The sequence below is a fragment of the Neoarius graeffei genome, chromosome 10, assembly GCF_027579695.1.
Source record: "Neoarius graeffei isolate fNeoGra1 chromosome 10, fNeoGra1.pri, whole genome shotgun sequence".
Lineage (NCBI taxonomy): Eukaryota > Metazoa > Chordata > Actinopteri > Siluriformes > Ariidae > Neoarius > Neoarius graeffei.
In genome coordinates this window covers 16,088,257-16,232,435 of record NC_083578.1, presented here as the reverse complement: position 1 = coordinate 16,232,435, position 144,179 = coordinate 16,088,257, and the positions used below count along the sequence as shown (strand labels likewise).

At 41.1% G+C, this 144,179-nt stretch overlaps 3 protein-coding genes across 4 annotated transcripts; all 3 read right to left on the bottom strand.

The window, feature by feature from the left end:
- Nucleotides 1-54,197: 54,197 nt before the first annotated feature.
- got1l1 (glutamic-oxaloacetic transaminase 1 like 1) lies at nt 54,198-88,419 on the bottom strand. The gene is made up of 8 exons (XM_060931355.1): nt 88,299-88,419; nt 86,256-86,437; nt 73,817-73,940; nt 71,787-72,004; nt 69,909-70,056; nt 62,081-62,246; nt 57,203-57,345; nt 54,198-54,400 (listed from the first exon to the last, which is right to left on the bottom strand). The coding sequence occupies exons 1-8, from the start codon at nt 88,417-88,419 to the stop codon at nt 54,261-54,263; spliced, it is 1,242 nt and encodes a 413-aa protein (XP_060787338.1). The 3' UTR covers nt 54,198-54,260.
- Nucleotides 88,309-103,300, bottom strand: npm2a (nucleophosmin/nucleoplasmin, 2a). 2 transcript variants are annotated; one of them, XR_009655489.1, is made up of 7 exons: nt 103,225-103,300; nt 95,207-95,321; nt 95,031-95,113; nt 93,637-93,747; nt 93,457-93,550; nt 93,214-93,370; nt 88,309-88,392 (listed from the first exon to the last, which is right to left on the bottom strand). XR_009655489.1 is itself a non-coding variant. In XM_060931356.1 (6 exons), the coding sequence occupies exons 2-6, from the start codon at nt 95,304-95,306 to the stop codon at nt 93,297-93,299; spliced, it is 462 nt and encodes a 153-aa protein (XP_060787339.1). In that variant the 5' UTR covers nt 95,307-95,321; nt 103,225-103,300; the 3' UTR covers nt 92,894-93,296. The 2 variants fall into 2 exon arrangements, 1 of the variants encoding a protein (XP_060787339.1); XM_060931356.1 differs by lacking the exon at nt 88,309-88,392 and having other exon boundaries at nt 92,894-93,370.
- A 5,159-nt stretch (nt 103,301-108,459) lies between these two features.
- adrb3a (adrenoceptor beta 3a) lies at nt 108,460-143,542 on the bottom strand. Its single transcript, XM_060931354.1, has 2 exons — nt 141,631-143,542; nt 108,460-110,296 (listed from the first exon to the last, which is right to left on the bottom strand). Exons 1-2 carry the CDS (start codon nt 142,935-142,937, stop codon nt 110,269-110,271), a joined length of 1,335 nt encoding a protein of 444 aa, XP_060787337.1. The 5' UTR covers nt 142,938-143,542; the 3' UTR covers nt 108,460-110,268.
- Between the last annotated feature and the right edge of the window lie 637 nt (nt 143,543-144,179).

Here is a 144,179-nt window from a genome sequence, read left to right as displayed (position 1 = left end):
GCCTTATTTATAACTGCTTCCTGCTCTTTATAGTATTTCTTAAAACATAGAAACATTTAATTTCATTATTTTTCAAGGCTCTACAGCATCATGTTTTCATGTTATCATGATGCACTGAGCATGAGGATAGTGGAATTGAATGAGTGTTTGTGGAATATTGGTTTATATATCAGCTGTACTTGCGTCTGCACCAGGATTTTGTGAGAATTTGAATTTAGACACTTTTATAAGCTTTTTAAAACATGATCAAGTCAAACTTCACTTATAGAGAAAAACACATCCATTTTCACACTGCAGTATTTTGCAGGCAGTATTTGGTTCACATACAGTAAACACATTAATGGACCAAAAATATTGCATAATAATTCATCAGCTGGAGTTCCATGAGATAATAACTAATAATTAGTCCTAATTAAATGAAGCCTAATTGGTTCTTCTTCACAGTGTGGTGTTTATAGTGAGCTTACCTGATGCTGGTTCTTCACTAATGTCCTTTAAAGCCACATAAACACGGTTCGGTTCGGTTCGGTTCGGTTCGCCCTGCCCGCGGTTTCCGTGCCGCTCGCGCTGTTTGGGAGCCGCGCGCGCGCCCCTCAGGTTTCCCGGTTTGAGCGCGAGGCTGGAGGCGGAGCCTTTCAGAGCCTCGCGCGCGGCCACTGTGGCACAAGACTAAACAAAAGTAATTGAACTCGTGCCAACTACAGTATACTAAACAAACATCATCAACAAATAATACACACACATGCAAATTAATGTAAAACTAAATACAAATACTCAAAAATAAACAAATGAATATTTAAAATCAGATTAAAAATAAGCATTTGTGTATTGTGTATAGACTTTTTAGGCTAGATATTGCCCTTCATGATGATGATTATTATTATTATTATTATTATTATTATTATTATTATTATTAACAACAACAACCACCACCACTACCATCATCGTCACCACCATCACTACCACCACCATCACCACCACCATCATATTATCATCATCATCACCACCACGACAACCACCACCACCACCATCATCATTATCATCACCACCACATCACCACCATCATCATCACCACAACCACCACCATCACCACCACGACCACCACCATCACCACCACCACCATCATCACCACTGTCATCACCATCACCACCATCATCATCATCATCATCATCATCATCACCACTGTCATCACCATCAAGACCATCATCAGCAGCATCACCACCATCATCATCACCACCTTCATCACCACCACCACTATCATCATCATCATCATCACCATCACCACCACCGCCACCACCACCACCACCATCATCATCATCACCACTGTCATCACCACCATCACCATCATCACCATCATCATCACCACCTTCATCACCACCACCACTATCATCATCATCATCATCACCATCACCACCACCGCCACCACCATCATCATCACAGCCATCATCATCATCATCATTTGTAGGAAATTATTATTATTATTATTATTATTATTATTATTATTATTATTAACAACAACAACCACCACCACTACCACCATCACCACCACTACCATCATCATCATCACTACCACCACCATCATATTATCATCATCGTCACCACCACGACAACCACCACCATCATCATGACCACCACCATCATCACCACCATCATCATCACCATCACCACCACCATCATCATCATCACCACCACAACCATCATCACCACTGTCACCATCACCACCATCATCACCATCACCATCATCATCACCACTGTCATCAACATCATTGTCACCACCACCACCATCACCACCATCACCTTCATCACCACCACCACTATCATCATCATCACCATCACCACCACCGCCACCACCATCACTACCACCATCATCATTACCATCACCATCATCACCACAGCCATCATCATCATCATCATTTGTAGGAAATTATCATTATTATTATTATTATTATTAACAACCATCACCATCATCATCATCATCATCATCATCATTTCCTATAAATAAATATAATCATTAAAATACTTCAAAAATATTTTTCAGCAGTCTGTTGAGCATCTCATCCCAAAAGCACCCTTTTCAATAAATCAGCCATAACAGGTTGTGTAAAGAAAGTACATTTTAGTCATTCACTGAAAGTACATTTTAGTCATTATCTGAAAGACTGAGGTGGGTTAACATGTTTTTTTATGATTAAATGCATGTTTCAGTGTAAAAAAAATATTATTTTTCTTTTATATTTCAATGTAGAAACAAGGGTGGCACGGTGGTGTAGTGGATAGCACTATCACCTCACAGCAAGAAGGTTCCAGGTTCGAGCCCAGCGGTTAATGGGGGTCTTTCTGTGTGGAGTTTGCATGTTCTCCCTGTGTCTGCGTGGGTTTCCTCCGGGTGCTCCGGTTTCCCCCAAAGTCATGCAGGTTAGGTTAATTGGTGGCTCTAAATTGACTGTAGGTGTGAACGGTTGTTTGTCTCTATGTGTCAGCCCTGTGATGATCTAGCGACTTCTCCCCAAACAACAGCTTGCATGAAATAAAGTTGTCTAATTAAAACCACATTGAGGCTACAATTTAAGGTCCAGTTTGTAACAACAATAATAATAATAATACATTTTATTTATAAGCACTTTTCAAGATACCCAAGGACATGGTACAATTAAAATGCCAGAACAGTGCACAATACACAACAATACACAAACACTAAGAACACTCTACACTCAGTGAAAACAGATATACAGACAGAACTAAATAACAAAAAAAAAAATTTAAGTAAGGTACCAAAGAGCACCACAAAGGAAAGGGAACACAAAGAGGGTGAACGGTACAAGAGAAAAGGAAGCGAACTATGGAATATGGAAAAAGCAATTTTCTGAAGCAATGGGAGCGATTAAGCAGCAGTGGGGAAAGTGATTCTAAAGAGATGCATTTTCAGCAGAGTTTTGACAGTGGATAGTGTTGTGCATTGGCGCAGTGCTAGTGGAAGAGCATTCCAAAGTTTAGGGCCAGCCACACTGAATGGCCTGTCACCCGTGGAGCGAAGCCGAAAGGGGGGGGGATAGCTAGTAGATGGGCATCAGTGGAACACAGGGTGTGAGATGGTCTGTATAAAGTTAGGAGATTTGATAGATAGGAAGGGGGTAGGTTATAGAGTGATTTTGTAAAAATGTACGTAGAATGATTTTGTATTGGATGCAGTACTCGACTGGGAGCCAGTGTAATTGCTGGAGGATTGGAGTGATGTGATCCCATGATCTGGTACGGGTTAGCACCTTTGCAGCAGAGTTTTGGACATACTCTAGCCGATTAAGTCTCTTTGCTGAGACTCCAAAGAGTAAGGCATTACAGTAGTCTAACCTAAAACTATAGTAATAAATGCATGGATGAAGTCTCGGCAGCCGATAAGGTGAGAAAGGAACAAAGTTTGGAGATGTTTTTAAGGTGGAAGAAAGCCGTTTGGTCATATTTTTGACATGAGACTCAAAGGAGAGTGTACCATAGAATCAACTATGACTCCTAGGTTTTTTACTTCCGCAGAGGTAGTGGTGAAATAACCAGGGATGGATAATTGTAAATGTGCCAGTTATCTGGGGTGGATATGAGAATGGCGTCTGTCTTATCTTGATTAAGCTTGAGAAAGTTATGGGTCATCCAGCTATTAACGGCATTGAGACAATCAACCAGGTTGGAGGATGGTAGGGTATGAGAGGGGTTAGTATGGATGTGAATTTGAGCATCGTCAGCATAGCAGTGGAAGTCTAGCTTATGTTGGCGTACTGGTAATATGCTGCCAACGGGACATCATAATAAACATCATATAGCCTAACCATATGTGTCTGACCAACAACCCTGCACTGAACCCCCCCCCACACACACACACACACACAATTTATTGGAGTTGGATAAAAAAACAAAAAACAATTAATTCCCATCTCTAGAGAGAATGGGTAATTCTGTCTTTAAATGGATAAAATGTATCCAGAGACTGTTAGACTAGGTATATTTATCATTTGCACCGTTTGGGGCTCTGATTAGCTAATCTGCTTGATGAATGAAAATTCTCTTGTTGAGTCAATGCTTATTATGTAAAGCCCGAATTGTTGTCTCTTATCTACAGATAAAAGCCAGCTGAAGACAGTTAATTAGTCAGAGCTCAACTGAAAACGCTTCTGCTCAGTACGCACTGCACATTTTCTCTCCTGATAATCTACTGTATGGATTCATCTTTTGATGGATGTAGTGGCATTGCTAACAGTCTGGCTTATGTGAGAGTGAGCCAGCTTGATAGAAAGTCACCACTGAAAAATTTCCTTTGCCTGAGAAAAACTTTGCCTGGAGGCTGAGTACCTGTAGTTTAAACAAGGTTAATCAGTGATTATTACAGAAATGACACAGGACAAAAGATCTGGCTCTTAAAGCATGTTTGGTAGGGTGAAAGTTCATATTTAATTTATACAGACTCAAGTACTTGCATTATGTTGTTGTGTTATAATTCACTTGTGAATAATTCATGAGATTTGGCTGAAACATTTGTGTGAATACCGTAATAAAGCACTGTGTTTACCTGACAGCTGCCTCAGTGCCATGGAATCTGAATACTTTGGTAAAGCAAGGCTTGTATTATATAGTATGAGCACAAATAATGGTGTATGGTATACTCGAGGAGCCACCAGATAACCACCTAATACTATATTATTAGATTAACTTGTTTTCAGGTTGGGTGGCATGGTGGTGTAGTGGTTAGCACTGTCGCCTCATGGCAAGAAGGTTCTGGGTTTGAGCCCAGTGGCCGACAGGGGCCTTTCTGCATGGAGTTTGCATGTTCTTCCCATGTCTGTGTGGGTTTGTTTTGGGTGCTCCAGTTTCCCCCAAAGACATACAGGTTAGGCTAAATGGTGGCTCTAAATTGACCGTAAGTGTGAATGGTTGTTTGTCTCTATGGCTAAGTTTACATTAGACCGTATCTGTCTCATTTTCTTCGCGGATGCACTGTCCATTTACATTAAACCGCCTGGAAATGCTGGGAAACGGGAATCCGCCAGGGTCCACGTATTCAATCCAGATCGTGTCAGCTCCGGTGCTGTGTAAACATTGAGAATACGCGGATACGCTGTGCTGAGCTCTAGCTGGCGTCTCATTGGACAACGTCACTGTGACATCCACCTTCCTGATTCGCTGGCGTTGGTCATGTGACGCGACTGCTGAAAAACGGCGCGGACTTCCGCCTTGTATCACCTTTCATTAAAGAGTATAAAAGTATGAAAATACTGCAAATACTGATGCAAATACTGCCCATTGTGTAGTTATGATTGTCTTTAGGCTTGCCATCCTTCCACTTGCAAGTGGTAAGTGATATGCGCTGGGATCACACACACAGCGGCTCAGTCCCGAATCACAGCTTGTTCACTTCACTCGCGTGCTCTGTGAGCTGTGCAAGGCCGGAGTGCGCACCCTCCAGAGGGCACTTGCTGTTCAGGGCGGAGTGATTTGGAGCGCAGGATGCCTGCGGAGCCGAGCGTATCCATGTATTGGTATTGCTGTGTGCACGCAAATCGTGTATTGGTGTTGCTGTGTGCACACTAATCGTTTTAAAAACGTTAATCTGATGATCCGCTGATACGGTCTAATGTAAACATGGGCTATGTGTCAGCCCTGTGATGGTCTAGTGATTTGTCCAGGGTGTACCCCGCCTCTCGCCCATAGTCAGCTGGGATAGGTGACTGCACAGGATAAGCGATTACTGATAATGGATGAATGGATGCAGGCCCGCCGACAGGGGGGGACAAACGGGTATGTTGTCCCGGGCCCAGGAATGGGGAAGGCCCAGAACTGGGCTCTCATGAAGTTGCGATTAAATTATTTTATTTCATTTCAAAATGTGTTGATTTGGGGGAGAAATGTGCTATATTTGCATTCAATAAATGATTTCTAGATCTTTTGCCTTTATTGTCTTTGAAAAAGGCGTCAAGAACCCCCTACCACCCCTAATGCAAAAATGGTTTGGTCTGACTCTTTGATTAAGGGGAAAAAAACGACATCGTTCAATCATAACACTTCGACAATCAGCGTGTGTGCCATTTGCCAACATGCACAAGTCAGGAGCACAGAAAAGAAAAGAAAAGAAAAGAGAAAAAGAGAGGAAGAAACCAAGAGACTCAGGGGCTCACTGCATAAATATTTTAAAAAAGATTCAGATGATGCAGCAGGTACTAGCAAAGGCAGTGGGGCAGCTGAGCCAGGTAAGACACAGCCAACTTTTTCCAGCCCCGTAAAGTAACCCCAACCAAGGCACGCGCGGCACGCAATTCATGTTACAAACGAGGGGAGAGCAAGTCACACTGAACACCATATCAAACGCACAGGGCATTGAATCATTTCATAACCACAACAGCTTAATAACATTGTGTTTCATATATCTGATTGAAGCTAAGAATATTCACATTAGCCCGCAATCATATCCCGCCATTTCTTGAGCGGTGTGTTCTTCTCTGCTTTTCACACTGGACAGTACGCACGCACAGTATACTATGTTTGCCCCCAGCCCTGCCCGAAATCCCCCGTCCATTGCTGCTCCTTCAAGAGCACCCCAATCGTGTGATTATAGTAGACTATCCACGAGTTTAGGAATACCTTTTTGAATACCTGTCATTTAAGGGTTGGAGTGAGTAGAGACTGGGATAAGGGGGGGGGGGGGGGGGGGGGTTGTTGGGGGGGGCCCATTCAGAGCATTTTGTCCCGGGCCCAGCCAAAGCTGTCAGCGGCCCTGAATGGATGTTTTCAGGTTTGTTACATTTCAGAAATGTTGGGAAAGATCACTGGACACACTATGAAGTTGGGACACAGTGCGGCTGCCAGTCAAAATGGGGTCCTTCAAATGGCATTTCATTACAATGCCTGCTCCAGGAAAAGTTTCATTTAATAACGATGAATGAATACAGGTGAAAAACATGTGAAATGAATGCACAGGTTAATTTTTTATTGTTGGAGTCCCCAGCAGACATTAAGTTATGTGTGGCCCTCCTAGAAAATGACACTTGGGACATTTTTAAAATGGAAATGTTGAATGGAAATTCTTTTGTGAATTTCAGGCAGTTGTATAGAACGAAGGGGTGGCACGGTGGTGTAGTGATTAGCACTGTCGCTTCACAGCAAGAAGGTTCCAGATTTGAACCCCATGGCCAACAGGGGCCTTTCTGTGTGGAGTTTGCATGTTCTCCCTGTGTCTGCGTGGGTTTCCTCCAGGTGCTCTGGTTTCCCCCACAGTCCAAAGGTTAGGTAAAATCCCCAGCCACTGGGGTTGCACAAGACACTACTTAGTGCCAGATAGATTGGGGAGGGTTGCATCAGGAAGGGCATCCAGTGTAAAACCTATGTGGAACAGGTCCACTGTGGTGACACTTAACGGGAGCAGCTGAAAGAAGAAGTGGAGAAATATGGGTTAACTTTTTGGAGACCCATAGAAATAAAGGATTTCATTGGTTCTGGGTTCAAACCTGGTGGGTGATATGCAGATTAGGTCAATTGGCAACTCTAAATTGCCCATAGGCGTGAACGTGAGTGTAAACGGCCCACTATCTACATTTGTTAGCCCTGCAATAGACTGGTGATGTGCCAGGCATGTACCCCACCTCTTGCCTTATATCACGTGGGACTGACTACAGCTTCCCCTGCAACTCTGATGGATAAGCGGTATAGGTAATGATCAATAGATGGATGGATATAAAGTGAAATTTGACTCATTTCATTGCTCAGCTGGATAGCTTTGTCAGATTCTTGTATGATTTGTACAACTTCCACTTGTAATGTGAGCTTCCTTCCAATGAAGCGGTATTAGTAGGGATTTTTCTTACTTGTTTTTTTTACAGGAGAAACCCAATGAATAGGCAATTAGAAACAGCGATGTGGTAAATCCATCCATTATCCATAACCGCTTATCCTGTGCAGGGTCACAGGCAAGCTGGAACTTATCCCAGTTGACTATAGCTGTGTTCACATATACCGGTACGATAGTGGTATAACTGTATCGATACAAAGTAAACCGGTACAGTTTAGTGCATCTGTCCACACTAGCAAGAAATGTTTGCAGTTTTCTTTCACGGTAGTTGAAATGCGTGTGCGCGAAATGTTTCCGTGTTTACCGAGTAACTTCCTTCCGAGAATATGGCGGATGAAACAACGTGTGTGTGCTTTTTGTTGTCAATGTGCAGTCTGTATTTCTGGTGGTCATTTATTCAGTCGAATTGTATAAAACGCGCGAGGCAGTTGAGAAAGAAACAAAGAAAACGAATCTCCGTTCTTCACTATTTTATTCAGTGAAGACATCGATTGAGGTGTGTGACTTTGTGCATGCGCATAATATTTGTATCGATACAGAGCCGCTTCATCTGTCCACACTACAGTGAAGCAGTATCGGACTGTACCGGTACGAAACCCATACATTTGTGGGTTTCGTACCAATACAGTTATACCGCTACAGTACCGGTATAGTTGCTAGTGTGGACAGGTGTTGCGGTAGGAAAGTAGTATCGTATCGGTCCAAAATCCCTAGTGTGGACAGGGTATAAGACAAGTCTCCAGGTCATTGCAGGGCTGACACATAGAGACAAACAACCATTCACACCTACGGTCAACTTAGAGCCACCAATTAGCCTAACTTGCATGCCTTTGGACTGTGGGGGAAACCAGAACACCTGGAGGAAACCCACACAGACACAAAGAGAACATACAAACTCCACACAGAAGAGCCCCCGTCAGCCACTGGGCTCGAATCCAGAACCTTCTTGCTGTGAGGTGACAGTGCTAACCACTACACCACCATGCTGCCCTGCAGTATGTCATGTGCAGATCATTAGTTTTCTTTTTTCCTTTGTTATTGGATTTTGAGCAATGAAATGAAATGTTCTGAAGTAGTTCAGACTGTTTCACAACAGTGCTTTGAGAAACTACTAAAAGCGAACAGCAATCCGTTTAATTCTCATCGGGTTGAAATGCACTTGTAGTTAAAAGGCCCGGTCACACAGCGCTTTACGGCTTTATCACGGCCAAAACCCGTCAAAAAGTGCTCTCCCGTGAAGCAGACGATATTGTTCGTGTTGATGTCGAAGTTAAGACGTGTTACAGTCGATATACAGATGTGACAGGACGCAGGGGAAAATCGGAACGGCGTCGGACGCGGCAAAAAGTTTTGGACTGCTCAAAACTTTAGACCGCGGACAACCACGGCCGGCACACGTGGTAAAGACGTGCAACACAGGTGAAAAACACGTGATAATCAGTGTCCCGGCCGTTATTAAAACTTGGGGAGACGTGGTAAGACGCGAAAGTTTGGCGGTCTATCACGGGCAGAGCACGGTCATCGGACGGGTGTTACGCGTTGGTATCACGGGATATAGCGTGTGTTTAGCGGCTTATCACTGAGAAATGGATTTTTCCGCGTACATAGCACTGTCTAAGCCCGTTAAACGACGTCTCAAACAAGTTCTAAATTCGATTGATCACTGTCTAATCACTTCTGCATCACTTCTGATTTGCGGCATGTAAATACCGTAATTTTCTGAGACCTCGGCACTTGCAGTCTAGATGTCAAGGGGTGAACATGAACCCTCAACGCTGTGATGTCCTCATCTTAATGCTCCAGCACCAACAGAACCAACTGATACAGGCTCAACATATCCTACCGCTTTTATATGCGCAGCAAGCCGCTCTTCCAACGACGCTGAGCCGCGGTTACCCGTGATTTGGCAGTGCTATGGCAGTGAAACAGCCGCCGACGGCCATACCCCGTACAAAGCACGGCAAAGCCAAAATTGACCAAAAATTACCACTTACGACCACGTCCACCTGATTTTTGTATCTTTTTGTACGTGATATAGACGCGGAGTGCTGTGTGACCGGGCCTTTACACTTTCCTACTTCTCCACTTACCACTTTGTCCATTATGAGCTCTGATTTTTGGGGATGGTTTTTAATTTGAGTGTGATATGCGCATCAGTGTGAACTAATAGCTTCTTAATGTGATGTGGGATGAGAGATTTAACCCTCATAAACATAAACAGAATAAACAGAATAAACAGAACAGCGTAGCCACAAGGCAATAACATAATAATGTTCGGAAAGGATTAGGAAGAAGTAAATAGCTTATCAAATCCTAACCCTCTATACCACCGTTAATCAAACGTCACTTTCCACCATAATAAACTATATATGCAAAAGAAAGCAAAATCAACAAACAAACAAACAAACAAACAAACAAACATACCAACATACCAAGACATACCAACATGGTATAATATCACCCAAATCAAATCATATATATACAAATACTTATGCATATATACACACATACAATACATATATACAGTACATACAGTGGGGAAAACAAGTATTTGATCCCTTGCTGATTTTGTTGGCTTGGCCACTAATAAAGACTCGATCAGTCTGTAATATTAATGGTAGGTGTAGTCTAACATGCTGAGACAGAATATCACAAAGAAAATCAAGAAATCGACTTTAAAGAATTTGTATTAATTTATTTGCATTTTATTGAGGAAAATAAGTATTTGAACCCTCTTGCCAAAAGGACTTAGTACTTTGTGGCAAACCCCTTATTAGCAAGCACAGATGTCAGACGTTTTTTGTAGCTGATGACCAGGTTTCTGCACATATTAGGAGGAATTTTGGTCCACTCTTCTTTGCAAATGACCTCTAAATCATCAAGATTCCGTGGCTGTCGCTTGGCAACTCTGAGCTTCAGCTCTCTCCATAGATTTTCTATAGGATTCAGGTCCGGAGACTGGCTGGGCCACTCCATGACCTTGATATGTTTCTTCTTCAGCCATTCCTTGGTTGCCTTGGCTGTATGCTTTGGGTCATTATCCTGCTGGAAGACCCATCCACGACCCATTTTAAGCTTCCTGGCAGAGGGAAGGAGGTTTTCACTTAGGATTTTACGGTACATGGCTCCGTCCATCCTCCCATTGATACGGTGAAGTAGCCCTGTGCCCTGTGCAGAAAAACACCCCCAAAGCATAATGTTACCACCTCCATGCTTGACAGTGGGGATGGTGTTCTTGGGGTCATAAGCAGCATGTCTCTCCCTCCAGACATGACGGGTTGAATTGATGCCAAAGAGCTCAATTTTGGTCTCATCTGACCATAACACCTTCTCCCAGTCACTCTCCAAGTCATTCAGATGTTCATTGGCAAAGTTCAGGCGGGCCTGCACATGTGCTTTCTTAAGCAGGGGTACTTTGCAAGCACTGCAAGATGTTAGACCATTGCGGTGTAAAGTGTTACCAACTGTTTGCTTGGTGACTGTGATCCCAGCTGCTTTAAGATCATCCACTAACTCTGCCCGTGTTGTATTAGGTCTATTTCTCACCGTTCTCATGATCCTGGAAACCCCACGAGGTGAGATCTTGTTTGGAGCCCCAGACCTAGGTCGATTGATGATCATGTTGTGAGTTTTGTACTTGCGCATAATTGCACCAACAGTTGTCACCTTAACGCCCAGCTTCTTGCTAATGGTTTTGTAGCCCATACCGGTCTTGTGCAGGTCTACAATCTTCTCCCTTAAATCCACAGAAAGCTCTTTAGTCTTTCCCATGTTGGAGAGTTTGGAGTCTGACAAACTGATTGATTCTGTGGCCAGGTGGCTTTTATACAAGTCATTAGTGATATCAGGTGTCTTCAATTTAGGTGACAAGGTAATTTGGAGAGTCTAACTTGTCTGTATTAACAAGAACTCTTGATGGTTACTAGGGGATCAAATACTTCTTTTTCTCAATAAAATACAAATAAATTAATATAGATATTTAAAAGTTATTTTCTGGATTTTCTTTTTGATATTCTGTCTCCACATGTTAGAATACACCTACCATTAAAATTACAGACTGATCAAGTCTTTCTTAGTGGGTAAACCAACAAAATCAGCAAGGGATCAAATACTTGTTTTCCCCACTGTACATATACACATACCTATAACTATACACATCCATACGTACACAGATGCCCATATCATAATTATGCATATTATGCTTATATATTATATACAATTATGCTATATACACACACACAAATACTCACTTTTTATATAATATATCCGAATGTATCCATACCCACAAATATACTCTTATATTATCAATAGCATGTTATTGTAATTCCTCCTCCCTATACCCTCTGCTCTTTATCTCATAAGATAAGCTGATTGATAGACTTTGAATGGCCATTGATTTTTTTTCTCTCTCTCTCTCTGACTCCCAGTGTGATTTTTCAGCAGGGCAGCTGGGAACTGGAATATGGCACCAAAGGTGGAGTAACTCAAACATTTTCTCAATTCAAGCCACAGTGACAGTCATGACACCCTCATTCGGCATCATTATTTGTATAACCTGTGGCTCTGGTAATGAAAGATCATGAGCAAAGAATGAACCTATGTCCATTACTCATATATCAAACATGCTCAGCAACACTGTTCTATCTCACTGTCCCCATGGCCTTGAAGGTTAGAGAAGCAACCTTGGGTTGCTGGTTTGATTCCTGGGATCGGCAGGAAAAAATGTAAGAGGTGTTGAGTGAATGAACAGCACTTTCCCCTCCCTCTGTATCATGGCTGAAGTGCCCTTGAGCAAGGCACCTGACCCCCAACTGCTCCCCGGGTGCTGTAGCATAGTTGCCCACTGCTTTGAGTATGTACATATGTGTGTGTGCTCATTGCTCACTTGTTTGTTCACTGCTTCAGATGGGTAAAATGCAGAGGAGGAATTTCACTGTGCTTGAGTGTACATGTGACAAATAAAGGCTTCTTCTTCTTCAATACACAGACACGCATAACTTCATAACCATTTATACAGTATATGTCCTGAGTGGGCCACATTGCCTGGAAGCAGCTTATTTTCCCGTCAAGGACATGACAATTCAATAGATGATTCTCTCTCTCTCTCTTTCTCTCTCTCACACACACACACACACACACACACACACACACACACACACACACACACACACACACACAGAAGCAGCATAGACAGTTGTGTATTAATATTCATTATTTTTTTCGCAGCCCGGTTTCCATCAAATCCTGCGCTCTGATTGGCTGGCAAGCGGGTCCGTATCCTACGATACGGACCCCAGTTACAGACCCTGGTTATGGACCTCTGGCGACTCGCTCGTTCACAACAACAACAAACATAGTAGCATTTTTTGTCAACATTTATCTTTTTTTAATAAGATTTATTAATAAGATTATCAAAAATCTTAAAATTTTTTGCCAGCATTTCTCAGGAGAATAGCATTAATTTTATATCATGGATAGTGATAACGACAGTCTTCACAGCAAAAGCGAGTTTTATTACCCTGAGGAAGAAGAAATAAAAGAAAACATTTCAGGAGAAAGCTAAAAACCTGTCACTGTTGCTAACGCCAAGCAAAAACATGGCTGAATCCTGAATGACTCCTATTTGTATAAATAGGGGACTACATAGGCGGCAAAATGTAGTTTTTTTCCTGCCATGGAAGTGCACTTGTATACCGAGGAGGAAGCCATTTGCATTACAGCCGTGAATGAGGATTCAAAATAGCATTAATTTTACAGCATGGATAGCGATAACGACAGTGTTCACAGTGAAAGCGAGTTTTACTACCCTGAGGAAGAAGAAATAAAAGAAAACATTTCAGGAGAAAGCTAAAAACCTGTAACTGTTGCTAACACCGAGCAAAAACATGGCTAAATCCTGAATGACTCCTATTTGTATAAATAGGGGACTACATAGGCAGCAAAATGTAGTTTTTTTCCTGCCATGGAAGTGCACTTGTATACCGAGGAGGAAGCCATTTGCATTACAGCCGTGAACGAGGATTCAAAATGGCGGCTTGGCTCAGTTTTCCCTTTCGGGTGCTCTCGTTTTCGTTTTTCTGTTAGAATTTGGTAACGAAAAAAATAAATATATTATTTACCAGCTTAAGGTCGGTCCGTATGGTGAAATACCGTAACCTCAGCCTTGAATACTGACCTCGATCGGCCCAGAGGGCCTCGCTCAGTACTTTCAAGACCTCGGTCACGGTATTTCACGATACGGCCCTCCCAGCTGGTAAATAACATATATTTATTTCCCTGCTTAAATCAGACAAACCAAAGAAACATTTGTAACCTTGTTGGATGTTTATTTCTTGGCTGCTTGGTTTCTTGGTTGTTTTACTTGGCTACATTGACCTGTTGCGATCTGCAATACACTATTAGCAGAAAAACTGTTTCAGATTTTCTTCCACTTTCAAATTAACTTCATTTGATTTGACAAAATTAAATACAAATAAGAAACAGTCACCACGACAGAGGCTTGCTGTCTACAGTGATGATTATTTTATGTTTTTCCCCCCCACTTTAAAAATTGAAACCCTTAGACAGAATATTAAGAGTATGAATCAAAGCACAGTCATTCCAGTACCTAATTTTACAGAGGCCAATATAAGTACACCAGTAGAGTTATTGGAATCCATTACCCCAGTCCAACAGGTTGAATTAATTTCATTGATCTTCTCTCCAAAATATGCATTACATGATCTCAGTTAAGTTCATCTATAAAGAATCTTGTTTATATGTACAGTACCAGTCAAAAGTTTGCACAAACTTCTAATTCAATGTTTTTTCTTTATTTTTTACTAGCAGGCTATCCGGGCATTGCCCAGGTTTTGTAAAATTCTGGGTTGTCTCCAGACTTCCATGTCAAATTTGGTAAAGATCCGTTGAGAAATGGTGATGTCAACCCAAGACAAACAAAAATCCAAAAATCCACTACCCAGGGGCACACCAGGGACCCCCTGGGGCCCAAATATGGAATTTCTGAGTTCTGCTAAATTGTGGCTATCTCCTGAACCTACGTGCCAAGTTTAGTGAAGATCTGTTGAGAGTTTGTGTTGATAAATGTAACGTGAAAGGCATTGAGGGAGGGGGTGGGTGGATGTTGTGCTCCCCAGAGACCTCCATGGGGCTCGTACATGAATTTTGTTTATATTTGCAAAATTCCGGGTTATCCCCGGACCTACTTGCCAAATTTGGTGAAAATCCGTCAAGAAGTGGCGACGTTAGCTCAAGACAAACAAACAAACAAACAAACTTTGCTGCTTGTTACATAGATTAATTAAAATATACTTCATGTCTTAAAGTAATGATGGATGTCGTTTCTTTTTACTTAGTCGACCACTTCTTGACATAATATGGCAATTCTTCAGCAGAGAGGCCAAAATTATAAAAATGATTAAGATTGCCTTAACTTGTCAACTCAGTGATATTGCTAAAGTATGGAATCCAAGGTAAAATGTAGCGAAAACCATATTTAAAAATCATCACCCCAATTATAGCAGTCACTTCAGAGAAATCTTGGTTTGTATTTTAAAAAATGAAAGTTGATTTTTTTTCCCTGACGTAATTCCTTTACTGATTTTTCTTTCTTCATAAAAGATTTTGCATTCAGAGTTAAACATAGCCAATTTTCTCTGCGTTTTTTAGGGTCAAAAGACACTCCATACAGTGGGAAATTTAAATTTAATACTATTATCTTGGGGCAGCACGGTGGTATAGTGGTTAGCGCTGTCGCCTCACAGCAAGAAGGTCCAGGTTCAAGCCCCTTGGCCGGCGAGGGCCTTTCTGTGCGGAGTTTGCATGTTCTCCCCGTGTCCGCGTGGGTTTCCTCCGGGTGCTCCGGTTTCCCCCACAGTCCAAAGACATGCAGGTTAGGTTAACTGGTGACTCTAAATTGACCGTAGGTGTGAATGTGAGTGTGAATAGTTGTCTGTGTCTATGTGTCAGCCCTGTGATGACCTGGTGACTTGTCCAGGGTGTACCCCGCCTTTCGCCCGTAGTCAGCTGGGATAGGCTCCAGCTTGCCTGCGACCCTGTAGAACAGGATAAAGCGGCTAGCGACCATTATCTTGAGTACTACAGCTAAAAAAGTTACCGTGTTTTGCTGTGAATGTCATTCCATTACCGAAGAACTACCCAATATGGATTACTACAGTTGTGGTGTTGAATAGGGTTATTTACTGTATTTTAATTATTTACTATTTACTGTTTGATCTCATATTAAAAAAGCAAGAAACTAGAGTGGCTACAATTATCGACACCTTAACAATCTTTTGGCCGTTGCAAAAGTAGAAAAGACTTTCAATATGTAAATTGTGCATGAATAATTACTCAAACTTCCACTGGAAAAAAAGAATTGATTCCTGATTACTTAGCATATCAGATCATGTAACACCGTTCCACAATTATTGACACCTTTGTCCACAGTTATCGACATCCTGATGATTATTTATTTAAAAAAAATCGGTATGTGGTATTAAGTTAACAAAACATAGTTTTTATTTAAAATTTGTTTTACATAGACTTATATTTAGTATAAAATATCTCATCTCATCTCATTATCTCTAGCCGCTTTATCCTGTTCTACAGGGTCGCAGGCAAGCTGGAGCCTATCCCAGCTGACTACGGGCGAAAGGCGGGGTACACCCTGGACAAGTCGCCAGGTCATCACAGGGCTGACACATAGACACAGACAACCATTCACACTCACATTCACACCTACGGTCAATTTAGAGTCACCAGTTAACCTAACCTGCATGTCTTTGGACTGTGGGAGAAACCGGAGCACCCGGAGGAAACCCATGTGGACATGGGGAAAACATGCAAACTCCGCACAGAAAGGCCCTCGTCAGCCATGGGACTCAAACCTGGACCTTCTTGCTGTGAGGCGACAGCGCTAACCGTGCCGCCAGTACAAAATATATTTTATATAAATATATGGATGTCGGTGCTTACATAAATGAGGAAGTAATTCTAATGTTTGTAAACAAATGAACTGATTATGTTTAACCTGTCAGAAAATCTTTTTGTTCTACTTTCTACCCACTTTCGAAGTATTTTTGTAGATCACATTTTGTTAATCATTCGTTGTTGTTTGTATTAATTTCTAGTTTTGTAGTTTACCAATAATTGTCAACAGGCAATTAACATTGTAACCGCATGAAAATCCAGGTCAAAGGTCAATTTTTTAAAATTGATATTTTAAATTTACATCTAAAAATATAAAATGTCTACCGATATTGTAATATGTGGTAGATATTTACAACAAACTGCAAAAAAAAATATTTTCTAAATGGAATAGAAAAATCTGAATATTTCAAGCATGTAATTTTTTTATATGCTAGGAATTTAATTCTGGCCAAATTCTATTTATTGTAACAGGATTCCAAATACTCTATAAACATTCCATTCTGCTATGAATCAGAAAAAAAAGTATTATAAACCACAGCACTTTTATTTTTTTTAAAGTACTTCATCTACTTCAACAAAGCTCGATCCATAACAGTTGTAAATGTCACTTAATTCCACAGGGTGTCGATAACGGTGGACACTGGTGAAAATGACCACTATTATCGACACCTCATGTGACTTCTCAAAAGCACGTTTAGATACAAAATGGCGAAATAGTAAGAAAACAAGTAGGTTTTGACAAGGAGATCATGAAATATCAATGCATTTGATAAGTAAAAACATGTCATGAGCTTTCCATCATGCTTACCTGCAATGATAACATCTGGGTTTTCCTCAAATTGTTGCTAAAAAATTCCATCTCAGACAGCTGTGTCATCAGACGACAAGCTCAAAGGGTGAGGCGGGTCTTCCGGTTGATTAGTTAACCAATAATAACTGTTGTAACTGAAACTCACCTTTGTAAAATTGCTTTTTATTGGTAAATCTGAAAAGGTGTCGATAATTATGGACTGTCGATAATTGTTCTAGTCCACTAATTAACTTTTGACGAGGCACCTGTTAATTGAAAAGCATTTCAGGTGACGACCTCATGGAGCTGGTTAAGAAATTGCCAATAGTGTACAAAGTGCCATCAAGGTAAACACTGGATACTTGAAGAATCTAAAATATTTAAACATAATTTGTTTCTTTTTTAACACTTTTTTGTTGACCACATAATTCCATATATGTTCCAGATGTTATTTTATAGTTTTGATGTCTTCAGTGTTGTTCTACAATGTAGAAAAGAGTCCAAATACAGAAAAATCTATGAATGACTAGAGTGGGGGTGTCGAAACTTTTGAGTGGTATTGAAGATACCTTCTGTATATCTTCAGTTTTGTTTGTAAAGTTAATTGAGCACTAGACTCAAAGCAAAAACTTTCTTTTTTTTGAAAAAAAAATCTCATGAAAATGAAATCAGGTCGATCAAATTATTATGTTGTCTATTTAATATTTCATTAATGATGAATACTGCAGATTTAGTGATTAAACCTGGTCATTGTCTATAAAGGAAATTAATCATTAATTGACAGATCACATTTATAGCACTTTGTGTTGTATTTATTTTTCTAACAGGATAAAGCAGGGGGCAGCACGGTGGTGTAGTGGTTAGCGCTGTCGCCTCACAGCAAGAAGGTCCGGGTTCGAGCCCAGCGGCCGGTGAGGGCCTTTCTGTGCGGAGTTTGCATGTTCACCCCGTGTCCGCGTGGGTTTCCTCCAGGTGCTCCGGTTTCCCCCACAGTCCAAAGACATGCAGGTTAGGTTAACTGGTGACTCTAAATTGACCGTAGGTGTGAATGTGAGTGTGAATGGTTGTCTGTGTCTATGTGTCAGCCCTGTGATGACCTGGCGACTTGTCCAGGGTGTACCCCGCCTTTCGCCCGTAGTCAGCTGGGATAGGCTCCAGCTTGCCTGCGACCCTGTAGAACAGGATAAAGCGGCTAGAGATAATGAGATGAGATGAGGATAAAGCGGCTAGAGATAATGAGATGAGATGATAATTATTTTTTCCTCACACAGTTAATAGAGGTACTGGACCAAGACAAAGGTTTCAACGCACTGAGGGAAAATCTCTGCACTTGGTCACAACTGTCGTCATATTGGTAGAAAGGTTTCATCCAGTGAATAAATGCACACAAGCCCATTAAGGCTAATGGAAGGGACTAATGCAGGTTCTGTACTCTGTGCAAATACCATCCACCTGACCTTTTAATTATAAGGAATGCTAAATGAATAGCCAATCTTTGTGCTGGCAGGTCAGCATTTATCAAAAAGGCTGAAGCATTTGTAAGGTTGGAGAAAGGACACATGAATGGTTCCTGTCTTCAAAAGATCTATCGTGGAATGAGTTTGTTCTCAAAATCATATTCTTGATTCATCTGTTTCCATCAGACCCACAAAATGAAATGGCACAGACTGCAAGATGAACATGTGCTACCTGTCAGGTGCAATGTTTCAGCTTTTCGGAATCAAATAGCCCTTGATTGGATCAGCCCTGAGATTTGATTCATTCTTCAACCAGCCCTTCACCCACCAAGAGTCACATTGATTTGTTTACCTTCTCTCCTTATTGTGAAATTTGTCTATGCTTTGAATACAGATAACATTTGTTGTAACATTTGCATGTGTCATGTGATATGGCAAGGGCCCGGAGATCTTGAAAAGGATCTTTCCATCAACAGTGGCCACGACGCAATCTTTCAACACTGTTTGATATGCTTTGATTGAGGATTTGTTTAATATCCTGACTCATTCCTCCTTCAAATAACTCAACAATAGGTTTATAATTGAGTTTATTCTATCCACATTCACTGGATATGAGCAATCGCCCACTCTGATTGGCTACCTTACTACTAGGATATCAGCTCATATACCGTGAGTAGAGAAAAGCAAAATGGCGGAGTGTGTTGCTGAACCAACTGAGGATGAAATACAACCCCAATTCCAAAAAAGTTGGGACAAAGCACAAATTGTAAATAAAAACGGAATGCAATAATTTACAAATCTCAAAAACTGATATTGTATTCACAATAGAACATAGACAACATATCAAATGTCGAAAGTGAGACATTTTGAAATTTCATGCCAAATATTGGCTGATTTGAAATTTCATGACAGCAACACATCTCAAAAAAGTTGGGACGGGGGCAATAAGAGGCTGGAAAAGTTAAAGGTACAAAAAAGGAACAGCTGGAGGACCAAATTGCAACTCATTAGGTCAATTGGCAATAGGGCATTAACATGACTGGGTATAAAAAGAGCATCTTGGAGTGGCAGCGGCTCTCAGAAGTAAAGATGGGAAGAGGATCACCAATCCCCCTAATTCTGCACCAACAAATAGTGGAGCAATATCAGAAAGGAGTTTGACAGTGTAAAATTGCAAAGAGTTTGAACATATCATCATATACAGTACATAATATCATCAAAAGATTCAGAGAATCTGGAAGAATCTCTGAGTGTAAGGGTCAATGCCGGAAAACCATACTGGGTGCCCGTGATCTTCGGGCCCTTAGACGGCACTGCATCACATACAGGCATGCTTCTGTATTGGAAATCACAAAATGGGCTCAGGAATATTTCCAGAGAACATTATCTGTGAACACAATTCACCGTGCCATCCGCCGTTGCCAGCTAAAACTCGATAGTTCAAAGAAGAAGCCGTATCTAAACATGATCCAGAAGCGCAGGTGTCTTCTCTGGGCCAAGGCTCATTTAAAATGGACTGTGGCAAAGTGGAAAACTGTTCTGTGGTCAGACGAATCAAAATTTGAAGTTCTTTATGGAAATCAGGGACGCCGTGTCATTCGGACTAAAGAGGAGAAGGACGACCCAAGTTGTTATCAGCACTCAGTTCAGAAGCCTGCATCTCTGATGGTATGAGGTTGCATTAGTGCGTGTGGCATGGGCAGCTTATACATCTGGAAAGACACCATCAATGCTGAAAGGTATATCCAGGTTCTAGAGCAACATATGCTCCCATCCAAACGACGTCTCTTTCAGCGAAGACCTTGCATTTTCCAACATGACAATGCCAAACCACATACTGCGTCAATTACAGCATCATGGCTGCATAGAAGAAGGGTCCGGGTACTGAACTGGCCAGCCTGCAGTCCAGATCTTTCACCCATAGAAAACATTTGGCGCATCATAAAACGGAAGATACGACAAAAAAAGACCTAAAACAGTTGAGCAACTAGAATCCTACATTAGACAAGAATGGGTTAACATTCCTATCCCTAAACTTGAGCAACTTGTCTCCTCAGTCCCCAGACGTTTACAGACTGTTGTAAAGAGAAAAGGGGATGTCTCACAGTGGGAAACATGGCCTTGTCCCAACTTTTTTGAGATGTGTTGTTGTTATGAAATTTAAAATCACCTAATTTTTCTCTTTAAATGATACATTTTCTCAGTTTAAACATTTGATATGTCATCTATGTTCTATTCTGAATAAAATATGGAATTTTGAAACTTCCACATTATTGCATTCCGTTTTTATTTACAATTTGTACTTTGTCCCAACTTTTCTGGAATTGGGGTTGTAAAAACTGTACTCGAAAACAAAACCCCCAGAAATACAAAAAAGCAACAAAATATGGAATAAAAGTATTTGATGGTAAGAACATATCTTTTTTCCAATAATTATTATTATTGCGTTTTTCACAAATCGCTACTGTCATTTTGCCAGTTTGTTTACATTCTTCATCTTTAAGCATTAAAATTTGTTGAATTTTTTTAGACTGGTTCAGAAGCTCAAAGAAGTTTGAAAATTATATAACTGAAATGTCCAAGGAAATATTAAATAAATGTCTAAAGCTATTCTATACCTCGGCATGACAACAAGATGGCACTTTCTACAAAAAAAACCAACAACCAAACAAACAAACAAACAAACAAACAAACAAACAAACAAACAAACAAACAAACAAAAAGCCCCACGAAAGTCAATTTATGCAGCCATAGTACTCAAGTCTGACTCCTGCCCTGATTTTAAGGACTCATGACTTGACTTGGACTCGAGCACTGATGACTCAGACTTGGACTCGGACTCGTAAATTGGAGACGAGGACTTGGATTTTTTCTTTATTTTTTGTAACATGCCATAATAATTTGGCATAAGATATTTATATCTACGTTAATTTTTATACTAATTTCATGCAAGAGAATGCACATTCACCTGTTCATACATCATGTTCAGGAACAAACTAACGTTAATGGCGCTAAAATGCCTGGAGAGAAACCCGTAGGATTGTCCGCTTTGCTTATACAGACTTCTTGTGCAGTGGGAAAAAATGCACTGTTACAGTATGTGTTCCATATGTAGAAGAATTATCGAGGAGACGACAGGGACAACCTCGAACTTCAATCGTCATTTGGCAAGATTACACCCAGAGAAGGAAGTGACACGCTATGTTCATTGCTCTGTTGACAGCGGGACTTGCTTGCTGAGCGATGAACTAGCTAGTGTTAACCCTCTCTCATGTTATTTGCCCTGTTGATAGTGGGCGGAGCTTGCTGAGTGATGAACAAGCTTTTTATCTGTAGCCTATTAACTAAAATGGAGCAGTCGAGCAGTAACGTTAGTCCAACACAGTAGCAGAGACAGTTTCACATAAAGACAGCAACAGCCAGCATCAAATGGTGTGGTTGGAGTCTTGTTCTCAGACTCGACTCGTATCAATAGTGGAATCGACTCAAAATTTTCTTTAATGACTTGGACTTGACTCAGACTTCAACACCGGGGACTCGAGACTGGACTCGGACTTGAGGTTTAGTGACTTGACTACAACATTGGTGGAAATAATAAAACAGTTATTCCACTCAAGCTCATTGTACATGGCTTATACATTCGGCGCTACACGCCTTGTCAGCTATCAGCTCATGTACGTCTCGATTTCGTGGAATAATTGTTAAATATTTCTTCTGTCATTTTGCAAAAATGTATGTTGCAGTGGCAATACAGGATTACATCACAGCACAATTATCATTATAGACAGTACAGTAGTTATAAAATGAGTATCACTTTGACACATTCTATCATGAAAATGGTCAGCACTTTAGGAAACACGGTTCAGATCAATAATATAATCCTGTAGCTCATATTTTAAGTTGTTCAAATTCTGTAACGCTGCTTTGCGACAATGTTTATTGTTAAAAGCGCTACACAAACTTGACTTGACTGTAGTAATAATATTAATAACATTCATTCATAGTTAGAAGTGTTGAATAGAATCGATGGAAATTTTCTATACAAATGTCATAAGCTAGCTCAGATGCATCACGACTTCAGGCATGAAAAAAGTCCAAATACATGGTTATTGGCAGGAGCTGCAGCCAATCAGGAGACAGCAGAAGTGAGAGCGCATAAGAGAAAACACAAAAAAACAAGTGGGTATAAGAGTGTCAAGGAGTCTGATAATAGACTGGAGAGCTGGAAATTGACTAAATGCTGTTTTTAAAACATTTTTCTCTGTTTTTTTTATTTCAAATTCAGCCATTAACCTGCTAGTAAACAACGAACAGAGGTTATATTTTTGTTCCCTACATTCTCTCTCTCTCTCTCTCTCTCTCTCGGATAACTCATCTCATCTCATTATCTCTAGCCGCTTTATCCTTCTACAGGGTCGCAGGCAAGCTGGAGCCTATCCCAGCTGACTACGGGCGAAAGGCGGGGTACACCCTGGACAAGTCGCCAGGTCATCACAGGGCTGACACATAGACACAGACAACCATTCACACCTACGGTCAATTTAGAGTCACCAGTTAACCTAACCTGCATGTCTTTGGACTGTGGGGGAAAACGGAGCACCCGGAGGAAACCCACGCGGACACGGGGAGAACATGCAAACTCCACACAGAAGGGCCCTCGCCGGCCCCGGGGCTCGAACCCAGGACCTTCTTGCTGTGAGGCGACAGCGCTAACCACTACACCACCGTGCCGCCCCTCGGATAACTCATGTTTATCATAATTACCGGTAGATGTGTCCAGAGCCTAAGTAGCAGGGATTACAGTGGTGCAACGAAGACATTCTACGCCGTTATCTGGTCCTTGGGATAGTGTACAGTGACAGTCACTGGATATTCATGTGTCACTATGTGCATAATGTTGTTTTTTGGGTCTATGGATGGCTGAACTCCACACCTAGGCCCTCTATATCCTCTTTACAATTAAAATGAATTGCAGTGTCACATCTATATTTATTTATCTCCCATTTTATGGTGGCAACCCCACACCTAGGTGTGAGGAGGGTGGGTGGACACCCTGGCAGGACAAAAACAAGACCTGTCTACTTAAGGGCGGAAGAACTCTCTTGATTACAAGGGGTCAACAGCCATCCACCAAATGGAGCTGGAGTCCCATGAAGACATTCGAACTCAGCGCTGCTGACTCTTATGGCAACTCCTGCATCCCCAATGAATCTCATATGTACTGGCCCCACCTTTCATCTGGTTTAGATGAGCTGTGGATGAGAGAAGCTCTCGATAAGTGTCAAAGACCATGCAAGGAAGCTTAAACTGTCCTGGCTTGAAGATCATCAATCATCAAATACAGATGAATGCATACATGTCAACCTATACGGAATGTCCATATTTTATACGGATTTGATTCAATAAACGTAGTATACGGGCGTACAAATAAAGTTATACGGATTCTTTAAAAAAACTTCAATATTTATTTAGAGCTATAATCAATTCCCACGATGATAAAAGAGCGCATAACATTTACAAACGTACTGTACACCACAGACAGCCAGTAAAGAGTCTTATGAAATCGCGTGTTATCTTGTGGTAGCGAGACTTCGTTCCACTTTTGATCATGCGCACACCGCATTGCGAGAATCCCGCCAACCGGGAAGTAACATTTTGTTTGAAAAGCGTATTTCCACCTGAGTGACTTTCACTAGCGACTGAAAAGATTCTGAATGGGCACTCCGGCAAGATCAACACAGACACTTGCTGTGACATGCAGCCTAGTGAGGTATTGGTGCAGAGTGCTAAAAAAGCTGTCATGGAGTACAATTCAGAACATTAGAGTGACACTTTGTGTTTTTGTCAAACATTGGATCTTTGTATTCATTCTGAAGGTTTATTGTTATTAATATTGAATAGAAAGTAACTTGGATATATCATTGTTAATTATCATTCAAATTTTAGGTAAAATATTTAAATTTGCATCTTATAAGGATTTTATAAGGGAAATACGGATTTTGGAGGTTGGTTATACAAGTTTGATTGACCAAAGGTTGACATGTATGTGAATGACGAGCTTCACTTGGCATAGTCGGAAACGACTGAAGCTGGTCTGAAGAGAAGTTGTTTATGATGCCTCAGAAAGTACAAACTGTCATAAATGCTTGGCTACATATATGTGTGTGCTGGATAGGACACATTAAGCCTTATCTGCTGTCTCTTTCCATTATAGTAGATAAGGAGAATCTCAATGTATTATATCAGGGTGGGAGATTATTATGTCTGATGGATCAACATGATTATACATACAATACTGTGCAAAAGTCTGAAGCCCCCTATTTTTTTCATACAAACTTTGTTACTGATTTCTATTTTATGGCTTCTACATTATCGAGTCGGTACAAAAATATTTTAGAGTTCCAAACGTTTCTTCATTTTCCAGCACAAAATTAAATGTTACAGAAAAAAAAATGCTCTGAGCAGCAAGAGAGCACGTTTCCGATTAAAAAAATAAAACATAATGAAGGCTGCTGGGTTTTGGTGCAAAATGAAGAAGCGAGTGTGACAAAGTGTCCAGAAGAACTGTGGCTGGTTCTGTAAGACGCTCAGTAAAACCTACAGCTCATTTCTGTATAAAACTGCACTCATTGGACCTGAGACTACTATGTTTTTTAAAGCAAAGGGTCGTCTCACACCAAATATTGACTTTGTTTCATTTATTATGGCTTACCGCTGTTAGTTGAAACACTTATTTTTGTTATTTTTTTAAGCCATTTTTGGTCAACAGCATTTCTTTACATGTGCCTAAGACTTTTGGACAGTACTGTATATGGTTCACGGGTGACCTAAGATTGAGCTCATTGAGATTTTGTGTATTGCCAAGGAAAGGCAAAATAACATCTACAGATGTGACATCATGTAAGTCATCATCATCATTGCTGTTTATCCTTTTCTTATAGTTATAATTTCTTATAGTTAGAATTCAGACTTGGAAAATAAGTATCAAATTTTTAAAAACTTCTCATCTCATCTCATTATCTCTAGCCGCTTTATCCTTCTACAGGGTCGCAGGCAAGCTGGAGCCTATCCCAGCTGACTACGGGCGAAAGGCGGGGTACACCCTGGACAAGTCGCCAGGTCATCACAGGGCTGACACATAGACACAGACAACCATTCACACCCACATTCACACCTACGGTCAATTTAGAGTCACCAGTTATCCTAACCTGCATGTCTTTGGACTGTGGGGGAAACCGGAGCACCCGGAGGAAAGCCATGCGGACACGGGGAGAACATGCAAACTCCACACAGAAAGGCCCTCGCCGGCCACGGGGCTCGAACCCAGGACCTTCTTGCTGTGAGGCGACAGCGCTAACCACTACACCACCATGCCACCCTTTTTAAAAACTTGTGATTTAATATATTAATACCACTGCGTCCGACTTGAAAATTTACAGTACAGTATATGGTTTTAAAGTCATTCAGAGCTGCTGATTTCCATACACAATGAGGCACCATATTTTAATATATGCAGCCAGAAACTACTGAATGAAGTCAGTTATTAGTTTGTCCTTTGCCTGTTCTGTCTTACAGAAAAAACACATGAATTTCCCATGTATTTCACATGTGATCACGTTACCATATGTGATCACATGTTACCACATGTGGTAACATGTAGAATACATGGTACCAGATTTTGTAACATGTGTTACCATGTAGAGCACGTGTAAAACATTCCCACATGTGATTCACATAAAATTGGGCCAAAACCACGTTTCCCATGTGCAAATAACATGTTTCCCATGTGCAAAACACATTTTCCACATAATTTTCACATGTGAAAAATCACATGTGAAGTTCATGTGGTTTTTCTGGAGTATAATATGAAAAATTACCATGGATATGCAGCTTTCAATTACTCCATGCCCTTGGTTTTCTCACAGTGAAAAGCTGAAAGGTTTTTATTCATTTATTTATTTATATATTTTAAAAATTAATTAATTTATTGTATTGTATTGTATTGAACCTTGTTAGGACTTCTTACACAGGATGGCCAAATATTCAATAGCACAGAAAGTAAAGCAAAAACTCCTGGGACTGAAATGTGTTTTATAGTGGTCTTATAGAAGTCATCAAGAAAACAATTGTTTTTAGCTCAAACTTTAATTCACACAAAGTTCTGGAAATTCCCATCAGTAATACAAAGCAACTCAACTGTAAATCCGAATGCAAATTGCAAGCACTATTTTTTTTTATCTGAGGTTGCATCAAGAAGGTGTTAATGTCAGATAGATGAGGTGTGTGTGTGTGTGTGTGTGTGTGTGTGTGTGTGTTCATTCTTCAACAACAATATATTCTTTTCTGTGATCAAAGGGGAAACAATTTGCAGGTCTTGCTTTTAGAGTAAAAGCAAACCCACTCTAACTATTATGAAATATGTGACAGCTCATACCTCTAACAGCTTGGCCTGGAAATAAACCCTTTTGATAGCTACAGTAGCCTTGACTCAGCTGTTGAGGTTTTTCACCTGACGTCACAGGGTCACGTGACGCCCCGGTGTCCGCCATTTTGAAGGTCAAGCTAGCTAATGTCAACATCATAGTAGCTAGTATGTTACTGTAGCAATGTTTACGTTCAGTCATTTGGATGACTGTTAAAACCTTTCAGTCTCAAGTTTTTCCTTTACTGTATTTACTAGTTTACTGAGCTAGGGCGCTCGGGCAAGCCGGGAGCTAGCGCGCTCGGGCAGGCCGGGAGCTAGCGCGCTCGGGCAGGCCAGGAGCTAGCGCGCTCGGGCAGGCCGGGAGCTAGCGCGCTCGGGCAGGCTGGGAGCTAGCGCGCTTGGGCAGGCTGGGAGGTAGCGCGCTCGGGCAGGTCACGTGGGTGAGAGAAAACTCTCTCACAGTCAGCATTACTGTGGGGTAAACAGAGCACTGCCTAACTTGAACTAAAACGCCCACTACCTTGTGTTTTCTGTCTTTTCCAGTTGTTGGCATATCAGTTTTTGAGCTTGCAAATACTGTCATCAGTGGCTGATTTTGCCTTTGGCTTGCATTCCGCTGATGTAGTTTCGATTTGAAATGTTCTTTCACATCATACACTCCCGATGCTGCAACTTTGATGTCACGCACACACAGTGTGCGTATTATTCGTTTTTTGGAGGCTGCCGGTTGGATTATGCCATTGAAAAGGTCCTTCCATTCAGGAAGAAACCTACCACTGTATTGTGTTTTGAATTTCTTTGCCGGAGTGCCCATTCAGAATCTTTTCAGTCACTATTGAAAGTCGCTCAGGTGGAAATACGCTTTTCAAACAAAATGTTACTTCACGGTTGGCGGGATTCTTGCAATGCGGTGTGCGCATGATCAGAAGCAGAACGAAGTCTCGCTACCACAAGATAACGTGTGATTTCATAAGACTCTTTACTGGCTGTGTTGCAAGGATGGACGGCGGTGGAGCAGACAGAGAGCCGGAAAACTTCTTCCTCCAAAGATATATTTTTTATTTTTTCTATTTTCAAAACTTTTCTTAAAATAGCGCAAATATTTACAGTGCAACAACCAAAGGATCAAATTGCCAAAAAGAAAACTATACAAACAAAATAAGAAAACACAAAAATAAAGAGGCTTCAAGTTTGCCAGACTAAATTAAAAAGACCCTGAACAAAACTATTAGTCAGCCAAACCTCAGTACCTTCAAACAAGACGCTCCAACAACAACTGAGGCTCTGGAGCTACTGCAGAGCTTACATACCTGCAGCCCCTCCCACAGTTGAGCCCAAATTGCAAAATTAATCAATCAACTAAATAATGACATCCTAAATACAAAATAACAATTTAAAGAAACAAACACAAAATATGCAAACATCCAAAATAATTTTCTTTAACCAAAAACCCTTCAGTGCATAGTAAAATACATGTTTCCCCAACACCAGCAAAACACCCCCGTTAAAATAGTCCGTTCTACTAAACACCCGCGAAACCCCTCCATAACAAGCCAATGGTACAGTCCCTCGGTTTCTCGCAACAAACAGGAAGTATGTGGAGTTCGCGTGATGAGTTACTAAAAACTATTTTGTGTTATGAAAATGCTAGAACTAAATAAACTTGATGTTAGAAATAACCGGTTTGTACGTGTGTTTCCTAGACCATAGACAATGCTTAACAGATGGGAGATGAAAATGCTTAGAAATGTGTGATGCGTTTTACATATGAGTGGAGCCAGACAAATGTTACTAGAATGCCGGTAGGCCTTTCCCTGCACTTGCAACAAATGCTGCTCTCGTTAGAAACTATGGGAAACGGTGGAGTATGAAATGCTTGAAAACCAGTAATACCCATACAGAAAACAGTAATGGAAATGAAGTGCAACTCACAGCAACAGGTCAGCCAAGATGTTTGAACATTGCCAGCAGATTGCTGCCTGTGCGCTTGCGTGAGAGAGGTGTGTGTGTGTGAAGGTGTGTGTGCGCGAGCGTCACGGCTCACTCCGTGACAGGCTGTTTGTGCTTTCTGTGATGTACAGTACGTTTGTAAATGTTATGCGCTCTTTTATCATCGTGGGAATTGATTATAGCTCTAAATAAACATTGAAGTTTTTTTAAAGAATCCGTATAACTTTATTTGTACGCCCGTATACTACGTTTATTGAATCAAATCCGTATAAAATATGGACATTCCGTATAGGTTGACATGTATGGCTACAGTACATCTATACTCCATACAAATATACACTCACTGGCCACTTGAACTTGTTGTTGATTCTAAGATTCCTGTTCTTGGCTGCAGGAGTGGAACCCAATGTGGTCTTCTGCTGTTGCATGCTGAGATGCTTTTCTGCTCACCACGGTTGTAAAGAGTTGCTATAAGTTATTATATCCTTCCAGTGGCAACTACGTAGCTCAAACCAATCTGGCCATTTTCCTCTGACCTCTCTAATCAACAAAGCATTTTCAATTACAGAACTATCGCTCACTCAATGTTTTTTGTTTCTCGCACCATTCTGTGTAAACTCCAGAGACTGTTGTGTGTGAAAAACCCAGGAGGTCAGCAGTTTCTGAAATACTCAAACCAGTCCATCTGGCACCACAGTGAAAGTCACACTTTGAGATCACAATTTTTTTTCTATTTTGATGTTTGAAGTGAACATTAACTGAAGCTCTTGATTTGTATCTGCGTGATTTAATGCATTGTACTGCTGTCAAGGGATTGGCTGATTAGAGAACTGGATAAAACAGCAGATGGATGGGTGTTCCTAATAAAGTGGCTGGTAAGTGTAGTTCTCAGAGTCCATCTCTGAAGATCTTGCTTACTTTTCTTCCCTATTGTGAGATCTCTATACATGTTCCAAACTTTCAGCTATTTGGAGCAAAGATATGAAAATAGTATTTTACAACATTTTTTTTCCCTCAGGCAAATGGCCCTGATGCAGTCAGTTGTTCAGTTTTATGAGGCAGCAGCACTAATTTACTTACGCCCACCATATTTGTGAGACTTCTTTCTGCTCATTGGCACACTGTGTTATCTGGGGATGCTGAGGATGTGCCAATGTTTTTCATTCTCTTTAAAAGAGGACATTATGTTTAGTCATTGGAAGGAGTCAGTATATAAAAGATGTCTCCTCCAAGCACTTTAAGAAGAAAAAAAGTTGAAATTACGAAGCCCAAAAGTCCACATTAATGCTTTTCCCCACTAATGCATCACAAAATCTCTGCAGGTAAGTGAGGATTCATTTGAGTTTATAGTGGTGCTCTTCAGGTAGAAACTGTTTTGTTGTTGTTTTGATGAAAGAGTGGACCGACAGATTCACAGATTTAGGGATTTACCACTGTCCCTTTACTATGTTTTTGTCTTCCTTTAAATAACTGCCATTTCATTCACAGAGCACCTTGATCAAAGCCTCTACCTCAATCAATACTTAGCAATTTACTTGGTTGAAGCTGCCTGTTGGGAGTAGCCTGCTAGGCTCTGTCTTATTGGGTGCGAATAGACCACTCAATAAACTCAAAGCTAATGCTATAGTGGCTTGTGATGGTGGCTTTCTTCAAACTTTAATGATAAATGCTTTTTCTGCCATTGTTTCTCCTGACTCAGGCCACATGAAATGATCTGAAAAGTTTAATGTTAGGGTACGTTTCTTATAACCGCTTATAAAATTATGCAAAATCCCTTTGCTCAAGTTTGGATAAATTTCTCATGAAGCGAGTGCAATGAAAACTGGTAAAACAGTTAAGGATCAATTGATTGATCAATTGATCTATCTATCTATCACACCAACCAGCAGGTGGTGTAGTAGTTAGCACTGTCACCTCACAGCAAGAAGGTTCTGGGTTTGAGCCCAGCAGCCGATGGGGGCCTTTCTGTGTGGAGTTTGCATGTTCTCCCCGTGTCTGTGTGGGTTTCCTTTGGGTGCTCTGTTTTTCCCCAAAGACATGCAGGTTAGGCTAATTGGTGGCTCTAAATTGATCGTAGGCGTGAATGTGAGTGTGAATGATTGTTTGTCTCTATGTGTCAGATCTGCGATTATCTGGCAACTTGTCCAGAGTGTACCCTGCCTCTCTCCCATAGTCAGCTGGGATAGGCTCCAGTTTGCCCGTGACTCTGCACAGGATAAGCAGTTACGGATAATGGATGGACACCGATCAGCAATAGCATTATGACCACTGACAGGTGAAGTGAATAACACTGATTATCTCATTACAATGGCACCTGTCAAGTTGTGATGGCTAGATGACTGGGTCTGAGCATCTCCAAAATGGCACATCTTGTGGAGTGTTCCTGGTATGCAGTGGTTATTACCTCCCAAAAGTCAAAGGGTGGGATATATTAGGCAGCAAGAAAAGAGTCAGTTCTTGAAGTTGATGTGTGGAAGCAGGAAAAATGGGCATGCGTTCTGATCTGAGTGACTTTGACAAGGGCCAAATCGTGATGGCTAGATGACTGGGTCTGAGCACCTCCAAAATGGCACATCTTGTGGGGTGTTTCCGGTATACAGTGGTTAGTACCTACCAAAAGTAGTCCAAGGAAGGCGGTGAACTGGCAACAGGGCCATGGGTGTTGAAGGCTCACTGATTTGCATGGGGTACAAAGGCTAGCCCATATGGTCCAATCCCACAGAAGAGCTACTGTAGCACAAACTGCTGAAACAGTTAATGCTGGCTAAAACAGAAAGGCGTCAGCATTAACTGTTTCAGCAGTTTGTGCTACAGTAGCTCTTCTGTGATATTTTATATTGCTATATCTTGGTTAGGATTGTGGTGGATTTTGGAACAATGTGTGCAAGACAGGAATACACCCCTAGATGGGATGACAGTTGATTGCAGGGTATCTAGGACAGTTTTTCTCCAGACCTGGAGCTGTTTGTCCAGAAAGTTAAAAATGTTTGGTGGAGTGTGGAAGTGGAGTGGGCAGCATGGTGCCGTAGTGGTTAGCATTGTTGCCTCACAGCCAGAAGGTTCTGGGATTGAGCCCAGTGGCTGACAGGGGCCTTTCTGTGTGGAGTTTGCATGTTCTCCCCATATCTGCATGGGTTTCCTCTGGGTGCTCTGGTTTCCCACACAGTCCAAAGACATGCAGGTTAGGCTAATTGGCTACTCTGAATTGTCCATTGATCAAGCTTGGAGAGGGATGGCCTCTGCCAAGTTTTAAAAAATGCGGTACACACACTAATGATGGACTGTTATGATGTCGTCAGTGGTACCCCTATGGACTTTGCAGGCTATGGGAAGGAAGAAGAGAAAGTGGAGTGGTCTGGAGAACTGACCCCTGGTTCAATTGAAAGTATTGGCTTGGCATTATCTTCAACCAAAATTTAGTTTGGAGCACAGTTTTGTGGAAGCTAAGTGGTTGGTTCAACTTGTCATTTTACTTCCTGTTTCAAATTTTGTGATAGCAGTGAAATGAACAAACCTATTCAGATATGAGGAAAACATGTACAACTCCACACAGAGAGTAACTCAAGCTCAGAATCAATTCCTGGAGCTGTGCTCACTCACTGCAACCTGTCATGTACAAGTTGGTTAGTAAGATGACCAAGAGGCATCTGTGAAAATCTTTTCATTATGAGGTCTTAAAAATCTATCCAGGTGGTTTTCTGTGCACTTGTGTTCCATGGATAAGCCACAACTTTGATTAGGTTGTTAAGGGGACTAGCACCCATGTACTGGTTATGAAATGAAATGTACAAATCCTGGTGCTAGAGTCCACTTGCTCCTACGTACATCCCTTCTTGATAAAGGAGACAGGTATTACTTTTCTTCCTATTCAGTGATTTTCTCACAAATTCTATTTGGAGACTTGACCTGCATCTTGGTAGCAGTGCTTTTAAGAGATTAATCAGTGAACTAGAGATGCACTGAAATCGGTTTTTGCATTCAGTATATGTTTTTGGTTGCATAAGCTCAGGACAGAGACCTAATTTTAAGGCACTAATGGCTTTCTGTGTGATCCTGAGTAATTACTGATATTGTCAATGCCTGTTGGTGAATACCAGTTAGCACATTACATCTCCTCTTACCGTAGCTGGATTTTAGCAGACACTCAGGGCTGTGACTAGTATACAGTACCTCTAATTCTACATCAATGGAGGAAACGTATAAAAATGATCGACATGAAGGGGGAAAAAGGTTTTGTCAGAAAATAGAGCTAGAGGTGAGAGGATAGAGGAAGAATAGACAGAAAGAGGAAAAACAAAGCGCCATCTGTTTCCTTTCATTTGGTCTAGCAGATACAGTCTGTTGTCAAAAGTATGTGGCCACCTATACAGGTATGTCAGAAGAACACGATGGTGTAGAAAGTTTTTGTATGCTGTAGTATTATGATTTACCTTCACTAGCACAAAGGGTCCAAAACCTGTCCCAGAATGACAACGGCCCTGTTCAGAAAGCGAGGTCCATACAGATATCATTTGTCAATGCTGATGTAGAAAACTTACACAGAGCCCTGACCTCAACCCCACTGAACACCTTTGGGATGAATTGGAAACCAGATCAGGCTTTCTTGTCCCATATCACTGCTCAATGCTCTTGTGGCTGAATGGACACAAAACCCCACAGCCATGCTCCAAAATCAAATGGAAAGTCTTCCCAGAAGCCAAGAAGAAGCCTTTATTTGTCACACGTATACTCAAGCACAGACTTAAGCACACGGTGAAATTTAACCTATGTATTTAACCCTTCTGAAGCATTGAACACACTCACGCTCACCCAAGTGAGCAATGAGCACAGACACATACCCAGAGCAGTGGGCAGCTATGCTACAGTGCCTGGGGAGCAGTTGGGGGTTAGACGGCCTTGCTCAAGGGCACTTCAGCCCATCATGACTGCCTCATGTTAACCTAACCACGTCTTTGATGTCCAGTTTGGGGGAAACCCATGCAGACATGGGGAGAATATGCAAACTCCACACAGAAAAGCCCCCGTTGGCCACTGGGCTTGAACCCAAAACCTTCTTGCTGTGAGGTGACAGTGCTAACCACTACACCACCATGCCACCCAAAGAGTGGAGGCTATTATATTTGCAAAGGGTGGACCAACTCCATATTGATACCCATGGTTTTGGAATGACCTATGATGACCTGGCGACTTGTCCAGGGTGTACCCCGCCTCTTGCCCATAGTCAGCTGGGATAGGCTCCAGCTTGCCTGCGACCCTGTACAGGATAAGTGGCTACAGATAATGAATGGATGAATGGATGGGTTTTGGAATGACATCTTCAACAAGCACATGTGGGTGTGATATTGAGTACAAGAATAAAACGAGCACACAGGAAGTGACCTTTCGAGATAAAGAAGCAGGCTGATCTGATTGAGGCTGACATGGCAACAGTAGCAGCCACATTAGGCTTGACTTGATGAATAGCATGTAAAGTCATGGCTCTTGTGAGGTCTTTAATTAACTCTAAGAGGTCAGATCCTCCATTGATATATGTGTGTCTTCTATTATTTGTAGTTTGTTCGCATTTTGTCTTTGATCCTCTGTCCTTTTTGTGTAGTACATGGTGAATGAGTCTTTGCGCTATAATGATGCGAGTGTGTTTTGGCCTCATTATTAGGCACATACTGTATATAGAAAAAGAATTTGTCCTGTGTTTGTCACATAGAAGTTAGGTTCAATTCACCACAGCGGCAGCTAGGACATACAAGGATGGAGAGCTATCATTTTTCCTATGTGGATATCTTGATCTGTAGTATTTGATTTAATATCTGGTAGTAATACAATGGGCAGAGAGAAACAACTTTATGCAGTATCAGTCAAAAATTTGGACACGCCTTCTCATTCAATGTTTTTTCCTTATTTTTATTAATTAAAAGACACTTCTTCATGTCTCAGAGTAATGATGGATGTCGTTTCTCTTTACTTAGTTGAGTGGTTCTTGGCATAATATGGATTACTACAGTTGTGGTGTTGAATAGGGCTATTTACTGTGTTTTTATTATTTACTATTTATTGCATGATCTGAAATGCATTAAGAAGGTGAGAAACTCATCCAATAATTAACTTTTGATGAGGCACACCTGTTAACTGAAAATTATTCTAGGTGACTACCTCATGGAGCTGGTTAAGATAATGCCAGTCAAGGTATCATCAAGGTAAATGCTGGCTACTTTGAAGAATCTCATCTCATCTCATTATCTCTAGCCGCTTTATCCTTCTACAGGGTCGCAGGCAAGCTGGAGCCTATCCCAGCTGACTACGGGCGAGAAGCGGGGCACACCCTGAACAAGTCGCCAGGTCATCACAGGGCTGACACATAGACACAGACAACCATTCACACTCACATTCACACCTATGGTCAATTTAGAGTCACCAGTTAACCTAACCTGCATGTCTTTGGACTGTGGGGGAAACCGGAGCACCCGGAGGAAACCCACGCGGACACGGGGAGAACATGCAAACTCCACACAGAAAGGCCCTCGCCGGCCCCGGGGCTCGAACCCGGACCTTCTTGCTGTGAGGCGACAGCGCTAACCACTACACCACCGTGCCGCCCACTTTGAAGAATCTAAAATATGAAACATATTTTGTTTTTTTAAACACTTTTTAGTTTACCACATACTTCCATATATGTGCCATAGGTTATTTCATAGTTTTGATGTCTTTAACATTATAGAAATTAGTCCAAATATATAAAAACCTATGAATGAATAGGGGTGTACAAACTTTTGACTGGTACTGTAGATCCATAACGTACACATGACTGTAGACAGAAACCTGTAACTCCATTACAGGAACGTCTTTAGGATGGACAGCTTTGCAGTTTCTCAGTAACAAGGAATGACTGTTTACAGTTGTCAGAGAAGAAGAAGAAGAAGAAGAGGAAGAGAAGAAGAGAGTAAGTTAATTGTTTCTCAATCTTTCCACAATGTTAACTGTAACTATAAACCAATAAAATGAATAACATGTCATTGTAATAAATAAAAATTGTTGGTGGGAAATTCTCATCTCATCTCATTATTTCTAGCCGCTTTATCCTTCTACAGGGTCGCAGGCAAGCTGGAGCCTATCCCAGCTGACTACGGGCGAAAGGCGGGGTACACCCTGGACAAGTCACCAGGTCATCACAGGGCTGACACATAGACACAGACAACCATTCACACTCACATTCACACCTACGGTCAATTTAGAGTCACCAGTTAACCTAACCTGCATGTCTTTGGACTGTGGGGGAAACCGGAGCACCCGGAGGAAACCCACGCGGACACGGGGAGAACATGCAAACTCCGCACAGAAAGGCCCTCGCCGGCCCCGGGGCTCGAACCCAGGACCTTCTTGCTGTGAGGCGACAGCGCTAACCACTACACCACCGTGCCGCCCCCTGGTGGGAAATTGTCATGGCATATTAGGACATGTTGTTATTGGAAAATAATCAACTTCAGGGCAGTAACTGTCCCTATCCCCAAACCCTCCAGCACCATCACTGATCATTTTCCTATAACAGCACACTCAATTTAAGTTATTCCACAAAATCGAGTCGTACATGAGCTGGTAGCCGATAAGGCGCGTAGCACGGAGTCGGCTATAAGCCATGTACAATGAGATTGAGTGTTATAACTGTTTTATTCTATCCACATTCACTGGATTTTGAGAAACAGAGCATTTTATTTTTATTTTTTGCAAATTTGATAAATAAAAACTTTTTACAAAACGTCTGACAAAATCATTTCCGCTTAGAATGTAAACAAACCGGTGAAATGACCGTAGCAATTTGTGAAAAATGCTATAATAATGATAATAATTCTTGAAAAATAAAAAAAGATACGTTCTTACCATCAAATACTTTCATTCCATATTTTGTTGCTTTTTTGTATTTCTTGGGGTTTTGTTTTCGAGTAGTTTTTATTTTGCCCTCGGTTGGTTCAGCAACATGCGCTGCCATATTGTTTTTCTCTACTCATGGTATTTGAGCTAATAGCCTAGTAGTAGAGTAGCCAATCAGAGCACACGATTGCTCATATCCAGTGAATGTGGATAGAATAATGTATTTTATTCCTTATCATTTTTTAAAACCATACAGTTAAACTGATTGCGTTGAATTTTGAAATGCCATACAATGGGTTGAAGAACACTTTCTAACTCAAGAGTTTAGAATTACAGACTTGAATTTCAAGACTTGAGAGTCTTGATATTGCTTGCATGAGAATATACAGTAGTTACTGAAAATACTCTTTAAAATGAATGAACGAACTTAATCTGGGAAATTTATATGGTTAAAAAGGTTGTGCACTTTATTTTTCTTATATTTCCTTTTATTATTTCTTCTTATTTTTCAACAAAGTTGACCGTACAAAGTTGAAAAATAAAAAGAAATAATTATGTCTGTGTGCAACGTTATTATTTTTTAATAATGTTGCACACAGACGTTATTATTTCTTCTTATGCAACACTGATTGAAGCTTATTGACCAAGATCAGGAATAAGACAAGTGGGTGTGTGGTGTTTTTTGATCATCCCTCAAAACCTGATTTGTGTAAGCAAACCACTGCAAACGTCCGCTCATGTTCCGTGATGTGCACTCATTTTTGTGTAAATAACAAATAGACTCTTTAGGACCAGTACATGTTTAGCGGGGCATATGAGCAATTTGTGAAAGCAATTTGGCTGATTTGTGACCTTGTTATCAGGAACAGACGATGGGTTCAGACTGTGCAGAGAATAAAAGCAACAAATACATGTAGGCTGGCTCCTTTATGGAACTGGTGATGTGCTGTCACCATCCTGTAAGACATGGAAATTGGACTTCATTATAATTGAAACTTGGTGACTCTTAAGTGACTCATAAAGAACATGACATACGGTACAGGTACATTTAACCACTTGCAAATCTCATCTCATCTAATTATCTCTAGCCGCTTTATCCTTCTACAGGGTCGCAGGCAAGCTGGAGCCTATCCCAGCTGACTACGGGCGAAAGGCGGGGTACACCCTAGACAAGTCGCCAGGTCATCACAGGGCTGACACATAGACACAGACAACCATTCACACTCACATTCACACCTACGGTCAATTTAGAGTCACCAGTTAACCTAACCTGCATGTCTTTGGACTGTGGGGGAAACCGGAGCACCCGGAGGAAACCCACGTGGACACGGGGAGAACATGCAAACTCCACACAGAAAGGCCCTCGCCGGCCACGGGGCTCGAAGCCGGACCTTCTCACTTGCAAATGGATGTGTAAAAATAAATCAAGGAACTAGAGTGTAATTTTGGAATATATGAAAAGTGAAATGTCTGCAAAAAAATGAATACAGATAAATTTATGGATGTTGTTGTACAAGTAACATAGTAATTAAAGTAATACAGCTCCTACAACTGTACACGTGGTGTCACAATCAAGTGCTGGAGACTCTGGCGACCATAGTGAGAGACCAATGTGAGGCAGTGAACAAGGGGCCGATACAACAAGTGGTCCCCCGAGTCACTTTTTGCAAGGCAGGCGAGCGTCCTTGGGAAAGGTAGCTCACAAAGCAAAAAAAGGCTTCTACACAGCGCTGTTGACTGGTAGGTTGCAGTTGATCTTGATAAAGCCCTACTGTTTCCGGCCCATATTGCTCCTACTAATGAGAAACCAGGCCTGGTCATTTGGTCACACATTGCCAGAAGCATGCTGCTGGTCGAACTTATCGTTCCACAGGAGGAAAACATGGAAGGAGCATTTGAGCATAAGAAGGCAAGATACGAGGATCTTCGTGCCACCTGTGTTGTGAATAACTGGGCATGCTTGTATGGCCTGGGGAAGTTGGCTGTTGTGGTTTTGTTGGATGTTCCATGATCACTTTTTATCTTGGCCTTGGTAGCTGCAAGCTTAGAATGGCAGCTAAATGCCTTCAGTTGGTGGCAGAGCAAGGATCGAGTTGGATATAGTTGAAAGCTCATACGAGGCACATATCAGCAACATGAATTTGCACCTTAGACACACCCCAGTGGTGTTAAGCTGCTGGTGGTGCCGGGGATGGCAGTACCGCCTTAGCCACCGAAACTGTGTTATAATCCTTGATTGGTGGCTGATGAGGAACTGTTGAGCAGCAATTGGCTGCATGTATTGTAGTAAGATTTCCCAGACAAAAACAAAACAAAACAAGATCTTTGCTGACATGGTTAAACAAATTTATACTTTATTTACTGCTTATGCTTATGGCTGTCTGTCGATATTCGACAATGACGAGGTCCTCCTCTTCATTGTCTTCTTTGCTTTCCCAAGTCTTTCAGAGGAAGAAGAAAGAGACAGATGGGGGGGAGGACATAGCCTGCACAAAGGATTTGTTGTTGACGGTGGTGATGAGGGTGCGCAGTCCTCATCTGCACTGCTTTGCTGGGGATCCAGGTGGCAAGCAAGGGAGCAGGACGACCAGGGCCGACAGGGGGCTGCACCTCTGATGTTGGTTCCCAGGAGGATGGGGGGACATGTCTGCATTGGCCACAGGAATTGCCAGAGCATTTGGACCACCTGGCTTTCAGCCTGTGTTCACCCTTCCAACAGTGATTCCAGGAATCACCCCCTTGCGGGCGTTGAGGTCACAGGACTCCGAATTTGGAAGGGACAAATTTATACCACAGCACTGTTAACTCCTTGATTCTGATCGTCTAGAACACTAACTAAACACAATATTTATACATTAACTGGTTAAAAGTATGTGGACCCCTGACCATCACACCCATGGTGATATTTATTCTCCTTTTGCTATTGTAATAACCTCCACTCTTCTGGGAAGGCTTTCCACTAGATGTTGGCGCATATCTGTGGGGATTTGCTCATTCAGCCACAAGAGTATTAGTAATGTCAGGCACTGATGTTGGGCAACAAGGCCTGGCACACAGTCAGCATTCCAGTTAATCCCAAAGGATGTTCAGTGTGGGTGAAGTCAGGGCTCTGTGCACACCACTTGAGTTCTTCTACTTCAACCTTGGCAAACCCAATCTTCATGGAACATATTTGAGCACTTTAGTTCCAGTCAAGTTCCATCTTAATGCTATAGCATACAAATACATCCTATACTTTCAACTTTGTGGCAACAGTTTGGAGGTGTGATGGTCAGGCATCCACATACTTTTGGACACACAGTATAGGTTTATGATATTAATGTCTATCACCCACAAACGAACGGCTTAGTGGAACGGTTTAATCAAACACTCAAAAACTTAATTCGGAAATTTCTAAGTGAGGATACACGTGATTGGGATGGCTTGAACCCCTGTTATTTGCAGTATGAGAGGTCTCGCAAGCCTCCACAGGTTTCTCACCATTTGAGTTATTATATGGGTGTAAGCCGCATGGCATTTTGGACGTGCTACGGGAAAATTGGGAGGAGGGACCTTTGCCTAGCAATAATGAAATTCAATACGTTCTCGACCTGCACGCAAAACTCCACACACTCACGCACTTAAGTCAGGAGAATTTACAACAGGTACAGGAATGTCAAATCCGGCTGTATGACAGGGGCACGTGCCTTAGAGAGTTCACACCAGGAGACAAAGTGCTTGTATTATTGCCCACGTTGAGCTCCAAATTAATTGCCAAGTAGCAAGGGCCCTTCGAGGTCACACGGCGAGTCAGGGACATCGACTATGAGGTGAGGCGAATGGATAGGGGTGGGGCATTGCAAGTTTACCACCTCAACCTGTTAAAATGTTGGAACAAGGGGGTTCCCATGGTGTTGGCATTGGTAGTCCCAGAGAAGGCGGAGCTGGGGCCGGAGGTAAAAAAAAAAGGAACATCTCAAACCACTCTGGTCCCTTGTGGAGACCACCTCTCACTGGCATAACTCACAGAGGTGGTCAAGTTGCAGAAGGAATTTTTCAACATGTTCTCGCCTCTTCCCAGCTGCACCCACCTCATAGGACACCACATTGAGATGCCCCCAGGGTTGGTGGTGTATAGCCGCCCTTACCACTTGCCCGAACACAAAAAAAGGTGGTTTGGGATGAACTCAAGGCCATGCTCGAAATGGGCATAATCAGGGAGTCCCACAGTGACTGGAGCAGCCCAGTGGTCCTGGATCCCAAGACTGACAGGTCGGTCCGGTTCTGTGTGGACTATAGAAAAGTCAACACGGTGTCTAAATTTGATGCATACCCAATGCCTCACATTGATGAGTTGCTTGATCGGTTAGGCACTGCTCGCTTTTATTCGACACTGGATCTAATGAAGGGATATTGGTAGCTCCCCTTGACTCCTCTATCCCGAGAAAAAACGGCCTTTTCCACACTGTTTAGATTACACCAATTTGTTGCATTACCTTTAGGGTTATTTGGGGCACCTGCTACGTTCCAGCAGCTCATGGACAAGATCCTCCGCCTTTACGCTGCCTACGCAGCCGTGTACCTTGATGACATAATCATTTATAGTAATGATTGGCTGTGGCATCTGGAACACCTTAGGACCATCCTAGAGTCACTGAGGCATGCAGGTCTCACAGCTAATCCAAAAAAGTGTGCAATTGGGTGGGTGGAACTACGGTATCTGGGTTTCCACTTGGGTCATGGGCAGGTGCATCCCCAAATTAACAAGACTGCAGCAATTGCGGCCTGCCCGAGGCCCAAGACCAAAAAGGGGGTGAGACAGTTCCTGGGGCTGGCTAGCTATTATCGTAGGTTCATACCTAATTATTCGGACGTCACCAGCCCGCTGACTGATCTCACTAAAAAGGGTGCACCACATCCGGTCCAGTGGACGGAGCAGTGCCAACAGGCTTTCACTAGGGTAAAAGCTGCACTGTGTGGGGGGGCACTTTTACACTCCCCTGACTTCTCTCTCCCCTTTATTTTACATAAGCACGCACTGGACAGAGGGCCGGGGGCCGTTCTGTCCCAGAAGTTGGAGGGTGAGGAGCGTCCCGTGCTGTACATCAGCTGCAAGCTCTCAATGCATGAAAGCAAGTACAGCACCATTGAAAAGGAGTGCCTGGCCATCAAGTGGGTGGTCCTCACCTTCTGATACTACCTGCTGGGGCGCCCTTTCACCCTTTGTTTGGACCATGTGCCCCTCCAGTGGATCCACCGCATGAAGGATGCCAATGCGTGGATCACCCTTTGGTATTTCGCCCTCCAGCCATTTAAGTTTGAGGTGGTCCACAGGCTGGGGTGGGGTGGGGTGGGGGATCCGCTGCAGGCCGGACGGTTCCCCGGCCTGAGTCGGGCAGTGGGGGTATGTGGCAGCGGGGTGTGTGGCCAAGCATCAGTTTGTGAATGGAGGGCAGGGCCGGGGAAGGTGAGTGGCCAAGTCATTACACCTGATGTCAATTAAGGTGCGTCTGTGTGTGTTTGTTGCAGTGATGGTGGAGCATAAAAGGAGGGGGAGAGCAGAGAAGCGCTCTCTCCCAACCATAACACGTGTGTGTTGCGTGTGTGACTGTGTGTGAGTGAGCAAAGCTGAAAAGCTAAGAAAATAAGTCAAATAAAGTGTGTGTGTGTGTGTGTGTGTGTGTGTGTGTGTGTGTGTGTGTGTGTGTGTGTGTGTGAACATCAACTCCTGCCTGCCGTGCTTCTGTGCTCCACCCACATCAGGAATCTGTTACAGTTTGGATTAGTGTGACAGGGTTCTCCAGAAAATCTGAAGTAGCCGGCTAAAATAAAACCAAAGTAGTAGGTGGCTAATGCTAATTCTAATGTGCTAATGCTAGGGGGGTCTGGGAGCATACCCCCCCAAAAATTTTTTTTTGAAATTTACATGCCTTCTGGTGGCTTCTGGTGCACTCTCAGCTAATAAAATACTAACCATTTCCCTGTAAAATACTTGCAAAATATGTATGAAATTTTCCTCCAGATGTGTGTGTGTGTGTGTGTGTGTGTGTGTGCTTGGCTTTCTCAGTTACCCTCTGTAGTACGTTGCCTGGCTCTGTAATATAACTACATCTGCTATGGCATGGTCACATGGTCCAGCTCAGCCAGTCAGAGCGTGAGAATCGATCAACAAATATGGGATCGCTTCCAGTCATGACCCGAACTGAAGACAATTTCATGGTGAAATAATTGGATTTGCCGCAAATTATGGGCAGTGGAGATTATATAAATTGCTTGAACATTGATAGCCAAGTTTTAATTTTTTTCTGGGATCGAGTAGCCGGCGCAGACCATCTGTGTAGGCGGAGAAAACTGCTGGTCGCCACCGCATGTGAACATCTCTGGTGTGATGACATTTATATTCATCTAATAAAACTCTACTATTTAGTTGGACCACATTTAACTTTAATTATGTCACACTTTCATCATGACATTATTTCAAAAATCTTATGCAACATCACATTTATTTCTGTCCAAAGTTGCATTAATTTTTCACCGAGATTTTTTAATCGATGACAGGAGAGTCGATCCACTCTGTAAAGTCTTCTCCATTCTCCAACACATCCCAAAGATTTTCAGTAGGGTTAAGATCAGGACTCTGCTGTGGTGCCCAATTCATGTGTGAAAATGAGTCCTCATGCTCCATGAACCTCACAATTTGAGCTCTAATTTTATTCCCATGCCATGAGGGAAGAAAAAATCCATTGATGTGATAACCTGGTCATTCAGTACATTCAGATCATCAGCTGACTTCATTTTACTGCCCCATAATTTTTGCTGAGCCTCGATCTAACCAACTGAAGCAACCCCAGATCACAAGACTGCCTCCAGAAGCTTGTACAGTGGCCACTATGCATGATGGATACATCGCTTCATGCACTTCCCTTCTTATCCTGACACACCCGTCACTCTGGAATAGAGAAAATCTGGATTTATCAGACCACATGACCTTTTTCCATTGCTCCAGAGTCCAATCTTGATGCTCCCTAGCAAATTGAAGCCTTTTCTTCTGATTAGCCTCACGAACAAGTGGTTTTCTTATGGATACACAGCTGTTTAGTCCCAATCCTGTGAGTTCCCTTACTTTCACTTTTAAACATACTCATGAATACTGTTGGTTTTTTATGATTTGACTTCAAGTGTTTAAGTGATCTCTGATCATGGTCAGTCAAGATTTTATTTTGAGCACATTTCTTCTGCGAAGTTGAAATGTCACCACTATCCTTTCAGGTTGTAGTAATTTGTTGGACAGTTCTTAACCCAATTCCAATCATTTCAGCTATCTCGTTGTTTTCTTTGCTTGATCCAGGCCAATATTTTGACCCTTCTGAAACATAGTAACATTTTTCCATGATACGTCTTCTGACATGTTTGTTTAAGAAATGAGAAGCTACTCACTGCATCAGGTAGGGTTAAAAAAACTGACAGCTGAAACCCATTAATCACTGCCATAATTATCCAGTCAAAGGCTCTCATGTATTTGATTATTTAAATCAAAACAGTGACTTTTTTTGGCCAGGCAGAGTACATTACCAAGCTGTAGGTGCTAAAGAAGGCAATTGGACTTGCTTGAAATACTTGAAGACATTTCGCCTCTCATCCAAAAGGCTTCTTCAGTTCTGTCTGACTAGTGGGGAGTCTTTGTCAACCGGGAACGACCATCACTGAACAGAGGAGGCGGTCTGAGGCCAAGTTTACATTAGACCGTATCTGTCTCGTTTTCTTCGCGGATGCGCTGTCCATTTACATTAAAACGCCTGGAAATGCCGGGAAACGGGAATCCGCCAGGGTCCATGTATTCAATCCAGATCGTGTCTGGTCCGGTGCTGTGTAAACATTGAGAATACGCGGATACGCTGTGCTGAGCTCTAGCTGGCGTCGTCATTGGACAACGTCACTGTGACATCCACCTTCCTGATTCGCTGGCGTTGGTCATGTGACGCGACTGCTGAAAAACGGCGCGGACTTCCGCCTTGTATCACCTTTCATTAAAGAGTATAAAAGTATGAAAATACTGCAAATACTGATGCAAATACTGCCCATTGTGTAGTTATGATTGTCTTTAGGCTTGCCATCCTTCCACTTGCAAGTGGTAAGTGATATGCGCTGGGATCACACACACAGCGGCTCAGTCCCGAATCACAGCTCGTGTGCTCCACTCGCGCGTTCTGTGAGCTGCGCAGGGCCGGAGTGCGCACCCTCCAGAGGGCACTCGCTGTTCAGGGCGGAGTGATTTGGAGCGCAGGATGCCTGCGGAGCCGAGCGTATCCGTGTATTGGCGTTGCTGTGTGCACGTGAATCGTGTATTGGCGTTGCTGTGTGCACACTAATCGTTTTAAAAACGTTAATCTGATGATCCGCTGATATGGTCTAATGTAAACCCCACCGGAGACACCACTTATCAGCTACCTACAATGCAGTCCTTAGCACACTTCCCAGAAAACTGAATGCACATCCACACCAAAACTCAGCTGACTTCAATGACTCACATGATGGCAGAGAGAGCCAATGACCCACAGATCACCCTATTGACCCTCTAGGCTGCTAACACCATTCACACCTGGACTCCAGTGACCCTAACACCTACAGGATGACTCAACAACCCAGGTGACCTCAATGACTCTCCTTAGGGTTGCTTTTGGTCTGCTAGAGAATAAATACCTGGAACTTCCCACTCGTCAGACAGAACTGAAGAAGCATTTCAGATGAGAGGTGAAATGTCTTCAAGAATTTTAAGTAAGACCAGTTGCCTTCTTCAGCACCTACAGTTTACTATGACCTGGATGACTGAGAACCTTCACAGACATACGTTACCAAGCCTTTACAGTGGTGCTTGAAAGTTTGTGAACCCTTTAGAATTTTCTATATTTCTGCATAAATATAACCTAAAACATCATCAGATTTTCACACAAGTTCTAAAAGTAGATAAAGAGAACCCAGTTAAACAAATGAGATGAAAAATATTATACTTGGTCATTTATTTATTGAAGAAAATTATCCAATATTACATATCTGTGAGTGTCAAAAGTATGTGAACATGTAGGATTAGCAGTTAATTTGAAGGTGAAATTAGAGTCAGGTGTTTTCAATCAATGGTATGACAATCAGGTGTGAGTGGGCACCCTGTTTTATTTAAAGAACAGGGATCTATCAAAGTCTGATCTTCACAACACATGTTTGTGGAAGTGTATCATGGCATGAACAAAGGAGATTTCTGAGGACCTCAGAAAAAGTGTTGCTGATGCTCATCAGGCTGGAAAAGGTTACAAAACCATCCCTAAAGAGTTTGGACTTCACCAATCCACAGTCAGACAGATTGTTTACAAATGGAGGAAATTCAAGACCATTGTTACCCTCCCCAGGAGTGGTCGACCAACAAATATCACTCCAAAAGCAAGGTGTGTAATAGTCAGCGAGGTCACAAAGGACCCCAGGGTAACTTCTAAGCAACTGAAGGCCTCTCTCACATTGGCTAATGTTAATGTTCATGAGTCCACCATCAGGAGAACACTGAACAACAATGGTGTGCATGACAGGGTTGGAAGGAGAAAGCCACTGCTCTCCAAAAAGAACATTGCTGCTCATCTGCAGTTTGCTAAAGATCACGTGGACAAGCCAGAAGGCTATTGGAAAAATGTTTTGTGGACGGATGAGACCAAAATAGAACTTTTTGTTTTAAATGAGAAGCATTATGTTTGGAGAAAGGAAAACACTGCATTCCAGCATAAGAACCTTATCCCATCTGTGAAACATGGTGGTGGTAGTATCATGGTTTGGGCCTGTTTTGCTGCATCTGGGCCAGGATGGCTTGCCATCATTGATGGAACAATGAATTCTGAATTATACCAGCGAATTCTAAAGGAAAATGTCAGGACATCTGTCCATGAACTGAATCTCAAGACAAGGTGGGTCATGCAGCAAGACAATGACCCTAAGCACACAAGTTGTTCTACCAAAGAATGGTTAAAGAAGAATAAAGTTAATGTTTTGGAATGGCCAAGTCAAAGTCCTGACCTTAATCCAATCGAAATGTTGTGGAAGGACCTGAAGCAAGCAGTTCATGTGAGGAAACCCACCAACATCCCAGAGTTGAAGCTCTTCTGTACGGCGGAATGGGCTAAAATTCCTCCAAGCCAGTGTGCAGGACTGATCAACAGTCACCAGAAACGTTTAGTTGCAGATATTGCTGCACAAGGGGGTCACACCAGATACTGAAAGCAAAGGTTCACGTACTTTTGCCACTCACGGATATGCAATTTTATTCTTCTTTTGGCTGCTCCCGATTAGGGGTCGCCACAGCGGATCTTTCGTCTCCATTGCTCCCTGTCTTCCGCATCCTTCTCTACCACACCTGCCACTTTCATGTCCTCTCTCACCACATCCACATATCTCCTCTTTGGCCTTCCTCATTTTCGTTTGCCTGGTAGCTCCATCCTCAACATTCTCCTTCCAACATGCTCTGCAACTCACGGATATGTAATATTGGATGACTTCTGTGTACCAGCTGTAAAGACAAGCTTTTTATTCAACTCAAATTACGCCAGAGCATCACAGCAAGCAGACATGTCCGTTTTGTTAAAGCTAACCTACAGTGGTGCTTGAAAGTTTGTGAACCCTTTAGAATTTTTCTATATTTCCGCATAAATATGACCTAAAATATCATCAGATTTTCACACAAGTCCTAAAAGTACAGTAGATAAAGAGAACCCAGTTAAACAAATGAGACAAAAATATTATACTTGCTCATTTATTTATTGAGGAAAATGATCCAATATTACTCACGGATATGTAAGATCATTTTCCTCAATAAATAAATGAGCAAGTATAATATTTTTGTCTCATTTGTTTAACTGGGTTCTCTTTATCTACTGTACTTTTAGGACTTGTGTGAAAATCTGATGATGTTTTAGGTCATATTTATGCAGAAATATAGAAAATTCTAAAGGGTTCACAAACTTTCAAGCACCACTGTAGGTTAGCTTTAACAAAACGGACGTGTCTGCTTGCTGTGGTGCTCTGGCATAATTTGAGTTGAATAAAAGGCTTGTCTTTACAGCTGGTACACAGAAGTCATTCATTGTCAAGGATGTGAAATCATACACTGTTCTCCTGCATTTCATCAATCTGAACTCAATACATGTAGTACCCTGGTGAACACACCACATTCTGTCTTCTTTTTTAGTTCATCTCGCTTTGTGTTTTGTTGGTTATGCATGAGCAAAGATCCCAAAGTAATGAATAATTTCCACTTTCCTTTCATTGCACACATTTGCCAAAACAGATCTGTGCTGTGATTGGACGGATTCCATTAATTTATTTCACACTGGAGTGGCTTGTTTTCAATTATAACATTCAATTAGACATTATTTGAAAACAGATCATGGTAACAGCATAATTAATTACATTGCATATTTTTTCCACTGTAATGACTGCACTTCATTGGGACATGAATTCTACTTCATTAGGCAGCAAATGAAATGCACTGAGAGGCACCAGTTGAAATTATGGATTCTCTGAGGTGACTGGCATAGTACAATTGTCTGAGGGGTGCAGCCTTGAAGAACTAACAGTACTATGCCAGTCACTGAAGAGAATCCATAGTTACCAGAGCCTCTCAGTGCATGGCACATTACAACCCTGATTCCAAAAAAGTTGGGACAAAGTACAAATTGTAAATAAAAACGAATGCAATAATTTACAAATCTCAAAAACTGATATTGTATTCACAATAGAACATAGACAACATATCAAATGTCAAAAGTGAGACATTTTGAAATTTCATGCCAAATATTGGCTCATTTGAAATTTCATGACAGCAACACATCTCAAAAAAGTTGGGATGGGGCAATAAGAGGCTGGAAAATTTAAAGGTACAAAAAAGGAACAGCTGGAGGACCAAATTGCAACTCATTAGGTCAACTGGCAATAGGTCATTAACATGACTGGGTATAAAAAGAGCATCTTGGAGTGGCAGCGGCTCTCAGAAGTAAAGATGGGAAGAGGATCACCAATCCCCCTAATTCTGCGCCGACAAATAGTGGAGCAATATCAGAAAGGAGTTCGACAGTGTAAAATTGCAAAGAGTTTGAACATATCATCATCTACAGTGCATAATATCATCAAAAGATTCAGAGAATCTGGAAGAATCTCTGTGCGTAAGGGTCAAGGCCGGAAAACCATACTGGGTGCCCGTGATCTTCAGGCCTTTAGACGGCACTGCATCACATACAGGCATGCTTCTGTATTGGAAATCACAAAATGGGCTCAGGAATATTTCCAGAGAATATTATCTGTGAACACAATTCACCGTGCCATCCGCCGTTGCCAGCTAAAACTCTATAGTTCAAAGAAGAAGCCGTATCTAAACAAGATCCAGAAGCGCAGACGTCTTCTCTGGGCCAAGGCTCATTTAAAATGGACTGTGGCAAAGTGTAAAACTGTTCTGTGGTCAGACGAATCAAAATCTGAAGTTCTTTATGGAAATCAGGGACGCCGTGCCATTCGGACTAAAGAGGAGAAGGACGACCCAAGTTGTTATCAGCACTCAGTTCAGAAGCCTGCATCTCTGATGGTATGGGGTTGCATTAGTGCGTGTGGCATGGGCAGCTTACACATCTGGAAAGACACCATCAATGCTGAAAGGTATATCCAGGTTCTAGAGCAACATATGCTCCCATCCAGATGACATCTCTTTCAGGGAAGACCTTGCATTTTCCAACATGACAATGCCAAACCACATACTGCATCAATTACAGCATCATGGCTGTGTAGAAGAAGGGTCCGGGTACTGAACTGGCCAGCCTGCAGTCCAGATCTTTCACCCATAGAAAACATTTGGCGCATCATAAAACGGAAGATACGACAAAAAAGACCTAAGACAGTTGAGCAACTAGAATCCTACATTAGACAAGAATGGGTTAACATTCCTATCCCTAAACTTGAGCAACTTGTCTCCTCAGTCCCCAGACGTTTACAGACTGTTGTAAAGAGAAAAGGGGATGTCTCACAGTGGTAAACATGGCCTTGTCCCAACTTTTTTGAGATGTGTTGTTGTTATGAAATTTAAAATCACCTAATTTTTCTCTTTAAATGATACATTTTCTCAATTTAAACATTTGATATGTCATCTATGTTCTATTCTGAGTAAAATATGGATTTTTGAAACTTCCACATCATTGCATTCTGTTTTTATGTACAATTTGTACTTTGTCCCAACTTTTTTGGAATCGGGGTTGTAGATTTATATCTCTCATCAAAACATTCCAAACTAAAAGCGTTAACTTTTAACTTTTGTCTATGAGACTGAATCTCAGCATAAACTCACTGGAGGCAGCCATGTTTTTTGTTTACGTCAGAGCAACCTTCGACCTACACATGTGCAATGTACCATTTATTTATTTATTTATTTATTTATTTGCCATGCTATTGCCTGCCTCGCCAGGCATGATCATGATATGTAGAAATGCTCGCGGAGCCACAGCTGTGACTCGAGTTGGTTACTAAACCATTATTTTTGGCATTTCAAAAAGAGACCAAGCAGTACATAAAAAATTACTGACTCACAAAATTAGAAAGCTGTTAAAACATTTCATTACCTGCGCACACGGACTTCCTCTGTCTGCTTGACTGCACGAAGTGAGTGATTTCATGCACATTATTTGCGCGGGAATCCCCTCAAATGAAATAACTTCCCAGCCACAGAATGACCTGATATTTTGTGAAAGATTACAGAAATAAACATATATCACAATGACCACATTTCAGAGGGAACTAAATTTCATCGATTTTATGAAATCGAAAGGCCGTCTAGCTTTCAGTAGCTTTCAGTCCACTAAGCAAAAATAATTGGGTGTCAGAGAAAATTCTTTTTATGACCTACACTTGAAAAATCTGAAAGGCAGTCTCCCTTTAATGATTTCTTTTTTGTCTGTTTTTATTATATAAAAAAAGACTCAAGTCAGCTGTATCGTTTGAAATTGTGACATCAGTTCACGGTATATCCAGGATATACCATAACTGACTCATACCATATCCATTATTTTTTTTATTTTTGATGTCACAACATACATTGCTTAATTTAGCTGTTAAAACAAAATTAGAAAGCTGTTAAAACATGATTTGTGTGGTTATTTTAATATGTTCATTTGAAACGTTAATATCTTTGTATTAAAGCTAGACGGCCTTTCGATTTCATAAAATCGATGAAATTTAGTTCCCTCTGAAATGTGGTCATTGTGATATATGTTTATTTCTGTAATCTTTCACAAAATATCAGGTCATTCTGTGGCTGGGAAGTTATTTCATTTGAGGGGATTCCCGCGCAAATAATGTGCATGAAATCACTCACTTCGTGCAGTCAAGCAGACAGAGGAAGTCTGTGTGCGCAGGTTTACCTTCTTCCTCTTTTTCTTTTGGGTTTTACAGCAGCTGGCATCCACAGTGTTGCATTACTGCCATCTACAGGTTTACCTTTGACCGTGCACTGACAGTTACATAATTTTGTCGCTAAATGAACAGCTGATCACACCGAGGTGCTCGCTGACTGCCGATATTTATTAGTTTGGTCCTGCGTTTCCTTTCCTTCACAACAAAACATCTTTTCTTCTCACTTTCTGTTACTGTAGTTGGTCTTTCATGTTTTATTCGCACACTCACGTCCTCCATTTTTCTCTCCTGTTTCAAATTTGTATCTCACAATGCCTTGTGTGAACGAGGAAAGCCCACCACGTGATGCATGACATAGTATCTTGAATTGGGTCATGGTGAAGCAGGAAAAAATAGCAGAGAAAATACATTAATTGTTCTATTAAAAAAAACAAATAAAATTGGAAGTCTGTGATTTGAATTCAGTAGCTTTCAGTCCACTAAGCAAAAATAATTGGGTGTCAGAGAAAATTCTTTTTATGACCTACACTTGAAAAATCTGAAAGGCAGTCTCCCTTTAATGATTACTTTTTTGTCTGTTTTTATTATATAAAAAAAGACTCAAGTCAGCTGTATCGTTTGAAATTGTGACATCAGTTCACGGTATATCCAGGATATACCATAACTGACTCATACCATATCCATTATTTTTTTTTATTTTTGATGTCACGACATACATTGCTTAATATCTCACTGGTGGAACCATTTTATGTCATATGAGCCATCCTTGATCAATCCCTGCGCAGGAATTTTTTGATGACGGATATAATGACTGACAGTCTGGATTTAACTGGATATATTAATCATAACCTTAAGTATGATATTCATACACACTGTATATTATACCAAGTAAATTTTCTGCTTATTTAACATTTATTGAAGGAGCCTCCAGTGTCAGTGTCTAGTTTTTCCACCACGGGACAATCTTCTAGATATTGCACTTTCTGGTTTCTCAGTAATATAACCAGTTGTGTTTTTGGTCATATTGACTAAGATTTTTCATATTTTAGATTCCTCAAAGTAGCCACCATTTACCTTGATGACGCTTTGCACGTTATTGGCATTATCTTAACCAGCTTCATGAGGTAGTCATCTGGAATGCTTTTCAATTAACAGGTGTGCATCGAAAGTTCATTAATGGATGAGTTTCTTAATGCGTTTGAGATCAAACAATAAAAAATAAGTATTAAAAATACAGTAAATAGCCCTATTCAACACCATAACTGTAGTAATCTATATTATTCTATCCACATTCACTGGATATGAGCAATCGTGCACTCTGATTGGCTACTCTACTTCTAAGCTAACAGCTCATATACCGTTAGTGGAGAAAAACAAAACGGCAGTGTGCTGATGAACCAACCGAGGACGAAATAAAAACTTGATTCGAAAACAAAACTCAAAAAAATACAAAAAAGCTACAAAATATGGAATCAAAGTATTTGATGGTAAGAACGTATCTTTTTTTATTTGTCAAGAATTATTATAGCAGCATTTTTCACAAATTGCTACTGTCATTTCACCATTTTTTTACATTTGAAGCAGAAATCATTTTGCTGGATGTTTTGTATGAAGTTTTTATTTATGGAATTTGCAAAAAAAAAAAAAAAAAAAAACTCTGTTTCTCAAAAAACAGTGAATGTGGATAGAATAAAAATAGTTATTCCACTCAATCTTGTCGTACTGTACATGGCTTATAGCCAACTCGGTGCTATGCACCTCTTCGGCTATCAGCTCATATACGACTCGATTTCGTGGAATAACTCTTAAATATATCAAGAACCACTCAACTAAGTAAAGAGAAACAACATCCATCATTACTTTAAGACATGAAGTGACTTTTAATTAATAAAAATAAAGAAAAACCATTGGGTTAGAAGGTGTGTCTAAACTTTTGACTGGTCCTGTAGCTGTAAGCTGAGTTAGTTTTCATACAAAATTTGTGGTCTTTTTTTAAAGTCTCAGATATACACTACTGTTCAAAAGTTTGGGGTCACCCAGACAATTTTGTGTTTTCCATGAAAAGTCACACTTTTATTTACCACCATAAGTTGTAAAATGAATAGAAAATATAGTCAAGACATTTTTCTGGCCATTTTGAGCATTTAATCAAGCCCACAAATGTGATGCTCCAGAAACTCAATCTGCTCAAAGGAAGGTCAGTTTTATAGCTTCTCTAAAGAGCTCAACTGTTTTCAGCTGTGCTAACATGATTGTACAAGGGTTTTCTAATCATCCATTAGCCTTCTGAGGCAATGAGCAAACACATTGTACCATTAGAACACTGGAGTGAGAGTTGCTGGAAATGGGCCTCTATACACCTATGGAGATATTGCACCAAAAACCAGACATTTGCAGCTAGAATAGTCATTTACCACATTAGCAATGTATAGAGTGGATTTCTGATTAGTTTAAAGTGATCTTCATTGAAAAGAACAGTGCTTTTCTTTCAAAAATAAGGACATTTCAAAGTGACCCCAAACTTTTGAACGGTAGTGTAACTATTTGCCTAACCAGCACAGAAGCACAATGTCCATTTCAGACATAGCCATCTCCACTGTGTGATGTCAGCCAAGATCAGAGTTGAATGGTCAAAGTCAGATGAAGAGATTCTGCCACGTAATCGAGGTTACTGCTGTTGATGGCACTCGCATTGAAGCAGCCATCTGGAAGCAGGTACACATGCCTCTGCTTCACCAGAAAATCCACCTGCTGAACTAATGTACAAAATGAATTAAATCCTTAAAAACAAGCAACCATCTATTGACCTTCTGTTCACTCTTACTTATTATAATCACTTCCCACTGGATGAGTCAAGCTCTTGTGCAGAATTTTTGGTGAAATTATGTTCCCTTTACACATCAACAGAGAGAGCGTGAAAATGAATTTGGCTCAATTATTTTTTTTTCACCCAACACTCTGCTAACAATGTCAGATGGAAACAATTTTCCACCACTTATAAGAGACATAAAACTGTGTTTGCATTCATAGTCATTCATTAGCGAAAGATCAAGACAGGGATTGCCAGTAGAAATGACATTTCATATTGTTAAGAGTTTCAGTCCCCCCCCCAACATCAGATTTTGGACACATTCAGACACTCATTACATGGCAAAATAATTTAAAAGGACAACTCTCTTCTCTAATGATCTGAAAAGAGCACAGGCTTCAAAACTCTCCCATTACATTTCAAAGACTGTGAATGAAGGTTCGCTATTTTCGTGGTGCACTTTTGTCAAATTTACCATAAATTAAGCATCTGGAGATGCAGAGATACAGAACTGAAGAAAACAGACTTCTTGGAGTTTAAAAGTTTGTCTAAATGTCATGAATAACTCACAATTCCGAGTTTGACATGCGACTGCTTTATTGTTAAATCATCATCGATGAGACATTTCTTTTGCACTCACATAATGTTCAAACTGTCAAACTATACATGACGCATTTATCACAGTTTCATCCTGCTACAAACATCAAGTACCATAGGAAGGCAAAAAGAGGGGAGTAGGTCTGTTTACAGCTACAGTTTCAGCGTCACAGAGTAACCACCATTCTAGAGGAAGGAAAACTGACTTGCTAACTTCCTCTTCTCAGATAAGCTTATGCATTTGTACACTTTGGTCCACCTTAAATGGAAGTACAACCCCAATTCCAAAAAAGTTGGTACGCCATGTAAACTGTAAATAAAAACGGAATGTGATAATTTGTAAATCACGGAAACCCTATATTTCATTGAAAATGGTACAAAGACAACAAAGCAAATGTTGAAACTGAGAAATTTTATTGTTTTTTGAAAAATATATGCTCATTTTGAATTTGATGTCAGCAAGATGTTTGAAAAAAGTTGGGACAGGGGCATGTTTACCACTGTGTTGCATCACCTCTACTTTTAACAACACTCTTTAAACGTTTGGGAACTGAGGAGACCAATTGCTGTAGTTTTGAAAGAAAAATATTGTCCCATTCTTGCCTGATATACAATTTCAGTTACTCAACAGTTCGAGGTTTACTTTGTCATAATTTGCACTTCATAATGCGCCAAATATTTTCAATGGGAGACAGGTCTGGATTGCAGGCAGGCCAGTTTAGCACCCGGACTCTTTTACTACAGAGCTATGCAGTTTTAATATGTGCAGAAAGCGGTTTGGCATTGTCTTGCTGAAAGAAGGAAGGCCTTCCCTGAAAAAGATTTTGTCTGGGTGGCAGCATATTGCTCTGAAGCGTGTATATATCATTCAGCATTAATGATGCCTTCCCAGATGTCATGTGCACTAATGCACCCTCATACCATCACAGATGCTGGTTTTTGAACTGTGCACTGATAACAAGCCGGATGGTCCCTTTCCTCTTTAGCCTGGAGGACATGGTGTCCATGATTTTTAAAAAGAATTTCTACTTTTGATTCGTCAGACCTTGGGACAATTTTCCACTTTGCCTCAGTCCATCATAAAAGAGCTTGGGACCAGAGAAGGTGGCGGTGTTTCTGGATATTGTTTATATCTGGTTTTAACTTGCATTTGTAGATGCAGTAATGAACTGTTTTCACAGACTATGGTTTTCTGAAGTGTTCCTGAGCCCATACAGGGATTTCCACTACAGACACGTGTCTGCTTTTAATGCAGTGTCACCTGAGGGCCTGAAGATCACAGGCATCCAATGTCAGTTTTCAGCCTTGTCTCTTGCATACAGAGATTTCTCCAGATTCTCTGAATCTTTTAATGATATTATGTACCATAGATGATGTGATCCCCAAATTCTTTGCAATTTTACATTGAGGAACGTTATTCTTAAATTGTTGTACTGTTTGCCCATGCAGTCTTTCACAGAGCAGTGAACCCCTCCCCATCTTTACTTCTGAGAGACTCCGCCTCTCTGGGATGCTCTTTTTTATACCCAATCATGTTACTGACCTGTTGCCAATTAATCCAAGTAGTTTGTTTTAGCATTACACAACTTTTTCAGTCTTTTCTTGCCCGTCCCAACTTTTCTGAAATGTGTTGCGGACATCAAATTCAAAATGAGTATATATTTTTCAAAAAACAATAACAATTCTCAGTTTCAACATTTGATATGTTGCCTTTGTACTATTTTCAATGAAATATAAGGTTTCCATGATTTGCAAATCATCATAATCTGTTTTTATTTATGTTTTACACAGTGTCCCAACTTTTTTGGAATTGGGGTTGTAAATGAAGATGACTGGCAGCTTTGGGAGAGCTTAAAAATGACTAGAAGGATTTTTTTGAGAAGTCTGTGGTCCTGGCAAAGCAGTTTATCTGTCCTTTTAAAAGCCTTTTGGCATCTACAATGAAAAGCTTTCCACCTTTAAATAACCCTGTCTTTAGTGTGTGTGTGGGTGCATGCAAAATATGCTGTATGGTGACTATGAATGTCCCTTTAGGCAAAAAGTCAATCTCTGGCTTGATGTTCCACTAATGAACCTGTGCCAGTAGTCACATAGCTCTTATAACTGGTAGAATTGACTCAGTTTACATAATTGATTTGCACACATTGCTCACCAGAGAGTCCGATACAACAGTAGAGTCCTCCCGACTTAGTCAAGTGCTCCCATGTGAATGGGCTTCCTAATAGCCTCAGCTTCTCTCTGAGATACTCCTTCATCAGCATGCATCTCTCCACTGTACCTTTTAGCCCTTCCTGCCTGACAGAAAAGTCATTTAAAGTGTATGTAATGCCTTATTGTAATGCTTATAATGAATATATAATTAATAAGGACCAAAATTAATTAATAAAGTGTGTGTGGGGGAAAATAATATTAATTATTTATTATTTTATTATCAAGCACAAAATTATAGATAAATCATGGCTTCCAGATCCCGGAAAAAGGCAGCCTTGCCCCAGGGCTAATCTCGCATGACGTCACACGTGGAACCTCGGTTATCTGGGTCATTTCGGTTCATCTGACTCTGTGCTTGTTTACTCGCTGAAATTGGATATTGTTGTTGGAATCTTACAAAAATAACGATGGGAAAGTGCTGCGCTGTGTTTGGATGTTCAAATTTATATACAAGAGGACATTCAGTTCACAAATTTCCGAGAAATGACACTAATCTAAAGCGACAGTGGGTGAGATTTGTGCAAACGAAGTGGGCAGATTTCGTGTCATAAATCTGATTCATCAAGTGTTCATCACCACCAGAATGACCATATAGGAATTCATCCAGCCATCCATTATCTCTAGCCGCTTTATCCTGTTCTACAGGGTCGCAGGCAAGCTGGAGTCTATCCCAGCTGACTATGGGCGAAAGGCGGGGTACACCCTGGACAAGTCACCAGGTCATCGCAGAGCTAACACATAGACACAGACAACCATTCACACCTACGGTCAATTTAGAGCCACCAATTAGCCTAACCTGCATGCCTCTGGACTGTGGGAGAAACCGGAGCACACGGAGGAAACCCACGCGGACATGGGAAGAGCACGCAAACTCCACGCAGAAAGGCCCTCACCAGCAAAAAAGAAACCCACTGATTTAATAAATGACATTTGATCTCACATTTGGACAGTTCGTCAATTCCCCTATTATCGCCCACTTCATATTTTCTTTCAATAATTACACTGAATAAGTGTATGTTTTAAAGATTATATTTCTGCATTTATTGAGGTACATGTAAATATTTTCCCTACATTTTGCAGTGGCCAGCTTAGAATAAAAATCCACAAACCAATCTGTGCTTCCAATTCTCTCTGGCTGGTGGTGCGCTATCGGCGCTGAGTGGGACTGTCGTGAACTGAGTTAACTGGCAGTTTCTTGTCTTGGGGGCTCGAAAAGATAACCATTTACTCCAGAATATCCTTGATAATCATCTACCCCTTCATCCAACATATAAGAATCCCAATCAGAATTCTCTCCAAAACGTGATTTCATATCGAGACTGGTCTAACCACTGCTGTGCACAAGAACGAAATGGATACCTGCATTTTTACACGTGTGACGTCACACACCCCTTCGGGATCTTCTGGTTCAGTCTCGGCAGGTTCCATGAAAATCAGCTAATCTTATTGATTTTCCATTAATTTATGGCCTTTTGGATCAGCTATGGTTCGAAACCACATGGTCAATCAACATAATGATTGTTGCTTTGTACAAGGAAAATAGTGGGGTTTAGGGACATTAAATTCATTTTAAAGCAGTCACTTAATAATGTATAAAGCTTTTCCACAGGAGAACTGATTAGGGCTGTATTCAGAAATGGACTTATCGGGCATGTTCAACTTCGGGATGTACAAGTTGGCAGTATTTACAAGGGGAAAGTTCCTCATATGCAGATCCAGCTACTTAAATCAGTTTCTGGATGCGTCATTTGGATTATTACCTGTGTATTACCTGTGCATACTTCACGCCTTTGAGGATGACAGATTTTTCTTGAATAGAAGTGTCCGATTTATTTATTTATTTATTTCCACAAGCAATTGACTTGAAGTCAATCAGGACATAGAAAATACAGACTAAACAAAGACGTTGTGGATTTTAGACAGACTATACTACTAATTACATCTCCAAATCAGAAAAAGTTGGGACGGTATGGAAAATGGCAACAAAAAAAAAGAAAGAAAGCAGTGATTTCTAAATTTACTTTGACTTGCATTTCATTGCAGACAGTATGAACCCACGATATTTCAAGTTTTGCCTGGTCAAGCTCATTTCATTTTTTAATACGCATCCATTCCTGCATTTCAGAACCTGCAATACATTTGAAAAAAGTTGGGATGGGGCGAGTAAGGACGTAAGCCAATTAAATAATGATGTGATTTGAAACAGGTGATGTCAACAGGTGACTGTTATCATGATTTGGTGCAAAATCAGTATCCAGGAAAGGACTACTCTTTGAGGAGCAAAGATGAGCCGAGGATCTTCCGTTTGTCAACAAACGCATGAGAAAATGATTGAGATGTTTAAAAACAAATGTTCCTCAGAGAATGACTGCTTGAGGAATTGTAGTGTGTAATGGGTAAGGGCGCAAGCCTAAGCTGAACAGCCGTGATCGCTGATCCCTCAGACGGCACTGCATCAAGAACCATCATTCATCTATAGCTGATATAACCACATGGGCTCGGGATTACTTTGGCAAACCTTTGTCAAGCACTACAATACAGAGTTACATCCACAAATGTCAGTTAAAACTCTACTGTGCAAAAAGGAACCCTTATGTCAAGTGTGTCCTGAACAGCTGTCGATTTCTCTGGGCTTGGAGGCATCTGGGATGGACCATCACACAGTGGAAATGTGTATTGTGGTCAGACAAATCGGTATTCCAGGTCTTTTTTGGAAGAAATGGACACCATGTGCTCTGGACCAAAGATGAAAATGACCATCCAGACTGTTACCAGGAACAAGTCCAAAAACCAGGGTCTGTCATGGTATGGGTTTGTGTCAGTGCCCTTGGCAAAGGGAACTTACACTTCTGTGATGGCAGTATTAATGGAGAAAACTACAGTGAGATTTTGGAGCAACATATTCTGCCTTCAAGACGACATCTTTTCCAGGAAGATTTCAACAAGACAATTCAAAACCACATTCTGCACACATTACAAAGACATGGCTGTGGAAGAAGAGGGCACCTGTCCCCAATATAGATCTTGTATGTGACGTCACAGCCGATCCAGATTGTAACAGACGCCATCTTGTCGGTCAAACGCCATATTTGCGCCTCCTACTTCATTCTGGTTCGACTTCTGCTTCTACTTCTACCTTTTCTTCTGGAAAACACTACTATACACAATTCTACTACAACGGCTGAGACTACAAGCTCTCCCTACCTGTGAACGTTTTTTATGTTTTTTTGTGTGTATTTTTGCGTGTTGTTCATCTGTACCGGACTTCAATATCCACTACAACCGTATGGACTTACTGGACATTGGTTTCCAGCAGAAAATGATGGTTTATAGCGATTTCCATCGCATGCACAACATTCCGGACGAGATAGCGAGACCAGCGGGGTCTCCGTGGATTGTTATCGGGTCTGGCAGGCGAAGGAGGTGGCGCCGGGAGCAGAAGCAAAAGCAAGGCTGCAGGCAGAGCCGGCCTGTTGACTAAGCTCAGAAAACAGCCACTCAAATCTCCACTGCCAAGCCTCGACCTCTCCAACGCCAGATCCATGGTAAACAAGACGGACGATTTGGAATTACAGCTGGAATTACCTTATTCTATTCTATAACCGGCTGGTCAGTGCTATACTAGATACTACTGATATATCTAGTATCAGTACTAGTAATACTTAAGTGACTTACTCGTCCAATGAGGATTGTTATTTTCTTGTTTACAAGATGCCACATCTGAGGGCGGCTGACAAATCCTGAATTTCTGTAAAGATAACTGTCCAGAGATTTATAAGCACGCAGTGTTTCACCACTGAACAGCGAGGGAAAGTTAATGAGGTAATTATACACGTCTGGGTATTCCACCTCTGGCAGTTCCATATCCACTGACACGGTCGTGAAAACTACGTCCCGTAATCGAGAAGGGTCACTAATCCATAGGTCGTTTATTTTAGACATATATCTAGTTATCTGTTCATTAGAAAAATGAGCCGTCTAGTCCGTCGGTTGAAATTGATCCATTTTGTACACGAGTGCAGCAGTATTCAGTGGTGTTTTTTACCGACAAAATGGTGGCTGTGTACTTTCCGGTCACATGACTGCAAGATCTCTATAGAGAATGTGTGGAGAATTCTGAAAAGAAAAATGTGTCAGTGACGACCCTGTACTGTTACACACCTTCAGACCTGTTTACAGGAAGAATGGGACAAAATAACACCTAAAACGCTTCATCGCTTGGTGTCTTCAGTACCTAAACATCTTTTAAGTGTTGTGAGAAGAAATGACAACATTATAAACTGGTAAATGCTTTACCATCCCAACTTTTTTTTTTTAATGTGTTGCAAGAATCAAAACTGAAATAAGTGTTTATTTTGAAATAAACAATACATTTCATGAGGTAAAACATCAAATAACGTGCTGTTGTATTGTTCTGAGTGCAACACAGGTCAAAGATGATTTCTAAATCATTTTTCAGGCCCTGAAATTATCCAAAACAGGGATGATCATCTCTACTGCTTCTCCTTAAAATGCAAAGGCAGATGTAATTTCAGTTGAGCGCAAGATTTTGCAAAGGTTTACTCAGAAATTATGAAACCAACAAGAGCTTTTACAGGTGTGCCCTCCTGTTTATATTTCTAAATATGATACAGAATTTTATACCACTTGCCATTAAGGAATTTTTTGATTCTTCTGCGCTTCCCCTCCTCCCTTGCTGTTTTTTTTCTTCTTTGGTCATGTCTTTGAGTTGTGTTCAAATTACAAAAGTCAAGCTATAAAGAAAGACCTCATTGTTTCCAAAGAGCAATCAGAAACGATCCAGTGTTTGAAAGCTTACCATTCCACCATATGTGCAGGGTTGCTGAGCACCGTTGTCACCACTCTGGCACCTTCCGCTGGTGGGCGGGACCAGAGTGTTTGGACGATCTTCTCTGCTTGGGATTGGATAGCCACTAGAGTGGCGTTCTCCTTCAGAACACACAGGAGGTGACCCACTCTCTCTCCTGAGAACGTGAGATTGAATACGATATTTGACAAGTGAAGAATGAAGGGTAGCCTTGTCTTGAGAATTAGCCTTTAAAACGTCAAAAGCCTAACCCTAAACCTCACCCTAGTTTTTGAGTTACAACAGTTCTACAGGTTCTTTCTTTCTTCACTCTGATTGCGTAATATTACCTCAATCAGTTTGCACTGTTTTGGATGGAGTCATGGCTCAACAATAAGGTCTTAGGCTTTTAGTTGCTGACTTAGGGCGTATTCACACCTACGTTGTTTGGTCCGGACCAAACGAACCAAATTTCCCTTGGTCCAGACCTTTTGGGTTGGTCTGAATACAAACCACCGAACTCTGGTCTGGACCAAACAAGCGGACCGAGACCGAGCTGCAAGGTCGGACTCGGTCCGGACCAAAGGAACCCTGGTGCGGATCTTTTGGAGGTGTGAAAACAGACCGGACCTAATCTGACAGTTTTGCTTTTTTGTACCTCGGGAGCTTCCGTCGTTTGTCGAGTATTATGGGAAACAGAGTCTTGACACTCCACCGCAAAGTGCAAACACTGTTTCGGTTGTCAAGGGAACCTTACAACAGTCGTTCAGTCATTCAGACCAGTGGTAGGCTAGACTACAGAGTACAAAAAACGAGTAGGGGGCAAACGTGGGCCGAGGAAGAAACGCATACCCTTGTGGATATATGGGCAGATGTCCACATATCTGAGCTTTTGGAGAGAACACACAAAAATGCCGACGTGTTTGCTGTATTCAGTGAGAAAATGAAGGAGAAGGGGTTCACGCGCTCCCCAGAACAATGTCGGCTAAAAGTGAAGAAACTCTGTCAGACCTACATTAAAATCAGGGACATTCTTTCAAAAAGTGGCGGTACTAGCGACGCAAAAAAGAAATTCATCTATTACGATGGATAAGGCGAATATCCCGACACATACCTCCTCCGTCTTGCGTGAAGAGCCAGAACTGTCACAACATGATGTGCGCTCATCAGCGCTATCCTCCGTAGCCGCCTTGCCCTTTGAAGTCGTCTCATCTCATCTCATTATCTCTAGCCGCTTTATCCTTCTACAGGGTCGCAGGCAAGCTGGAGCCTATCCCAGCTGACTACGGGCGAAAGGCGGGGTACACCCTGGACAAGTCGCCAGGTCATCACAGGGCTGACACATAGACACAGACAACCATTCACACTCACATTCACACCTACGGTCAATTTAGAGTCACCAGTCAACCTAACCTGCATGTCTTTGGACTGTGGGGGAAACCGGAGCACCCGGAGGAAACCCACGCGGACACGGGGAGAACATGCAAACTCCGCACAGAAAGGCCCTCGCCGGCCCCGGGGCTCGAACCCAGGACCTTCTTGCTGTGAGGCGACAGCGCTAACCACTACACCACCGTGCCGCCCCCTTTGAAGTCGTTGTTGATAAATTACTTGTACAACAGCATAGTAATCGCACAATTGTGAAAACAGTAAAAACTGGAAAAAACATATAGCTTTGATGACATTAAAAAGAATAACAGCACGGAAAGCCTCCATGACTACTTTTGAACTTGACGCTTTGTGCGCGTGTCGTCTCTGACCAATAGCTGAACGACCTCAGGGCGCGTGGCTTTGTTGACAGATTTTGGTCCGCTTACTAAAATGTACAGTGTGAAAGCGAACTGCACCAAAATGAAAAAATAAAAAAAAAACATTTGGTTCGGACCAAAGCAAGTGAACTATTGAACTACCCTGGTCTGAATACACCCTTAAAGCTAGACTGCCTTTCAGATTTTTCAAGTGTAGGTCATAAAAATAATTTTCCCCGACACGCAATTATTTTTGTCTAGTGGACCGAAAGCTACTGAATTCGAATCACAGACTCCCACATTTTATTATTTTTTTAATAGAACAATTAATGAATTTAGGGCCACGTGGCCCTAAATTCTCCGCTATTATTTCTTGCTTCACCGTGACGCAATACAAGGTACTATGTCATGCATCAACTGGTGGGCTTTCCCTGTTTGCACAAGGCATTGTGGGATACAAATTTGAAATGGGAGAGGAAAATAGAGGTCACGAATGAAACCTGAAAGACCGACTACAGTAACGGAAAGTGAGAAGAAAAGACGTTATGTTGCGAAGGAAAGGAAACGCAGGACCAAACTAAGGTGGGGTTTACATTAGACCGTATCAGCGGATCATCAGATTAACGTTTTTAAAAACGATTAGCATGCGCACAGCAACGCCAATACACGATTCGCGTGCACACAGCAACGCCAATACACGGATACGCTAATCACATGACTAATTAGACGGCATGCAAGTTGAAATGTGTAAATGTGTAATGTGTAAATTTCTCCTCAGCGGCTCGGCTCCGCAGGCATCCTGCGCTCCAAATCACTCCGCCCTGAACAGCGAGTGCCCTCTGGAGGGTGCGCACTCCGGCCCTGCGCAGCTCACAGAGCACGCGAGTGAAGCGCACGAGCAGTGATTCGGGACTGAGCCACTGTGTGTGTGATCCCAGTGCATATCGGGCATGCGCAAGTCACTCACCACTTGCAAGTGGAAGGATGGCAAGCCTAAAGACAATCATAACTACACAATGGGCAGTATTTGCATCAGTATTTGCAGTATTTTCATACTTTTATACTCTTTAATGAAAGGTGATACAAGGCGGAAGTCCGCGCCGTTTTTCAGCAGTTGCGTCACATGACCAACGCCAGCGAATCAGGAAGGTGGATGTCACAGTGACGTTGTCCAATGACGACGTCAGCTAGAGCTCAGCACAGCGTATCCGCGTATTCTCAATGTTTACACAGCACCGGACCAGACACGAACTGGGTTGAATACGTGGGCCCTGGCGGATTCCCGTTTCCCGGCGTTTTAATGTGAACGGACAGTGCATCCGCAAAGAAAACGAGACAGATACGGTCTAATGTAAACTTGGCCTAATAAATATCGGTGGTCAGCGAGCACCTCGGTGTGATCAGCTGTTCGTTTAGTGACAGAATGATGGAACTGTCAGTGCATGGTCAAAGGTAAACCTGTAGATGGCAGTAATGCAATGCTGGATGCCAGCTGCCGTAAAATCCAAGAGAAGAAGAAGAAGACACCGAAAGGTAAACATGCACATGGGCACACCGGACTTCCTCTGTCTGCTTGACTGTACGAAGCGAGCGATTTCATGCACGTTATTTGCTCGGGATTCCTCTCAAATTAAATAACTTCCCAGCCACAGAATGGCCTGTTTTTTTTTTTTTTTAGATATTACAGAAATAAACATATATCACAATGACCGAGTTTCAGAGGGAACTAAATTTCACCGGTTATAACATCAAAAGGCCGTCTGCTTTTACAGCTGCAGTAGGTAACCCATATAAAAATAACCTTTTGTCATATTTGCTAAAGCTGTCACTATGTCCAGACACATGAGACAGAGAAGCCGTGGGGGGAGAAAAAAAAAAATCAGGCACCTCTGGTTCCACCTAGTGCTCCTAATTCCATTTGCAACAATCCACAGTGCCCGAATCAAAACAACCAATCAGAGCCAGGAGGAGTGTCCGACAAAGTGCTAAGAAGAAGAAGAAACCTTTATTCGTCACATGCACACTTCAAGCACAGTGAAATTCATCCTCTGCATTTAACCCATCTGAAGCAGTGAACACACGCACACACTCAGAGCAGTGCGCAGCCACACCAGAGCACCCGGAGAGCAGTCAGGGGTTCGGTACCTTGTTCAAGGGCACCTCAGCCCAAGGCCGCCCCACGTCAACCTAACTGCATGTCTTTGGACTGTGGGGGAAACCGGAGCACCCGGAGGAAACCCACGCAGACACGGGGAGAACATACAAACTCTACACAGAAAGGCCCTCGCCGGCTGCTGGGTTCGAACCCAGGACCTTCTTGCTGTGAGGTGACAGTGCTAACCACTACACCACCGTGCCGCTAATCAGGGCTTGTGCACAAATTGCGAGCAGCCCCCCTTCCCCTCCTCCACAGCGCATGTTTTCTCACTAGTAAACACCTGAAAGGATTCAAAAACGATGCCGTAGTTTCTGTCACATTTCTGCTTGACGGTAATTATTTGCGCTTGATTTATGTTCGATTTGAGCTTTGAAAAAAAACCCCACAAATCCAAGATGGTAATGGTTACAGTAACTCTCCATAGCGCATATACTCATGTTACTGCAATACTCAGGTGTTGCTCTGGTTAGCATTTTTGTTTGTTTGTTTTAAGTTGCTGTAAATATCTTTGTGAAGTGCCCAGGCAGTCGTATCGGTTTGGTTTTTGTCCTGATATTTATGCGTGCCTGTGCTCTCACAGCTACATGTTCACAAAAGTGGTTTACTACTTATTTAACTCTATTCACGCTAGTTTCTGTTATCAAATAACTTTTCAGTTACTGTGGGTTTTAACCTGTGCATGCACAGCAGGCTCTTCTGCGGGTATGGGCTTTGGAGCCAGGGCTGGAGCGCAGCCACAAGGGAGGGGCTGGAACCTAGAAGCTATGCTCATTCAAATGTTCAGGCTAAGTCCACTCTCTTCTCGATCCTACTGTCTGCAGGTTTAAGTCTAAATGCTATGTTAATATTTACACTGGAAAAGTTATCCGTGTTCAGAGTCGGGTTATGCACGTGCTTAAGGAGATTTTCTCAACACCCCATTCCAGTTAGGCAAATTGTTCATATCTCTAAGGTAGCCAGATTTTTCTTGAGTAGAAAGGGTATTAGCTGGGTTTTTTAAGTAGCGTCTAGACCACTGTCTTTAAACAAAAACTTGCCTTTAAAGGTCCCATGGCATGAAATTTTCACTTTCTGAGGTTTTTTAACGTTAAAATGAGTTCCTCTGACCTTCTTAAGTCACCCCAGTGGGTAGAAATTTCATAATGTGTAAACCAAACTATGCCCAACATTTGAGAATGGCGCGTCAAAACGGCGCGTTGATAAGCTCTTCCCTTTACTACGTCAGCAAGGGAGATGATCCCCACGCCCCCCCCTCTGGATTCCCACCCACTGTATGGATTGCCCTGCCCAGTTGTAGTGAGGAGACCATAGAGGACACAACAACATGGCATCACCTAAGCGAGCGAAACATGGAAATTGCGCTGTACATGGATGTGACAACACAGAAAAGAGTCTGTTTTTACTGCCGACGGGAGAGCCCCTGAAGACGCAGTGGCTTAATTTTATTTACTTCAATAATACGCCGTCGAGTCTACCTAAGACGGTGTATGTTTGTCGGAAGCATTTTCCTGAGGAATGTTTCCACAACTTGGGACAGTACAGGGCAGGTTTTGCACATCAACTGTCACTGAAGCCTGGGTCCGTACCAAGCATCCCTGCCGCATCAACCACAAACACCGAACAAGTAAGTGTATAACTGGTCGTTTTGCCGTGTTTTAAAATCGGTGCGTTATCCTAGCAATGGCTACATTAGCTGTGCAGCTAACCGCTTCCTGCAGTTAGCCAGGTACTCTGCGCTACAAAACTAAAGAGCATGCAGCATGCTCTGTTAAACTGAGTTTAGTCTGGAAATTGACTGTAACTTATGAGCTTATGTTTGACTATTGCTCCGCAATGCATGTCTTCTGTTGGATAAGCGATATGTTGCTGTAGTTGCTGCTTCTATCCTCTTTGGTTATGGAGTGCGTGTTCAAGCCTAGGGTATTATATGTTCGTAAACTACCACTCCGAACACTCTCACTCTCTGTGTCACGTTGAGTTTACGAAAGGAGTCCGAGGGAGAACGGGGTTTTGTCTTAGCAGCGTGGCTACAGGCGCTGATAGCAGCGAGTATGTGTGTGCGCAGCTTGGTCAAGCCCCTCCCCCCATGGCCCGCCCCTCCCCTCTACCCTTCCCCGCCTCCTGCTTCTCATTAGCAAAACGACGCACTGGGAAAAGCGCTGAAATGGGGCTTTCTCCCAGGAGGCTATATTTACGTGCCGAGGGTTCATTTTGAGAAAGGCTGCGGATATAACATCCGGAAGCCTCCACAAGCCCGTTTAAAGCATCAACAAACCACCATGCCATGGGACGTTTAAAAGAGAAAGTGGATAGAAAATGCGGACTGAAGAAGCAGATCACACTTTTTCTTTGCTCTCAAATGTAATACAATAATATAAATGCAACTTTCACGCAACAGTCCAAGTTGAAATCTGTCATGACAACTAATGTTTAAATACTGTATCACGATGATACACAGCCCTTAATAATCTGTTGTTTTTTTTAAATTTGGTTATTAGCTCATCCGACCAACATGTGATGAGTTTATGCCACCATGTGTTGTTCGTCTGTCGTCCAGCGCCGTCCACATTTCATGAAAATTGCTTCTTCTCTCTCAATCCATCACCGATTTTTATTCTTTTTGGCAGGAAGATAGGACTGCCTGGGGTGCATATGGCTTCTACCCAAATTTGCATAATTGCAATTAATAATGAAGATATGGAGTAATCAAGCCCTAATGAACAGTTTCCACACACATCGCTTCTCCTCCCTTAATTCTTCACCAATTTTGATTCTTTCTGGCATGAAGGTAGGAGTACCTAGGGTGCATATAACTTCTACCCAGATTTGCTTAATTACATTTATTAATGGAGTTATGGACTAATTAAGCCTTAATGAGCAGTTCAACAAAAATCACTTCTCAGTCAATTCCTCGCCATTTTGGATTCTTTCGGGCAAATTACACTACGTTCACACTGCAGGCTGAAGTGACTCAAATCCGATTTTTTCGCCCATATGTGACCTGTATCCGATCTTTTATTGACAATATGAACGACACAGATCCGATTTTTTCAAATCCGACCCAGGCCGTTTGGATATGTGGTCCTAATTCCGATTCCTATCCGCTCTTTTCATATGCGACTTCAGTCTGAACCGCCAGGTCGCATTCATCCGACTTACACGTCATCAACAAGCCACAAACGTCACTATTCTGCGCTGAAGTAGGCGGCGGGTCTCTCAAAAAAAGTTACAACAACATGGCTTTGATGTTCCTTTGAACGGAGGTTGCAGTCACTACCCCGCAGAACGCCTGAGCCAAAACCCTTGCCCTCTTCCTTCTCAACCTCCTCCTTAACATCAGGCTATTGTGCATGTTCTGGCCCCGTCGCAACAACAACTGCATCATCGCCAGGTACTCCATGCTGGCTACTGTCATACACAGGAAACTTTAGGTTACTTCCGTAAACACTGGCCATGCTCACTGCGTGTGACGTCATCGTATCCTGCAATGCGCATGCGGAACACTTTTAGGTCGCTTTTCGTTCATACTGAGGATCACATACAAGTCGCATATATTTGCTAATGTGAACGACCTCACAAAAAAATCGGATTTCACAAAAAAATCGGAATTGAGCATTAAGCCTTGCAGTGTGAACGTAGTGTTAGGGCGGTATTCCTAGGGTGTATATATAGTGTCTATATATATCTTGTATATAGTGTCTATAGCTTGCAACATGGCCCACTTTAGATCATTCCTTCTGGACTAGACGGAGCCAGAGTGAGCTACACCGTCATTGACGGTCTCGGTCTAATTACATGTCATTGTCTCCATGCGTCTAAAAGATCCACTTTGCCCGGCAGGAAATTGTTGAATTCTGGGTGAAAAATCATTTGAATTCACTGGGCCCTACTACTGGGCTATATGTAGTGCTGTTATTCCTTTGTTTGCTCTTACCATACAGGCTGAAGTTGTGGGAGAAAGACTGAGCACACAGTAGCTCCATCCCCAAAGATACACAATATCTCAGTGCCCAGGAGTCCTGATCGATATCGCTGCACAAACCCTGAGCTGGCAGCAAGAAGAAAGGCACAAGCCGACGTTTCTGAGAGAGGAGAAAATGAGAGGTACTGGATAAAGATGGACTTGATACAACATTGATGATTAAACTACAGTATAACATGTCAAAAACTAGCTTCCTGCAACAGTTACAGAGCTTTAGAGTTTCAGGACTTCCCTGATTATAAGACTTCATCTTAAGAGCTCGTTATTATAATTAATGAAGTGTGGTGAATTTAGGGTTTATTGGTTTTATTTTGGTTATGTACTGTAAGTTTGATTATTGGAATAATTTTGAATTACTAGTGCATACTAATACACTCAAAGGTTTCGAGATTATAAAAATGTTTTCATGCATTGCCTAAACTAGCAGTCCCAGCATTTTTCTGTCTACCTGGAAGACCCACATAGGGGCCATTTGGCCCGACCGCTTTTCCCCAATACACTAATCACTCATTTTGTTATGGTAATGAGGCTGTTAGTGGCAGTGTGTGGGGTGAGGGGGTCACACTTCACACACTTCACTGGTGAAGTCATGTTGGCTACTTCTGTGTGAATGTGAGAATGAGGAATAAAAACACATTCTATTCTAAAATGTGAACATGTGAATGTCCCATGTGACTGCAACCAGACAATTGTTTGATGGATAAATACCTCAGTGCACATGGACTATCGCTTCAGTTCCCTCAAGAATTTTGTGGTGAAAGAAGCTCCTCTCCAAGGAACGAAGATGCAGAGATTCAACATTCAACAGGCATTGTAAGATTTCATTTCTAAGCTGTAAGGTAACCAACAGCCACATTTCCATAACAAAATGAATGTCTACAGGGAGGACTTGGGGCCAATTGGCCCTCTTGTGGGTTTTCTAGGTAAAAAGGCCAAATGGCCCCTCTCTGGGACTTCTAGTGCTAATATTGTAATATTTTTATATCCAATGTATCCAAATTATTATTTATTATTCTATTCACAATCACTGGATATGAGCAATCGCGCGCTCTGATTGGCTACTCTAGTACTAGGCTATCAGCTCATATACCGTGAGTAGAGAAAAACAAAATGGCAGAACATGTTCCTGAACCAACCGAGGACAAAATAAAAACTCTACTCAAAAACAAAACCCCCAAAATTATCAAGTATTTAAAAGAAACAGAAAATATAAAGCCCCCCCCCCCCATATCTCCTGTTCCACACCCAGTCAGTGGCAGTAATGCACCTTTAAATTGGTTTGCCAACTGCCAAAAAAAACCCCTAAAGAACAAGAAAAAGCCCCTCTCCCCCAAAAAAAAGCAACAAAATATGGAATGAAAGTATTTGATGGTTAAGAACATATCTTTTTTTTTTTTTTTCGATAATTATTATCACATTTTTTCACAAATTGCTATCATTTCGCTGGTTTGTTTCCATTCTAAGCGGAAATTATTTTGTTGGATGTTTTATATAAAGTTTTTATTTATCGAATTTGCAAAAAATAAAAAATAAAAATGCTCCGTTTCTCAAAATCCAGTGAATGTGGATAGAATAAAACAGTTATTCCACTCAATCTCGTCGTACATAGCTGATGGCCAACTCAGCGCTATGCGCCTCATCAGCTATCAGCTCATGTACATACGACAAGGTTTCGTGGAATAACTGTTAATTACAAAGGATGGCAATATGTGAAAACGGAATACACTCCAATATAGCATTAAAATTCACATTCGCATGTTGCGTTCCTGTCATTTTAAAAATTCTGACTAAGTTGCCTGTTACTTAAACAGAAACTAAGCAGTTCTATACCTCTAGGATTTCAGTCACACTTTTCCATTCGTCCTGTGAGAGATGGGCTCCGGTGGGTTTGTGTCCTGAAGCAGACAGGAGCACCAGGCTTTGTTCCGGAGCTTTCTCCAGGTCCTCTATCATTTCGTCCACACACACTTTGCGACTCCTGCTGTCCCAGTAGCGGTAGTGTTTCACCGCCCCAATGCCGGCTGCCTCGAAAATACCAGGTAACGACTCTGTGAATAAATCAGGCCAGAAGTGTTTAACAATGATGGAGCATTTCACATAGTGTATAATTTATGTTCCAAAACCCCATTCGTTTTAACTGTTAGTGTTGAGGGTTTCTTATACTTTTTTTTTTCAGCTACGAGGGTACTTCAAAAAGTTTTCAGCCTCATCCAGAAAACATCACAGGAGAAAGATTGTAATTGCATTATTTTTCAACAGTCACTTCAATGCACTTTGTCCACCGATATTCAAGCTTCACTATGACTACGTTCAGACTGCACCCTGAAACGACCCATATCCGATTTTTTTGCCCATATGCGACCTGTATCCGATTTGTTATTGACAATCTGAACGACACAGATCCGATTTTTTTCACATGCGACCCAGGCCGCTTGGATATGTGGTCCTAATTCCGATGCATATCCGTTATTTTCACATGCGACTGCAGTCTGACCGGACAGGTCGCATTCATGCGACCTACACGTCATCAACAAGAGACAAACGTCACTATTCTGCGTTGGCTAATCCCGCCTCTTTGGTGGAAAACAACAACATTTGTACAGTTTTCAGAATTTAAATAGACTTTTATAGAATTGATCAAGCTAATGGTGGATTTGGTAGGGACCTGGATGTTGATCTGTTAGCCTGATTAAATAAAACAGTTTCTATAACTGATTTATAACTTAAACCATCCTGTATTACAAGATTATAAGATTGTTCTGGAAATTTCCAGTAATTTGACACCTTTGGTCTCATTAGTCTGCTGCCCACATTAATCAGATTATTGTGTGAGTTCTGCCGCCGCCACAAAAACCACATCGCCAGGTCTCGCCTCATCTCCATGCTTTACTTGCAAACTTGAAGAGTGCGCTTTTTTTTTGTTTACGTATTACATAGATGTGCTTATTACGTGTCAATTTGTGCATGCGGGACACTTTTGGGTCATTTTCCGTTCATATTGGAGATCGCATACAAGTCTCATATAATTGGTAATGTGAACGGCCTAACAAAAAAATCGGATTTCACAACAAATCGGATATGGGTCGTTTCAGGTTGCAGTCTGAACGTAGTGTAAGTCCTTTTTGGAACAGAAGGTGATCACATCTTGAACCTCCAGATGCTCCTCAACAGCATGGATGACTTCATCATCATCACTTGAAAATAGTGACCATGCAAGCGCAATTTCAGTTTGGGAAACGGACAGAAGTCAGGCGGTGCCAGGTCGGGTGAGAAAGGTGCACGGGGCAACAGTTCAAAGCCACATTTGGCTGCTCCTGCCACCTGGACGAGCTGTGTGGACGAGTGTGTTGTCCTGGAGCAACAGCATGCCAACTTGAAGCTTTCTTTCCTCTTTGATTGCTTCTAACATTTTAGTTTTTGTACACAGTGATATAAGCCTTTATAGTATACAGTTATGCCCCAAAATGGAAGTTATGCCCCTTGTTTCCGGGTGAGGCCAAGAACTATTTGAAGTACCCTTGAAGTAAACAAAGTTGATCACATCTAGATTTCCAGTTGTCCGAATTCATACCTATAAAGTATGAGAAGCTGAAGATAACCAAAAAGCACAATATTATGTTACGGACCAGGTAGGCTACCCTACATGTAAGGTAAATAGTTTAAAGGTTATATCACATCTGAAATGGGATGCCTTTGTCTTTACCAACATAGTATAAGTAGCATTCACTCATGCTGCTTGCATTTTTTCTTGTGGGAGGTTGTGGTGAGAAGGTGCAAGGTGGTAGACATCCAGTTGGTGACCACTGGCGTCTTTAGACTGAAGAGCTGAACTTTTATACCAATGCTAGTGTTATACACACCATCACATGGAGAAGACAGGAGAACGTGGCCGGCCCAGGAAGCGTTGAAGCAGCAACAGTGCTTCAGCAACTCTGCTCCCAGACGCACCGCTCCAGAGCCGCCCACCGTCTGCACACCTAAAACCTGCAGAGAGCGAAGCAATATTAGTTAATCATAAAGACTCCACGCTATAACTGAAGGACACGACAGTCCTGGCCGTTACATTAACTTTGGACATGAAGTCAGAGTTGATCTCTTAGAAAGGTGCTTTATGCTCTTTCACGAGACATAATGCAACGTCGGAATAATGCAGTGAAGGTTTTGCTTTTCAGTGTGGCACGTTTTCCTTACTTCACAAATGCAAAAAGGAAGTAATTCTGTCTGTTGACTGCATCGCACGTTTCCTCTCCAGTGCAATGAAAGGAAAATGAGAGCCAGCTTTTGGCAACAAGAAGCATTTATTTATTTATTTTTAAATGATTACTCTCTAACTGTTTTTCTCTGCTTTAGAACTGTATCATGGAGCACAATGTTTAAGGGTCAGCAGTTAGTGTGCGTCATCTCATAGCCTTAAACACTTGTAGCACTCAAATATCATTAACACAGTATGCCTTTTCATCAAATATTCCAGCAAAAAAGCCCTCGCAATTCAACTGGAGCACTCTGTGATTATCAGGAGTAGGTTGCTAGGCTATAACGGGGGGGCTTAACAGTTCAGGGGCTTATTATCTTATCAGATGATTATGCAGTGATTTATCACCTGTGTATACGTGAACTCAAAACCATGGCACCAAAAAACCTATTTCCACTCATAAGATAGCATAGTTATAATGGTACGGGAGAGCAGAGAGACTTGGGATGGGGGAGACTTGGGACAGTTTGGATTCCCATAAATTAATTTCAATCAATCAGGTTTTTGTTTACATCAGACGTTAGATGTTGCCCCTTAGAGTAACCCACTTCTCTTTTGGAGCCACAAAGCTGGACACTGCAGTAAGGCTTGTCTCATCTCATCTCATCTCATTATCTCTAGCCGCTTTATCCTTCTACAGGGTCGCAGGGAAGCTGGAGCCTATCCCAGCTGACTATGGGTGAAAGGCGGGGTACACCCTGGACAAGTCGCCAGCTCATCACAGGGCTGACACATAGACAAAGACAACCATTCACACTCACGGTCAATTTAGAGTCACCAGTTAACCTGCATGTCTTTGGACTGTGGGGGAAACCGGAGCACCCGGAGGAAACCCACGCGGACACGGGGAGAACATGCAAACTCTGCACAGAAAGGCCCTCGCCGGCCCCGGGGCTTGAACCCAGGACCTTCTTGCTGTGAGGCGACAGCGCTAACCACTACACCACCGTGCCGCCAGTAAGGTTTGTGCAGTTCGATAATTTTATCAACCAAAACTTGTATTTTCTACTTCGCCTCCACCGCCATTCTATGGAGTAATGTATGCTGATGAATTGGGGATTTGTTAGGAATTAAAGTATTTAGCTTAGAGTTAACAGATATGTTATTTACCAGCTGGGAGGTCCGTATCGTGAAATACCGTGACTGAGGTCTTGAAAGTACTGAGCGAGGCACTCTGGGCCGAGGTCAGTATTCAAGGCCAAGGTCACGGTATTTCGCCATACGGACCGACCTTAAGCTGGGAAATAATATATTTATTTTTTTCTTTACCAAATTCTAACAGAAAACGAGAGCGCCCGAAAGGGAAAACCGAGCCGAGGCAAGCCGCCATTTTGAATCCTCACTCACGGCTGTAATGCAAATTGCTTCCTCCTTGGTATGCAAGTGCACTTCCATGGCAGGAAAAAAAACGACGTTTTGCCACCTATGTAGTCCCCTATTTATACAAAATTGAGTCATTCAGGATTCAGCCATGTTTTTGCTCGGCGTTAGCAACAGTTACAGGTTTTTAGCTTTCTCCTGAAATGTTTTATTTTATTTCTTCTTCATCAGGGTAGTAAAACTTGCTTTCACTGTGAAGACTGTCATTATCGCTATCCATGCTGTAAAATTAATGCTATTCTCCTGAGAAATGCTGGCAAAAAATTATAAGATTTTTGATAATCTTATAAATAAATCTTATAAAAAAATGTTGACAAAAAATGCTACCATGTTTGTTGTTGTTGTGAATGAGCGAGTCACCAGAGGTCCATAACCGGGGCCCGTAACTGGGGTCCGTACCGTAGGAAAATATTTAAGGATTTTTTTCTAGCAGTGACGTGCGGTCAGGGGCGGCAGGTGAGGCAGGGCCTCACCGGTCATCATCCAGCCATCATGAGATGTAATGAATGTAAATAATGATAAAGATTTGTCCAATCATCTGTGCTATATATGCCATTTCTGTATGATTCAAATAATTTCAATCATTTTTGCGATCAAAATCGCCATATTTGCCTATTTCCTATTCAATTGCAGCGAATATGCAGCGACATGAGGCAGCACCAAGCCATGCCTCACGTCAGATTGCGCAATCCCTTGTTAACTGGGTTGAGCGCGTGCCTTTTGCTTACTCTGTGTATGCTACCAACGTAATGCTGTATTAAAATGTTTTTTATACATTGTAGACGTGTATAATATGTCCTCACTTTCCTTATAATATGTAATGTTTTCTACGTATGTGTATCACTTATTTAGTGTTAACAATTTGACATAAAGCCGCACTGAAAAGACATGAGGTGAGGCAGGCAGTAGCTCTGCCGCAGTGCAGAGGGCATACGTGAGCTCAGTTATTCTTGTTTGGTGGTTGCTTCTTCTCTACGGTACGTCGTCACGTAAAGTTTAATTTGGACTGTTGTTGGCTTGTTCCGATTGACTGCAACAAATTAATGGAGGATGTAATAGCTCAACTGAAAGGTTTCTCAAAAGTTGGACTTTCAAGGAAAACGGGACGTGATAAAGAATGGACGGCCGATGCCGGAGCTAAAGGAATTACTTCAAAGGACTGGGCAGAAGATAACCCGATCGTTTCAAAGTGAGTGGTGCAACCGAAAAGATTGGCTGTGTGGCTGTGCTACAAGAAACCGCCTTTTCTGTTATCCCTGTCTCTTGTTCTCAACCAGTGACAATGTCTGGACTAACATGGGATTTTGTGACTTAAAAAAACTACCAAGAAGCCTCCTGAAACATGAATGCTCAGCTACTCACATTCAAAGCCAAATTGCTTTAAAAACTTTTGGGACTTCTCGAATAGATGTGGCTTTGAATGAACAGCACCGGCTAAACATTAGCATGCACAACGCTAAGGTGAAGGAAAACCGAGAGATCTTAAAATATCTCATTCATGTAACCAGCTTCTTTGTTCTGTGTATGGTACCCGCTGTGTGGCCTGTGTGGTCCGCCGTGGTGTTTTTTGGAGGTAGGCTACTGAACCGCCATTCATTTTTCATTCTTCCTTGGCCAAATATGTACCTTCAAATATACCTTATGTAAAGAATGCTGCTATGAGATATGAAACTAATCGGTATTTGGCAAATATTTTGGTGCATATTTGAAAATCTGATTTTGAAAAAGTCAGTGCCTCACTCGCCACAAACCTCACAGCACGTCACTGTTTTCTAGATGGCCAGACAGGGAGAGTTGGGACAGTTACAGTTTTTTTTTCTTTTCTTGTGGTTTACAAATATAACATTGCTAAAAATGTTTGTGAAAATTTTGTGGGCGTGTCCCCAAACAAGGATTAAATTTACAGTGGGGCAAAAAAGTATTTAGTCAGTCACCAATTGTGCAAGTTCTCCCACTTAAAAAGATGAGAGAGGCCTGTAATTTCCATCATAGGTACACTTCAACTATGAGAGACAAAATGAGAAAAAAAAATCCTGAAAAATCACATTGTCTGATTTTTAAAGAATTTATTTGCAAATTATGGTGGAAAATAAGTATTTGGTCAATAACAAAAGTTCATCTCAATACTTTGTTATATACCCTTTGTTGGCAATGACAGAAGTCAAACGTTTTCTGTAAGTCTTCACAAGGTTTTCACACACTGTTGCTGGTATTTTGGCCCATTCCTCCATGCAGATCTCCTCTAGAGCAGTGATGTTTTGGGGCTGTCGCTGGGCAACATGGACTTTCAACTCCCTCCAAAGATTTTCTATGGGGTTGAGATCTGGAGACTGGCTAGGCCTCTCCAGGACCTTGAAATGCTTCTTACGAAGCCACTCCTTCGCTGCCCGGGCGGTGTGTTTGGGATCATTGTCATGCTGAAAGACCCAGCCACGTTTCATCTTCAATGCCCTTGCTGATGGAAGGAGGTTTTCACTCAAAATCTCACAATACATGGCCCCATTCATTCTTTCCTTTACACGGATCAGTCGTCCTGGTCCCTTTGCAGAAAAACAGCCCCAAAGCATGATGTTTCCACCCCCATGCTTCACAGTAGGTATGGTGTTCTTTGGATGCAACTCAGCATTCTTTCTCCTCCAAACACGACAAGTTGAGTTTTTACCAAAAAGTTCTATTTTGGTTTCATCTGACCATATGACATTCTCCCAATCCTCTTCTGGATCATCCAAATGCTCTCTAGCAAACTTCAGACGGGCCTGGACATGTACTGGCTTAAGCAGGGGGACACGTCTGGCACTGCAGGATTTGAGTCCCTGGCGGCGTAGTGTGTTACTGATGGTAGCCTTTGTTACTTTGGTCCCAGCTCTCTGCAGGTCATTCACTAGGTCCCCCCGTGTGGTTCTGGGATTTTTGCTCACCGTTCTTGTGATCATTTTGACCCCACGGGGTGAGGTCTTGCGTGGAGCCCCAGATCGAGGGAGATTATCAGTGGTCTTGTATGTCTTCCATTTTCTAATAATTGCTCCCACAGTTGATTTCTTCACACCAAGCTGCTTACCTATTGCAGATTCAGTCTTCCCAGCCTGGTGCAGGTCTACAATTTTGTTTCTGGTGTCCTTTGACAGCTCTTTGGTCTTGGCCATAGTGGAGTTTGGTGTGTGACTGTTTGAGGTTGTGGACAGGTGTCTTTTATACTGATAACGAGTTCAAACAGGTGCCATTAATCCAGGTAACGAGTGGAGGACAGAGGAGCCTCTTAAAGAAGTAGTTACAGGTCTGTGAGAGCCAGAAATCTTGCTTGTTTATAGGTGAACAAATACTTATTTTACCGAGGAATTTACCAATTAATTCATTAAAAATCCTACAATGTAATTTCCTGGATTCTTTCCCCCCATTCTGTCTCTCATAGTTGAAGTGTACCTATGATGAAAATTACAGGCCTCTCTCATCTTTTTAAGTGGGAGAACTTGTACAATTGGTGGCTGACTAAATACTTTTTTGCCCCACTGTATGTCATTCCTTCTTGAGAATGGAACTGTTTTGTCGAGTCAGGTTTTGGGTAAACTGACATTTTTCTAATCTCTGTACCAGCATTGTGTGTTCATATGTTACACTTCATATGTTACAAGTTTTGATAATAAATAAAAATTTAACATGTAGGCCTAGGGATTTGATTTTTGTCCTAAGTCTCCCAATGTAATGTCCCATCATCTCTCCTCTCAATGTCTCATATCGCCGTGCAAAAAAAAAAAACAGAAAAAGTGAAGCCTGAAGGCCAGGATATGGGACAAGCTGAGAACATCATGCTGTGGTAAGAGGGTATAGCAAATACTCTCTAACGCAATATGAATGTGACGCAACATGCAAAGAATTTCACACAATCTACAAAAACTGAAAACTTGTCCCAAGTCTCCCTGTTCTTCCTTATAGTTATATTTCCAGAATTCTGCTTTATGCATTTGGTGACAAAACTGATGTACAGGATTCTGTATATTTCGATGCATATATCCCTTTTGATGATTTTTGATATGAGGTTTTGTCTTACTCCATTTGAATGCATCTTAAAGAGATCTGAAGGATCAAGAATGGTGAAATGAAAAAAAAAAAAAAACAACAACCACCTGGAACTGAGTTGCTAAATGACTAATCTTAATAGCTGGTTTAAGTGAAGGTTGCTTACATAACCTTTGCTGATTGGCAGGGATGAAAATACACTACCGTTCAAAAGTTTGGGGTCACTTTGAAATGTCCTTATTTTTGAAAGAAAAGCACTGTTCTTTTCAATGAAGATCACTTTAAACTAATCAGAAATCCACTCTATACATTGCTAATGTGGTAAATGACTATTCTAGCTGCAAATGTGTGGTTTTTGGTGCAATATCTCCATAGGTGTATAGAGGCCCATTTCCAGCAACTCTCACTCCAGTGTTCTAATGGTACAATGTGTTTGCTCATTGCCTCAGAAGGCTAATGGATGATTAGAAAACCCTTGTACAATCATGTTAGCACAGCTGAAAACAGTTGAGCTCTTTAGAGAAGCTATAAAACTGACCTTCCTTTGAGCAGATTGAGTTTCTGGAGCATCACATTTGTGGGCTTGATTAAATGCTCAAAATGGCCAGAAAAATGTCTTGACTATATTTTCTATTCATTTTACAACTTATGGTGGTAAATAAAAGTGTGACTTTTCATGGAAAACACAAAATTGTCTGGGTGACCCCAAACTTTTGAATGGTAGTGTAGACAGATTAAAAATAATTTTAAAAAAGTGTTTAGCTTTTGAATTGCTTCGTGGTCCTCTGGCTTTACAGCTACTACCATGTGAATGACGGATGGATTTCCAATTACAACAGGGTCAAAGTTAAATACGTAAAGGGATTTCACGATATTGAAAACGATGCTTCTATGTGATAGAAAGAAAGTTACAGTAGGCTCTGCCTTTTATAACTTTCTTTCCATCACATAGAAGCGTTGCTTCCGGCATTTTGTTTAATCCAAGCATGTTCTTCTGTTACTGTCTGGATATTAAATCCACAGTGACAAATGAGGGCGTCACAAGATTACACATTTACAAGAAACACCAGCCTTTGGTTTTCAGATCAACCCAACATCCAGTCAAAGGCTTCGACTGTTCTAGTCTCTCGTCTGAACAAACTACAGTGTGTAGACATTGCGTCACTGGTATTATCAGTGTATTCAGCTGGCAAGTCATCAGTGATAAATAAACCAGCCCTTGGATTTAACGAGCAATTTCAACAAACAAAGTCATATCTCATACAGACAGACTGGAGTTGTACGATGTCAGTTTGTCAGTCGCTGTCTCAGACAAAAGTCACACATTGTCAAAGAATTCTTTGCTCATAAGCTGAGTTTTGCACTTTTGATGATTTAGTGTGATTATAACTACTTCTTCTTCTTTTGGCTGCTCCTGAGTAGGGGTCACCACAGCGGATCTTTCATCTCCATTGCTCCCTGTCTTCCGCATCCTTCTCTACCACACCTGCCACTTTCATGTCTTCTCTCACCACATCCATGTATCTCCTCTTTGGCCTTCCTTGTTTTTGTGCACCTGGCAGCTCCATCCTCAACATTCTCCTTCCAACATGCTCTGCATCTCTTCTCAGGATGTGCCCATACCATCTCCGTCTCATCTCTCTTAGCTTAATTCCCAAGCTCTCCACATGTGCTGTCCCTCTGATGTGCTCGTTCCTTATCCTGTCCAACCTTGTCACTCCCATCGCAAACCTTAACATCCTCAACTCTACCACCTCCAACTTTGCCTCCTGTCTCTTCGTTAAGGGGACGGTCTCCAATCCATACATCACTGCTGGTCTCACTACTGTCTTATACATCTTACCTTTCACTTTTGCTGGGACTTTCCTATCACAAATGACTCCTGGAATCCTTCTCCAACTGCTCCACCCTGCCTGCACTCTCTTTCTCACCTCACTATCGCAGCCCCCGTTTTCCTGCACAGTTGACCTCCAGGTACTTGAATTCACCAACTTTCTTTACGTCTACTCCTTGCATCTTCACTGCACTCTCATCCCCATTCTCATTGATGCATTTGTATTTAGTGTGATTACGACTAAAGTCCGTTAAGTTCTAGGACTGTCAGAAAATTTGAAATAAAATCTCAGAGTGAGAACTCTACCTGAGCTCTGATGCTTGTCTAAAAGCCACCAACAGGAAGATGGCTCAGGATTACGTGAAACTCACAGGACAGCTACAAATGGCGACTGTAAATGAAACAAGCTAACGGACTGATTTAAAATAATCATCCTTATTCCCGTAAACGCACAGCAGAAAATCACTAATGTGTACCAAATGTGTCTCACTGAGGGCCAAAAATTGACCATGTCCTTTCCAGCAGAAACCTATGGTATATTGCCACAAATTATGTCTAATATATACCTGTAAAATTTTTCTCACTAATCTTCAACGGCAAAAAAGTTACATACATTCAAGTTACGGCACTGTCAGAGGCCTACGGACACTACATTTTGCCATATTACTTTGCATTTGTGATAAAGAAATGCTATAAATATACTTATAAGGACAAAATTATTGATAGAAATTGATTTGGTATGTAAAATCAGTCATATTAAGAGCAGAGAACAACAATATCTTCCCCATTACTGAAAAGACTGCTCTCTGCTAATATATGTACTGAAACAAACAAACAAAAAAAGGTCATGTAAACTCTTCCATTGGATAACGAGAGAGGGGGTCGTAATACAATGTCAACATTTAGTTTAATTGATGTTGAGACTCTGAGAAAAACAGTACAAAGCCTCAGCTCCTCCACATCTGAACTGGACATTTTACCTACAGTCTTTTTCAAATCTGTTCTTCACCTAATATCAGATGAGGTACTTCAGATTATCAACACCTCCTTACGAACTGGCATGTTTCCCTCATCTCTGAAAAAAGCGGTTGTAAAACCCCTACTGAAAAAGAATAACCTGGATGTCTCAGTACTCAACAACTACAGGCCCATATCCAATTTGCCATTCGTTGGTAAAATAATTGAAAAAATTGTTTTTAATCAATTAACTGCCTTCCTGACATTAAACGGATGTTTTGATAAGTTTCAGTCAGGTTTTCATGCCAATCATAGCACTGAAACAGCTCTTACTAAAGTCATGAATGACCTACGTCTTAATTCTGATGCTGGTAAAACATCAGTCTTGGTGCTTTTAGACTTAAGTGCTGCATTTGACACGGTAGATCATTCCATACTGTTACATCGACTGGAGCATTGGGTTGGATTTACTGGTATAGTAATCAACTGGTTAAAATCTTACCTACAACAAAGATTTTTTTTATGTGGCCATTGGAGGCCACAGTTCATCACCCGCGTCCTTGAACTGTGGGGTTCCCCAGGGCTCAATCCTGGGACCATTACTATTCAACCTTTATATGCTCCCACTTGGACAAATTATTAAGAATAACTCAATAAACTTCCATAGCTATGCAGATGACACTCAGCTTTACTTAGCTATGTCACCTAATGACTATGCCCCTCTTGAGTCTCTTCATAGATGCATTGACCAAATTAACAAATGGATGTCTCTCAATTTTCTTCAGCTGAACGCAGATAAAACTGAAGCAATTATATTTGGCAAAAAGGAGGAAAGGCTTAAGATTGCCACTGTTCTTGAAACTAAGGGGCTTAAAGCAAAGGATACTGTAAAAAACCTTGGTGTCCTTATTGACAGTGAACTTAACTTCAACAGTCATATGAAAGTGGTAAAAAAGTCTGCATTCTATCACCTAAAAACCATTTCTAAACTCAGGGGTCTCATGTCAAAACATGATCTAGAAAAACTTATTCATGCTTTCATCTCCAGTAGGGTTGATTACTGCAATAGCCTTTTCACAGGTCTTCCAAAAAAGACCATCAAAGAGCTTCAACTAATCCAAAATGCAGCAGCAAGGGTTCTTACAAGAACAAAAAGGGTAGTCCATATCACTCCAGTCCTAAGGTCTCTGCACTGGCTCCCAGTGAGCTATAGAATTGACTTTAAAGCACTACTTCTTCTATTTAAAACATTAAATGGGATGGGACCCAGCTACCTACTGGATATGTTTCAATTATATGCACCAGCTAGGTCTCTAAGATCACAGGAGAAAAACTTGCTAGTAATACCAGCTGTCAAAACGAAGTGTGGTGAAGCAGCCTTTAGTTGCTATGCTGCTAAGCTTTGGAACCAACTTCCAGATGATATTAAAAATGCTCCTACTGTTGTTAGTTTTAAATCCAGGCTCAAGACAAAGCTGTTTTCAGATGCTTTCACTTGATTAATTTTTACCTAAGTAATTAATTTCCTTTAACATAATTTCTTTTAATTTTGATTTTAATGATTTTACTTTCTTTATTTTAATTTCTTTTTAATCTTGGATTTTAATGATTTTACTTTTACTTTAATTCTTTGTTACTGTGATCCTCGTAGATTTTGTCTGCGGGACGATTTTATTTGGTGATCCTCGTAGATTTTGTCTGCGGGACGATTTTTGGTGATCCTCATGGAAGAGCCACAGGAAGAGCGCGCTTTATGAGTTAAACCCATAATAATAATTAATCTCGAGGCTGATTAACTTTATTTCATTTTATTAATTTAATTTCTACTATTGTTTAATTCTTATTTTTCTTCCCCAATTATTTTATGTAATTTTATTTTCTATTGTTTACTGTTCTGCTTTTACTTCTGTAAAGCACATTGAACTGCCACTGTGTATGAAATGTGCTATATAAATAAACTTGCCTTGCCTTCCTTGTAAGAATTGTCATTAATGTACATTTACCTTATCATTTACATCTCTACAATGATATTTAAATTTATTGAATGAATTTAAATATCATTGTAGAGATGTAAATGATAATTTAATGATAATAATTTTCCAATTTTTAAAAGCAATACTATTCCAATACTTTGTTTTAACTCCAGTAAGATCAGAATTCACGGCATGTGGTGTGGTGAACTGGAATTAAATCTCCCAAATATCATGAAAAACATTCCTTGTGTATTTTGTTTCTGTGTCACATACAGAGAAAATGAATAATTTTTCCTGATTACTTCAATAAGTTGCCTATAGCTTTTTATGCAATTTAGTCTTTGTATGAGATAACACGGGGCCTACGGACACTGCAGGTGGGCCGCGGAACCTACAAGTGAGTTAACTGTCCTGCATTTTGTAATTCAGCAAGACATTCCAAGTACCATATAGACATATTGCGTTTTTACTAAAGACCCTTCGTAGTTATTGTACTGAACTCATTGTACGTCTCTCAGCATTGTGTACAGGGGGGCCTACGGACACTATGGAGAGTTTTGTCATTTTGGCATACCATTTTGAATCATATCTCAATAGTATTAGGAAGTTATATTGTGAACATGTTTGGGTTTTTTCCCCATCTGGACACTTTGTAGATGAGAAATTCATTCTAAACTAGATATTAAATGCAAATTTGACATCATAAGCTTGATAAATTTGACAAATATCTCAATAGTAAATCTGTCACACTGCAGACATTTCATGTGTGGTCCAACAAGATGTATAATTTGCAACAGAATGGTGTACTTCAGCCTGAAAGATGAAGAAATATGATACACTAGCACAAACAGTGCATCCAATAAGCTGAAATCATATTATATTACAATACAGAAGACTTTCCTCATTGAAAAAAATGAGACAAAAAAAATCCGTAGCAATTTTGACCCAAATTCATTGCCGTCAAATTTTTCTTATTGCAGATACACTATATTGCCAAAAGTATTCGCTCACCTGCCTTGACTCACATACGAGCTTAAGTGACATCCCATTCCTAATCCATAGGGTTCAATATGACGTCGGTCCACCCTTTGCAGCTAGAACACCTTCAACTCTTCTAGGAAGACTGTCCACAAGGTTTAGGAGTGTGTGTATGGGAATTTTTGACCATTCTTCCAGAAGCGCATTTGTGAGGTCACACACTGATGTTGGACGAGAAGGCCTGGTTCTCAGTCTCCGCTCTAATTCATCCCAAAGGTGTTCTATCAGGTTGAGGTCAGGACTCTGTGCAGGCCAGTCAAGTTCATCCACACCAGACTCTGTCATCCATGTCTCTATGGACCTTGCTTTGTGCACTGGTGCACAGTCATGTTGGAAGAGGAAGGGGCCAGCTCCAAACTGTAAAAACAGTCTGCATGCCTAGGTGCTTGATTTTATACACCTGTGGCCATGGAAGTGATTGGAACACCTGATTCCGATAATTTGGATGAGTGAGCAAATACTTTTGGCAATATAGTGTATCAACGTGCAGTTTTTGACATCTGACAGTCCTTGCGGTACTTTATCTGAAAACACTCAAACACTACAGTTATTCTGTTTCTATAATTCTGAAATGTGTGCATAACATTGTCAAACATGAAATGGCTCACGTTAGTGATTTTCTGCTGACAGTTTGAAGAATGTGAGCATATTTTCTGAACAAGCCCGGATCATGCTGAGTGATGACATCAGCAAAGTGTAGTTGTTTTCTTTATTCACTGGTTAATTGCTATTGTTTGAGGATCTGACATGGAGAAGACGTTCACGCACAGTCTGTAATAGAATTCAGCCAAGATTTTACTAGGATTAAATCTGAAATCACACAGTGTAGTACAAATAGAAAAAGACGTCACCCTGTTCTCCACGATGGCACGGCTATCCCGGCCTAAGGCCAGCTGCAATGCCCTGCTGCTGAATTCTGGGATGCCAAATGGAGGTGGGTACTCCGGGATAAGGGTGGGGTCAGTGGAAATTTGCTGTTTGATCTTCCGGATGAGAGGACTCACTATGGGCCGACCATCCTCGCCTACATATTCTGAAGAGGAAGAAGTGCACAAAGGGTTAGTAATTAGGCTACCATGTTATTTGAGTGCATTAGAGGGGCACAATGGCACTGTTTAGTGGCACAGTTTGATCAATTATCTGTTCACCTGGTTCAAATTACCGGTTCAGTTGGTGCATTAAAGGAAGAAAATTACTGGTATCAGAGGATTTCTCTGTTTTGTATGCATATTGATCAGACCATCCTGTCATGTCAGCCACCTGGGCCCATCCATAGCCTCACCAATGATGTCACCATCTTTAGATGATATGCCAAATCACAATTTTAGTGTTTGGAACAATACAGGAAGTTAATGGCGAAATGAAATATTTTGATTTGCATATTATTCACAATATAGCCATCAACTTCCAATCTGCTAGCTGATGCATTGAGCTACAAATGTAAATGGATGTGATTTCAAATTTTACCAGGATTTTTTTTTTTAATCAAGATACAAACAATTTACAAGATGCATGACATGACTAGGTACTGTACAACTCAGGTGCATTTACCCCCGAATTTTGATGCAAATTAAATCTGAATTAAAGTTGCATTAAATTACCAGGTGCATCTACACCCCGATTTTGATGCGAATTAAATCCATTTGATGCGCATTAAATGACCAGGTAAATCTAAGGTGCATTTACACCCAGAGTTCAATGTGAATTAAATCCAAATTAAGATGGGCAAAACAACCAAATATATCTCAGTTGCATTTACACCGAGATTTTGATGCGAATTAAATCCGAATTAAAGATGCATTAAATGACCAGGTAAATCTCAGGTGCATTTACACCTGGAGTTCAATGTGAATTAAATCCAAATTAAGATCGATGAAGCAACCAAATATATATCAGGTGCATTTACACCCGGAGTTTGATGCAAATTAAATCTGAACTAAATTTGCATTAAATTATCAGGTGCATTTACACCCAGATTCTGATGTGAATTAAATCCAACTTAAGGATGCATTAAATGACCGGGTAAATCTCAGGTGCATTTACACCTGGATTTTGATGCAAATTAAATCCAAATTAAGATTGATGAAGCAACCAAATATATCTCAGGTACATTTACACCCAGATTTTGATGCAAATTAAATCCGAATTAAAGATGCATTAAATGACCAGGTAAATCTCAGGTGCATTTACACCTGGAGTTCAATGTGAATTAAATCCAAATTAAGATGGACAAAACAACCAAACATCTCTCAGGTGCATTTATACCCGGAGTTTGATGCAAATTAAATTTGCATTAAATTACTAGGTGCATTTACATCCAGATTCTGATGCGAATTAAATCCAAATTAAAGATGCATTAAATGACCACCAGAGGACTAGCCCCCCACTGTAACCCTAGCTATGTAATAGGCGAGAGGCCGAAGGCTATGGAAACAGAGATCAGCGCCGGCCTATGTGCCACATGGCGTAGGAAGGACTTGAAATGACCAGGTAAATCTCAGGTGCATTTATACCCAGAGTTCGATGTGAATTAAATCCAAATTAAGATGGACAAAACAACCAAATATCTCAGGTGCATTTACACCCGGAGTTTCATGCGAATTAAATTGGAATTAAAGTTGCATTAAATTACCAGGTGCATTTACACCCGGAGGAGTTTGATGCACATTAAATCCAAATTAATATGAATGAAATATCCAGGTGTAAATGGATGCTTTAACTCCAATTTTAAGTTAATTAAATCCTAATTAAGAATCATGATATAGATTTAAATCCTCTTTTCAAGCTTCTTGTGTACATTTTCCAATACATTTAACTTTTGGATGTTGTACAACAGCTCCTGAGGTAACTGATGGGTCACATGCGACATCAGTTCCGGAGGTTGCAACACTCACCCCTCCCCGCGAGCCAGACCCTGTGAGGATGCGAGTCACGTTGGAAAGCTGCCAAAAGTTTCTCCTCGGTGTTGAGTGCAGCCGCGGGAGTGTCCTGGAACACAGAAAGGGGGGAGACCATTACTGTGAGATCAAATACCGTTTTACTTATTATGTGTCAAAAGATGGGTTTTCGTTCTCTCGATATTGCACGTGCGTCGCGTGAACCAATATACTCTGCATGTGTTTACTGGTGGTTGCTATGGTAGCATATAAACTGTTTCTCAGCAACAGGCAACCATAGTTCATGTCCTAAACCGCATAACATGCCTAAATAGTAACCCTACACCATCTATTGTAAACTGTAGTGTTGTAGGATGTTTATGCAGTGTTTAGTAAGCGATTTGGGACGCAGCCCGTGTTATTGCTTGTCGAAACCTACTGCTAGTTCATAGTTAGCAAGTTATACTTATTTCATACGTCATTCCAACACATTACAATATTTCAATTGTCTTAAATATTGATTAAAAGTTCAAGCCCCAGACTGTCAGGATTGGTAATAGGACTTCAACCAGCATCATCACAAACATTGGCACCCCACAGGGATGCGTCCTCAACCCCATCGTCTACACCCTGTTCACTCACGACTGTGTCGCACCCCACAAGGACATCATCCTGAAGTTCGTGGACGACACCGCAGTGATAGGATGCATCACTGGCGGAGACGAAACGGCCTACAGGAGGGAGGTGTCAAGGTGTGAGGGCAACAACCTCACCCTCAACACGGACAAGACGAAGGAGATGATAGTGGACATGAGGAAGGAGAGGAGACCTCATCGGCCACTGTTCATCCGGGAGCTTGAGTTGGAGAGGGTGAGCAGCTTCAAATACCTGGGTGTTCACATCAGTGAGGACCTCACATGGACACTTAATACCACACAGCTGGTTAGGAAGGCTCAACAGCGACTGTACTTTCTGAGGAGGCTGAGGAAGTTTGGTATGTCGCCCAAGATCCTCAGCAACTTCTACAGCTGCATGATTGAGAGCATTCTGACCAACTGCATCACTGTATAGTACAGCAGCGCTACAGCTATGGACCACAAACGCCTGCAGAGGGTGGTGAAGACTGCTAAGGTTGACCTAGATCATGTTAGAGTCGGAGATGCTGACATAGTTCCACACTCCCCAATTAAAAATTTGGGTGTGTGGTTTGACTCAAACCTGTCAATGAAGGACCATATTACTAAGGCTAGCTCTGCGGCATTTTTCCATCTTTACAACATACGTAGAATTAGAAAGTACCTTTCAAGAGAAGACACAGAGACCCTAATTCATGCATTTATTTCTAGTCGCATTGATTATTGTAATAGCCTTTTGTATGGCACGCCTAGCTGTCACTTATACAAGCTACAGAGAGTTCAGAATGCTGCTGCGCGCTTAGTTTATCAAGAAAGTAAATACTGTCACATAAAGCCGATTTTAAAATCATTACATTGGTTGCCAGTAAGTTACAGGATAATTTTTAAATTGTTGTTAATTACATTCAAGTCCATTCACGGTCTGGCACCAGTTTATATCAATGATCTTTTGTCTGTCAGAAATGTTGCTAGTAGTAGATATAGTCTGCGCTCTAACACTTCGTTGATGCTTAATTACTCTAGTCTTAAATCTTACAAGACACTTGGGGATCGTGCTTTTTCGATAGCTGCCCCTAAGCTATGGAATGAGCTCCCTGGCTATATCAGGGATATACAAAGTGTTTCCAGCTTTAAGGTTGCCCTTAAGACGTATCTTTTTAGAAAGGCATTTCAATAATTATAAATGACATTTTATCCTAGGTACCTTATTTTTAATATTATTTGTTGTGTGATATTGTATATATATTCTTAAATTTTATACTTCTATAATGTTTTTATATATATATATATATATATATATATATATATATATATATATATATATATATATCAGTAGCGGCTGGCTTTTGTAAAAGTGAGGGAGGAAGGAATGCTTGGTTGAAGGTCACGGGCCCCAATGCGACCGCACCTGCTGGACCGGCTATAGTTACACGCACAGGTTGAGTTGATAATAGTTGAAAAACCTATCATTTTAACGGGGTGTGTACACTTTTTATAGCTGCTGTACACATTACTTTCAGGTGTTCAACACATCTTTCTCTTTCAAAATTCTCTCAAAATCTTCCGTATTTAACGAAGCAAACCTGGCGGCCATGTTTGTAGCTCAGCCCATGGAAGGGTTTTGCAAGCAAAACATTCACCACGTCCTCTGTTTCCATTACTTTATTCGTAGAATATCTATAACATAGTCAATCCACTTCCACCTCGCCGTTCTCACTCTGACTGCCGAAGTGCCCGAGTCACCGGATCTAGAAGTTAAGTTTGATAAGATAACCCCTCCCCCCAGGCAGCTAAGGCCTCTACTTATTGGTTCATTGCGCAACTAGGGCTGCAGCCTATTGGTTGATATTTTGTAGCACTTGTCAGATCTCTTAGCTAGTCCCACCCTCTTAGAGGAGGATTTTCCTCCTCTCTCTCATTGAAGTCTGTGTTAACCACGAGCCGCCAGTGCCGGAGACTGTTTGAATCGGAGTGAATGGGAGCCGAAGGGAGGAAGATCCTCCGTGCAGTAATTTCTAATAGCGAGCGATAGGGGGTGCTAATGTAATTTCACCCAGAGAAACGAATATATTGTACATGTCGTATTTGGCAGTAAAATAGTAATATTCAAGGACAGCAATTCATTAAATTGGTCAAGACAATTTCAACTTTTTATTCTTAGAATTTTTAAGGAGGATCTTCCTCCCTCTCCTCACTGGAGAAGCCACCTGTGATATATATATATATATATGTCTATATTTTGATTGTAATTATTGTAATGCGCAAGAGAAAATTCATATTGATACTTGCGCAATATAAATTAATAAAATTATTATTATTATTATTATTATTAAGAGGATCACCAAAACTCCACTGCCCTCTCTGCAGAGCATCTACCACCGCAGAGTCCACAGGAGAGCTGCCTCCATCCTCAAAGACCCCACCCACCCCCAGCACGGACTGTTCACACTTCTACCCTCAGGCCGGAGGTACAGCAGTGTGAAATGTAAGACTGTCCGACTAAAGAACTCTTTCTTTCCCTCCACCATCAGACTCCTAAACAGCTGACAGGAGTCTATAGCCATGGACTACCTCCCTGTAAACTGTCCTTGACTGTTTACATTTGTTTGCACATTACTGCCCTTTTTGCTGCTACATGCGATCATTGCCTTATTTTTGTATTACACTACCTATTTTGTACTATACTGGGTGTTTTTTGCTTGTATTTTGCACTATATTGCCTTTACTTTGTATTATTTCTTCTGTCTATTTATTATTTGTAATTGGCATTCATGGTGGACAGCAAACTAAGAATTTCATTGTGCAAGAGGACATGTCCTTACTGTGCATATGACAAACACTTTGAACTTGAACTTAAAATATTTTTTATAAATAACAATTGTGCTCATCAAATGTTCAAACCTTTGATGAGCATGGTGGTGTAGTGGTTAGCACTGTCGCCTCACAGCAAGAAGGTTCTGGGTTTGAGCCCAGTGGTCAACAGAGGCGTTTCTGTGTGGAGTTTGCATGTCCTCCCAGTGTCTGTATGGGTTTCTCCCCATAGTTCAAAGACATTCAACACTTGAGAATTGCATCCGGACGAACTCAATGTTTGACCGACAGGGAAATCTGAGTACGCCCATGAAGAGCTTAACAGCGTGCGTGAGATCCCGCTTACTATACGGGATCCAGGTGTGTGATCTGTCGGCTGCAGATCTCCAAAAGATCGAAACTGTTTGGAATGGTTTCTTGCGGAAGATGGTGTCAGGTGGTTATGACCGAAAGAATACTCCCTCGTGCAATGAGCGTAAAAAGGGTGTGGACACAGCAGGTCAAGTTGAAGAACAGTTAGACTGGGCTTACAATATATCAAACCAAAGACTATGCGAGATTACAAAATCCAGCTTGCTAAGGGAATTTTGCCATGTGCAGTTCCTCAAGTACATGGGCCATGTCTGCCGTATGGAAAACGATGCACTGCAGAAACAAGTCCTGTTTGACAAAAGAACACCAGAGAGGACCTGGTCTAAGGTTGAGGAGTTATTGAGGGTGGATTGGCAGCAGGCTAGGAAAGCAATGATGAAGAAACAGAATTTAGGCATCTGCTTGAGCAGCGGTTTTCAGAGCAGATGCACCCCAAGGCAAAGTACGGGCCAACAGGGAAACGATGATGTGGTGGTTAGGTTAACGTGGGGTGGCCTTGGGCTGAAGTGCCCTTGAGCAAGGCACCTAACCCTTAACTGCTCCCTGGGTGCTATAGCATAGCTGCCCACTGCTCTGGGTATGTTTGTGTGCTCATTGCTCACTTGTGTTCGCTGCTTCAGATGGGTTAAATGCAGAGGACAGCTTTCACTGTGCTTGAGTGTGCATGCGACAAATAAAGGCTTCTTCTCTAATTTGAGCTACCCTTTTTAATGTTTTATTTCACATTCAGGCTGATTTGCAACAGTGATAAAAATGACATTTAATTGCACATTTTCTTTAGAAAAAACCCCCCACCACATTTAACATATTAACAATACAAATTATTATTGCTCGGGATTGGACCCGCTTCTATTCACATGTTCACGCATCAGTGAACTCAATACAGCAATCATCTTTGCTCATCTCTCATTTGCATCACATGCATTCATTTCAGCAATCACTTGACCTTGGGTTCATCATCTGTATCTGATTAGTTATAAAAGAAACGACGGACAAACATCACAACCTGCTGCCAACACATACTCCAAGTCTTTGGATTTGTTTCGCTTCACATGTTGCTTTGCTTTCCTGACTTGTGAACATCATACACATTCATTTAAGTAGGCTATACATACTGATGTTTGAAATCACAGGTCCAAGCTGTACATTTTATGGATAAATTCATCCATGCAGTTGACTGATGACAAGTTAGAATGGTTCAGTCTGTCAAATCGTCAATCAAGAAGCTTCCTTGTGCTTCCTCCTCTTCCTCCGTGTTTTCAGTAGGATTAACTGAAAAGACAGGAATGGAACATGTAATTATTTATGAAAACCATACAAGACGTTATGCCCACTACATAGGCCTACTCAGTGCTCACGTGTAATGTGTTGCGCAGAGATGAACACCGGCCCTTTGCCTGAACACAAACTAAACATAACAGGAGGCATGAGCTCCAAGGAAGGGAAGCTGACCTGAAACACCGGATAAAGTGTATGACCAAGTGCACGCTGCATAAATTTACCATCCTAGAAATTAGTTTAAATTGTGATCCACTCACCATGGGCATACAGTGACGCAGGGTGGCAATCGGAACAGGCTTGGACTCGCCAACTCCATCAGATACAGCAACTACATGCATCTCATCACTTGCCTGTGCACTGAGGCATATCTGCACCAGCAGCAGGAGAAAGTGGAGTTAAATTCAAATCAGAAAACTTGAACCGGTTTTCTTGTCTTAAACTTCAAGGAGGCTACGTTTGCTGCAAGCAACTGGAATATTTTAACTCGTTGCAGTTCTAGTTTCTTTAATTTAGTTCACTGCAGCTCAGACAGCAAGTTTACCAAAATAGAAACTCATTTACATTCATAGACTCTTATTATTCACACTTTCGAAAGCAGCACCAATTATTCCAAACCTATCAATCAATCATTCTCAAATTCATCCAAAATACTCCACACACACACACACACAGTAGCAAATTAATTTATCAAGGTGGAACGACTACCCAAGTTTCAGACGGTTGAATTTAGGGATGTAAAGGCAAGTTGATTCAATGGCAAGACTACTCTGAGCTCTACTCTGGGCTGGATGCACTGAGCCATATGTGCATTTTGCACAGGATTGCAGTTTTGGGCCAAATCCAACGCTCAACTATATGCTCTAGTTCATATCATGTTTTGAGCTTCGCTGTCATCAAGGTTGACTTGTTGCTGTGTTCTGGGAGCCAGATTTGGATGAGTTCATTGCCATTGTTCCATGACCATATGTGGGCCAAATGAAAGTGGGCTGGCACCGGGCCCTCTCATACTTGCTACTGGCACAACTAATAATAATAATAATAAGCAAGTTTTTATTGGGGGTGGGTAGATATTCATGCAGTATTCATCAGGTCCAAATGTGGCCATTTATCCATGCTTATCTCATCTCATTATCTCTAGCCGCTTTATCCTTCTACAGGGTCGCAGGCAAGCTGGAGCCTATCCCAGCTGACTACGGGCGAAAGGCGGGGTACACCCTGGACAAGTCGCCAGGTCATCACAGGGCTGACACATAGACACAGACAACCATTCACACTCACATTCACACCTACGGTCAATTTAGAGTCACCTGTTAACCTGACCTGCATGTCTTTGGACTGTGGGGGAAACCGGAGCACCCGGAGGAAACCCACGCGGACACGGGGAGAACATGCAAACTCCACACAGAAAGGCCCTCGCCGGCCCCGGGGCTCGAACCCAGGACCTTCTTGCTGTGAGGCGACAGCGCTAACCACTACACCACCGTGCCGCCCCTCCACGCTTATCTTCTCTAAAAAAATTTTCCAAAAGGGGTAAAAATCCTCTTGCTACAGCAAACACATTCTACACACAGACATAAGCTTCAATCTAAATCTAAATGTGGTTTTGTTCCAGTCCAGGGTAGAAGAGCCATCACTCATGAAGAGATCGTACTGTTTTGATGAAGAACTGGTTCTCCAAAAGATCATCATCTGCCTCAAACATAGCTGTGGTTTGGCTGGAACTGAGCTCACATCCTGGATATAAGCCAAACATATGGATGGAGAGTGAACATATGGCTGGTGCTACTTATTCAGACACAAAAAATAATAATAATAGCCAGGTCCTACCCCAATGTACACAGACTTTATCAGAAACGGACGACGAGCTGGTTAGGTCTGACAGGCCGACTGAAGTTATGGAGATGTCTTCAGAAACCCTGGTGGTCATTTCAGGCCTCAGTAGCTACACAAACAAAATGATGATAAGTGCTAGTTGTTGCTGCCTTTAAGCCACAGAACACCTTAAATAGACCATTTCTCTAGCTCTTTCCTGGTCAAAATAAATAAACAAGATTTAAAAAAAATCTTTATATGGCATTAAAAAGTTACTGCTATTATGACATGCTTCAGCTAAATGCTACATTCAATTCATTTCAATTGCTTGAACTGTTTTCATGAAAGATTTAGGCTAGTTTGAAACAAGTAACTTAATATTCTCTCAGTTTTGTGCGTTTAAATTCTTAATGACCTTTTTATTTTAATTTTATGACATTTTCACTTACTAAAAGACAAGGCAAAATCAGACTCAAGGACTTGACTAATTAATGAATCTCAGGTGATTTCAGAAACGCCACTTGGATTACCTGAAAAACTAAAATGGCCGCTAGAGGGCAGCGCGAGACCTTTCAACAATATGGCTTCTGTGTGGAGAACTTTGACTTATAAACATGGCGATGTTAAATGTATAAACACACACCAACCAACCAACAGATGTGTTCTGCTGCTTGTCGTGGTCAAAGTTCAGTTAGAAGGAACAAAAGTGTGACCTAAATATGAAGCTGAAAGATGTTCAGGTCTGGTGTGGGGTTGTGCAGGAGAGCGGTTTCCTCTGAGGGAAAATAAAATGGCGTCGAATTGACCGGAAGGTGATTCTGTTGGGGGTCATTTAGACCTTCTTGCTCATTAAAACAAATCAATTAAAAGCAATAAATAAACGCGAACGGCGGCATGGTGGTGTAGTGGTTAGCGCTGTCGCCTCACAGCAAGAAGGTCTGGGTTCGAGCCCCGTGGCTGGCGAGGGCCTTTCTGTGCGGAGTTTGCATGTTCTCCCCATGTCCGCGTGGGTTTCCTCCGGGTGCTCCGGTTTCCCCCACAGTCCAAAGACATGCAGGTTAGGTTAACTGGTGACTCTAAATCAGGGGTGCCCAAATTGATCCATAAAGGGCCATGTGGCTGCAGGTTTTCATTCCAGCCATGCAGCAGCACACCTGATTTGGCTTATTCAATCAACTGACACACCCACCCTTTAATCAAGGGTGGGTGTGGCTGCAAGTATTTGACTGTGTGAAGACAGTTCAGTTGATTGAATGAGCCAAATCAGGTGTGCTGCTGCATGGCTGGAATGAAAACCTGCAGCCACATGGCCCTTTATGGATCAATTTGGGCACCCCTGCTCTAAATTGACCGTAGGTGTGAATGTGAGTGTGAATGGTTCTCTGTGTCTATTGCCGCTTTTCCACTACAAACGCGGCTGAGTCGGGCTGAGCCGTGCCGTGCTGAGTCGGGCTGAGCGGGGCTGTTGGAGTTGCATTTCGACTACAACCGCGCTGAACCGTGCTGGCTGGAAGTGGGTGGACACATTGGGTGGAGTTAGCGAAAGTGGGTGGACGTCAGGTGATGTCGTTAAGCAGCGCAAACAGTGACATCAGTGATCTTTTAAGCGGTAGTCTCACGACCCGAATAGTAAACAATAAACATGGAGGACATGGAGTCGTTAGTGTTGCTGGTCTTGGTGCTGTGGCTTGTTGTCACCGACAACGCGGACAGATACTGGCAAGAGCGTATAGATGAGGCGAGGCGCATAAGGCTTCAGAAATTCTCATAATTCGTAATTATTCTCCTTCCGGGTTTGCGGTGTTTACAGATCCCAGCGCGCTCGCGGGGCGTGTGTGGGCATGTGAGGACACTCCTCCTCACCAATCAGTGCACAGGGGAGTGTCTGCTCACGCCCCCAGCCTCACTCGGCTTGCTTTGGCTCGCTTCAGCCCCACTCCAAAACGGTGCGATTTTTAGGGGCTAAGCAGGGCTGAAGCGAGCTGAGTCGTGCTGGTTTTTGGTAGTCGAAACGCGAGCCGTGTCGGGCTGAAGTGAGCTGAAGCGAGCTGAAGTGAGCTGAAAAAGGGTAGTGGAAAAGGGCCATATGTGTCAGCCCTGTGATGACCCGGCGACTTGTCCAGGGTGTACCCCGCCTTTTGCCCGTAGTCAGCTGGGATAGGCTCCAGCTTGCCTGCGACCCTGTAGAAGGATAAAGCGGCTAGAGATGATGAGATGAGAAATGAAATAAAAGCAAACATGCATCATTGAAAAAAGTTTTAACTCAGGCAAAAAAAAAAAGGTAGCAAGGTTGTATGTGTGTTTAAAGAGAATTCGCAAATACACCAAAACCCAAGATTTGAGCAAACTGGTTCTGGGTTTGAACCTGCTGGTCAACTGGGGAGTCACTGAAAACAGCTGGGTTTTGGTGTGCATTCAGTTGTCTGGGAAGTGTGCCAAGGACTGCATTGTAGGTGGCTGATAAATGATGTCTTAGACCCCCACCTCTGTTCAGTGATGGCCGTTCCAGGTTGACAAAAATGGCTTCTTTAACTCCTCGCTCATACCAGCGATCCTCTCTGGCTAAAATACATACGTTGCGATCCTGAAATGAGTGTCCTTTGTTGTTAAGATGAAGGTAGACAGCAGAGTCCTGGCCTGAGGAACTGGCTCTCCTGTGTTGAGCCATGCGCCTGTGAAGCGGTTGTTTTGTTTCCCCAATATATGAGTCCGTGCATTCCTCACTGCACTGAATTGCATACACTACGTTGTCCTGTTTGTGTCTGGCTATTCTGTCCTTAGGGTGGACCAGTTTCTGCTTCAGCGTGTTACTGGGTCTGAAATGTATCGGAATGTAATGTGCTCTCACACACATTTGGTGGCAATATAGCATAGTCTGCCCACCAGCATGTTTTTGGACAGTGGGAGGAAACCTGGAGAACCTGATGGAAAAATGTATGAGGAGAACATGCAGAACTCACACACAAGATCAAACTGAGAACCCTTAAGCTGTGAGACAGCAATAACAGCAATAAGTTGTTGTGAAAGACACTTTACATATATAGATATACTACCTTTTACCTCTACTTTACATGCATATTTTCCTCTGCCAACTTTGTTCAAGAAGGTTATGTTTACGCCTCTGTTTGTTTGTTTGTTCCGAATGTAACTAAAAAAAGTAGCAAATGGATTTTGATGACATTTCGAGGAAAGGTGGGCCATGGGACAAGGACCAATTATTTAGATTTTGATGCAAATCCGAATATGTAGTTTGGCGCAGGTATGCACTGTACCAATGCCCTCCTAGTTGTAAATGTAATGACACATAAATGTCATCGTAATGGTGGAGTCACTTGTAACAGAAGGTGTCCAAGAAGGACGGGTGGTGAACGTACACAGTGCTATCTTGAAGTAAAAATGCAAACACTCCTCAAGAGTTCAAGTGTGCAGAAAGGCCTGTAAATCATAAATTTACATCAAGACAAACTCAGCTCTTGTCTGCCAAGAACAGAATCTTTAGACGTGTAACCACACAGAGGTCACAGCGTAGCGATCCACCACCATGGTGATACCGTAAATATCAGCCTTTTATTAATGTTAATTATGGGATCCTTGATAAATGTTCCCTTAATGGCATTTACAGATGGTTCCATTTAATCAGATTCAAACCACAGTAGCCTTGCAGCATCTTTATATGATTGCTTAAAGTAGATAGCAGAGAAACGGAAGAGAAAAATGGGGTTGATTCTAGACAAAAGATATCATCAACATTTGCTTTGGTAGTTCCTTTAAAAGCAGGTGAATTGCTTCAAGTGCCAGATCTTTATTTGTGAATGTTCATGAATTTGGACATGTTCACTTCAAATCCCACATTTTAATGAGAAAAATGTTTTTATTCTTACTCAACAAAACCTTTTATACTCTTACAAAGCTTACAATCTGGGTGCATATTATTGTAATTGCTGTAATACCTTGTGCCGGGGGGCATTATTAATAATAATAAAAATCTGTTGGAATTTTGCCCTCTATTTAACAATGTTTGACTTTAATAATTATGTAAAAATACCATAATTGCTTTCACACAGAGCCTGATGACGGTTCTTGGATTCACTCGATAAACACGTGATGTGTATATTAATACAGACACATCTGAAAATGTTCACTGTTTTCATAGTGTTCATGCAACCTGATGAGGAAAGCTCATTCTCATTATCTCTAGCCGCTTTATCCTGTTCTACAGGGTCGCAGGCAAGCTGGAGCCTATCCCAGCTGACTATGGGCGAAAGGTGGGGTACACCCTGGACAAGTCGCCAGGTCATCACAGGGCTGACACATAGACACAGACAACCATTCACACCTACGGTCAATTTAGAGTCACCAGTTAACCTAACCTGCATGTCTTTGGACTGTGGGGGAAACCGGAGCACCCGGAGGAAACCCACGCGGACACGGGGAGAACATGCAAACTCCGCACAGAAAGGCCCTCGCCGGCCACGGGGCTCGAACCCAGGACCTTCTTGCTGTGAGGTGACAGCGCTAACCACTACACCACCGTGCCGCCCACGAGGAAAGCTGATGCAGTTTAACACAACGCTGAGCATGCAGCCGGATGCATAGCAGTGACAAGAATGTACTTTGTCTTGCATGCAGGAATGCAGAGATTACCTTTCATGTAGTTCTGTTCAGCTGTAAAAGGGTGACAAAAACAGCACTGATAAGAGTCAAATTCTTGTGCTTCTGTTTTTAGATGTGTTAGGGCTGAGATCAGGCTTTTCAAATATTTCCCATTTTCCCTATCCACCCTTAAGCACGAAAACTGTGTTTAGAAAGAAATTTTACTAAAGGGCCCAAATGGAGAAAGTATATCTGTGCAAGAGTGCACGAGGCCAATGCCATGTATTAAATTTTCATCTGGTTTTAGATCAAGTTATATAGCATTTAGTGATATTTAGTACAGTATTTATCACTCCATCTGTCTGTATTTACAACATAAAATTCCAATTCTTTAATAGTTCATTACACTGAAGCCATTAGTACACTTACTATGGGCTGTCAGTCAGTCTGTGCACTGACATGGCAACACGCAACAATCTGTTCTGCTTCTCTGGGAAATATTTTCATTGCCAGAGCAAAAGTAAGCAAAATATTTCACCAGATTGTGTCTTAAATATCAGTTACTCAATATTATTGTTGTATAAAGGCAATCATGCATGGGAAGAGACCTTGAGATAGACAGGGGCCTGAAGCATGGATCTAAAGATGGAGTTTGATGGTGTGGGTCCAACTGCCTTGCAGGGAAGTCTGGATTTCAAGCCTTGCTGCTGCTGTTAGAGCAGGAATCACAAAAATGTGCTGAGGATGTTGAATTGAGAAGCCCTGGAATAGGGCATAATTGATCCACAGAAATTGTTGACTTTTGGATGATGTGGATGTGCCAGATTAAACTTGGGGGGAAAACTGCTATATACTTTGCAGTGTGACTACATATATTTCTTATTGATTAATTTAACAGTGACCGTTGGCCAAGGCCCTCACTGTTGTTGTTTTTGTGTTGTTGTTATTGTTGTTGAAAAATCTTTTTTTTTTTTTTACAAGGTTTCTTTGGGGTGGCACAGTGGTGTGGTGGTTAGCGCTGTCGCCTCACAGTAAGAAGGTCCGGGTTCGAGCCCCGTGGCCGGCGAGGGCCTTTCTGTGCGGAGTTTGCATGTTGTCCGCGTGGGCTTCCTCCGGGTGCTCTGGTTCCCCCAAAGACATGCAGGTTAGGTTAACTGGTGACTCTAAATTGACCATAGGTGTGAGTCATACATGTCAATCAAACCTGTATAACCAAAATCTGTATTTCCTTTATAAAATCCGTATAAGATGCAAATTAAAATAATTTACCTAAAATTTGAATGATAATTAACAATGATATGTCCCAGTGACTTTTTATTCAATATTAATAACAATAAACCTTCAGAATGAATACAAAGATCCAATGTTTGACAAAAACACAAAGTGTTATCAGCGTAGTTACGAAGGAAATACTTCGTTGTTTGGAGACAGGTTTCACCGAGCGGCTATTATGCACGAGACTTCATATTAGCCACAAAGTCAGGAAAATCTGTTCGTAAAATTACGTTATAATGACCAAATACAATGAAAAGTATTTTTCCAGTCTCACCTGTGAAAGGTAATCCCATGTGATCTCGTTTGGACGGTAAACCTGTTGGTACAGTTAAACGCAGCACATGAATGAGGCATCTTTATTCTCGGCTACTGTCTAGACGCTATACCAGAGACGGCTGAAGGATCTCCACTTTGCCACATCCAATATGGCGGCGAGGATGACGTATGATTCTACGCAGAAGCCGGCGTCTATGACTTCCCGGTTGGCGGGATTCTCGCAATGCGGTGTGCGCATGATCAAAAGTGGAACGAAGTCTCGCTACCACAAGATAACGCGCGATTTCATAAGACTCTTTACTGGCTGTCTGTGGTGTACAGTACGTTTGTAAATGTTATGCGTTCTTTTATCATCGTGGGAATTGATTATAGCTCTAAATAAATATTGAAGGTTTTTTTTTAAAGAATCCGTATAACTTTATTTATACGCCCGTATACTACGTTTATTGAATCAAATCCGTATAAAATACGGACATTCCGTATAGGTTGACATGTATGGTGAGTGTGAATGGTTGTCTGTGTCTATGTGTCAGCCCTGTGATGACCTGGCGACTTGTCCAGGGTGTACCCTGCCTTTCGCCCGTAGTCAGCTGGGATAGGCTCCAGCTTGCCTGCGACCCTGTAGAACAGGATAAAGCGGCTAGGGATAATGAGATGAGGTTTCTTTGCTGATAATGGCTATACATTGCTTTTAAATAAGTAGCAGGGTTGAAATATTAAATACATTCTAATTATTTTCCCAAATTTACTTTTCTTTAAAGTGTTCTCATTAGTTAATATCACTGAAAATAAAGAAAGAATGAGGGAACTTTTTTCTTCTTCTAACGAGGTTTTGGAAATTTGGTGATGTAGCTTCTTGTTGAACATGTGACTTGTGGAAAACTCCAAATATTTCAAAGTTTCAGGAAACAGGAATATTTTTCATAACCTATAATGAACTGGAAGGACACACGGTAGAGCGTATACCTCCGTCAAGCCACATATTATCAACATCAAAATCAAATCACTTGAACTTAGGATAATACTAAAGCTGTCCACCAAATTTCAGCAAAATCCGTTCACTACTTTTTGAGTTACGTTGGGAAAAGGCAAAAAAAAAAAAAAAAAAAATCCTGGCTCTGTATACATACCTGGATCCTGGATCTACATACATATCCGGAATTGTATCAAAATCTAATCAGTTGTTCCTTGGCCCATGACCCACCTTTTCTCCAAATTTCATGAAAATCCATTCACTATTTTTTGAGTTACACTGGGAACAGGCATGCATAAATAAATAAATAAATAAATAAATAAATAAAATCCTGGATCTGTATATATATATCTGGATCCTGTATCCACATACATACCCAGTTTTGTATCAAAACCTAATCAGTTGTTCTTAAGCACATGGCCCACCTTTCCTCCAAATTTAATCAAAATCCGTTCTTATCTTTTGAGTTACTTTGGGAACAGGCAAACAAACTGAGGCAAAAACGTAACGTCTGGCGACAAAGTTGAAAAATCATGGAACTCTATGGCAAAAGGGAAACATGGGATTCACACAAGATATTTTTTAAGTAAAGTGTAGTTATAGTGGGCTGGGGCAGGCAAAATGCTGGAGTGCTCTCCAGAGGTTTTAAGTTATTTCTCAGAAATATGCACATAGGTTGTTGTGAAGGACTCTTTTTACTTGTTTATAGTGTTTTTTAGTTTGTATGGCACCCCATTCATGGAATCACAATTACAAATTCCAGTGCACGGCCCTCAGGCAAGACCTTTAACCTTCACCTGCTCAGCTTTATGGTGTGATTGGAATGCTGCTTCGACTTGAAAGCCACTTTTACTAAAAGCATATACGTAAAAGCATAAACGCAAATGAAAAGTAGAGTCAAAAATGGATTCTTAACCTTGAGGCGGCTTCTTGGGCGTAGTTGAACGGTGACTTTGAGTTGCAGGGTGGCATTCTTCAACAAGTTTAACTGTCTGCCATGTTGCTTTCTAAGATGATCGAGCCATCTAGTCAGCACATTGACTTTATCTTAACTCTTAAAAGGAATTCCCGTTTCATCTTTAGTGAGTTCTAAGAAGGTGCGCACACAACTCACGCTATCCCTCTGTTATCGTGTTTGTCTGCTTATCTGCGCTTCAACACCCGGCCGAGTGCTGCAGTTTATTTTGAGGGACAAAAACTACCATTCCGCCATTGGTTTGAACCATTGGTATGAGGACAAAATGCAAAATACACTGTAAGCTTGAGCTAGTTGTGGGTTTTTTTTTGTGCTGAGCTTAAGTTTAACCATACAGTTAATCATTTGTTCAGGTTTTATTTGAGTAGTACTATCCCAATTCTTTCAAAAAGTAAATCCACAGATCCTTTTCAGTCAGGTTTCCAGATGGACATTATTATTATTATGGGTGGCACGGTGGTGTAGTGGTTAGCGCTGTCGCCTCACAGCAAGAAGGTCCGGGTTTGAGCCCCGTGGCCGGCGAGGGCCTTTCTGTGTGGAGTTTGCATGTTGTGTCCGTGTGGGTTTCCTCCGGGTGCTCTGGTTTCCCCCACAGTCCAAAGACATGCAGGTTAGGTTAACTGGTGACTCTAAATTGACTGTAGGTGTGAATGGTTGTCTGTGTCTATGTGTCAGCCCTGTGATGACCTGGCGACTTGTCCAGGGTGTACCCCGCCTTTCGCCCGTAGTCAGCTGGGATAGGCTCCAGCTTGCCTGCGACCCTGTAGAAGGATAAAGCGGCTAGAGATAATGAGATGAGATGAGATTATTATTATTGGATGAATTGTATTGCAAATAGACATTTGCAATGGAAAACTTTGCCTGAGTCTTTGTCCAGAAAGAATAGTCTTATATTTGGTTATAATTTGATCAGATCAGGTAAACTGTACAGTGTTTTTAGAGACGCTGTGCCCACTGATGCACTTTCCAATTCAACCGTATATTTGCTTTGGAGAATCTGCATGTGGGCTACTGTTACTCAGTGCTCAAGTGTAATGTGATGTGCTCTTCCAGGAAGCCGGTCCTTCTCACAGCCTCTCTGCTTTTATTCCGTTTTGTAGTTGCTTCTTGAAATGTTAAGGGTTTGAAATGTTGGATGTTCCAGCCTTTAACTGACTGAGCAGAGATGAAACTGAGCCGGAGACCCATTTAGAGACGAAGAAAATGCTGCGGTTGATAAGACAGTGACGCATCTTATTTTGATTATCTTTGCAAGGATCTATCTGCGTCAACCTCACCTGAACTCGTTGAATATTTCTGGGATTTCTAAAGAGAGCAAAGGTTTTTTTGGATTTCAAGAAATGCTGTGATTGTGAAAAGAAAATGCTAGGAATTCATCTCATCTCATTATCTCTAGCCGCTTTATCCTGTTCTACAGGGTCGCAGGCAAGCTGGAGCCTATCCCAGCTGACTACGGGCGAAAGGCGGGGTACACCCTGGACAAGTCACCAGGTCATCACAGGGCTGACACATAGACACAGACAACCGTTCACACTCACATTCACACCTACGCTCAATTTAGAGTCACCGGTTAACCTAACCTGCATGTCTTTGGACTGTGGGGGAAACCGGAGCACCCGGAGGAAACCCACGCGGACACGGGGAGAACATGCAAACTCCACACAGAAAGGCCCTCGCCGGCCACGGGGCTCGAACCCGGACCTTCTTGCTGTGAGGTGACAGCGCTAACCACTACACCGCCGTGCTGGGAATTTTTTTTTTTAAATCTTGGCCCATTTTTATTTTCCTATCTCTTTGGGTTTAAATATTTACTAGGGACAAAAACGATTGAAATCGGTCCAAGATTGTGTTGGAATGCTATAACCAGCAACCGCAAAACGGGACCAGTTTTCTGATGTTTACAAACGGGATCCTTGCCATGTTGTCAGACCCTCATTCATATTGTCAGAATTAGTTAAATATTCAGGCATTACTTTGGAAATGGACTTCTTCATGAATTCACTGTGACTTCTCCTTTTGTAAACATCAGAAAACAGCCCCCGTATCATAATCGAGTACAGAAACTGAACGGGGTGCTCAGAGAGCCAGAAGAAGAGAAAGGTAAAGCAATGTGTCTAGAAACAGTCATTTTCTACAGTTTCTTTACAGTTATTGAGGTAAATAGACACAGGTGTATCTCTGTAAAGATCCTTTCCATGTTGTCAGACACTTATAATAACATTATGAGCCTGCCAGTGGCAAAATCAAGCGATTTTACATCGACGTAGATGATTTCCCCGTAGAATTACATTGTATCTTGTCTTGCGTTTGCCAGTTTCCACTGATTTCAATCATTTGTGTCCACAGCAAATATTTGGACCCAAAGAGATGGGAAAATAGGACCAAAGTTAAAAAATCTTGGAATTTTCCTTTAAGTCCACCACCCCGCCCTGACTCCAAAGCTTTTGTAGCTTTTCCACATACGTTGGCTCAAAACCTTGTTGCAAAACCACTTTTTTTTCTGGTTTGTTCTTCCCTGTTAGTTGATGAGCATAACCAGGCTAAACATGCCATGTCCTCGGCAGCATTTTTGGCTAACTGGTTCCATCTGTATTTTCAACAGGCTAAGCCTGAAACTGTTTGTAAATGCATATTTCAAGGTAAAACAACACATTTGGTAACCTATTAGCTATCAGACAACAGCTAATGTTAGCATTCAACCACTCCCGAGCAGTACAGGAAAAGCGTAAAGGAAATCTCATCTCATCTCATTATCTCTAGCCACTTTATCCTGTTCTACAGGGTCGCAGGCAAGCTGGAGCCTATCCCAGCTGACTACGGGCGAAAGGCGGGGTACACCCTGGACAAGTCGCCAGGTCATCACAGGGCTGACACATAGACACAGACAACCATTCACACTCACATTCACACCTACGGTCAATTTAGAGTCACCAGTTAACCTAACCTGCATGTCTTTGGACTGTGGGGGAAACCGGAGCACCCGGAGGAAACCCACGCGGACACGGGGAGAACATGCAAACTCCACACAGAAAGGCCCTCGCCGGCCACGGGGCTCGAACCCGGACCTTCTTGCTGTGAGGCGACAGCGCTAACCACTACACCACCGTGCCGCCCCGTAAAGTAAATATATTCTGAAATATCAACGCGCATCAGAAATCTTCTGGTGAAGTCAGTAACGTAATGTTCATATAGATTACATCCATAGCAAAAGTGTGTTCCAAGAACTTTAATAGCGAGCGTTTTGTGTGGCAGGAAGAGGTTGGCAAGACATGCCTGTTTCCAGGAAGTGTCCCCCAGGTGTTTCAAAACACCCATGGTTAAAGTGCTTGGAATGCAGTTTTATGTTGGATGTAATCTGTATGAACATTACACAGAAATACAGTATACTGTGCAAAAGTCTTAGGCACATGTAAAGAAATGCTGTTGACCAAAAATGGCTTAAAAAAATAATGGAATTAAATGTTTCAACATTTAAAAAATACTATAAACCGTAAGCAGTAAGCCATAATAAATGAAACAAAGGCAATATTTGGTGTGAGATGACCCTTTGCTTGAAAAAAAAAATAGTAGTCTCTGGTCCAATGAGTGCAGTTTTATACGGAAATGAGCTGTAGGTTTTACTGAGCATCTTACAGAACCAGCCCCAGTTCTTCTGGACACTTTGACTGTCACACTCGCTTCTTCATTTTGCACCGAAACCCAGCAGCCTTCATTATGCTTTCTTTTTTAATCTGAAAAGTGCTCTCTTATGTAATATGCTGCTCAGATACATTTTTATTTCTGTAACATTTAATTTTGTGCTGGAAAATGAACGAATGTTTGGATTCAAAAGTGTTTTTGTATGGGGGTGTCGTGGCTCAGGTGGATAAGGTGCCATACCATAAATCCGGGGACCCGGGTTCAATTCCGGCCCGAGGTCATTTCCCAATCCCTCCCCGTCTCTCTCTCCCGCTCATTTCCTGTCTCGACACTGTCCTATCCAATAAAGGTGAAAAAAAGCCCCAAAAAATATCTTTAAAAAAAATGTTTTTGTACTGACTCAATAATGTAGAAGTCATAAAATAGAAATCTATAACAGAGTTTGTATGGAAAAAAATAGGGTGCATAAGACTTTTTCACAGTACTCTACATTCCAGTGAGCATAATGTCACGTAATGATTTAACCACAACATTTCTGAGTTTGGATGAAAAGACAGGAAGACAGTAGCCATTACAGTGCAAGCTTAATTCTTAATTCTTATCATCTTCCTTAAGCACTTTCTTCACTTTCCTTCCTTCCTTCCTTCCTTTTTTCTTGTTTCCCTTATCCTTTCATTTAATTCCTTTCTTCCTACTTCCTTCTTTTGTCCCTTCCTTCTTTCCCTTTCTTTCCTACTTTCCTTTTGTAGGCTCTGTCCTTCCTTCCCTTTCCTTAATTTCCTTCCTTCCTATGTCCTTTTGTCCCTTCTTTCTTTCCCTTTCTTTTCCTTCCTTCCTTATCACTCCCTTCTTTCCCTTTCCTTCCTTCTTTCTTTTGTCCCTTCCTTCTTTCCCTTTCCTTCCTTCTTTTGTACCTTCCCTCTTTCCCTTTCCTTCTTTTCATTTCCTTCAATTTGCTTAATTCATTCCCTCATTTCCTTCCTTCATCCTTTTTGTCCCTTCCTTCTTTCTTCCCCCTTTCCTTCCTACCTTCCCTTTCTTCTCTGTCTTCCTTCCTTATCACTCCCTTCTTTCCTTTTCCTTCCTTTCTTTTCGTTTTTCCTTCCTTATCATGCCCTTCCTTCCTTCCTTCCTTCCTTCCTTCCCTTTCATTTGTTTCCTTCCTTCCTTATCACTCCCTTCTTTCCTTCCTTCCTTCCATTTGCTTCATTTGTTCCCTCATTTCCTTCCTTCCTTCCTTCTTTTGTCCCTTCTTTCTTTCCCTTTTTTCTTTCCTACCTTCCCTTTCTTCTCCTGTCTTCCTTCCTTCCTTTTCCTTTATTCTTTCTTTCCCTAAACCTCCTTCCTTCTGTTTTGTTACTACCCTTTTTATTCCTTTTTTATTCCTTCCTTCCTTCCCTTTCTTTGATTGCATGCTTGCTTTCATTTCCTACACTTCCTTCCTTCAACGTCCTTCATTCTCTTTCCTTCCTCCCTCACTCCCTCCTTTCCTTTACAACCAACCAATACACAAACAAATAGAATCTGAATCTCAAGTATTTTAATGTATTTATTTCCAATTTTTTTTATAGGGCTGAATAATTAATCATACAATCACAGTGTTGTATGTTGTGTGTATACAGTGGTACACTTACACTGAAATAAGGCTTTTTTTTAATTTCAAATTAGTGCTGCTCTTCAAAGAACATGTCTGTCACTGGTGTTACGATGTATGTGTTTTAGTATTAAGGGATTTGCTTTCATTAAATCTTAAGATTAATCTTCAAATCTCTGCTCAGAAAGGCTCGTACTGTAACTCCAGGATTAGGCTTTATTAAATCACTTTAAACCACAATAACAAATTTATAAAGATTGCAATGACAACATTGAAATAATAAAAGTCTCTCTTTTTCTTTTTTACATAATTGTGCAGCCCGGGATATATCTATCTATCTATATATATTTTTTTACATCCTGTTATTTATCTGCTCTGTTAATGTTACAAGAAAATCACATTGAACAAGGAATTATGTACACAGCTCAAAAAGCAGTATGGATGCTACCAATTGATTCCTCTGAAAAAAAAGAACTGTATCAGAGGGCACAACAAATATCCTGAGATCCACAGAAAGCATGTCCGTCGTTGCATTTATTATTATTATTATTATTATTATTATTATTAATTTTCCTTTTCAGTTACTTTCCTCATGGAAATTGAAATCCTTAGCAATTGCACCTGATAATGAAACACCACTGTGTTACATATGAAAAAGTGTCGTCAGTTGTTCCTACGTTGTTTTTTTTTCTTTTAATGCGAGAATAAATTCTATATTGGGAGTTTTGTTAGTATAAAAAGCTATTTAATCAAAAAAGTATCATACAGAATATCATCATGTGTCATGCCTTGGGGATCAGACGACTGATACATATCAACCTGTTGTCTCTGAACGAATTAAAAAGAAACGTTAGCAGCTCTAACGGTGAATTAAAGGAAGAGAAAAATAAGGAGATTGTCCTGTTTTACTTGTTGGGATTTTTGTGGGGTGAGTTTTGTGCACATGGTGTTTGCAGCTTATAGACTTTTTTTTTTTTAAAAACAAACTGAAGAAAAACAGAAAACATTAGCTACCATATTATTAGCTATACATTTCAGCGAACAGACATGAACCTGTACGACATGAATACCTCTATCGTTCTGATACACTCTTTGCACATTTCACAGGTAAAATTGGGGATTGAAATAAATAGGAAATAATTTAACATAAAGTACAAAGTTTGGTTTCATCCACTACTTTCTTGTATTCTAAATGACAGACTACATCTGTTGTGCTAAAAAGAAAACAAACAAACAAAAAAAAAACAGGTCTGTTGTAGATATTTGTGCGCCAGAAGTGTTTTTTCCAAGTCCTTGCTTGTGAAAGATATAAACTTGCTGGGACGGAGTCAGCCTGTGAGAAAATCGACGAACTTTGGATTGCTTTGAGACTCCTCCACATCACCCAGCTCCAACTTGGCTTCCACTAGCCCCTTACAGACTGTTGTCCATCACACCGACCCAGCTTAACTGGTTTGATCCAGTTATTTTTCCTAAAGGCCAAAAGTAATAGCAGCCTGGACTTGCTCTCCGCTGTCCATCCGCTCTTGTGCGAGAGCCGTCTCTGTGCGTGCCACCGTCCGATCAACCGTTCCCATTTGGTTTATCTTGTTTATGTATTTCATCACAGTCATTTGTGAGGTTGCTCCTGTGGCTTTTTGCAGTCCTTGGTCTGCTGGCCAGAAAGTTTATCCAATCTCGGCTGAAATTAGTCCTCTCTCTCTGTCTCGCTCTCATTGTCTCGCTCTGTCTTTCAGCCAAGCTGTGGATTTTTATTCTCCCAGCCCCTGTAAGGTGGAACTAGAAAAGATAAATAGAGGGAGATTTTGTTAGAAGCATTGCCAAACATCCATACAATTCTTCCATATTTGATTAATTTAAATATATTACTTTGATCCTGGCAGAACTGAAAAGGTTTGAGGTTTTCGTGAACCTTTTTTGAGAAATCATGAAAATTATTGTACAAATCATGAATAGCACGCAACTCTGCAAATCCTGAAACCATCTGTAACTCCTTTTAATTCTAACACGCACCTTTCATCCCAAATTAAACCCAAAGACCTATTTACCTCCTGTTTAACCGTTGATCTTTTAGTAGTGTTACTGCATTATATACTATATTTAACAGTTATTCCACAAAATCGAGTCGTACATGAGTTGATAGCTGATGAGGTGCGTAGCACCGAGTCGGCTATAAGCCACGTATGACGAGATTGAGTGGAATAACTGTTTTATTCTATCCACATTCACTTGATTTTGAGAAACAGAGCATTTTGAGTTTGATTTTTTGCAAATTCGATAAATAAAAACTTTGTACAAAATGTCTGGCAAAATCATTTCTGCTTAGAATGTAAACAAACTGGTGAAATGACAAGCAATTTGTAAACAATGCTATCATAATTCTTGAAAAATAAAACAAGCCACGTTTTTACCATCAAATACTTTTATTCCGTATTTTTATTTTTTATTTTTTGCATTTTTTGGGGTTTTGTTTTCGAGTACCGTATTTTCTGGACTATAGAGCGCACCTGTATATAAGCCGCATCCGCTGTATTTTTAAAAAAAAATTAAAAAAAAGATATACAAGCCGCACCGGGCTATAAGCCGCAGATATCTATGTTGAAAAATTAGATATTTACTGCATGTACAGAACGATTTTGTACTGTAAATGTACATGTATGTACCTGAACAGATTCTTTCTGAACAGTGCCTTTTAACACGGCAGCAACTTTGCTGATTAAAACGGAACAGAACCAAGAGAAAATAACCGGTATTTATTTACCTTCATTTCTCCTGTGTTTGAAACCACAAGTCACTTTAATCATCTTCGCTGGATTTGAAAATAATTACCAGTTAGTAATTTGTCGTGCGTGTTCTATCTGCTAAAGATCTGCTAATTCTTCTTTGCATTGATTTTTCGTCTATCTTATTTTTGATTCTACTTCCGGTTAGAGCGCCCCTAGCGGTGGAAGAAAAATCCACAGAATAGCTGCACCTTTGTATAAGCCGCATGGTTCAAAACCTAGGAAAAAAGTAGCGGCTTATAGTCCAGAAAATATGGTAGTTTTTATTTCGTCCTCGGTTGGTTCAGCAACACGCTCCGCCATTTTGTTTTTCTCTACTCATGGTATATGATCTGATAGCCTAGTAGTAGAGTAGCCAATCAATCAGAGTGCGCGATTGCTTGTATCCAGTGAATGTGGATAGAATAAATAGTATTGCCTGTGCATTAGGTATAATCTCTTGCTTTGTAAGAATCTAATCCTAATAATAAACAGATTTGGAAAAAAAAAAGTGTTTTTTTTTTTTTAAATTGTATAATCATTGATGTGGGAAAGTTTTCTGGAAGGAGATGTTTGTTTAACATTTATTCATGAAAGTAGTCCATCGACATCACCAGCAAGTTTTCCACCACGGGAAAGTCTTCAGGATCGAGGACGTTTTGTGTTTTTTTTGCGTTTCTTGAAAACGAGACTGAGCGAAAAGAGACGCAGGTGAAGGAACGAATGTTTATACCCTACGCTCTAAGAGGAACCATATTTTTTGTGGACATTTTTAAACAGATTATAAATGAAAAACTATGAAATGTTCTTTATGGAATAAATAAAAAGCCGCTGTTGGCGAAGGAATAAAACACTCCTTGTCGTGATTTGTTTCATACTTTAATGTTAAAAATGTAAAAGAAGTCAAAATGCATTTATTTAAAATGACAACTTTGTCATACTCTAATGAACTTTGACAAAATTGGATGATAAATGGATTGTAATTCAATTATAAAAGTTTTTGAACACGCTGGAGTTAGTCTGATCACTTGGTGCTACAAAACAACTTATTGGACTTATTAACTGATTGCTCTCAGATGGTCGGAATGTTAAATGGTTCAGGTTTTTTTTTTTAATAGTCTGCATAGCTCACTAAACTCCCCAATAGATACAAGCGTACAATACAATATTACTAAAGCCAGAGTCTTTCTCTCTCTCACTCTTTCTCGCTCTCATTTCTTTGCCAAAATCTCCCAAATCTGTGGTCTCATTGCTTAAACATCCATATATTTAAGGCCAATTTTCTCATCTGCTTGGCTGGCTTGTTGAACTTGGCAACGAGGGACGACTTGGAAATGACAGAAAATGCAGAAAAACTCAGCACATGACTATGGCTTTAGTGCATCAGTTTAAGGCTCAAACTGAGTTTAAAGCTCCTGCTTAATGGTTAAACGCATGTAAGTGGCCTCATAGGTATTCCTTTCTATCTAAGATAATTTGATTTTTGTGGGTTAGAAATGTATCCTCTCAAACCTCTTGCCTTAGCCCCTTAGCCTTTGCCATTAAACATCCTGTCTAAAATCTCATCTCATTATCTGTAGCCGCTTTATCCTGTTCTACAGGGTCGCAGGCAAGCTGGAGCCTATCCCAGCTGACTACGGGCGAAAGGCGGGGTACACCCTGGACAAGTCGCCAGGTCATCACAGGGCTGACACATAGACACAGACAACCATTCACACCTACGGTCAATTTAGAGCCACCAATTAGCCTAACCTGCATGTCTTTAGACTGTGGGGGAAACCGGAGCACCCGGAGGAAACCCACGCGGACACGGGGAGAACATGCAAACTCCACACAGAAAGGCCCTCGCCGGTCACGGGGCTCGAACCCGGACCTTCTCGCTGTGAGGCGACAGCACTAACCACTACACCACCGTGCCGCCCCTGTCTAAAATCTGTTTAAAAAAAAACAAAAACAAAACCAACATCAGGAGAACATCACTTCCCTCGTCCATTTTTCATTTAACATATGCTTAACGTCGCTCATCTTTTTCTCCCTCATGCCATTCCCTTCCTCCACCTCTGGTCTCATCACTGCTCCCTTCATCACCCTGAATGCCGCAGATTCCGATCCTATCGCAGCTACTGTACATGTCTCCACAGGAATAGATAAAGAATACCCAAAGTTTATGGTCCTATCAGGGGGAAAAGAGGGGAAGAACAAACTCAGAAATGTTCCAAGCGGGCCAGGTCCTTTAGTTCAATCCTCCCAGGTATAGAAGTGTGGATCTGATCATAAGTGACATCATTTTAAAGCCTTGTTTTTGCACCTGGTAGGCAAGAAAGCAGAGAACTTTTGACTGACAGCATATTATAGTGATTATTCTGCACACTTGTTTTAATCTCAGGTCAAAATCTCAGAAGGTTGCCGCACGGTCTTTAAACAAGAAGCTTAACCCTGAACAGGTCGAAAAAATACTGTACTTCTTTGGTGGATGTAAAGAAATAAATAGAAGACGACTTAAAGTAACATTATTTAAATCATGGACTGTCATGTCTATTTACTTAATCGAGCGTTTGACATATGGATTACTACCGTTGTGGTGTTGAATACTGTATTTTTATTATTTACTATTTACTGTTTGATCTCAAACGCATTAAGAAGGCAAGAAACTCGTCCACTAATTAACTTTTGACCTGTTAATTGAAGCGCATTCCAGGCGACTACCTCATGAAGCTGGTTAAGATAATGCCAATAGCGTGCGACGCTATCATTAAGGTAAATGCTGGTTATTTGAAGAATCTAAAATATGAAACGTTTTGGGATTTTTTTAAAAACATTTTTTCAAACCACATAACTCCACATACAGTACCGTGCAAAAGTCTGAGGCACCCAATATTTTTTTCCAGGCAAACTTTGTTACAGGTTTTTATTTTGACTCCTACATTATCGAGTCAGTACAAAAACATTTTCGAGTTACAAACGTTCGTTTCCCAGCACAAAATTAAATGTGACAGAAAAATAAAAAAGTTTGTCTCTGAGCAGCATGTTACATAACAGACCACTTTTCAGATTAAAAAAGAAAACATAATGAAGGCTGCTGGGTTTTGGTGCAAAATGAAGAAGCGAGTGTGACAGTCAAAGTGTCCAGAAGAACTGTGGCTGGTTCTGTAAGACGCTCAGTAAAACCTACAGCTCATTTCCGTATAAAACTGCACTCATTGGACCTGAGACTACTATTTTTTTTTCCAAGCAAAGGGTCGTCTCACACCAAATATTGCCTTTGTTTCATTTATTATGGCTTACTGATTACGGTTTATAGTATTTTTTAAATGTTGAAGCATTTAATTCCATTATTTTTTAAGCCATTTTTGGTCAACAGCATTTCTTTACATGTGCCTAAGACTTTTGCACAGTACTGTATGTTCCAGATGTTATTTCATTAGTTGTGATGTATGCAATATTGTTCTAGGGGTGGCATGGTGGTGTAGTGGTTAACACTGTCACCTCACAGTAAGAAGGTTCTGGGTTCGAGCCCAGTGGCTGACAGGGCCTTTCTGTGTGGAGTTTGCAGGTTCTCCCTGTGTCTACGTGGGTTTCCTCTGGGTGCTCCGTTTTCCCCCACAATCCAAAGACATGTGGGTTTGGCTAATTGGAGACTCAAAACTGACCGTAGGTGTCAATGGTTGTTTGTCTCTATGTGTTAGCCCTGCAATGACCTGGCAACTTGTCCAGGGTGTACCCCGCCTCTTGCCCACAGTCAGCTGGGATAGGCTGCAGCTTGCCTGTGACCCTGCACAGGATAAACGGTTATGGATAATGGATGGATGGATGGATGGAGTATTGTTCTACAATGTAGAAAATAGTCAAAATACAGAAAAACCTCTGAATAAGTAGGGGTGTCCAAACTTTTGACTGGTACTGTATGTAAATAATCATGGGACGGAACTTGTGTAATGTAACTTGCATGTTTTCATACATGTCAACCTATACGGAATGTCCGTATTTTATACGGATTTGATTCAATAAACGTAATATACGGCCGTATAAATAAAGTTATACGGATTCTTTAAAAAAAAACTTCAATATTTATTTAGAGCTATAATCAATTCCCATGATGATAAAAGAGCGCACAACATTTACAAACGTACTGTACACCACAGACAGCCAGTAAAGAGTCTTATGAAATCGCGCGTTATCTTGTGGTAGCGAGACTTCGTTCCACTTTTGATCATGCGCACACCGCATTGCGAGAATCCCGCCAATCGTGAAGTCATAGATATATAAACATAGACGCCGCCTTCTGCATAGAATCATACGTCATCCTCGCTGCCATATTGGATGTGGCAAAGTGGAGATTCTTCACCCGTCTCTGGTATAACGTCTAGACAGTAGCCGAGAATAAAGATGCCTCATTCATGTGCTGCGTTTAACTGTACCAACAGGTTTACCGTCCAAACGAGATCACATGGGATTACCTTTCACAGGTGAGACTGGAAAAATACTTTTCATTGTATTTGGTCATTATAACGTAATTTTACAAACAGATTTTCCTGACTTTGTGGCTAATATGAAGTCTCGTGCATAATAGCCGCTCGGTGAAACCTGTCTCCAAACAACGAAGTATTTCCTTCGTAACTACGCTGATAACACTTTGTGTTTTTGTCAAACATTGGAGCTTTGTATTCATTCTGAAGGTTTATTGTTATTAATATTGAATAAAAAGTAACTGGGATATATCATTGTTAATTATCATTCAAATTTTAGGTAAATTATTTTAATTTGCATCTTATACGGATTTTATAAGGGAAATACGGATTTCGGAGGTTGGTTATACAGGTTTGATTGACCAAAGGTTGACATGTATGTGTTTTACTGGAGAATCTAGTTTCTGAAGAGCACTCAGAAGTATAGGGTCTTTTCATCACTTCAAAATGATGTATAACACTATAATTTCACATGTAAAAATACGTTTTACAACACCACCAAATCATGTCTGGTTAGTTGGCTCAAAAAGCTGAAGAAAATGGCCAGACTCATTTGATCTGAAAGGAAGTTGACAGTAACTCAAATAACCACTCTTTACAACCATGGTGAGCAGAAAAACAACTCAACATGCCAAAACCTTGTGGTGGATGGCCTACAGCAGCAGAACACCACATTGGGTTCCAGTCCAGTCAGCCAAGAACATGACTCTGAGGCTACAGTGGGAACAGGCTCATCAAAACTGAACAGCTGAAGACTGGAAAAAACATTGTTCTAATTTTCAGCTGCCTGGTGTATATCTTAAGATGTTTTCCAGTACCGGTAAGTTCGGAATACTGTCATGACCTTCAGCCCTTTAATGAAGTCTCTGTACGGGTATATAGTCAAGGCTAATCTAGTGTCTTTGGTAGCTTATATAGCCTTTCAGTAAATTGCAATGTGCCATATACGACATAAAACTATCCATTGCATAGACTTTTGTCATGGTGATCGGATATCCATTTTATCCCAGTCAGTGCTAGTCCTTACTGCTTACTACTACAGTCATTCCTCAACTCGAATAATCAGATTATGCTGTGTTAGAGCCTTAGCTTAAAAATATAGCCCAATTAATCATATTGAATAATTATTCTTAGTGTAAGTAAATGATTTGATGCTGTTCCATGGACCGCTGCTGTATTTGGTGAAATGCGCCAGCGAGGTGTCAGACCCAGACGTCTGCTGATTTGGATGATTGATGGTCTGAAAATATTTGAATCAAGTCTCTCTTTGCTGCCTTGCCCATAATGGCCACCTGGCTCGTGTCTAATGTTTCTTCATATTACCATTCTGCTAACTCATCTCAAACTTTTCCCTGTATTTTCCCCACTTTTGCAGTTCTGCTGTTGAGTTTTTTTTTTTTCCTTACAAGATGATTCTTTGAAAAGCCAGAGGGATACCAGACACCATTAAACTCAATGGCCCGGTTATGAGGAAATGATGTAAAGGATCCATTACCCAAGACTTAAAAAAAAAAAAAAGATCATTTATAGACAATAGTGGTGTGAGAGGTTATCATTTGAATGGCATACCATTCATCATTCATCCATCTTCAGTAACCTCTTTGCTTCATCCTGGTCAAATCCAAGAGGTGTTGCTCAAGAGTGTAGAAGCAGCTATAGTACAGCTCATTCATTCATTAAACCCAAGTGTTTTATCCTGGTCAGTGCTCTGGATTTAGATACAATCCTGGCAACGGTGAGTGCAAGGAGGGAGTGCACCATGGATGGGATGCCAGTCCATCAATAGGACACCATGCATGCGCACGTTTACACCTGGGCCAATTTAAGTAGCCAAACTACCTACTCGAGGTAGACTTCTCACCCACCCAAAGCTTAGAGGACATTAGAAAAACAGGGAAAACTCCACACAGACAGTAACCTAAGCTCAGGATCAAACAGAAACCCTGGAGTGATGAGGCAGCAACGCTACCCACCACATGGTATACCATGATAAGAAAATAATCAAATAAAAATAAATACTTATACTGTTATCATGGTGTGTATATATTATGGCTTGGTGTTTATGTATCTAATGACTTCTAAACTGTACACTGTAAAAAGAAAAAATCCGTTGTTTTTACGGAAAAATACTGGCAGCTGTGGTTGCCAGAATAATCCTGTTAAAAATACAGTGAAATGTAAACAACATTACAGAATAACTTGTACATTTCACTGGGATTCCATGTACAATTAATGATAACTAAATGTAAATTTTACAGGTATTCAATGTACAATAATCAATACATAACTGTTAATTTTACAGATATTCATTGTACAATAAAAAAGCATCTAGGAATGAATTGCGAGTGTTCTCGATTATTGGTTTTTGTGGCTCCAAAATGATGGTTACAAGCAATGATCTACTAGACAGATATTTTATTTGATTTAGAGTTTTACGAAATGTGCCGGAGAGCCTCTACTGACATTTTTTTTTTTTTTAACAGGGCAATGATGTAATTTTAACTATCACATTCTATTTTAGTATTACAGTTTGTCTGTGTTTAAACTACAACAATTTGTAAATTCTACAAAAAAATATGATCAATTCAACATATTCCTACTGTTAAATTAACAGTGGTATTTGGTTAGGAGTTTTACAGTATATTGATGTAAATTACACGCTGCTTCATTGTTTTTGTATTTACAGTTTTTTATGTCATGATTGTACATAAATTCACTGTTAATTCTACGGACATTTTTTACAGTGTACAGTACCAGTCAAAAAATTTGGACACACCTTCGAATTCAATGCTTTTTCTTTATTTTTATTAATTAAAAGACACTTCATGGCTTAAAGTAATGATGGATGTCGTTTCTCGTTACTTAGTTGAGCGGTTCTTGACATAATATGTATGGATTGCTACAGTTGTGGTGTCGAATAGGGCTATTTACTGTATTTTTATGATTTACTATTTACTGTTTGATCTCGTACACATTAAAAAGGCAAGAAAATCGTCCACTAATTAACTTTTGAAGAGGCATGCCTGTTAATTGAAAAGCATTCCAGGTGACGACCTCATGAAGCTGGTTAAGAAAATTCCTGTAGTGTGCAAAGCGTCATCAAGGTAAACGATGGCTACTTTCAAGAATCTAAAATATGAAGCAGGTTGTTTTAAACAATTTTTTTTTTTTACTATATAATTCCATACATGTTCCAGATGTTATAATCATAGTTTTGATGTCTTCAGTATTGTTTTACAATGTAGAAAACTGGCAAAAGTAGGGGTGCACAAACATTTGACTGGTACTGTATGCAAGAAGAACTTTCTAAAATTTCCATAGCATAATTTTGAAAGAAGTATAGCTGGAAAGCTCATTTTTAACACTACTTGAATGCACACTGACTTGTGTACACTAGAAAAAAAAAATAAAAAAAGCTCTTCCATGAATTGCTTGTGTTAAAATATTTCTCTGGACACATTTGACAATGCAGCTTTATTCTCCATCCTTTTTAAACATTTTAAGACTGCAGGATGTCAGGATATCAATTGCAAAAACATGGCAGAAAGCATTCACACACAAAAAATTAAATTAAAAATTCTGTACAGCTGAATCCATGAAATGACTTTTGATCAGAAAATCAGTTCATTTCTGTAACACAGCAGCAACAAATATAGACTAAGGCCATCTCAAAAGAAGAGAGCACATCCTGTGCTAGCCACAATTCATTGGCTTTCTGTATCTATCCAGCCATCCATTACCTGTAACCGCTTATCCTGTGCAGGGTTGCAGGCAAGCTGGAGCCTATCCCAGCTGACTGCGGGTTAAAGGTGGGGTACACCCTGGACAAGTCGCCAGATCATCGCAGGGCTGACACATAGAGACAAACAACCATTCGCACATACAGTCAATTTAGAACCACCAATTAGTCTAACATGCATGTCTTTGTGGGAAACCGGAGCACCCAGAGAAAACCCACACAGACATGGGGAGAACACGCAAACTCCACACAGAAAGGCCCCCATCAGCCACTGGGCTCGAACCCAGGACCTTCTTGCCTTCTTGCAGTGCTAACCACTACACCACCATGCCACCCCTGCATCTCATTATCATCATCTCTAGCCGCTTTATCCTGTTCTACAGGGTCGCAGGCAAGCTGGAGCCTATCCCAGCTGACTACGGGCGAAAGGCGGGGTACACCCTGGACAAGTCGCCAGGTCATCACAGGGCTGACACATAGACACAGACAACCATTCACACTCACATTCACACCTACGGGCAATTTAGAGTCACCAGTTAACCTAACCTGCATGTCTTTGGACTGTGGGGGAAACCAGAGCACCCGGAGGAAACCCACGTGGACAACATGCAAACTCCACACAGAAAGGCCCTTGCCGGCCACGGGGCTCGAACCGGGACCCTCTTGCTGTGAGGCGACAGCGCTAACCACTACACCACCGTGCCGCCCCGCTTCCTGTATCTTTTAGAATTAATTTTGAAGTCTTCTACTTGTCTGTAAAGCTCTAAACAGCATAGCACCCTCTTACCTCACTGAGTCTTTGTCACTTTATGTCCCAACATGAACCCTTAGGCCCTCTACAGCTGGTTTACCAAATGTCCCAATGATCCCCCAAAACAAAATTGCAGAAGCAGCCTTTGCCAGTTGACTATGGGCGAGAGGTGGGGTACACCCTGGACAAGTCACCAGGTCATTGCAGGGCTGACACATAGAGACAAACAACCATTCACACCTACGGTCAATTTAGAGCCACCGATTAACCTAACCAGCATATCTTTGGACTGTGGGGAAAACCAGAGCACCTGGAGGAAACCCACGCAGACACTGGGAGAACATGCAAACTCTACACAGAAAGGCCCCTGTCAGCTACTGGGTTTGAACCCAGAACCTTCTTGCTGTGAGGTGACAGTGCTAACCACTACACCACCGGACTGCCATTATCATCATCATCTAGATAAAAAGAAATCCAGATGAATGGAATAGCTAATTATTAAATCAACTAAATTAGATGAACTCTATCTAACCAGATGTGACTGCTGTTTATTCCCAAATAAAATGCATCTTAAAAAACAAACACTATGATATTGTTATGAGTTCCACCAGATCATGGGTAATGCATTTTATTAACAGTAATTTTAACAATTTATTACAGTGTATATTTCTGGTATTAATTTTTTTTTAAACTTAACTATGGAATTGTAAATGTGTTTACTTCCAGTTGGCTTTACGAATAATCAGTAATCAGTTTTGCATTCATGTGTATTTACTTGGCTTGTATTATGTTGCGAGTATGAAGATTCAAAAGAGCAGGGGCAGATGTTTAACCTCTCGTTTAATCTCTGGATATTTAATCTTGCTCAGCGGCTCATGCATAAACCAATTATTAATGGTTCGTGTTTCATTCCCTTCTTACAGTTAATTAGAACTCTACCAAACAAAAAATAAACCCGATCGAATCATTTTACCGTGGATTTTCCACTAGATTTGACTCCTCTCAAGCTTTTTTTTTTAAATTTCTTAAGATTTAGGTTTATGAACTGAGGAAAATGGAAGATTATAGTACAACTGTCCTGTTGTGATGTGAAAATCACTTCATTTTCAGACTGTGTAAGATGTCAGAATGAGCAAGACATTCACGTCACTTCCTTTTAGTCCCTTGCAGATATTTTAATCCTATTTAAACATGGTCATTCATTGCATGTGACTTGAGTGTCAGGGCGATATCCAGATAAGAATGAGTTACACATCGCATTTAAAACAGACTCGACCCATATCAGGAGGTGTGAGACGCATTTTAACCAGATTCATACGAGTGTAAATCTGACAGGTGAAAGGTCTCCAACATCCAACATAATGGATTTGGTCCATGAGGGCTGAAGCGGTCATCTTAAAGGAAATTGAATTCAAGATTTTCATCATTTTGCATAAAACTATTTAAAATGATGGACATAGAGTAGGAACAAGTGTTATGAGGTGATTTGCATAATGCAGGCAGTACAGCAGTCAGATTTTGACCTGGCGAACCAGAGCTGCATATCTTTAAAATGTGGATAGAATCCAAAGAACGGCATGCAGGAAAAGACCTGGTGAAAATAGGAACTTGCTGTATACTACATCTCATCTCATCATCTCTAGCCGCTTTATCCTTCTACAGGGTCGCGGGCAAGCGGGAGCCTATCCTAGCTGACTACGGGCGAAAGGCGGGGTACACCCTGGACAAGTCGCCAGGTCATCACAGGGCTGACACATAGACACAGACAACCATTCACACTCACATTCACACCTACACTCAATTTAGAGTCACCAGTTAACCTAACCTGCATGTCTTTGGACTGTGGGGGAAACCGGAGCACCCGGAGGAAACCCACGCGGACACGGGGAGAACATGCAAACTCCACACAGAAAGGCCCTCGCCGGCCCCGGGGCTCGAACCCAGGACCTTCTTGCTGTGAGGCGACAGTGCTAACCACTACACCACCGTGCCGCCCCTATAGTACATCCTCATCATCTCTAGCCGCTTTATCCTGTCCTACAGGGTCGCAGGCAAGCTGGAGCCTATCCCAGCTGACTACGGGCGAAAGGCGGGGTACACCCTGGACAAGTCGCCAGGTCATCACAGGGCTGACACATAGACACAGACAACCATTCACACTCACGTTCACACCTATGGTCAATTTAGGGTCACCAGTTAACCTAACCTGCATGTCTTTGGACTGTGGGGGAAACCGGAGCACCCGGAGGAAACCCACACGGACACGGGAAGAACATGCAAACTCCACACAGAAAGGCCCTCGTCAGCCACGGGACTCGAACCTGGACCTTCTTGCTGTGAGGCGACAGCGCTAACCACTACACCACCGTGCCGCCCCTATAGTACATCCTAATACGTAAAATTGTATGAAACTAATTTCCTTACTAGTTGTATCTTGATGGGAAAGCCATAGCCTAATGGTTAAAGAAGCAGCATTGGGACCAAAAGGTTGCTGGTTCAATTCCCTGGACCTACAGAAATGGCTGAAGTGCCCTTGAGCAAGGCACCTAACCCCCAACTGCTACTCTGGGTATGTTGTATGTTGCTCTGGATCACAGTGTCTGCTAAATGCCATTAATGTACTGTAATGATGCTGAGAGCACTGCTCACACAGACACATAGAACCAATCTTGGAGGACGTGCCCAAGCGATGCTCCAAAAAACCTTGGGTTACATTCAGCAGCCACCTTGTATAAAAACAATAATAATCTAATCAAGGGTTAAGGCCCCAACTGTGGCTCTCTGGCAGTTGTAGGATATGATTACTTGTACATTCATTCATTTCTATGCCGCTTATCAATTGAGGGTCAAGGGTGAGTTGGAGCCAATCCCAGTTGACACTGGGTGAGAGGCGGGGTTCACCTTGGACAGGTTGCCAGGCTAACACAGAGAGACCAAGAGCCATTCACACCTATGGGCAATTTAGCACAGCCAGTTGACCCAATCTACATGTCTTTCGACTGTGGGAGGAAACCAGAGCACCCAGACGGAGAACATGCAGACTCTACACAGAAAGGACTCGGTTGACTGGCAGATTCGAACCCAGAACATGCTTACAGTGAGGCAACAATGCTAATCCCTGCACCACCGTGCCACCCATTACTTGCATATAAACTTCGCTAACACTTTGTTGTTGATTTTTTTTAATTTACCGCCCATGAGACGTGACATGTAAACTCACCCCTCACACCACAATACTCAATATCTCATGCAACCTTTCACCCTTTGCCTCAGTCAACAGCACACACCCTCTCTGTTTGCTTTTTTAGGGGCTATATATTAACTCCACCATGGGTGACTGCATGTCCCAAGAGTCTTACTGGACCTGCTATTTTTACAGCCAAATTGAAACATAGACCAAAAACATCCTTAAAAAAAATCCACACCATGACTGCATCTAAAGCAACAGGAGTGAAAATATTAAAACTTTTCTTTGAGGTCAGTTCCACATTTGAGCGTCCATATTGGACTCAGTGTGATTTATTGAGTCTACGATGGTTGACCACCATATATTTCCAGTACAATACCTGTCACAAAGAACAGCGACGAGGGAAATGAGCTTGACAGTGTGTTAATGTGGGCCAACAATGGGCATTGATGATTTATGGTACATTAAATAGTTTTACATGTACACTGGTGGGCATGTCATTTTCCTGTAAGATGTTATTTATACCCAAGGTAGTGATGGATGGAGTATGGTTTTTAGTGATCCTATCTAATTTTGAAAGTAACTGAATGCTGGATTTCCCAAAAAAAAAAAACTGACTGCATTTAGATTTGTTACATTCTAGAGGACTTTGTTCTCATGAGAAAATTGTCCACGTGTTGAAAGGAAATCTGACGCATGATGCCAGGCTTTGCTCTGAGCAGAGAAAGTGATGAGGAAGTGCAATGGGCCACAGATGCAACTGGGAATTGCATAACATGCTATATGAACTCATTTCTGTTGTCAATTTCATTCTCCAAAGGGTCATGAGAAAAAAGTCTGACACCTCAAACCTATTTTAAACAGCACTCCATTTCTGTATTTTTATTATATTTATATATTTTTGTATGCAGTCCTCAGAGTTGGAGGGTGCAGCAATATTTCTGCTGTTCTGAAGATTTTGGGAGGGGCCACAAGGAGTGGTGGAAAACAACATTGTGTAGGATCTGCGGGACTTTCCAGTTTGAACAGATAAAAGAGAAATATTGGACAGAGAAATATAAACGGGGCTAGTCTGTCCCTCGTCTGTATCATGCATATAATATATACTTAATTGGGTAAAGAGAGGTTTGCTATTGCTCATTACAGGCTCCACTCTTAGTAAATAGGTTTGTGGTCTGTCCCTCTTGGGAAACCTTTAAAAGTTCTGACAGAGTTGTTCACTTTCACAAATAGTTTCAAGTAGAACCTCTTAGGAAGTTATGACCATTAACCAAAGAACACTTGAGAACCATTTGTTTTTAAGAGTATAGAGACCAAAACCTTTTGTAGTGACATCTCATCTCATTATCTCTAGCCGCTTTATCCCGTTCTACAGGGTCGCAGGCAAGCTGGAGCCTATCCCAGCTGACTACGGGCGAAAGGCGGGGTACACCCTGGACAAGTCGCCAGGTCATCACAGGGCTGACACATAGACACAGACAACCATTCACACTCACATTCACACCTACGGTCAATTTAGAGCCACCAGTTAACCTAACCTGCATGTCTTTGGACTGTGGGGGAAACCGGAGCACCCGGAGGAAACCCACGCGGACACGGGGAGAACATGCAAACTCCACACAGAAAGGCCCTCGCCGGCCACGGGGCTCGAACCCGGACCTTCTTGCTGTGAGGCGACAGCGCTAACCACTACACCACCGTGCCGCCCTCATAAAATGCTGATCTTTTATCTCGGAAGCAGCTAAAACTTGAGCAAAATGCTTTACAATGTGACTAATCCCAAAAGTTTTACAGTATCATTAATCTCACATTTTTGTACAGTCTGGTTGATTCATCCCAAATTCCTTACACTGTGATTAATCCAAATGCTTTGAGATTAGTCCCAAAACACTGTAGAATGTGATTAATCCCAAAGGTCTTACTATATGACTCATCTATAATTTTTGTACGTACTACATGATTGATTAATCCCAAATGTTTTACAGTGCAATTAATCCCATAATTATTTACAATGTTTTAATCCCCGAATGCTTTATAATGTGATTAATCCCAAATGTTTTTACAGTCGGATTAATCCCAGAATGTTTTACAGTGTGATTAATCCCCAAATGCTTTATAACGTGATTAATCCCAAATGTTTTACAGTCATTCATTCTACATGCTTTTAGATTACTCTCAAAATGCTTTACAAGGTGATTCATTCCAAATTCTGTACAGTGTGATTAATCACAAATGTTTTACTCTATAATAATCTCTCGTTTTTGTATTACATGGTTGATTAATCCCAAACGTTTTACAGTGTGATTAATCCCAAATGCTTTGATATTAATCCCAACATACTTTATAATGTGATTAATCCCGAGTGTTTTACTATATGATTAATCTCAATTCTTTGTACTACATGGTTGATTAATCCCAAAAAAATTTACAGTGTGATTCATCCAAAATGCTTTGAGATTAATCTCAAAATGCTTTTCAATGTGCCCAAATGTCTGTGTGTGATTCATTCTAAATGCTTTGAGATGAATCCCAACATGCTTTATCAAGTGATTCATTAATTTTTTTTTAATAATGTAATTCATCTCAAATATTTTACTATGTGATTGAGTAACCCCACACATTTTGCCATGCAATTACCTAATCCCCAAATGATTTAATGTATGATCAATCCCAGATGCTTCAAAGCAAAGGGGAGTCCCATATACGATTCGTACATTGGGGGAGTGCCTGTTAGAGAGCGCACTTGTCCTGGGCCTTCGGCATAGTGAGGTAGGGTGGCCAGTTCCTTTCCTCGCCGCCTTTAACTTCCCCAGTGTTTCCACCAGGTCCCCATTCACTGCTGGGTGGACAGGGAGCGAGCCCCAGATCCCCGTCGAGCCGAGGCTCGAACCAGGGACCGTTCGCTTAGCGGTCAAGCACTCTAACCACTTGGCCACCTACGCTCCCCAGATGCTTCACTTCGTGATTAATTCCAAAAGGTTTACTGTGTGATGAAAAGTTTGTGCTAGACCTCACACCTGGTACCTTTTCATGCCAATTAGCCTTTAAACTGAAGTTAATTTATACTAAAAGGTCCAAACCTATACTATAACTCGGAAATGGCTAAATTCCTTATCAAGCAACGCGTGGAATATAAAATTAATGGATATATGACAGTGCATTATGTAAATTTCAAGATTTATGTGAATTTTTTGCCCACACCTTTATCTTTTTTTCTGTGCACATCACCCTGTGAAATTCAATAGCAGCTAATCTCTGACGTGTAGCATGTTTGGATGTCATTTTTGCCCAAGAAACACTTCTGTTCAGATGTTTCTGTTAAAAAGTTGACTATAGTTAGCTAGCCTTGAGTGTTTCACACAGTTTGCACAATGTATCCCCTTTAAGACTACCTTCTCACCAGCCACTGTTACGGCACCCAACCAGAAGCCAAGATATTAATGCAGTGTTCTTCAGGTCAAATTTCAGCAAAAACACATCTGGAGATTTATTTGCTGTCAATTTAATTTGCGCAACCCCGTCTCGAAATAGCCACTATGAATTTGCTTTGGAATCCAGACCCGTGAGATCAGTTGCTCCGCCCAATCCAACCACAACATTGGCGTGTTTGACCAAGCTTTGTCAGCAACTAAGTGACATGTTACATATGCCATTGCTCGAAATTCAGGAAAGGATCAAACAGGGCCAGTTACAGGTTCGGCACATGTCAAAGTAAAGTGGACTCCGTGTGATTTATAAATGAAATCATCCGTTTGGGGAAGAATGCGACTAATATGATTTTGGTGCCAAGCAGGTCTTTCTGAAGGAGCTTTTGTACTAGTCTGTCTTTTGAGACATAAGACAGAAGTAGTAGTGGCAGTGGAAGCTGTCAACAAATTGCCAGCAGAATTTGGGAAAATATTTCCACTGATCTGTTTGTACCAGTACAACCCCAAGTGTACAGATTGCTTCTTTATACTTGGCCTCCAACTGAAACCACATGGCGGACTTCTGACTCCTGGACCATCTTGCATTGTTCATCACAGTGCATTAACCAGATATTCTTACTATCTCTCACATATTGCCTTTCTGAGTCTAGAATCACAAAGTTCTGAGCTCACGGATCATGTACATTGTTAGTCTTAGTCCTTTCTTGGTTCTAGTTTTTTTAGTCCTCTCATGAGTACACAGACAGAATTGAATTAAATTGAACTTTCACCATTCAAGGATTCTGCAGCATACCCTTGCATTGTAGGTGGAGCATCAGCAGTGCAGAATTACTTCCATTTGGGAAATGCCTGGCCCGAGAACTCATTCTGTAACTCTTTCCAGTCCTTACAGTCTTTTTTCCTTGTTTTTCTGCTCCTCTGAAATCTATTTGAATCAGGTCAACGAGAATTCTTGACGAGAATTACAAACCAAATTAGTGTGTTTATATATACAGCAAATCATATCAATCTGATTTCCGAACTGATAGAAACATACAACTCCAGTTACCTTTGGATTTTTTTTTTTTGTAACCTCCATGTCCATGACTACTCTAAACTGTTTGTTAAATATGGCAGGATATGAAAAGTCAAATCCCATTTTTCAAGTTATTCTTGAAAGTTATTTTTCAAGTTATATGTAGAAATACAGAAAATTCCCCGATAGTTGAACCTAATTGCATTGAGCAGGAGAAAGTTTACAGCTTTCCTCTATCATTTGGAGTTGGAGAAATGTTTTGCAGTAAAGGAAGTTCTACGATACACCTGTGGTGCAACCTGGATACATCGTCGGTGAGGTTTCCTGAGGTCATCAGGTGTTTCAGGTCTTGACATCAGACACCCTCACTCAGGCGACCCAGCCAGGGGTGATCAGGCCCCGACTTGTGTCCAGGTAGCATACCCTGTCATGTATTACCCCTCTTCAGCCAGAGCCATCGGGAAGACTTCTCTGCTGCTTCCAAGATGTTTTTGATGGCCCTTCTTCTTTGCAGGCCACAGATTCCCAGGAGATCCAGGACCCAATATAGGGACTGGCCTGCAAACCCTCTACAGCCCACCTCAACAGGCTCACAGCAGGCCTTCCACCCTGGTCTCTAACAGTCAGCCACCAGCTCAGCATATTTGGCTCCCTTTCTCTCCTGAGCCTCCTCCAACCAGTCTTCCCAGGGCACAGTCAACTCAATCAAGACCACTTGGATTCAGATATTAGGACCACATCAAGTCTGAATGTGGTGGATGGGATGATGTCCGGGAACCTAAGTTCCCAGTAGAAAGTGCTTGTTCTGATAATATGAGATTATGTGAGAGGGATTTACTGATTTTGTAATGTGGTGCAAAGTTAGTTAAATGGATAGGTAAAAATTAAACTTGTAAGGGGCTGAAGAAAGACAAAGTCAAAGTCCCTCTCATGCCAGAATCTGGTCTTCCCAGGCAGTCTCCTGTCCCAGTACTAACCAACTCTTTAAGGTGTATGGGTGCAGCACCGATCTCCGTTTCAATAGCCCTCGGCCTCTCGCCTATACAGCTAGGGTTACATTGGGGGGCTAGTCCTCTGGTAACCGTGAGAGTTTGACTTCCCCACTCGCATCTGTATTGCAGCATGCCTTGCCATACGGTACCATTTTTATGATTGTCTTTGGTATGACCCGACCATGAGTAGAACTTGCGATCTCCCAGTCGAGAGGCAGATATGCTAACCACTAGGTCAACTCGCGGTTGAAGAAAGACATGCAAGAATAAAAATGAAGATGAGACATTAATGAGCAACATAGAGAATATGGTTGAAGTGAGAATGTCCTGAGCTCCACAGGTTGCTTATGGTCTATTATCTGCTGTGTGATAATAGACTGATTACGGCATGTAGGAAGGTGGTTTTTCTGTCCTTGACTTGGAGATCAGTTACATCTCCTTTAGATCTGGAAACAGCTTTATGTGCGAGTCCTGTGCAAGAATTCTGAATGCATACACACTGGACCTGTTTTGCCGGGAGGAGGAGTAAACCAGGAGAACTAATTCTTTGGCAGGTTTGTTTGCTGGCAATGAAACCCTGATTTGAATCATATGAATGTAAACTGAGTATTATTATTTTATTGGCGGTCGACCATGATCGGAGTGTTGCTATATGTCCTTGTCCATAACAAGATTAATTGCTTCAGTTTTGTTTCCCTTTTACACTCTTAGCTACAGTGTGACTTTGGCATCATGTTCCATCGTTGATGTCAGGATCTCAGCTGAATCAGCCTTCCATAGAACTGTCTGGTTTGTGTGTGGCGGTTGCGGGATTGTGCCTAATTGTCTAATCGTGCCTTTGGGTGAAAGTCTGCAAAATGTTTTAGGTAGTTAACACAGTGAAGGCCAGCAGGTGGATGTACTCCATGAACCTTTATGAAAGGATTTATGGTTGGAATTTGGTTATATTCTTTGTGCCAACTATAGCCCATGCAAAAACATTTCCCTACTGACTCCCTCTGTCTTTTAAGGTCTTGTCAAGTCCCCAAGTTCCACATAAGGAATGAGGGTACACCTTTAATGAGATACAGTAGCATAGGCTACTTTAACACTTGAGCTTATTCTGGTATTGATGCCAATTGGACTTCCTTGATCTGGGTATGTTGGACTTATTTTTGTTTCAAAATTAAAATGGGAAAAATAAGAACATGTTTAATAAATAAATAAATAAATAAATAAATAAATAAATAAATGTATTTATTATTAATGGAGATTAATGTTCATAATATTATTTAAAAAATAGCCTCTTTTTAAATTGCTTCTATTTTTTTACCACCCACAGTAACAAGTCAAATATTCATGAATCCAAATATGAAAAAAAGCTAATTTCAGCATGAGTTAACTCTGCTCATTTGTCTAGTTAAGATCTAGAAGCGTATTCTATTTTCATCCATCCATTATCTGTAATCGCTTATACTGTGCAGGGTTACGGGCAAGCTGGAGCCTATCCCAGCTGACTATGGGCAAGAGGTGGGGTACACCCCGGACAAGTTGCCAGATCATCACAGGGCTGACACAGAGACAAACAACCATTCACACTCACATTCACACCTACGGTCAATTTAGAGCCACCAATTAGCCTAACCTGCATGTCTTTGGACTGTGGGGGAAACCAGAGCACCCGGAGGAAACCCACACGGACATGGGGAGAACATGCAAACAGAAAGGCCCCCTGTCAGCCACTGGGCTCAAACCCAGAACCTTCTTGTTGTGTGGCAACAGTGCTAAACACTAAACCACCATGCCGCTAATTCTATTTTCATTTCAAATAAAATATGATAGCAATGCGATCAACAAATGTTGAAAAAAAACCTAGGAGATTAAAATATTCTTAAATGCCAGCAGCTGGAAAATGCTCCAATTTCTTTTCAGCTGCCATGTTGTCTTCTTTTGTTCATCTCTTGCTATTTTTTTGGTAGTTATCAAGCCATAACCATAATCTTTAGTGAGAGAAATTTCACACATCAATGTCATTTCAAGCTGCTATATTTCTCCTTTGCATTTTGTTTCAATGAAAAATGAATTACCGTGATGTATGCATACCTTCCACCAAGAAGTTGTGAAAATAAACACGCCCTATTCTTAGCATGAAGGGAGAAATGGTTAAAATTGGAAATTGGGAAATTTCTTGGAATGCCCCTATGTGTTAAAGACGACTTCTTTGGTAAACACTTAAAACTGCCAATTCTCCACTCTCATCCATGTCTACGTGACCGGAGCGGCAAGCTCCCCGTGTGTTGATATGGGCGCTGGATGCATACCTAGATCTCTGTCTCAGAAAATAAACCTGTGGTTGACAATCAGGCTCTCTGCTTTCCCTGGAGGGTGCAGACCTCTATCGAGCAAAACAGATGCTCATTCACCCAGAGCATAAAACATATTCACCCACACCTCCACCCAGAGTTCTGTAAGCATTTTCTTTCATCATGTTACCAAACATTCTCCAATGCAGGCTAGGAAAGCAATGACTTGCTTGCTGTTTGAAAAGAGAATCATGTCCACATCATTTCCTTCTCCACTAAGATTAGCCTGAGAATTGCTTTGCTGCTGCTTTAACGCTCCCTCAGTCACTTGGCACGAGTGAGGCGTCAGTCCCAAAACCAGCCAACTGAGCATTTACCAGTCGCTTTCAAAGCCACCCTAATCTCAATCTATCCTACGCCAAGGCACACCTCGTTCTTTACCTCAGCCTCGAGACCTCCCCTGCCTCCTATTATTACATGGAGTAACTGCTCTTGCAGACACCCGTACGATTTCCAAAAGACATCCTTCTATATTTTTGTTTTTAATGGGCACTAATGCTTTTATAATGTGTCCTCTCTCTTCCAATCCATCTACTGTGATGAGAGTCCAATGCTGAAGTCAGCATGTGTGTTTATCGTCCAAACTGAAGTCTCTCTGGAGGTCCTTCCAAGCACAGCAGCATGCTGTTGATTGGCTCAATCATTGCATTTTTTTTCTTGAAAGTCACAACTCATAAGCACTCTCACAGGTTGAAACCAGACTGCTGAGTTTATTTTGCGAATGCAAATGAGCGCTCAGGTAATGGCTAAAGAGGCCCTTGGACAAATAAACAAGGCTTGAAATATTTATTCAACACTGTCCCAAATTTGTTTGCCAGATCATATGGAAAGTTACAAAATGTAAGATTAGGATGAGGAAGCGTGCTCAAAGCTGATTGGTCAGAAGGTTGATTGATTTTCTGTAAGAGCAACCTGTTGTTTCTATGGTAACACTTTATACAGGGACTTTAGTCTTGGGTGCACCAAGTTTTTGGACGGAGTCTCCAGTGTCAGAGTTTTGTAAAAGTCAGAAGTGACACTTTTTTTTTTTTGTCAAGGCTTCAGACAGACGGCACGGTGGTGTAGTGGTTAGCGCTGTCGCCTCACAGCAAGAAGGTTCTGGGTTCGAGCCCCGTGGCCGGCGAGGGCCTTTCTGTGCGGAGTTTGCATGTTCTCCCCGTGTCCGCGTGGGTTTCCTCCGGGTGCTCCGGTTTCCCCCACAGTCCAAAGACATGCAGGTTAGGTTAACTGGTGACTCTAAATTGACCGTAGGTGTGAATGTGAGTGTGAATGGTTGTCTGTGTCTATGTGTCAGCCCTGTGATGACCTGGCGACTTGCCCAGGGTGTACCCCGCCTTTCGCCCGTAGTCAGCTGGGATAGGCTCCAGCTTGCCTGCGACCCTGTAGAAGGATAAAGCGGCTAGAGATAATGAGATGAGATGAAGGCTTCAGACACAGGAAATGGAGGATATTCCTTGTTTCTTAGTAACAACAAATTGCACTGTAAAGAGGTGATGATGAGCGAATGACTATTGAAGCTGTTGAAAAGTGGTAACAGGAACTAACTGACATGGACATTCCACAACATAAACAATTGCTGTGGTAGAAAAGATATAAAACACTTCATGATGCACTGTCAGAAATAGGGGTACACTAAGAGTCCATTCCTGTCCCCCAAGGTACAGTCTACACTAATGTAGGGCTTACTATTGGACCTCAAGGTACAGATATGTTCCCAAACAGTATATAAAGGGTACAAATAAGTAACTTCAAAGGTACTGCCCCAGTGACAAGCTGTTGTACCCCTAAAGGTACAGTAATATACTTTATTTTATTGGTAACAGTAACTGCACTTCGTGTAAGGCTGCGTCACCCCACCCTGTCATTGATCACTTTCCTATAATGGCACACCGCTATAACCTAACCCTAACCAAGAGATATAAGGCTAGGTTACAATGTACCCAAAACAAAATTATTCGGTTCTTTTTGAATGAATTGGCCAAAAAAATATTGGTGCTCAAGAGTTTGAGGTGGTTGGTATGTTGCCAGTGGAATTACGTGTTAAACAGCTAAAATTAAATATGGTGTATAACATCTACAATGGCGGCACGGTGGTGTAGTGGTTAGCGCTGTCGCCTCACAGCAAGAAGGTCCGGGTTCATGCAGGTTAGGTTAACTGGTGACTCTAAATTGACCGTAGGTGTGAATGTGAGTGTGAATGGTTGTCTGTGTCTATGTGTCAGCCCTGTGATGACCTGGCGACTTGTCCAGGGTGTACCCCGCCTTTCGCCCGTAGTCAGCTGGGATAGGCTCCAGCTTGCCTGCGACCCTGTAGAACAGGATAAAGCGGCTAGAGATAATGAGATGAGACATCTACAATGAAACTGCACCAAGCTATTTGACGATACCGTTCAGATTAACATGTAATCTCCACAACATTCCCACAAGATGTAGTGCTACATCCTTCCAGATCCCTAGAATAAATTCTCATGGTAAAACATCATTCTTTTATTCTAGTATTTTATTATGGAATGGTTGACCATCAAAATGTCAAAGGTGCTAGGAGTAAATCTCAGTTCAAATTTCTCGTCCATCCATCCATCCATCCATCCATCCATTATCTGTAGCCGCTTATCCTGTTCTACAGGGTCGCAGGCAAGCTGGAGCCTATCCCAGCAGACTGTGGGTGAGAGGCGGGGTACACCCTGGACAAGTCGCCAGGTTATCGCAGGGCCGAATTTCTAGTCAAAAAGTTTTTATTTGAAAGTCTTGGACAAGAATCTAGTCATTTTGTATTTTATTAATGTAATTTTCCACTTTTAATATATCTCTCTACTTACCTGTTGATAGCTATTTTTTATTGGTTTATTGGTTCAAATATCAAACCGCCAAGTGTTTTATCCCGTACTTATGCATTCTAAGATAAGCCCTGGATGTAAAGCTGAAATGGATCACATGAGGAATTTTCTAGGTGCGTTTCCTTCTGCATCATCTGATTTGTTTGATGAACACTAATTGGAAACTAATGGGCCATGTGCTAGATGAAGTAATGTGTTAGTATGATTGCAAGCATGGCAGGTTGAAACAAACACCACCTGGGCTACAGGGACTGACCATTACACCTCTCCAGCGAATTCTACTTTTTAAACATCTGTAAGACGCACCAGGTTTCTTTGAAGCTAACCGTACAGCTTTGTCCTTTGTATTTTTTGAATGAATGATGAAAAATCACATTACAAAATGTTCACCTAAGAAAGATCTGGTGTCATCCCAGACTGCTGATTTGAAGCACTTCTCCATACTGTGTTAATATCCTGAACTACAGCATGACCTCATTGCTTATTCCATCTCCTTCTGTCCTTCCTTCTGTCTTTTAACTGCCCAGTCCAGTAATCAGAAGATGGCATGTGCTTGTTAATGCACAGCATGTGCTTTATTGCACGCGGTACAGATAGCGTTACAGAATCGTGACTGATTGTTTCCTCTTTCAAGGCTTTCCCCCTTTCGACTTGGAACATTGTACGAAATCACTAACACAATCAGATAGAACGTGTTGGGTTTACACTTCACGCTGTCATCATGAAATATGACCAATAGCTAAACAAAAAACATGCAAAACATTCGTGTTACACAAACTGCTTTACTTCTCTACCATGACCTCTTAATATCAATGACTTGTGTGTTCACTTGTGTGCTTTTCATATCACACACAAATCTAACTTCTGTCTCTAACATGCAAAGTGTAGACAGACTGACACCAGGAGCTAAAGATAAAGATTTATTTGGCTGTGATGTTTTCAAAAACAGCTAATGTCCAACGTGCCACGAAGACTGCAGTTCATTTCGATAAAGCTGCATTTGTCCCGATGACATTTCGATACCGTGTACTTTTCTGCTTGCTTGATGTGACAGAAACTTCATAAAAAGATTCCACTTTATGGCTCTGAATTAGATCATTTCGAAGTTACTGTGATCGCGACGAAGATAATTGTGCTCGTTCCAGTCTGTCTGTCTGTCTGACATGCAGTTTCTACAGGCGGGTCAAGTTCTTGGACAGTCATCAGCTGAGGAGTAATTTGAGTAGACAAAACATCAATATGGAGAATTAAAAAAAAAATCATTTACAAGAATGCATAAGAAAGTTAAAAGGAAAAAAACAAATCCAGGTAGTAATGCTAAAGCCTCAGGTTGTAATTAAATATTTGATATTTAATATCAAAATGCATTTTATGCATTCAGTGAAAATAAATTTCAATGAACAAACAGATAAATAAATAAATAAATATGAGTGATTCCACGCTTATGGGTACTGAAATGGGGACATGAACTTATTTTTAAAAATTCACCTAAAACCATTTCTTTTTTTACCATCAGGTCACAAAACATGTAATCTTTAATGAATGATATGTTAAAAGATAACTTTAATTTTCTGAGATGTAATAAAAACATATTTATATGCCAAAGTCAGAACGTAACAGAAGTGTTGTGGACATATAGATTCTCAATTTTAACAATGTAGAATTACTTTTTGAAACATAGGAAGGTGATGTTTTAGCAAATATAATTAATAAACATGTGTAGTAGAATAAACATACACATTCTTTCAATAAGATTAACATGGTATATAGCTAGATTGTAATTAATTTGTAACAGACGCGAGATGGACAATCGTAACAGAAGTAATGTAACCGACATCATTTTGGAACTCATAGGCTTGACTTTGGCATATAAATATGTTTTTATTACATCTCAGAAAATTAAAGTTATCTTTTAACATATCATTCATTAAAGATTACATGTTTTGTGACCTGATGGTAAAAAAAGAAATGGTTTTAGGTGAATAAGTTCATGTCCCCATTTCAGTACCCATAAGCGTGGAATCACTCATATGTATATACTACATATAACTCAATAATAATAATAATAATAATAATAAATAATAATTCATTAAATTCTCAACAAATAAATATGACAATACACTGTATTTTATATAAATCTATGCAAATGCACACTAATATAGAATCAACAATAAAATAAATAATAATAATAATAGTTTCATTATTCCAGGTTGTGTAAAAAGTAGAATCCTTGTGTTTCTGAATCAGTTTTGCTTCATCAGTGTGTGCTACTTCTTTCACTGCTTAACCAATAAGCGTAGCTCCGTTAGCATTTTGTTTGCCGAGGCCATGCTCTCTTTAGGTGGTAAACAGCCTCTCTAGAGAAGAGGAAGTGTTGCGGTACAGCGATAAACTTTATCAGTTGTTGGGAGTGCTTCCAAGCTCCTGCCACTAAATACACTTGTGCTACTAAACACACTTAATATATACAGTACTATCTGGGTATAGTAGCATGCTGAACATTTAACGCAGCAGTCAGTAAGAAACATGGTCAGGTCCAGGCTTGACCTCCATTTCCATTCAAATGCAGTCATTTCACGACTGAATGGTTTTTGTTCTTGAGGCCACGTTCAAATAATCACTCCTCCATCTGGGAGTGCATAAACGGGCTCTCGAAAGTGCCCTTCTATTTATTGGTAATCAACACGCTGGCGAAGCTATTACCAATGACGCACACAGTGGTCTTGACCAACACAATTGCTATTTTTGCGTTTCCAGCACATCAAGCCTCATGCAAAAATGAGTGTCAATAATCAACACCATCTTGAACCGGCTGAACCGAACACTCAGCCAACACGGCTTTCAGAGCATCTCTGCTCAGTGAAACGCGTTCAGCGTGCTCTGGCATCGACTGATTGAGAACAGCACAGAGCTATGAGCAGCATCCACAAGGCTTGACGTGTTAACACAACGGATGGTGGGTCAGCGTTCAGCAAACAGGCTTTTAACACGGTTGATACGGAGGGGCTCTCGCGGTTCACAGAACTGATTTGATTTCACTCAGCACACGAACATCTGATGGGGTATGTGCGTCTGGGAGCTGTGCTGCTACTGACCAATAACGTGACTTTTGTCCTTTTTACTTTGCTGGAAAAATACAAAACTGGGAGAAGTAACATAATTCCAGTCAGGAATCTCTGCTTGTATTTGACATGTTGGAATTGGATGGAATAGGATCAAATTCTACATATACACACACATTGCACGAAGTGATTATGCAATCTGTAAAATTACAGAGAAATGATTCTGTATATGAGTGATTCCACGCTTATGGGTACTGAAATGGGGACATGAACTTATTCACCTAAAACCATTTCTTTTTTTACCATCAGGTCACAAAACATGTAATCTTTAATGAATGATACACTGTAAAAAATGATTTGTTGTTTTAACTTAAAAAAGTTAGTGCAAGGGTTGCCTTAAGGGCTGCCTTAAAATTTTGAGTTCACTGAAATTAATATAGTAAGTTCACAACAATTTAACTTACTATGTGAATTCCAGTGAACTCAAAATTTTAAGGCAGCCCTTGCACTAACTTTTTTAAGTTAAAACAACAAATTTTTTTTACAGTGTATGTTAAAAGATAACTTTAATTTTCTGAGATGTAATAAAAACATATTTATATGCCAAAGTCAAGCCTATGAGTTCCAAAATGATGTCTGTTACATTACTTCTGTTACGATTGTCCATCTCGCGTCTGTTACAAATTAATTACAATCTAGCTATATACCATGTTAATCTTCTTGAAAGAATGTGTATGTTTATTCTACTACACATGTTTATTAATTATATTTGCTAAAACATCACCTTCCTATGTTTCAAAAAGTAATTCTACATTGTTAAAATTGAGAATATATATGTCCACAACACTTCTGTTACGTTCTGACTTTGGCATATAAATATGTTTTTATTACATCTCAGAAAATTAAAGTTATCTTTTAACATATCATTCATTAAAGATTACATGTTTTGTGACCTGATGGTAAAAAAAGAAATGGTTTTAGGTGAATTTTTAAAAATAAGTTCATGTCCCCATTTCAGTACCCATAAGCGTGGAATCACTCATATGGAAAAAAAAAAATAGTTGATTGGTTTCAAGCTTATTTCTCTTTGAGTCTTAGTGACGTCAGCGGCCGAGGTCCAACAGTTCTTCCAGATTGTCATCCCAATCTTAAAACTATGTGCAATCATTGTAAAACAATGAAATACACCACTTAAGGATACTTTATGTTTAATAAGGAATAAAATACAATGCTGTTATCGGAAAATGACCAACAATGAGATGGAGTGATGGAGTTACTGTTACCTACCAGAAGAGGATTATTTTCATGCAACCACACGTTCTGTGACAAGTGTTTTATTCCTTGTACAGCTAAGCATTATGAGTTTTATGATCAACACGTTACATTATTTATTATTTATCCATTTATGGTTACATTTAATGTTGTGGAACAGCCACAAAACAAGTTAGTTGTAAATTCTTTCCCTGACCAGTCTATGTTTTGTTCCTCTCTCTCTCTCTCTCTCTCTCTCTCTCTCCTTTCCTCATCATGATACCAAGAAACCGGAAAACACAATCTTCTGTCCGGAGATTGCTGACACTGGAGACTCCTTATGTAAATTCCATCCATAAATAAATATCTCGTTATGGAAAGATTCACTGCATCAACATCTGTGTTTCCATTAACCTGCTTAAGGTGCAATTTAAAATTTGCGAACTAAAACAAATGAGAAACGGAAATTTATTGAATTAAAACAAAACAAAAAAACAAATCTGAACTGGTTTTTCAGGCAGCGACATTTCGCAAAAAATGAAATGGAAGCACATTTTTCGCATGTAAGGTCACATGACATGAAGAGCAAATGGAAACGCTGACTTTATGAAAAAGAGTGCTTTGTAAAAAAAAAAAAAAAAAAGAGAGGATATTTCGCAAAAGGAAAAAAAACAGCTTTAATCGCATCACATCCCTCAGTGGAAACACGAACCGTTTGCAATTCTGTTCTGTTGAAAATTTTTTAAGTGTCATTTCTGTTTTGCGCAAAACTGCAATGGAAACCTGCGTAGTAATTCTACGTTATTCAAAAGTTGCTGAAATAACAACATTTAGGCTCAGATCATGTTGATAGTTTGAAATGTTGCTGTTATTGTAAATAAATAAATAAATAAATACATAAACACTTTCTGACCTGAATCAAGAATTAAGCAGCACTTGAATATATTTATTTAGCCTAATAAACAAATTGAGCTTTGTTTACTCTTGGGTTCTGGTGCGGGTGGGGTGGGGGGTCAAGGGTTCTTAAAAGTCTTTATGTTGAAAGAGTGTAAAATTGTGTCTAAAAGTAGATATAGATGTTATAGATACAGCTGCTCATTTAGTAACGAATAAAAATGCTGTTTATTTTCTTACTTTCTGTCGATTAAAATCAAACCCCCTCCCTCCAGTGTGTGTGTGTGTGTGTGTGTGTGTGTGCACGTGTGTGGACATTTTTTCCGCTTCATTTCAGCTAAGCAGTGGTCCCTAGGGTTTGCCCGCCTACCCCTCTTTAACATTAAAGCCTTCTCCTCTGCCGTTTCCAGAACTGTACGTTTTCACTTTAATCACTCATTAAACAAATGTCCGCATCTCAGTTATAAAACTCTGCGACACTGTACATGTCGTTTTAATATAAAAAGCATTAGCATTAACGCTGATGTGCTCAGGTGCTTTTAAAATGAACACTGACTCTGGGCCATGGCTTCTCCACTCAGCTAATGAATAAATCATTAAAAACTTATTAGTAATTTGCTTTCAAGCAGAAAAAGCAATTATGATGTCTGAACAGCACACGCTGAGTATCAAAACAATTAGTGTAAATGTTGGACACATTGACGAATAAGAAAGAGCTGTAGGAAAGCATACAGAACTACCATCCTCAGATCACTGCCAGATATAGCTGTACAACTAAGTGCAGAAGTTTTCACACCCTTCGGATATACAGTATCCTGTGTATATACAGTATACCGTGCAAAAGTCTTAAGCACTAATGTGTGTGTGTGTGTGTGTGTGTGTGTGTGTGTGTGAAACATTTCAGATTTCCAGATCTACACAAAATTCAACATTTGAGAACATTTTTGAACGTCAGGAACAAAAGCAGCATATTACATAATAGAGCACATTTCAGACCAAAAAAAAATAAAAAATCATAACAAAGGTTGTTGGGTTTTGTTGCAAAATAAGACAAGTGTGACACTCAAAGTCTCCAGAGGAACTGTAGCTGGGATAGCAAAAAAAAAAAAAAAAAAAGACTTTTGCACAGCACTATAAAAATAGTTTTTGAACATGTTCTTTCATTAACAAGTGTAACAAAAATGTTTACGATAATGGTGAAAAATCACCGTTCAATAACACGTTTAAAGGTTTGTCATATAAATATTCTCTAACTACTTGTATTCCTACCTTTATAACTTTGTATAGTTCTCTTCTGGTATCCTGTCTACAGTTATCCTCGAATCCTCTTTTGAAAAGTAAGTAATATTCATATTCAGGTCCAAGTATTTCAGACAGTTTAAGGACAAAGGACAAAAGGGTGATGGCTTGATTTGGTTCTTTGGGGTATTTTTTTCTTTCTGTTTTTCAGTTTAAGTTTGCCTGATTTTTTTAGACTGTTGTCTCATCGGAATCTTGTTTTATTTTGCAAATGAATTGCTTCACCTGAAAACACGGAGGGAAAAAATATCTTGCACGAAGCTGTATCTTCACAACATCTTAATTCTTGAATTTATATATTTTTTTCAGCTTGTAGCCCTGATCAGAGAATACGGTGTTTTATATTTCACGACGCATGAAAGGTCAGTGTTATATTAATCATGATTAAATCTGATCAATTAATATAAAACTTACATATTTCAAGCAGCACATAATGTCAGGGGATGATGTTTACACGGAGCCAAGTGTTCCTCCTTATTGTGTAATAGTCCTTGATAAATGACTAAACGGTGAGCCATAAGAACTATTTTGCATTGGTGATTCATTGTGTGTAGTGGCTTTTATAGAAGGAATAAAAAAAATAAAAAAAAAAGAACACAGAGGGAAGTAAGTGGCTTCCGGTAAACCACGTGTGTCCAACAACACTTGACCACTTATAGACCTCAAACATGAGCGCTTATGAGCCCTGGAGTTATTTTTCTTATGCAAACTTTCTCAAACCTTTTCGGTTTCAACCATGAGCCATAACAGAAGTTGCATAAACCGGTCTGCATGATGACAGTGCTCTTCATGAAGCGATACCTCTTAAACACATTCACATATTCAGGTGATGATGTGTATTTGGACATGTTTAACATACACCATGCAGAGTGCTCATGTAAATATTTGCATGGAACCGAGCACAATAAAAATTAAATCACTGCCCAAATTCATATATTGGAATGAATATGTTGTATAAATTTATGCTAGTACAGCTAAGACAGCTGTAAACTCATTATTAGAAGTTGGCAAAATATAATGTATTATGATTATCATGACGTTGAATGAAGCACTGTGAAACAAAACAAGCAAAAAAAGGTTTCACTTACAATTCGGTTTCCGTTTCAGAGAAATCGCTGAAGTGCATGCTGCCGTTGGAGCGTGCAGCTCCCGGAGATGGCTGTTCACTCTTGTAACTGCTCTGACTGCTTCCTAGACTTTCATCCCCATCGTCTTGTGGAACAGGATCTGGCCTTGTCCCTCGTGAGCTAACAGATTTCTGAAAAGCTCCGTTCATGCCTGCTTGTGTCAAGCCGAGAAAACATGGACATCGAGTCCTAATCTCCTTAAAAAGGTAGTCCATGCTTGGCATTTGCAGCCAGGGACATCCTAGAAGGCTCTTGAAGGCTGTACGAAATTCTTTGCTTCTGCAGTAGATTATGGGGTTGAGGCCTGAATTGATGTAGCCAAGCCAGTTTAATAATCGTAAGACATGTGGTGGTATCTGGCCACGAATACAGGTCTCGATGATGTTGGCTAGAAAGAAGGGCAACCAACAGAGAGTAAAGCATCCCATGATGATTCCCAGAGTCTTCAATGCCTTGTGCTCTTTCACAACACTTAATCTGGATGGCCTTCGTCGGTGGGATTTCCGTTTACCTGACGAAGCACTGCCAATGCTGGTGGTTGATGGCAGATTGTTGTTGCCATTGATGGCTACATTTTCATTCTTGAAACGCTGTTGGTTCTTCCCTATTAGCTGCACCTGCCTTGTAGCAATGACAAACACATTGGTGTAGACAAAGATCATGATGATTAGAGGAATGTAGAATGAAATAACTGATGATGCAATTGTAAAACCTTCGTTGGCTATGAAATCACAGCATTTTTCATCTAAATAGCATTCAGTAGCTTTATCATCTGTAGCTTTCCAACCTTCGGTCATAATGATTGGGGATGATGTGAGAGCAGACACAACCCACACTACGCATACAATCAGTCGAACCCGCCATTTGCTAAGCAGCCCTTTGTGGTGTAGGGGTCTTGTGATCGCAATGTATCGGTCCACTGAGATGGCACAAAGTGTCTCAATGCTGGCAGTCACACACAGGATGTCTACCGTCGTCCATAAAGTGCACCATGTGTCATTGAGTAGCCAGTCACCTGTTACGACAATGGTGGCACCAAGTGGCACCACCATAACCCCCATGATCAGATCTGCACATGCCAATGACATGATGAAGATGTTGGTTACAGTCTGAAGTGTGGCTGTCCGTGCTATTGCAATGATGACCAGCAGGTTGCCCACGATGATGATGATAATGATGAGCACCACGGGAATCAGTAATATATAATCTGGCTCTCTGTCAGTGGTGGAAGAATTGGTGCCGTTCATACTTGTAGTTAAAGGGAACATACAGACTAAAAGCGAACTCTCAGTTTTGAATTTACAAAATGAACAAGCCCCAGTGATGAGTAAAACAGCACCCCAAATACCGTATGTACGCTAGAACACATATGGTTGAACTGAGATCCTTTAGACCAGATCTTGATCTGAAACATATATGCTTGAGCGATCGTACATTCTTAAGCTACCAAAGGGTCTCCAAGAACACAACATATGATTCCTTTTTACTTCACCATCATTCATCCTGAAGTATACATCTGCTCCTGTGGAGGTGAAAGAATAAAAAAAAAGCTCATGCAGTGGATATTTTGTAGATCTTGTAGATGTCTTGAAGAAAAGAACCTGTTGAAGAAACACTTTGTTGGTTGAAATTAGTCCTTGTGAGACAGTAGTGTGGAGAGTCATGAAAAAGTGTCTTCACTTTTTCACAGAAAAAAGATCATTTATCCAGAAGAAAGACGGATAAGCACTGATCCTGTAGGTGTAGTCCATTTGGTTGGGATTTTAAATGTTCGGTTATTGCCTTGAGTGCAGTGAAGTGAAGGTGCTTCGACTGCCAAAGCTCAAAGAGCATTGACACTCCTGCTCTGAATACACGCGTGAACTGTGGCACTGCACTCTTGCTCGCTTTCTCTCTGTTATTCCCTCCCACTCGTCATTTCTCCCACCTCTCTCTGTCTTTCTCTTGCTCTCTCTCTCTCTCTCTCTCTCTCTCTCTCTCTGTCAGTGGCTGTAACATTTAGCGTGCAGTATTTCGCTTGGGGAGGGGTATGTTTGGGGTGATGAAGACAGCTGTGAACTGTGTCTGTGTTTGTTTCTTCCACTGCTCAATGCATACATGGCCAGTTAAACATGGCTGGTGTGTCACAGATTATTTATTCTACTCTTGTTGATGTACAGACCTCATTTACCTCAACTTTATTTAAAAAAAAATGCACAAAGTGCCTCCCTGGAGTAATGAAAAAAAAAAGCTTCTTTCACACTTTCAACCGTTTCTGCTTAAAGATCATTTCAGTTCCATAATGTCTGCTTGGGGTGGCACGGTGGTGTAGTGGTTAGCGCTGTCGCCTCACAGCAAGAAGGTCCTGGGTTCGAGCCCCGGGGCCGGTGAGGGCCTTTCTGTGCGGAGTTTGCATGTTCTCCCTGTGTCCGCATGGGTTTCCTCCGGGTGCTCCGGTTTCCCCCACAGTCCAAAGACATGCAGGTTAGGTTAACTGGTGACTCTAAATTGACCGTAGGTGTGAATGTGAG

Coding starts and splice junctions, on each gene's coding strand:
- got1l1 (XM_060931355.1), bottom strand. CDS start 88,419: ATGGTCTCCCCCCTTTCTGTGTTCCAGGACACTCCCGCGGCTGCACTC. Junction 72,005..73,816: donor CCTGTCTTCTCCATGTGATG/GTGTGTATAACA, acceptor ATTTATTCACAG/AGTCGTTACCTGGTATTTTC. Junction 54,401..57,202: donor CTGTTGTATCGGACTCTCTG/GTGAGCAATGTG, acceptor TTTGTACATTAG/TTCAGCAGGTGGATTTTCTG.
- npm2a (XM_060931356.1), bottom strand. CDS start 95,306: ATGACCACCAGGGTTTCTGAAGACATCTCCATAACTTCAGTCGGCCTG. Junction 95,114..95,206: donor TAAAGTCTGTGTACATTGGG/GTAGGACCTGGC, acceptor GCTTATATCCAG/GATGTGAGCTCAGTTCCAGC. Junction 93,551..93,636: donor TGCGTCACTGTATGCCCATG/GTGAGTGGATCA, acceptor CCGGTGTTTCAG/GTCAGCTTCCCTTCCTTGGA.
- adrb3a (XM_060931354.1), bottom strand. CDS start 142,937: ATGTTCCCTTTAACTACAAGTATGAACGGCACCAATTCTTCCACCACT. Junction 110,297..141,630: donor TCTGAAACGGAAACCGAATT/GTAAGTGAAACC, acceptor TATCTTTTCTAG/TTCCACCTTACAGGGGCTGG.